General features: G+C 40.7%; 1 protein-coding gene and 1 long non-coding RNA gene across 20 annotated transcripts; one reads left to right on the top strand and one right to left on the bottom strand.

Annotated features, from left to right (window-relative positions):
• Nucleotides 1-34,906: 34,906 nt before the first annotated feature.
• LOC103886823 (syncytin-1-like) lies at nucleotides 34,907-113,229 on the bottom strand. Of its 19 annotated transcripts, none has more exons than XM_021942335.2 (9): nucleotides 56,878-58,151; nucleotides 53,431-53,513; nucleotides 52,135-52,330; nucleotides 49,831-51,527; nucleotides 48,830-49,414; nucleotides 48,513-48,721; nucleotides 47,293-47,970; nucleotides 42,603-43,124; nucleotides 34,907-37,503 (listed from the first exon to the last, which is right to left on the bottom strand). In XM_021942335.2, exon 9 carries the CDS (start codon nucleotides 37,014-37,016, stop codon nucleotides 35,955-35,957), a length of 1,062 nt encoding a protein of 353 aa, XP_021798027.2. In that variant the 5' UTR covers nucleotides 37,017-37,503; nucleotides 42,603-43,124; nucleotides 47,293-47,970; nucleotides 48,513-48,721; nucleotides 48,830-49,414; nucleotides 49,831-51,527; nucleotides 52,135-52,330; nucleotides 53,431-53,513; nucleotides 56,878-58,151; the 3' UTR covers nucleotides 34,907-35,954. The 19 variants fall into 19 exon arrangements, with proteins under 19 accessions (XP_021798027.2, XP_021798026.2, XP_021798024.2 ...); XM_021942334.2 differs by lacking the exon at nucleotides 48,830-49,414 and having other exon boundaries at nucleotides 34,907-37,226; nucleotides 37,433-37,503; XM_021942332.2 differs by lacking the exon at nucleotides 48,830-49,414 and having other exon boundaries at nucleotides 47,293-47,537; nucleotides 47,852-47,970.
• A 98-nt stretch (nucleotides 113,230-113,327) lies between these two features.
• Nucleotides 113,328-115,066, top strand: LOC103886818. Its single transcript, XR_004185814.1, has 3 exons — nucleotides 113,328-113,417; nucleotides 113,722-113,872; nucleotides 114,899-115,066. It is a non-coding gene; the product is annotated as an uncharacterized LOC103886818 (long non-coding RNA).
• The last annotated feature ends 29,113 nt before the right edge of the window (nucleotides 115,067-144,179 follow it).

Below are 144,179 nucleotides of genomic sequence, written 5' to 3'. Positions count from 1 at the left end.
CTGTTCCGGATTGTCCATTCTGGTATTTACTCCATCTGTGGGGCTTTAAATTTAAATATATATATATGTGTGTGTGTGTGTGTGTGCGTGTATATATATACACATTTTTTTTTTTTTTTTAACAGAATCTCGCTGCCCAGGCTGGAGTGCAGTGGCACGATCTCAGCCTACTGCAATCTCTGCCTCCTGGGTTCAAGCGATTCTTCTGCCTCAGCCTCCTGAGTAGCTGGGATTACAGGTACACACCACCACACCTGGCTAATATTTTTGTATTATTTCTTTTTCTTTGCTTTTTTAGTAGAGACGGGGTTTCACTATATTGGCCTGGCTGGTCTTGAACTCCTGACGTCAGGTGATCCACTTGCCTCAGCCTCCCAAAGTGCTGGGATTACAGGCGTGACCCACTGTGCCTGGCATAACAAAATTAAGATTTTGATTTCCAAAACGTGTCATGTTGATTTTTTATTATGGGGAAAAAATCCTGTTGTATATTTCTGAAGATACAACACATTTGTTGATACTTTTCCTCAAGTCTCTGTTGACTTTGTTTCATTAAGTATTAGTCCTTCTGTAGAGATTGATAACTTCTTTTTATGGTGTTGATTTGCTTTGTTGTTGTTAATTTTTAATTTCTGTGGTACGTAGTAGATTTATATATTTATGGGATACAGGAAATATTGTCATACAGGCACGCAATGTGTAATAATAACATCAAGGTAAATGGGGTATCCATCACCTCACGTGTCGGGGATTTTTTCCCAGTGTTGTGGATTTGGGTGGTCTACTAACCTTTGCATTTGGCAGTTTCTTTTAACCTTCCTGTTATGTTTACTTAAGTCTAAATTGGTAACTGAAAGATGGGACTTGGGTCCTTTGCATACTCCTGCCCCTTCTGAGACCAGTGATTATCTGAGGAATTGTCTTGAGTCTCTATTTCAGTTCCTGCACTTGGGTTATAACCAGAAGGTAACTGAGCCACTATTTGCTGCTTGGCATGAAAGCTCCTACAAGCGCTCACTTGTAAAATTTCTCATGTATGTAAGATGACCTCGCTTCTCTTAATGTAGCCCCCACTTAATCATGACAAATTTTCCAGCATCATCCCCACTTCTTTCAGCCACTGATTCTGGACCTTAAGCTTCTCCACACAGCATTCCAAGCTTTAAAAACAGGTTTCTTCAACACTTGTTTCAGATACTTATTCTAATTTTATTTCTCCCTAGATTTGGTACCTCTGTATTTTCTACCTTTCAAAGACCTTATAAAATTTCTATACCTTATTGAAACGATTTATTGTTCTTCTACTATGCACTGGGTTTATCATATTAAAATTATCTTTTGGGGGGCAAGAAAATGTAGGGTTCTATCATAATCGACAATATTAATTAGTTTATAAACCGGTTAATGTGCATAGTTAATATAGTATCTTTATAACATAACCTTTTAAAATCTGATAATATCTTTTATCTTTTAATAAATACTATGAAAACAATGAAAGAGAAAATCAAAGCTCTGTGAGTATTGTATGGATTAGTTAATATGGGGCATTTGAAGACCAAGTGGCAAAATGGGCTATGTGTGCAAAAGGACATGGGCATTAAATGACATGCAGAAAACTTGGGTTTTATTTTAAATATTATTTATGCATAATCATTTGTCTATATACTAGTATGTAATAAGTGCCTTTTTTTTTTGACAGAGTCTCATTCTGTAGCCCAGACTGCAGTGCAGTAGTATGATCTCAGCTCACTGCAACCTCCGCCTCCCGGGTTCAAGTAATGCTCCTGCCTCAGCCTCCAAGGTAGCTGGGATTATAGGCATGCACCACCATACCAGGCTACTTTTTGTAATTTTAGTACACCATGTTGACCAGTCTGGTCTCAAACTCCTGACCTCAAGTGATCAACCTACCTCAGACTCCCAAAGTGCTGGGATTACAGGTGTAAGCCACTGCACCTAGCCAGAAGTGAGCTTTTATAAAGGAGGATATTGGTAGTAGTTTCATTAAATAATATAATTTTTATGATTTTCATTTAAAATTTTCTCCTGATGCAGAGCATTGGACTCATGACAATGTTATATTGATTACAATTCTTACATTTATGGCATCAAAATTAGAGGTTCTGTTTGTTTGCATAGTTAAATTACTTAAAGCACTTTTCAATAACTTTACTGTTAATCCAGGTAGCAAATTAATTCAGTACTAGATATATCTAAAGATTGACTTATCCAATGTAGAAATGAAATTTTGGTGAGGCCCATGATGATATTACGGATGACATTTGCATCATGAGAAAAGAGAAGCCTTCAAATATATAACAGCCAAACCATATCAACTGGTAAAGTAGGGCAAATTATTCTGAGATTGCCTGTGGTAAAATTGTTTATTTGTTTTGGTAAAATATCTGACCTTCTTTCTCAAGCCACTGTAAACCTAAGAAGCTTCTTGAGATTCCTAACTTCTGTGTTTACTACCAGAGATCCTCGATAATAGTAGATAATCAATAAAGGTATTCAAGTTTAGCAGCTTCTCATTTCTAGACCCATATTCTCCGATGAGGTGAAGGACTAGAGTGGAGATCTTACTATCCATAATTTCTTGTTCCGGATTAAGGGAGTGTGGTGTGTCCATGTTTCTGAAAGTCAGTTGTGAAATTTCTAGTGTGTGAATGTGTGTTTGATAGTGATGATTTTACAGTCTCTTGAACACAATGCCCAGGTTATGTGGTTTCCAATCACTTTTCATGATCCAAGAACGAGAGAGAGCCACATGGGCTGAGGTTTCTCAGAATACAGTTAATAAGCAATCTAGAGATGGACCCTGGGAGGTAGTGAAGTACCTCCTGGGACACATCATAGTACAGCAGTTGAAAGTACCATGGTTTCCTGAATTCATCTGAGGCTCTATTGGTATCCGTAGCTTGTAGATAAAGCAATTTATTATTTTGGTTCACAACTTTCCTATATCCATCTTCAAAGTACAGAGAGAGTTCCAAGTTTTTACATTTGATCCAAAATCCAAATTAAAAAGAGAACAGTTTCTGTGCGTGTGTGTGTGTGTGTGTGTAACAGGAATAAATTCATAGGTCATAAACCAGGTGAGTTAAGTGTAGAATCCAATTACTAAAGATCAGCACCTTACACAGTTACCTTGACACTTCATTTGAAGCTTGATATAAGATAAAAAACGTCATGGTAATTGTGTCTTATATAAGGATCTCTTTCTAACCACACATAGGCTGAATAATCAAAATTAAAGGCAAGTAGTTTCTTACCTATAAAATAGTTTCTTATCTGCTTGTAGTTGATATACCAAAGAAAGATAGAAGATTAGCTGTGATGCACTTTTGTACTGTGGAGAAAGAAACTCTAGACAAGGAGGACCAGGTAACTGCCATGTAGCCACTGCTTAAACTAGTGCTTTACAAACTGGAAATCTGGAATTACCTGATATTCTTTAAAACATTGATGCCTAGAATTCAGCCCCAGAGATTTCAGTATTTCTGGCATATGATGTGACCTGAGCCTAAGGATTTTCCAGATTAAGGGTGTATGGTGTGTCTATGTTTCTGAAAGTCAGTTATGAAATTTCTAGTGTGTGAATGTGTGTGTGATAGTGATGATGGCACACTGACTTTTAGATAATTCCAACGCAAAAAAAGAAATCAAAACATATAACAAAAACCAAGGGCAACTGGTTTAAGGCAACATCAACATGACTTTTCAGCTATTCAACTTTCTCATTTTAAAAGAATCACTAACAAATTCCTGTTTGGTAGGATTCCTGAAATGATTATATTTAAAGACAAAGAAACACTTAATAGTTTGAGGGACTCTGAAAGGATTATTAAAATTTTCTTTCTTTAACTTTTATTTTAAGTTCAGGAGTATAAATGCAGGTTTGTTACATAGGTAAACATGTGTCATGGGGGTTTGTTGTACATATTATTTCATCACCCAGGTACTAAGCCTAGTACCCCTCAGTTATTCTTCCTGATGCTCTTCCACCTCCCATTCTCCACTATCAGAAAGGCCCCAGTGTGTGTTGTTCCCCTCCTGTGTGTCCATGTGTTCTCATAATTTATCTCCCACTTATAAGTGAGAACATGTGGTATGTGGTTTTCTATCCCTGTGTTAGTTTGCTAAAGATAATGGCCTTCACCTCCATCCATGTCCCGCAAAGAATGTGATCTCATTCATTTTATGTCTGCATGGTATTCTCGATGAGATTGCAACTTTGGTAATGGTGAAATACTGATAGATTTGAATTTTTAAATTTTTTTTAAATTGGATTCTAACTGTGACTCAAAATGTGTTTCTCCTTACAGTGTTCTCGTATTCCGATAATAAGTTATGACTTTACGACTTTTGCAGCAGGGCACACCAGGGCTCGTGCCGGTTGGCAGTCAGGGGTTAGCCAGTTCCCTTTGAATCATTTTTATATATTCGGCAAATCAGTTAACATTTTAGTGCCTCAATGGTTTATAAAATGCATGTTGTAATACATGCCCTAACTGTCTCCCAAGGATATGGGGAGAATCAAATGTGCTAACAGATGAAAGCCCTTTAAAAAGTAAACTTACTGCTAACCTTCTACAAAAATAAAATCAGCAATAATTGCAAGCTGTGAGACAGGCAGCAGGGTAGTAATAAAAAGAATATTGAGCTGAAAAATCAGTATTCTTTCTCTTCCTCTTTTTTCTCCTTAAAGATTGAGATCTGAAACAAATTGACAAACTATTATCACCTATTAAACACCTCAGCAATTGGTTTCTTCATATTATTTCCTGTACTATCATATACTACAAAATATTTAATAACTAAAAATTTGAAAGTTAAACATTAGAATGTGATTTACAGTATTATAATTGTTAGGTTTTTGACAAATCATATAATCTTTTAGGTTCTTTGCCAGCATGAACATATGGTCCTTATTGTTATTTCTGAAATGTCACATTCAGATTCAAGTGCCTAATTGATGATACAAAATAAAAATGATTAAATATTTATGCTGATTGTAGCAGCAATATTTATATGTTTTGAATAAAGAAAAATAGAGGTTTTTAAAATTATGCAAGCCAAATGAGAAATGAAGTAGGGGACTTGGTCAAACAAGAAGTGGTCACACACAGTGGTGAGTCCATCAGGATAAAGACATAAGATTCCCAAGGTAATGACAAAAGGTATTAAATTTGGACAAAGTTAATATATATCAGATAAAGCTAATGCTCCTGGGAAACCAAAGATGTAGTTGGCCTCTCAGTTCTTAAAAGAGCCTCAGAACACACTGAACATATCAGTTACAAATAGGACCAGTGGATTGTTTCTCGTTCTCTCTGTGGGGGGAGGGGTGTAATTAATGGTCAAATATGCCTTTTAAAGGAAGCATAGAGGATTCCCCAGCAAGACGGCTGAATAGGAACAGCTCTGGTCTGCAGCTCCCAGCAAGACCAATGCAGAAGGCAGGAGATTTCTGCGTTTCCAACTGAGGTACACAGTTCATCTCACTGGGACTGGTTAGACAGTGGATACAGCCCACAGAGGGTGAGCTGAAGCAGGGGGAGGTGTTGCCTCACGTGGGAAGTGCAAGGGGCTGGGGAGCTACTTTCTCTAGCCAAGGGAAGCCATGAAGGACCGTGCCATGAGGGATGGTGCATTCTGGCCCAGACACTACGCTTTTCCTATGGTCTTCACAACCTGCAGACCAGGAGATTCCCTCAGGTGACTACACCACAAGGGCACTAAGTTTCAAGCACAAAACTGGGTGACCATTTGGGACAGACACCAAGCTAGCTGCAGGAGATTTGTTTCATACCTCAGTGGCACCTGGAATGGCAGCGAGACAGATCCATTCACTCCCATGGAAAGAGGGCTGAAGCCAGGGAGCCAAGTGGTCTAGCTCAGCAGATCCAACCCACAGGGAGCCCAGCAAGCTAAGATCCACTGACTTGAAATCCTCACAGCCAGCACAGCAGTCTGAAGCCAACCTGGGACACTCGAGCTTGGTAGGGGAAGCGGCATCCACCATTACTGAGGCGTGAGTAGGCAGTTTTGCCCTCACAGTGTAAACAAAGCCATCAGGAAGTTCGGACTGGGTGGAGCCCACCATAGCACTGCAAAGCCATTGTAACCAGACTGCCTTTCTAGATTCTTCCTCTCTGGGAAGGGCATCTCTGAAAGAAAGGCAGCAGCCCCAGTCAGGGGCTTATAGATAAAACTCCCATCTCTCTAGGACACAGCACCTAGGGGAGGGGGTGCCTATGGGTGCAACTTCAGGAGACTTAAACATTCCTGCCTGCCAGCTCTGAAGACAGCAGCGCATCTCCCAGCACAGGGCTCAAGCTCTGGTTAGGGACAGACTGCCTCCTCAAGTGGGTCCCTGATCACAGTGCCTCCTGACGGGGAGACACCCCCAAGCAGGGGTCAATGGACACCTCATACAGAAGAGCTCCAGCTGGCATCTGGCAGGTACCCCTCTGAGATGAAGCTTCCAGAGGAGGGAGCAGGCAGCAGTTTTTGCTATCCTGCAGCCTCTGTTGGTGATACCCAGACAAACAGGGTCTGGAGTGGGCCCCCAGCAAACTCCAGCAGATCTGCAGAAGAGCGGCCTGTTAGATGTAAAACTAACAAACAGAAAGCAATAGCATCAGCATCAACAAAAAGGATGATCACACAAATATTCCATCCAAAGGTCACCAACAGCAAAGACCAAAGGTAGATAAATCCATGAAGATGAGGAAAAACCAGTGCAAAAAGGCTGAAAATTCCAAAAATAAGAACGTCTCTTCTCCTGCAAAGGATCACAACTCCTCGCTAGCAAGGAAACAAAACTGGATGGAGTATTAGTTTGAGAAATGGACAGAATTAAGCTTCAGAAGGTGGGTAATAACAAACTCCTCTGAGCTAAAGGAGCATTTTCTAACCCAATGCAAGGAAGCTAAGAACCTTGATAAAAGGTTAGAAGAATTGCTAACTAGAATAAACAGTTTAGAGAAGAACATAAATGACCTGATGGAGCTGAAAAAAAAAGCACGGGAACTTCACAAAGCATATGCAAGTATCAATAGCCGAATCAATCAAGCGGAAAAAATGGTATCAGAGATGGAAGGTCAACTTAATGAAATAAACCATGAAAACAAGATTGGAGAAAAAAGAATGAAAAGGAATAAACAAAGCCTCCAAGAAATATGGGACTGCGGCCGGGTGTGGTGGTTCATGCCTGCACTCCCAGCACTTTGGGAGGTTGAGGCAGATGGATCATGAGGTCAGGAGTTTGAAACCAGCCTGACTGGCATGGTGATACCCCATCTCCACTAAAAAAATACAAAAAATTAGCCAGGCATCGTGGTGCTTGTAATCCTAGCTACTCAGGAGGCTGAGGCAGGAGAATTGCTTGAACCTGGGAGTTGGAGGTTGCAGTGAGCCGAGATCATGCTGCTGCACTTCAGCATGAGTGACACAGTGAGACTCCTAAAAAAAAAAGAAAAGGAAGGAAGGAAGGAAGGAAGGAAGGAAGGAAGGAAGGAAGGAAGGAAGGAAGGAAGGAAGGGAAAGAAAAGACTATGTGAAAAGACCAAACATACATTTGATCAGTACCTGAAAGTGATGGGGAGAATGGAACCAAGTTGGAAAACACACTTCAGGTTATTATCCAGGAGAACTTCCCCAACCTAGCATGACAGACCAACATTCAAATTCAGGAAATACAGAGAACACCACAAAGATACTCCTTGAGAAGAGCAACAACAAGATATATAATTGGAAGATTCACCAAGGTTGAAATGAAGGAAAAAATGTTAAGGGTAGCCAGAGAGAAAGGTTGGGTTACCCACAAAGGGAAGCCCATCAGGCTAACAGTGGATCTCTCTGCAGAAACCCTACAAGCCAAAAGAGACTGTGGGCCAATATTCAACATTCTTTAAGAAAAGAATTTTCAACCAGAATTTCATATCCAGCCAAACTAAGCTTCAGAAGAGAAAAAGAAAGAAAATTCTTTACAGACAAGTAAATGCTGAGGAATTTTGTCACCACCAGGCCTGCTTTACTAGAGCTCCTGAAGGAAGCACTAAATATGGAAAGGAAAAACTGGTACCAGCCACTGCAAAATCAAACCAAAATGTAAAGACCATTGAAACTATGAAGAAAATGCAACAACTAATGGGCAAAATACCCAGCTGTCATCATAATGACAGGATCAAATTAACACATAGCAATATTAACCTTAAACGTAAATGGGCTAAATGTCTCAATTAAAAGGCACAGACTGGCAAATTGGATAGGCAAGACCCATCTGTGTGCTGTATTCAGGAGACTCATCTCACATGCAAAGAGAAACATACGGGGCAAGGTGCACTGGCTCATGCCTGTAATCCCCACATTTTGGAAGGCCGAGGTGGGCAGATCACAAGGTCAAGAGATTGAGACCATCCTGGCTAACATCATGAAAGTCCCTCTCTACTAAAAATATAAAAATTAGCTGGGCATGGTGGTGCACCTGTATTCCCAGCTACTTGGGAGACTGAGGCAGGAGATTTTCTTGAACACAGGAGGTGGAGGTTGCAGTGAGCCGAGATTTTGCTACTGCACTTCAGCCTGGTGACGGAGTGAGACTCACTGTACGAAAAAAGAAAAAAGGTACACATAGACTCAAAATAAAGGGATGGAGGAAGATTTATCAAGCAAATGGAAAGCAAAAAAAGCAGAGGATGCAATCCTAGTCTCTGATAAAACAGACTTTAAACCAACAAAGATTTAAAAAGACAAGGAAGGGCATTACATAATGGTAAATGGCTCAATGCAAGAAGAAGAGCTAACTATCTTAAATGTATATGCACCCAATACAGGAGCACCCAGATTCATAAAGCAAGTTCTTAGAGACCCACAAAGAGACTCAGACTCCCACACAATAATAGTGGAAGACTTTAACACCCCACTATCAATATTAGACAGATCAATGAGACAGAAAATTCACAAGGATATTCAGGACTTGAACTCAGCTGTGGACCAAGTAGACCTAATAGACATCGACAGAACTCTCCACTCCAGATCAACAGAATATGCATTCTTCTCAGCACCACATAGCACTTATTCTAAAATTTACCAAATAATAAGAGGTAAAACACTCCTCAGCAAATGCCAAAGAATGGAAATTATAAGCAGTCTCTCAGATCACAATGCAATCAAATTAGAACTCAGGATTAAGAAACTCATTCAAAACTACACAACTACATGGAAACTGAACAACCTGCTCCTGCGTGACTACTGGGTAATGAAATTAAGGCAGAAATAAAGAAGTTCTTTGAAACCAATGAGAACAAAGATACAATGTACTGGAATCTCTGGGACACAACTAAAGCAGTGTTTAGAGGGAAATTTATGACACTAAATGCCCAAAGAAGAAAGCAGGAAAGATCTAAAATCGATACCCTAACATCAAAATTAAAAGAACTGGAGAAGCAAGAGCAAACAAACTCAAAAGCTAGCAGAAAACAGGAAATAACTAAGATCAGAGCAGAACTGAAGGAGATAGAGACACAAAGAAAACCCTTCAAGAAATCATGAATTCAGGAATTGTTTTTTTAAAGATTAACAAAATAGGTAGACCACTAGCCAGACTAATAAAGAAGAAAAGAGAGAAGAATCATTAAAAAACGATAAAGAGGATATCACCATTGATCCCACAGATTTACAAACTACCGTCAGAGAACACTATAAACACCTCTATGCAAATGAACTAGAAAATCGAGAAGAAATGGATAAATTCCTGGACACATACACCCTCCTAAGAGTAAACCAGGAAGAAGTTGAACCCCTGAATAGACCAATAATAAGAACTGAAATTGAGGCAGTAATTAATAGCCTACCAACCAAGAAAAGCCCTGGAACAGATGAATTCACAGCCGAATTCTACAGAGGTTGAAAGAGGAGCTGGTACCATTCCTTCTGAAATTTTCCAAACAATAGAAAAAGAGGGAATCCTCCCTAACTCATTTTATGAGGCCAGCATCATCCTGACACCAAAACCTGGCAGAGACACCACAAAAAAAGAAAATTTTAGGCCAATATCCCTGATCAACATCAATGTGAAAATCCTCAGTAAAATACTGGCAAACCAAATCCAGCAACGCATCAGAATGCTTATCCACCACAGTTAAGTTGACTTCATCCCTGGGATGCAAGGCTGTTTCAACATATGCAAGTCAATAAATGTAATCCATAACATAAACAAAACCAATAACAAAAGTCACATGATTATCTCAATAGATGCAGAAAATGTCTTTGATATAATTCAACACCTCTTCATGCTAAAAACACTCAATAAACTAGGTACTGATGGAACATATCTCAAAATAATAAGAGCTATTTATGACAAACCCACAGCCAATATCATACTGAAAGGACAAAAACTAGAAGCATTCCCTTTGAAAACCAGCATAAGACAGGGATGCCCTCTCTCACCGCTCCTATTCAACATAATATTGGAAGTTCTGGCTAGGGCAATCAGGCAAGAGAAGGAAATAAAGGGTATTCAAATAGGAAAAGAGAAAGTCAAATTGTTTCTGTTTGCAGATGACATGATTGTATATTTAGAAAACCCCATCATCTCAGCCCCAAATCTCCTTAAGCTGATAAGCAACTTCAGCAGTCTCATGATACAAAATCAATGTGCAAAAATTACAAGCATTCCTATACACCAATAATAGACAAACAGAGAGCCAAATTATGAGCAAATTCCCATTCACAATTGCTACAAAGAGAATAAAATACCTACAAATACCACTTACAAGGGATGTGAAGGACCTCTTCAAGAAGAACTACAAATCAGGGCTCGAGAAAATAGGAGGGGACACAAACAAACAGAAAAACATTCCATGCTCACAGATAGGAACAATCAATATCATGAAAATGGCCAGACTTCCCAAAGTAATTTATAGATTCAATGCACTTCCCATCAAGTTACCATTGCCTTTATTCACAGAATTAAAAAAAAAAAAAAAACTACTTTAAATTTCATATGAAACAAAAAAGAGCCTGTATAGCCAAGACAATCCTAAGCAAAAAATATAACAAAGCTGGAGGCATCACACTACCTGACTTCAAACTACACTACAAGGCTACAGTAACCAAAACAGCATAGTACTGACACCAAAACATATATATAGACCAATGGAACAGAACAGAGGCCTCAGAAATAACATCACACATCTACAACCTCCTGATCTTTAACACACCAGACACAAGCAAGCAATGGGGAAAGGATTCCCTATGTAATAAATGGTGTTCGGAAAACTAGCTAGTCATATGCGGGAAACTGAAACTGGACTCCTTCCTTACACCTTATACAAAAATTAACTCAAGATAGGTTAAAGATTTAAACATAAGACCTAAGACCATAAAAACCCTGGAAGAAATCCTAGGCAATACCATTCAGGACATAGGCATGACCAAAGACTTCATGACTAAAACACCAAAAGCAATGGCAACAAAAGCCAAAATTGACAAATGGGATCTAATTAAACTAAAGAGCTTCTGTACAGCAAAAGAAACTATCTTCAGAACAGGAAACCTACAGAATGGGAGAAAATTTTTGCATTCTATCTATCTGGCAAAGGGCTCATATCCAGAATCTACAAGGAACTTCAACAAATTTACAAGAAAAAAGCAAACAACCCCATCAGAAAGTGGGTGATGGATATGAACAGACACCTTTCCAAAGAAAGGTGCAGCCAACAAACATATGAAAAAAAGCTCATCATAACTGATCATTAGAGAAATGCAAATCAAAACTGCAATGAGATACCATCTCATGTCTGTTAGAATGGCGATCATTAAAATGTCAGGAAACAACAGATGCTGGAGAGGATGTGGAGAAATAGGAACACTTTTACACTGCTGGTGGGAGTGTAAATTAGTTCAACCATTGTAGAAGACAGCGTGGCAATTCCTGAAAGATCTAGAAGTAGAAATACCATTTGACCCAGCAATCCCATTACTGGGTATATATCCAAAGTATTATATATCATTCTACTATAAAGATACATGCACACGTATGTTTATTGCAGTATTATTCACAATAGCAAAGACTTGGAACCAACCCAAATGCTCATCAATGTTAGACTGGATAAAGAAAATGTGGCACATATACACCATGGAATACTATGCAGTCATTAAAAAAGAATGAGTTCATGTCTTTTGCAGGGACATGGATGAAGCTGGAAACCATTATTCTCAACAAACTAACACAGGAACAGAAAACCAAACACTGCATGTTCTCACTCATAAGTGGGAGTTGAACAATGAGAAAAAATGGTCACAGGGAGGTGAATATCACACACCGGGGCCTTTCAAGGGGTAGGAAGCAAGGGGAGGGATAGTTTTAGAAGAAATACCTAAGGTAGATGAAGGGTTGATCAGCGCAGCAAACCACCATGGCACATGTATACTAATGTAACAAACCTGCATTTTCTGCACATATGTCCCAGAACTTAAAGCATAATAAAAAAAAATGCTGTAATAAAACTATTTAAAATTCAAAAAAAGAAGCATAAATGTGTGTATGAGTGTAGCATGGACATACAAATCCATGGTCCATTATGTTCAATAATGATGTACATTTATGGCCTCAATTTAAAGCAAGTCCTCTCATACAGGACCTATTTGTCAACATTTATGAACATTTTCCTGAGTTTCTTATCTAGGTTATATCCACTGACTTTACCTTTCAGTAGCTGTTTCACTATTATTGTCACTATCTGACTTTAATATAGTGAACAGCAAATCCTTCAAATAAGGGTTTCTGATTTTATATGCACTATTTTAATTATTTTCTGACACAAATATGTGATGTATATATTCCCATACATATTTCCATCCCAATCTTTACTGTAATGTAGCAATAATCATAAAATTTTTTGTAATATGGTTTGTCGTTAATGTAAGGACTGCATTGTTACCTCATGTGAAAATTGATATCCACTATTTCTCATATCTCAGTGATTTAAGACAACAGTTATTTTATTCTTGCAATATTGCCAGCAAGATTTTGCACAGAGCTTGGCAAAGCAGTTCTTCTTGTCCCATGGTATTGATGAGGATCGCCAGGGGATGTTGAGTTGGTGCTGGCTCTTCTAGAGGGTCCAGCACAGCAACATTTGCTTGTCAGCAACCTTAGCAGGGGAGTTGAAAGGCAGGACTCAGGTGGAACTTTTGAGCAAAGCACCTACATGGGACCTCATCAAAGGCATTCTACTCGTTGGACTTTTTGCATGGCAGTCTTAATGGGTCCCAGGAAGAATATTCCAAGAGTTTTGAAGAGTTTTGATTTTGGGTTTTTATTCTTGCTTTTGTGTTTTACCAACAGATTTCTATACGGTCCCTATCATTTTCATGATACATGTATTTTAGATTTTAATTTTCTTTAGCATCTTGACCTTAAGCTTTAGATTTAATTTTTCTAGGTCACTTCAGTTATATTTTCCCTTGATTTGGTACCTCTTTTTCTTTACTCTCAAGTCTATGCCAAAGAGTAATATTTTCTAAATAAATGTAAATTGTTCCTGAATCTACCATTTAAATATCTTCTTGAAATAGCTACATAAGCAAATATGTCCTCGTATAATTGCCCTATTTGCATTCAATGCCAAAAGTAGGCCTATATTCAACAAGCATTTTTAGGCATCGCCATATGCATAATTGGTCGTGCACTTAGGAGAATTCAAAAGTGATGGAAGAAATGAGCTCTACATTTTTGCAGTTTATAATCTATTGCAAGAAGTCAGACAAACATGCAAAAATAAGACATTTACAGTAATAAAGAGAAATGTACAATCCATTCACATGTGCTGTAAAATATAAAACCAAATGTATAGTTTGTGTAGCAAGAGGGCAGGCAGGAATTAATCTTGAGGCAGAGGCCCCTGAGTAAGGTATTGAAGTAATGCTGGCAAGGTGTTTTCAGAGAAGAGGGTGTGGACACTCAGCAAGAAAGCAAAAGGGAAGAAGGGTGTCTGGGTTACAGACAAAAATTACATAACTATGATAAGGATAATATTTCTAGAGGTGGTAAATAGAACAAATTGCAAAGCAGGAGGTTAAGAAGCTTATACTGCACAATAAAGATTAAGGCTGGGTGTGATGGCTCACGCCCATAATCCCACCACTTTGGGAGGCTGAGCCAGGCAGATCTTTTGAGGTCAGGAGTTCAAGACCAGCCTGAGCAACATGGTGAAACGTTGTCTCTACCAAAAGTACAAAAAAATTAGCCGAGTGTGGTGGTGTATGCCTGTAGTCACACCTACTTGGAGGCTGAGGCAGGAGAATAGCTTGAACCTGGGAGGTGGAGGCCACAGTGAGCCAAGATCACATCACTCCACTCCAGTCTGGGTAACAGAAAGAGACTCTGCCTCAAAAAAATAAAAAAATAAACAAATAGATAAATAAATAAATTTCAAGTATGTCTTATTTCATGTGAATTGAAGTCATTTGTTATATATAAACATATTGTTATAGATTTACCTCAAGGAATAAAATCACATCTTATACACACACACACACACACACAATTATATATATATAGTGCATACATACACATACACTCGTGTGTGTACACAATTGTGTATGCATGTGTGTACACAATATATATAATTGTATATTATATTTTTAGAAGATAGATAGGTAGATGCATCCCAAAGGACCTGGCTAAGGGGCTCCTGCTTCAAGACTAATTCCTGCCTGCCCTCTTGCTATACTAACTATTTGGTTTTATATTTTACAGAACCGATCCATATATTGTATATTTTTCTTTATTACTATTATATGTAGTACACAAAAGCAAGTATAAAAACCCTTAACTTCTATTATGCTTTGCATATCTGCCTGACTTCTTGCAATAGGTTATATCGAAGCTTATTAATATGTATACACAATATATGTATACATTATATATATATGTGTATGTGTATACATAAAATTAACTCCTTTACAGGCAAAGGTGCACTTTTTAGTCATATACATATATATGCATATATATAATTTAGATGTGATGTGTTAAAACTTAAAAGACTTAAAAGTTTGCTTTTGCTTGCTGAGTTAATATTATTGTATGAGTGTTAACTTCCTGGTGTTGATAGTGTCATTTAGTAGGAAAGGAATTATAACTGGAGGAAGTTGGGTAAAAGGCAAATAGAAACTTTCTGCATTATTTATGTGGCTTATTGTGAGTCTTAAACTACTTTTTAAAGTTATATTTAAAAATAAGAAAGTTTGTCTTTTTCCTCAATATGAATGTAGGTAACCAAAGTACCTTAAAAAGAAAATAAAACTAAAGATTATTTAGTTGGTAATAGGTCCTAATAAAAGATAACTTAAGTAAAAAGTATCTTTTAACTTGAGAAAAGGATTATAGTTTATAAACAGAGCTTAATTCAAGCTAAATCATTAATTTTCTAAAGACTAGTCTGAAAAATCTGTATTCATTTTCAAAAAAGCAATCCAATTCTATGCACACATTCAATTAGGTCACTGCAACATTTTACTAATATGATAAAAACAAAGGATATTTTTACATATGTTTATAATTATTATGTTCTCTTTTCCAGTATTTTATATAGTAACAAATATCTCCTGCTCCTATGTTTTCCGGTACCTAAAAGCTATATCGAAGTATGTGGGAAATGGAATGAGCTTCATATTATTTTGATGATTGTATAACTACATTTCTGATGTTAGGAAACATGCTGATTTCTGCTTTCTTGGGCACTTTTTTGTTTGCTTACTGACAGAGTAACCAATCTTACTACATTTTAAATTTAGAAAAGAAAATTTGATTTTTAGCAAAGATGACACATATTTATGAGTAGTTTGTTTTCTACTTAAGTCAGCATTTTTAAAGTCCTCAAATAAGCACTTGGACTTTAAGAATTTAACCAAAGCACTTCTTCCAGCACTTCTTAGAATGAGACCACTCTTGTAAGTGGCTATTAAATGGGCTGTTTGCCTAAAATTCTTATCATCTTTGCATCTAATAACAACTTTTATCTTCAAATCTGCTAGTGTTTTAGAAATCTTTATTTCATTATCCACTATCCTCAAAGCTCTCCTGAAGGATAAGAAAATGTTTTTCTCTTCAATCTTTGTTCATTTCTCAACTGAAAAAGTTAGGACACAAAAATAAGAAGCGACTTTCTCAGAACGATTCTCATTTTCTGCAAAAACAGGTGATTATGGTAGCATTATGACCTTATCAGTCTATTGAAAAGAGAGCAAAATGCATATAATGCTTGTTATATATCTCCTAACCAGCGACCAAAAATCATAAAAGAGTTTTCCAAGGGAAGAATTCATGCTTACCTCAAGTATATCGTGAGTCTGATTCCAGACAACCATGATAAAGCAAATATTGCAATAAAGCAAGTCACACCATGTTTTTGGTTTCTCAGAACATAAAAGTTATGTTATGCTATACTGTAGTCGAATAAGTTCTCCGAACATATAAAAGTTATGTTATACTATACTGTAGTCTAATAAGTATGCAATAGCATTATGTCTAAAATAACAATTTACGTATCTTCATTATACATGCTTTCTTGCTAAAAAGTGCTAATCATCATCTGAGAATTCAGAGAGACCTCCTGTCTCGATAGCGATGGCGGCTGACTCATCAGAGTGGGAGTTGCTGTAAGTTTGGTGTTGTGGTAATTGTTAAAATGAGTCAGCAATGCAGTTTTGCCACACTGGGTGACTCTTCTTTTCCTGAAAGGTTTCTCTGTAGCATGTGATTCTGTCTGACAGCATTTTCCCCATAGTAGAACTTCTTTGAAAACTAGAGTCAGTCTTCTCAAACCCTGTTATTGCTTTATCAATTATGTTTATGGAATATTCTAAATACTTCATTGTCATTTCAACAATGTTCACAGTATCTTCACCAGGAGCAAATTCCATCTCAGAAAGCAATTTTCTTTGCTAATCCATAAGAATCAACTCCCCATCTGTTCAATTTTATCAGACTACAGCAAACTAGACATATTTTCAGGCTCCACTTCTGCTTCACGTTCTCTTGCTATTTCACCATGTCTGTAGTTACCTCCTTCACTGAAGTCTTGAACCCCTCAAAATTATCCATGAGTCTTGAAATCGACTTCTTTCAAAATCCTGTTAATGTCAATATTTTGACTTCATCCCGTGAATCACAAATATTCTTAATGACATTTAAAATGATGAAACCTTTCCATAAGGTTTCCAATTTACTTTGTCCATATCCATGAAACAAATCACTATCTATGACAGTTATAGCCTTATGGAATACATTTCTTAAATAATAAAATTGAAAATTAATATTTGATCCATAGACTGCAGAAGGTATGTTGTGTTAGCAGGTATAAAAACCACATTCGGCCAGGCTCGGTGGCTCATGCCTTTAATCCCAGCACTTTGGGAGGTCGAGGCAGGCAGATTACGAGGTCAGGAGATCAAGACCTTCCTGGTTAACACAGTGAAACCCCTTCTCTATTAATACAAAAAAAAAAAAAATAGCCAGGCGTGGTGACGGGCACCTTTAGTCCCAGCTACATGAGAGGCTGAGGCAGGAGAATGGCATGAATCCAGGAGGTGGAGCGTGCAATGAGCGGAGATCGTACCACTGCATTCCAGCCTGGGTGACAGATTAAGACTGCCAAAAAGGGCGGAGCAAGATGGCCGAATAGGAACAGCTCCAGTCTCCAACTCCCAGCGCCAGCGACACAGAAGACCGGTGATTTCTGCATTTTCAACTGAGGTACTGGGTTCATCTCACTGGGGAGTGCCGGACGATCGGTGCTGGTCAGCTGCTGCAGCCCGACCAGCCAGAGCTGAAGCAGGGCGAGGCATCGCCTCACCTGGGAAGCGCAAGGGGGAAGGGAATCCCCTTTCCTAGCCAGGGGAACTGAGACACACAACACCTGGAAAATCGGGTAACTCCCACCCCAATATTGCGCTTTAAGCAAACAGGCACACCAGGAGATCATATCCCACACCTGGCCGGGAGGGTCCCACGCCCACGGAGCCTCCCTCATTGCTAGCACAGCAGTCTGTGATCTACCGGCAAGGCAGCAGCGAGGCTGGGGGAGGGGCGCCCGCCATTGCTGAGGCTTAAGTAGGTAAACAAAGCTGCTGGGAAGCTCCAACTGGGTGGAGCTCACAGCAGCTCAAGGAAACCTGCCTGTCTCTGTAGACTCCACCTCTGGGGACAGGGCACAGCTACACAACAACAACAACAACAACAACAAAGCAGCAGAAAACTCTGCAGACGCAAACGACTCTGTCTGACAGCTTTGAAGAGAGCAGTGGATCTCCCAACACGGAGGCTGAGATCTGAGAACGGACAGACTGCCTGCTCAAGTGGGTCCCTGACCCCTGAGTAGCCTAACTGGGAGACATCCCCCACTAGGGGCAGTCTGACACCCCACACCTCACAGGGTGGAGTATACCCCTGAGAGGAAGCTTCCAAAGCAAGAATCAGACAGGTACACTCGCTGTTCAGAAATATTCTATCTTCTGCAGCCTCTGCTGCTGATACCCAGGCAAACAGGGTCTGGAGTGGACCTCAAGCAATCTCCAACAGACCTACAGCTGAGGGTCCTGACTGTTAGAAGGAAAACTATCAAACAGGAAGGACACCTACACCAAAACCCCATCAGTACATCACCATCATCAAAGACCAGAGGCAGATAAAACCACAAAGATGGGGAAAAAGCAGGGCAGAAAAGCTGGAAATTCAAAAAATAAGAGCACATCTCCCCCGGCAAAGGAGCGCAGCTCATCGCCAGCAACGGATCAAAGCTGGACGGAAAATGACTTTGACGAGATGAGAGAAGAAGGCTTCAGTCCATCAAATTTCTTAGAGCTAAAGGAGGAATTACGTACCCAGCGCAAAGAAACTAAAAATCTTGAAAAAAAAGTGGAAGAATTGACGGCTAGACTAATTAATGCAGAGAAGGTCATAAACGAAATGAAAGAGATGAAAAGCATGACACGAGAAATACGTGACAAATGCACAAGCTTCAGTAACCGACTCGATCAACTGGAAGAAAGAGTATCAGCGATTGAGGATCAAATGAATGAAATGAAGCGAGAAGAGAAACCAAAAGAAAAAAGAAGAAAAAGAAATGAACAAAGCCTGCAAGAAGTATGGGATTATGTAAAAAGACCAAATCTCCGTCTGATTGGGGTGCCTGAAAGTGAGGGGGAAAATGGAACCAAGTTGGAAAACACTCTTCAGGATATCATCCAGGAGAACTTCCCCAACCTAGTAGGGCAGGCCAACATTCAAATCCAGGAAATACAGAGAACACCACAAAGATACTCCTCGAGAAGAGCAACTCCAAGACACATAATTGCCAGATTCACCAAAGTTGAAATGAAGGAAAAAATCTTAAGGGCAGCCAGAGAGAAAGGTTGGGTTACCCACAAAGGGAAGCCCATCAGGCTCACAGCAGATCTCTCGGCAGAAACTCTCCAAGCCAGAAGAGAGTGGGGGCCAATATTCAACATTCTTAAAGAAAAGAATTTTAAACCCAGAATTTCATATCCAGCCAAATTAAGTTTCATAAGTGAAGGAGAAATAAAATCCTTTACAGATAAGCAAATGCTTAGAGATTTTGTCACCACTAGGCCTGCCTTACAAGAGACCCTGAAGGAAGCACTCAACATGGAAAGGAACAAACGGTACCAGCCATTGCAAAAACATGCCAAAATGTAAAGACCATCGAGGCTAGGAAGAAACTGCATCAACTAACGAGCAAAATAACCAGTTAATATCATAATGGCAGGATCAAGTTCACACATAACAATCTTAACCTTAAATGTAAATGGACTAAATGCTCCAATGAAAAGACACAGACTGGCAAACTGGATAAAGAGTCAAGACCCATCAGTCTGCTGTATTCAGGAGACCCATCTCACACGCAGAGACATACATAGGCTCAAAATAAAGGGATGGAGGAAGATTTCCCAAGCAAATGGAGAACAAAAAAAAGCAGGGGTTGCAATCCTAGTCTCTGATAAAACAGACTTTAAACCATCAAAGATCAAAAGAGACAAAGAAGGCCATTACATAATGGTCAAGGGATCAATTCAACAGGAAGAGCTAACTATCCTAAATACATATGCACCCAATACAGGAGCACCCAGATTCATAAAGCAAGTCCTTAGAGACTTACAAAGAGACTTAGACTCCCATACAATAATAATGGGAGACTTCAACACTCCACTGTCAACATTAGACAGATCAACGAGACAGAAAGTTAACAAGGATGTCCAGGAATTGAACTCATCTCTGCAGCAAGCAGACCTAATAGACATCTATAGAACTCTCCACCCCAAATCAACAGAATATACATTCTTCTCAGCACCACATCGTACTTATTCCAAAATTGACCACGTAATTGGAAGTAAAGCACTCCTCAGCAAATGTACAAGAACAGAAATTATAACAAACTGTCTCTCAGACCACAGTGCAATCAAACTAGAACTCAGGACTAAGAAACTCAATCAAAACCGCTCAACTACATGGAAACTGAACAACCTGCTCCTGAATGACTACTGGGTACATAACGAAATGAAGGCAGAAATAAAGATGTTCTTTGAAACCAATGAGAACAAAGATACAACATACCAGAATCTCTGGGACACATTTAAAGCAGTGTGCAGAGGGAAATTTATAGCACTAAATGCCCACAAGAGAAAGCAGGAAAGATCAAAAATTGACACTCTAACATCGCAATTAAAAGAACTAGAGAAGCAAGAGCAAACACATTCCAAAGCTAGCAGAAGGCAAGAAATAACTAAGATCAAAGCAGAACTGAAGGAGATAGAGACACAAAAAACCCTCCAAAAAATCAATGAATCCAGGAGTTGGTTTTTTGAAAAGATCAACAAAATTGACAGACCACTAGCAAGACTAATAAAGAAGAAAAGAGAGAAGAATCAAATCGACGCAATTAAAAATGATAAAGGGGATATCACCACCGACCCCACAGAAATACAAACTACCATCAGAGAATACTATAAACACCTCTACGCAAATAAACTGGAAAATCTAGAAGAAATGGATAATTTCCTGGACACTTACACTCTTCCAAGACTAAACCAGGAAGAAGTTGAATCCCTGAATAGACCAATAGCAGGCTCTGAAATTGAGGCAACAATTAATAGCCTACCAACCAAAAAAAGTCCAGGACCAGATGGATTCACAGCTGAATTCTACCAGAGGTATAAGGAGGAGTTGGTACCATTCCTTCTGAAACTATTCCAATCAATAGAAAAAGAGGGAATCCTCCCTAACTCATTTTATGAGGCCAACATCATCCTGATACCAAAGCCTGGCAGAGACACAATAAAAAAAGAGAATTTTAGACCAATATCCCTGATGAACATCGATGCAAAAATCCTCAATAAAATACTGGCAAACCGGATTCAACAACACATCAAAAAGCTTATCCACCATGATCAAGTGGGCTTCATCCCTGGGATGCAAGGCTGGTTCAACATTCGCAAATCAATAAACATAATCCAGCATATAAACAGAACCAAAGACAAGAACCACATGGTTATCTCAATAGATGCAGAAAAGGCTTTTGACAAAATTCAACAGCCCTTCATGCTAAAAACACTCAATAAATTCGGTATTGATGGAACGTACCTCAAAATAATAAGAGCTATTTATGACAAACCCACAGCCAATATCATACTGAATGGGCAAAAACTGGAAAAATTCCCTTTGAAAACTGGCACAAGACAGGGATGCCCTCTCTCACCACTCCTATTCAACATAGTGTTGGAAGTTCTGGCTAGGGCAATTAGGCAAGAGAAAGAAATCAGGGGTATTCAGTTAGGAAAAGAAGAAGTCAAATTGTCCCTGTTTGCAGATGACATGATTGTATATTTAGAAAACCCCATTGTCTCAGCCCAAAATCTCCTTAAGCTGATAAGCAACTTCAGCAAAGTCTCAGGATACAAAATTAATGTGCAAAAATCACAAGCATTCTTATACACCAATAACAGACAAACACAGAGCCAAATCATGAATGAACTTCCATTCACAATTGCTTCAAAGAGAATCAAATACCTAGGAATCCAACTTACAAGGGATGTAAAGGACCTCTTCAAGGAGAACTACAAACCACTGCTCAGTGAAATAAAAGAGGACACAAACAAATGGAAGAACATACCATGCTCATGGATAGGAAGAATCAATATCGTGAAAATGGCCATACTGCCCAAGGTAATTTATAGATTCAATGCCATCCCCATCAAGCTACCAATGAGTTTCTTCACAGAATTGGAAAAAACTGCTTTAAAGTTCATATGGAACCAAAAAAGAGCCCGCATCTCCAAGACAATCCTAAGTCAAAAGAACAAAGCTGGAGGCATCACGCTACCTGACTTCAAACTATACTACAAGGCTACAGTAACCAAAACAGCATGGTACTGGTACCAAAACAGAGATATAGACCAATGGAACAGAACAGAGTCCTCAGAAATAATACCACACATCTACAGCCATCTGATCTTTGACAAACCTGAGAGAAACAAGAAATGGGGAAAGGATTCCCTATTTAATAAATGGTGCTGGGAAAATTGGCTAGCCATAAGTAGAAAGCTGAAACTGGATCCTTTCCTTACTCCTTATACGAAAATTAATTCAAGATGGATTAGAGACTTAAATGTTAGACCTAATACCATAAAAATCCTAGAGGAAAACCTAGGTAGTACCATTCAGGACATAGGCATGGGCAAAGACTTCATGTCTAAAACACCAAAAGCAACGGCAGCAAAAGCTAAAATTGACAAATGGGATCTAATTAAACTAAAGAGCTTCTGCACAGCAAAAGAAACTACCATCAGAGTGAACAGGCAACCTACAGAATGGGAGAAAATTTTTGCAATCTACTCATCTGACAAAGGGCTAATATCCAGAACCTACAAAGAACTCCAACAAATTTACAAGAAAAAAACAAACAACCCCATCAAAAAGTGGGCAAAGGATATGAACAGACATTTCTCAAAAGAGGACATTCATACAGCCAACAGACATATGAAAAAATGCTCATCATCACTGGCCATCAGAGAAATGCAAATCAAAACCACAATGAGATACCATCTCACACCAGTTAGAATGGCGATCATTAAAAAGTCAGGAAACAACAGGTGCTGGAGAGGATGTGGAGAAATAGGAACACTTTTACACTGTTGGTGGGATTGTAAACTAGTTCAACCATTATGGAAAACAGTATGGCGATTCCTCAAGGATCTAGAACTAGATGTACCATATGACCCAGCCATCCCATTACTGGGGATATACCCAAAGGATTATAAATTATACTGCTATAAAGACACATGCACACGTATGTTTATTGCAGCACTATTCACAATAGCAAAGACTTGGAATCAACCCAATTGTCCATCAGTGACAGATTGGATTAAGAAAATGTGGCACATATACACCATGGAATACTATGCAGCCATAAAAAAGGATGAGTTTGCGTCCTTTGTAGGGACATGGATGCAGCTGGAAACCATCATTCTTAGCAAACTATCACAAGAACAGAAAACCAAACACCGCATGTTCTCACTCATAGGTGGGAACTGAACAACGAGATCACTTGGACTCAGGAAGGGGAACATCACACACCGGGGCCTATCATGGGGAGGGGGGAGGGGGGAGGGATTGCATTGGGAGTTATACCTGATGTAAATGACGAGTTGATGGGTGCAGCAGACTAACATGGCACAAGTATACATATGTAACAAACCTGCATGTTATGCACATGTACCCTACAACTTAAAGTATAATAATAATAAATAAATTAAAAAAAAAAAAAAAAAAAAAAAAAACTCCCAAAAAAAAAAAAAAAAAAAAGAGAGGAGAGAAAAGAAAAGAAAAGAAAACCACATTCATCTCCTAATACATTTCCATCAGGCCATCACGGCTTTTGGGTGATTTAGTGCATTGTCAATGAGCAGTAACACTTTGAAAATAATCTTTTTTGTCTTGGGCATTAGGTACCAACAGTGGGCTTAAAATATTCAGTAAATCATGCTGCAAACATAAGTGTTGTCACTGTGCTTTGTTGTTTCTAGAACTTAAGTTGGGTAGATTGAGCACAATTCATAAAGACCTTAATATGATTGGAAGGGTAAATTAGCACTGGCTTCAATTTAAAGTCACTAGCTGCATTAGCTCCTAATGAGAGAATCAGTCTGCACTTTGAAGCTTTGAAACCAGGCATTGAATTTTCCTCTCTAACTGAAAATCATAGCTGGCAACTGCTTCCAATCGAAGGCTGGTTTATTGACACTGAAAATTTGTTTTTTTGGTGTGGCCATTTTCATCAGTGATCTTAGCTAGATCTTCTAGGTAAATTGTTGCAGCTTCTACATCATCATAAGCCACTTCACCTTATATGAGGGTGACTTCTTTCCTTAAACTTCATGAACCAACCTCTGCTAGAGTCAAACTTTTCCTCTGCAGTTTTTCCATCTCTCTCAGCCTTCACAGACTAAGAGAATTAGGACCTTGCTCTAGACTAAGTTTTGTCTTATGGGAAGTTTATGACTTTCCTTAATCTTTTATTAAGACCACTCAAACTTTCTCCATATCAGCAATGAGGCTGTTTTGCTTTCTTATCAGTCACATGTTCACTAGAGCATCAGTTTCAATTTCCTTTAAGAACTTTTATTTTCCAGTCAAAACTTGGGTAACTGTTTGGTACAAGAGGCCTAGTTTTTGGCCTGTGGTAGCTTTCAACATGCCTTCCTCATGAAGCTTACTTATTTCCAGCTTTTGATTTAAAGTGAGATGTGAGACTCTTCCTTTTACTCAAACACTTGAACTAGAAGTAGAAGTGGAGCTTGAAGCGGGCCATTGTAAGGTTATCAATTGGCCTAATTTCAATTTTGTTGTGTCTCAGGAAATAGAGGCCAGAAGAAAGGGAGGGAGGCAGAGAAATGCAGGTCACTGGAGCAGTCAGAACACCCACAACATTTACCAATTAAGTTTGCCATCTTATATGTGCATGGTTTGTGGTGCCCCAAAACAATTGAAAAGTAACATCAAAGATCACTGATCACAGACAACCATAACAGATATAATAATAATTTAAAAGTTTGAAATATTACAAGAATTACCAAAATTTGACAGAGATGCAAAGTGAGCATGTGCTGTTTTGTTTTTTAAAAAACTGAAGCAAAATATTTGCTCAGCACGAAATTGCCATGTTTTGTAAAATATGCAACATCTGTGAACTGTAATGCAGTGAAGCACAGTAGAAAATGGCATGCCTGTAGTGTTCTGTAGGTGATCAGAGCGACCTTAAAGCCCAGGAATAATTGATACAGGAGCTAGAAAGAAAGTATTTAGGCAGTTAATAAGGGTAAAAGATTCCTCAGCAAGGCTTCCCTTTTAAGAAAAGCAACTCCCAAATCATTTTTCTAACAAAGAGCAGCCCATAAAATCGAGCTGCAGACATAGGTAAGCAAGCTGGAAGCTTGCAGAGGTGAATGCCAGTAGCTGTGACAATAGGAAAAGGCTACCTGGGGACCAGGCATGTTCAACATCTTTTCCTTTTCTTTGTCAACCATGTGTACAGTAAAGAAACAGGCAACATGGTACTGGCCAGGTAGAAAATCCATCTGCATAATAAAAGATTAGAGCGGGGCAGCCAGTTTCTTTGTGCATTATGCAAATGGCACAGCTGGTCTGACCAATCTTTGTGTCCTATGTAAATCAGACACAGTCTCTTCAAGCTCATCTATAAAACCCCGTGCATTTCACCATGGAACCAGAAGATCCACTCAGGAGCCACCCTCTCTCTCTGCAGAAGAGGAAGTCTTTTTTTTACTTTTGCCTATTACATCTCCTCTCTTAACCTCACTACTTGTGTGTCCACATCCTTGATTTCCTTGGCGTGAGGCAATGAATCTCAGGCATTACCCCAGACAAATGACACCACTTCATAATGAGTTCCTTTTATATAAGCAACAAAGCAAAGGAATAATATATAAGGCCCTTAATGGATTTATTTAATGACTATTTATGTGAGTTATCTATTGTTTGGGGCCACTGAGTTTTAAATAGTAGTTCTTGACCAACGTCTTTATTGTAATGTCTGTTTGAGATAAAGGATGCTACTGAAAGTCCATTCATTCTTTAATCAATATTATAAACTATGTACTATGGATTAGAGACTATGAAATAGGAATATAATACCAAATACTTTAGCAGTTAAGAGTGTGAGTTTTGGAGTCTGACTTCTTCTGTTAAAATTATATCTCTGACACTTAGTTGTGGACTTGGTTAATTTTTTATTTTCAATTTTCTGTCCCTCAATTTATTCATCTGTAAAAGGGACATAATTATAAGGCTGACTTCTTCTTAGGTTATTTGTGAGGCTGAAGTGAAGTGCTAAATGTTAACTAATATCATTAAGATATAACCTCATGGACCAGGCATGGTGGCTTATGCCTGTAATCCCAGCATTTTGCAATGCAGAGGTGGGAAGGTCACTTGATTCAGGGGTTTGGAACCAGTCTGGCTGGGCAACATGGTGAAATCCCATGTCTACAAAAAACACAAAAATTAGCTGTGTGTGGTGGTGCAAGCCTGTAGTCCCAGCTACTGAGGAGGCTGAGGCCAGAGGGGTCAAGTCTTCAGTGAGACATTATCGAGCCACTTCACTCCAGCCTGGGTGACAGAGTGAGATCCTGCTTAAATAAATAAATAACAAATAAATATATTTATATAAAACCTCTATTCCACTCTCTGGAAGATAAGAGTAAATATGGAGATACTATAAAGATAGCAGTGTGCACCAGATGCAATGCAAGATGAGGCAAAAATAGAGGTGAATATATACTGCAGAGCTGAGAAGTCTTTGAGTGAACTTGACACTGGAGATGAATTTGAAGGAAGATGAGAGCTTGTTAGACGAAATGATTGGAGAGCAGGCACAAGGGGACACCAGGATAGTTACCTGTGAACACACAGAGAGGCGTAAAATCATGCCAACATTTGCAGAGTTGCAGGAAACTCCATTCTGCTGGAGAAATCATACATATGGAGAGAGTGAAAGGAGATAACATTGAAGAGGTCTGACTAAATTTAGCTGCCTTCAGGAAGCAGGACACTTGTGAAGCAGGAAATTGACTGATACAGATTTGTGTTTTAGAAAAGTCTATGTCTGCCATCAATTTAGAAGGTGAAGGGGAGGTATCACAGCAGTTGCAAGAAAATTGGTTAGGGGATCTAGCAATTCTTTGACTGGTTGAGGTAATGGTAGTATGGAGAGAAAGAACTTTTTGGAAGTTGGTAATATGGATGGGATGTGCGGATGTGACTATGAGGAGATGGAGTCAAGGATGGACTTCAAATACAAAATCTGAGCAACTTGTGGGATGTGTACATAAACATGACCTGGAGGCATTTGGGTATGAGGGTCTGAATTTCAGCAGAATATACTAGGCTAGGGGTATTGATTTGGGAATCAAAAAATTAAGTGGTTGTTGTGGCCAAGGGAAAACATTAGAAATCTAAAGTTAGAGTTGTGGTGAACACTAATATTTAAAGTAAGGGTTGAGAAGTCCAGTGATAAAAGAAAGCTCAAGTATCAAAACAATTTCAGAGACAGTAATCAGTGTTAAATATGCAAAAAAGGTAAGTGTCATCAGTGTTAAATATGCAAAGAGGTAAGTGTTCACTGGATTTGCCAGTTTGGATGTGACTGAATACTTATTAAGAACAGACCTCCTAATCTAAGAAGGTAACTGGAAAACACCGATTTTTTCTTTCTGTCTGTCAGTTATAAAGTTAAATATTTGCTTAAGATTTTTAAACACCTGTTTACCTCCCTGATGTGTTTTTGTATATATACATACATACATATATATGTGCATATATATAAGTCATACACATATATGTTAAAAACATACATATATTACTGCCATATTTATATGTAAGAGTCTAATGTTTATACATGTATACATGGACTTTTTTATATCACTGACCACAAACGATTTTAAGTAAAGTAGAACTTCTTGAAGAAAATATGACTGAAACAAATCATGAAATACAAATAAAACTTACCTGTAAAAATGTGATAATAAACTAGTATTTGGTCTTGTTTGATTTGAATATACTACCTAGTTTTGGTTTTGGTTTTGGTTTGCTTGCAGATTCTAGGCCACAATTTCAGGTTTCCAGGCAAACTCATAATTGTGAGATTTATTTATTTCTCATGGAGTTGAAGACTATTCCAGATTCTGATTTATATATATTGAAGCCATTAAAACTTGAACTGATATATTCTGAGTAGAATAGAATTAGAAGTTCTTCCCCCAAAATGCTCCTTAGATGGAGAATTCACCGGTGTGCTTTCACTGAACTCAAAATGTATAAACAAACACGTCTCCATGTATAGTTCAAAGACATTCAAAGTCACAGCAAAAACAATTATACAAAATACAATTTAATATTTAAAATGTAAAAGTTTTGTCTTCTAGATAGTGAAATATACATTTAACTATAAAACCAATTGTTTTCAAAGGAAACCATTTGAATGCAGTTTTAGGTCTACAAATATTAAGACTTGTAAAATAAAATCTTGAAGAATTATTGCTCTTAACAGGTTTAAAAAAGGATTTAAAATTATGTATTTTCAGGGAGATCGAAACCTGTCTTAACTGTAAGGAGACAAAGGTAGTCAGCCCCTTGATGTTTCAGGGCTGAGGATAAGAAGCTAATGGAACTCCTTTCCTGAAATAGGTGGTGTATTTTGGGGCTGGAGTAACTGAGTCTGTTTGTATTGCTTATGAAGGAATACCCAAGGCTAGGTAATTAGCAAAGAAAGAAGAGGTATTTAGCTCATGGTTCTGCAAAATACATAGGATGCACGGTGTTAGCAACTGCTTCTGGTGAGGGGTTCAGGCAATTTCCAGTTATCCTAGAAGGTGAAGGAGAGCAGGCATCACATGGCAAGAGAGGATGCAAGAGAGAGACATGGAGAGAGATGGGAGGGACACACCGCGATGCTTTCAACAATCAGATGTTGGTAAAACTAACTAAGCAAGAAGTCACTCATTATCACAAGCATGGCACCAACCATTCATGAGGGATCTTCCCCCATAACCCAAATACCTGCCACAAGGCCACACCTCCAAAACTGGGGATTTGAACATGAGATTTGGAAGGGACAAATATCCAAACTACTTTAGATAAAATGTATATTATTCTTTTCATAAAACCCTGGTGAGACTTCAGACATAAGATGAGCTACTTTGGGGCTTAGACCTTCTCTGGAAGTTCTAAAATTAGAAATTTAGAGATACTATTTAGGATTGCATAAAGGTTATCTTCAGTGATTTTCTTGCTAGATGATTCATGGACAGTCAATTGAAACATCAAGGAAATGGCTGAAAATAAGATAAGCATCCAAATGAGATAACACCATACCAAATGGGGAAGCGATTCAAGATCCTCGGTTTTTTATCTACTGAAAGAGCTTTTTTGGATGAGCATAACTCTGCCCCACCTGTTTAGGGAGGGAGGTGAATGGATTATAGGGGTGGTTCCCCCATGCTCTTCTTATGATAGTGAGGGAGTTCTCATGAGATCTGATGGTTTTAAAAGGGGCAGTTTTCCCCTGTGCTCTCATTTCTCTGACCTGCTGTCTTGTGAAGAAGGTGTCTGCTTCCCTGTCTGCCATGATTGTAAGTATCCTGAGGCCTCCTCATCCATGTGGAGCTGCAAGTCAATTAAATCTCCTTTTTTTATGAATTACCCAATCTCTAGAGCAGTGTGAGAATGGACTCATAGAGAAATTGATGCCCAAAGAAGTTGTATGTCTTACCTGAAACACTAAAATCAGTATTAGAACTCGATAAATTTTCCATTGGTTCATATTGCTTTCTAGAATAACATTTCATCATATATGTGTGTGTGTATATATATATATTTGATATACACATATTTGTTACATTATATATATTTATATATCAAATTTGATATGTATGTTAAATGTGATATTTGAAATTAAAATAGTATATGTGTATATAACCTTGTTTACGATGTGTACCAAATATTAAATTAAAACCTACTATTTGAGCTATTGCAATATTTAAAATAGTTTAGTTTTTACTTATTCAATTATCTTTCTCTCTTCTTGATTTTCTCACGCATATCTTTTACACCTATATTTCTCTTAAACAATACACCTTTCAGATAACATCTGTGTTTTACTATGTACACTTTTATTTTCACGGTCCCTGTTGCCCTATCTTTCAGCTTTATTATTTTTAACGTAAGAATCAAATATTCTAGTCTTTGTCTTATCTTTCAGGACATAAAATGTAAGCATTTGCACAAGTATGGAATGTTTTGTGACTTTAATTGAGTATAGTATTTAGTCATATTTTGAAAGACTAGGATAAATATTTTATTAGATAAAACAACCCAGGAACTTGAGATGATATGCAAAGAATGTGAGCTTGAGATAAACACAATATTATTAAAAATTATACAATTATGTCCATAAGTTAACGACTCATCAGAATCATAGGATATTTTAAAAATGACGTCTGTAATTGCTATTAGCAAGTAATAACCATAATACAATAAGTTAAGCTTTAAATAAATTTTGCTCTTTTCTTTGTCTTCAGTCATCTCCAGAGCCTAGGACAATATCATCTTCTCCCTAATTCCATTATTACTTCTCTCTAAATATTCTTTAGTTTTTATCCAGGATGATCTTTCTTCAACTTTAATTTTAGGTTCAGGGGTACACTGAAGATTTGATACATAGGTAAACTTCTGTCATGGGATTTTGATGTGCAGTTTGTTTCATCACCCAGGGATAAACCCTAGTACCCAATAATTATCTTTTCTACTCCTTTCCCTCTTCCCACTCTCAACACTCAAGTAGACCCCAGTGTCTGTTGTTTTCTTCTTTGTGTTCATGAGTTCTCATCAATAAGCATATACTTATGAGTGAGAACATCTGGTATTTGCTTTTCTCTTCCTGCATTAGCTTGCCAAGGATAATAGCTTCCAGTTCCATACGTTATTCGGTAAAATACTTGTAATCTCATGTTTTTACAGCTGCATGGTATTCCATGTATATATGTGCCACATTTTCTTTATCCAATCTGTCATTGATGGGCATTTAGATTGATTCCATGTCTTTGCTATTGTGAATAGTGCTGAAATGAACATACATGTACATGTGTCTTTATGGTAGCGTGACCTATATTCCTCTGGGTATACACCCAGTAATGGGATTGCTGGGTCCAATGGTAGTTCTGTTTTTAGCTATTTGAGGAATCACTATACTGCTTTTCACAATGGTTGAACTAATTTAAACTCCCACCAACAGTGTATAAATATTCCCTTTTCTCTGCAGCCTTGCCAGCATCCGATATTTTTTGACTTTTTAATATAGTCATTTTGACTGGTGTGAGATGGTATTTCACTGTGGTTTTGATTTGCATTTATTAATAATCAGTGATATTGATCTTTTTTCCCATGCTTGTTGGCCACACGTATATCTTCTTTTTAAAGTGTCTGTTCATGTCCTATGCTCACGTTTTAATAGGGTTGTTTTTATTTCTTGAAAATTTCTTTAAGTTCCTTATAAATGCTGGATATCAGACTTTCGTCAGATGCATAGTTTGCAAATATTTTCTTCCATTCTGCGAGGTGCCTGTTTATTCTGTTGATAGTTTAATTTGCTGTGAAGAAGCTCTTAAGTTTAATTAGACCTCATTTGTCAATTTTTGCTTTTGTTGTGATTGCTTTGGTGTCTTTGTTTTGAAACATTTGCCTATTCCTATGTTAAAAGCTCTCAATAAACTAGTGAAGAAACATATCTCAAAATAATGAGAGCCACTTAGACAAACCCACAGTCAATATCATATAGAATGGGCAAAAGCTGAGCCCATTCCCTTTGAAAACCAGCAAAAGATAAGCATGCCCTCTCCTACCACTCCTATTCAACACAATATTCAAAGTCCCAGCCAGAGCAATCTGGCAAGAAAAAGAAATAAAGGCATCCAAATACAAAGAGAGGAATTCAAAATAGTTCTGTTTGCAGAAAACATGATTCTATATTTAGAAAATCCCTTAGTTTTGGTGCAGAAAACATGATTCTATATTTAGAAAATCCCTTAGTTTTGGTCCAAAAGCTCCTTTGGCTGATAAACAATTTCAGTGAAGTTTCAGGACACAAAAATCAATGTACAAAATCACTAGCATTCCTAAACACCAAAAACAGTCAAGTTGAGAGCCAAATTAAGAAGGCAATCCCATTCACAATTGCCACAGAAAGAATAAAATACCTAGAAATATAGCTAACAAGGGAAGTCAAAGATATCTACAATGACAATGACAAAACACTGCTTAAAGAAATCAGAGAAGACACCAACAAATGAAAAAACATCCTATGCTCATGGACAGGAAGACTCAATATCATTAAAATGGTGATACTGTCCAAAGCAATTTATAGATTCAACGCTCTTATTATCAAACTAGTAATAACATTCTTCACAGAACTAGAAAAAACTATTTAAAAATTCATATGGAATGAAAAAAGAGCCCAAATAGCCAAGGCCATTTTAAGCAAAAAGAACAAAGCTGGAGGCATCACATTACCTGACTTCAAACTATACTACAGGGATACAGTAACCAAGATAGCATGGTACTGGTACAAAAACAGGCACATCGACCAATGAAACAGAATAGAGAGCCCAGAAATAAGGCTGCACATCTACAACCATCTGATCTTGGACAAAGCTGACAAAAACAAACAGTAAGGAAAAGATTCCATGTGTATATGTGCCATGGACATGGTAAAGTGGTATCAGAAGAAATAAAGAAAACGCATATTTGTGATGCTGAAATTATTTTTTAAACGATAAGATTTTAAGATACGGTTGCAACATAAGCTGTGTTTACATACATTCCATAAAGTTCTCAGTAGAATCTATTACATAGAAAATTCAAGCAAAAATGCCACACTTTCCCTTCAATCATATGACTATTTCTAACAATATGCTTTTCTTGCTTTGAAATTTTAGGCAGTTACTGACCTTCACCTCTTTACAGTCCATTTGCAGTCTTCTATTTGCAGAAATATAAAAGTGAGAACAAAATTCAAAACTCACAGAAAAAATATAGTGGTGTAGAATGCCCACTTATACTAGCCAGTATCTGTTATTGCTTCTAGTTTAAGTGCATTTCTACATTTAACCCTAAGATGCTATGTTTTTGTACAAGTAGACACAACAGTAGCTGATTCTGAAGAGAAGTTGGAAACTGTGAAAGATACATTTGGTTGAAGAAAGCAGCCTCCAGATTTAGAAAGGCTGTTCCAAACTACAGCATTCCTTGTCCAGGGTTTAGAGAATCTTCATGTATTCCCTAACACTGAACAGAAAGCTGACCAAAAATGAAAAGGCTAAGTACAGTGAGAAAACATAAATAAATACTAATATGGTTTGGTATTGTGTCCATACCCAAATCTCATCACAAATTATAATTTGTACGTGTCCAGGGAATGACCTGGTGGGAAGTAATTGGATCATGGGAGCAGTTTCCCTCATGCTGTTCTCTAGACAGTGAGTGAATTCTCATGAGATCTGATGGTTTAAACGTGTGTGGTGGTTCCCCTCCCCAATTCTCTGGCTGCTATGTGAGATGTGTCTTGCTTCCCCTTCACCTTCTGCATGATTGTAAGTTTCCTGGGTTCTCCCCAGCCATATGGAACTGTGAGTCAATTAAACTTCTTTTCTTTATTAATTACTCAGTCTCAGGTAGTTCTTTATAGCGGTATGAAAATGGACTAATGCCAATATCATGGGAATTCAGAAGAAAAAGAGGACTTTCAGTCGGAATAACCAGAGTGCTTCATGAATAAGATGTATTATCAGCTTCACATCAGATAAGTCAGATGTGGATAAATGAGAACAAAAATATCTTGGAGAAGGAAGCAGAGGTAGTGTGAGCAAAGCGATGTTTATCACAGTGGCGATTGTGTCAGTCTTATTCATCATTTTGAAGAAGCATTAAATGCTATACAGATTAGTTGCACTTTAGGAGGTGTCAAAGAAAATGGCAAGTGACAGGGCCAGAAACATCACCTGAAAGCAGAAGACTGATGGTCTTCAGAGTCACATGAAGGACGGTAAACTTTATTCAGTGGGCAGTGGGGATTTCTTGAAAGGTTTTGAGAAGTAGCACAAATAGAACAATGCTTTAAAAAATAAACTGATCACCACAGATAAGATGAATTATAGTACAAAGAGAAAGTTGAGAGAGTCCAGAGCAGAATCCCTGTGAAATGAAATGAGTGTTTAAACCAAAGTGAATGTGATCTACATAGAGACAAGAAAATGAATGCAATAGTTTTAACAGAGGTTGGTAAGAAATTAACAATGACTCAGTGCAGATAATAAAAGAAAGAAGAATAACAAGTTTGAGTGTGAAAGCTATGAATTTGCATTTAAAAACACATGCAATGAGGATGAAAAGATCTGATAATATGCATTTAATTTGCTCCGAGACAACCTAGTTGCCTAGTTGTGACCAAGTATTAAATGTCTTACACATATTAGCTCACTTAGAACATATGACTGAACTCAGTAAGCATGGATTTGGGTGTAATCAACATAAGAGATATAGTTGAGGTCACAAGATTTGCAAGAGAGAATTTTTTATACTAAGAAATGTCAGGCTTGACAACAGGAGAAGAAAACATGAAGTAAAGCAAATGCTAATGTTTAGTCACCTGAAAGGTGTCCTGTCCCGCGGGATCGTCAATGTAGGCCCTAGAAGAGGGAGTGGGAACTCGGGGGGACAAAAGACACGAGAAATGGAGACAAGACAGTATCCTGATCAAGTCTCGTTTATTGGTGGCAGTGTAATGCCTTATATAGACCAGCAGGGGTGGAGGTTGGGCCAGGGCGATGATGGTGGCCCTGTGGTGGGCGTGGCCAGGTAGGTCTCGGTTTCTTCGGTCAGATGTCATGTTGCGCCTGCGCCGTCGGTTGGTAATTTTCCCGGGCGCGGGATGGCGCCTGCGCTGTAAGTTGATCATTTTCCCGGGCGCGGGAAAATGGGTGATGAAGAACCAGGAAGAGCGCCATTTTGTACTGGCGTATGAGACAGCAGAACAGGGAAGAAAGTAAATCTAGGGAGGAGGCATAAAGTGGAAATGTATAGAGCTCAGGCGTCAGTCGTCAGTTATAATCGCTATGGCCAGGCCACGCAGCTCCGGACAGGTCCCCCTTTTTTATTATTTCATGATGAGAGATAGCCCCTCGGGAACTGCGCCTGTCTTAGGTTGGGTCAACTCATCCCCACCTTTTAAGCCCGTCATGGGATTAGGCAGCAGCAAGGGTGGCCCTCCTGTCTTAGGCTCAATTGGGGGTGGTGTCCTCTTACCCATCATTGTCCAGTTCAGCTCACAGGGGAGGTGGTCTTATAAGGGCAGATAAGACTCACCATGTTCAGACATCTCAAGGCGATGATAATGGACCTGTATAGGCTTGGCCTGGAAGGCCTCGATTTGTCGTCTGACGAATGCCATAAGCTTATTAAGGATTATAGGCCCAAGAGTGAGAAAAAGTAGAAGGGTAAGTAAAGGACCCAAAAATGGTAGGAGATAAGGGAGAAGTCCGTGGAGTCCAGTCCAAAGCGGATTGGCAGCCAGGTCTTTTCTGCGTTTTTCTAGCTCTTCTTGTAAGGTCTTTATTTTATCTCTAATGATCCCAGATTTGTTAGCATAAAAACAGCATCTTTCCTGTAGAGCCAAACAGATCCCTCCCTGTTCTGCTGTTAGTAAGTCTAGACCTCTTCTATTTTGGAGAACTACTTCAGCTAATGAGTCTACCTGATCTTGTAGATCTTGTATAGTACTGGATAAGGTTTGTACATCTTAAATTAATTGATTGGATAATTTAGTATATTGGGTTAGTGAGACTCCTAGGCCTGTAGCTCCTGTTGTAAATGCAGTGGTGATTCCCAGTCCAGCCAACAAGGGAATAAATTGTATGGCCCGTTTTGGTCTATATATAAAATGTTCAATAGCGGGGATGGGGATAGGTTCATCTCCAGGGATGATATCAATGTCGGGGAGAAGAGTGGCTAGAACACAAAGCCCTGTCCAATTTGTGGGTAGATAAGTATATGCCATGTTGTTTCCACAGAGGAAAACCGAGCCATTTATAGCACACAAGGAGCTGGTGACATTGATTATGGAGGTACAGTTGTTGAATACAACGTAGCCTAGATCGATTTCTTCAGTGCTATTGTAAGAGGGTGAAAAGAGGCAAGAGGAGTTAGAAAACTTCATTGGTTGAACTAAGAGGGGAGAAATAATTGGACAAGAGTTACTGACCAAGGAGTCACCCATGCAATTGACATAGGATAATGAAAAGTTAGGTATAGCGAGAGGAGTAGGGGGACCCATTTTTAGACAAAGCCAACAATTGTGGGCAAGGCTTGTATTGGACATTTGGAGTAAGTTGTAAGTGGCATTAAGGATATCAAAAGTTTGAGCATCAATCATAAGGTTATCTCTAACCTTAGGCAGGGCCAAAGGGTGATATTGAATTTCAGGATACAGGGCTTTATGAATTTCTTCTAGTTTTTTCTGAACAGTTTTAATTCTTGTGGTGTCTAATGGACCTCCCCCATCAGAGATGTGGATAGGGGCTATAGTGCTCCAGCAAACAGGCTGTCCTTTTTGACCGTTACAAGGAGATTGTACAAGTTTATTGGTGGATCCTAATATTTGTACATCACTGGTACCACGAGTTTGTGTTTTTAGTAACGTAGCCATATAGTATGTTTTATTGCCTGATTTGCAGTGTTGATATGAGGTGTAGCAAGAACTATGTACAGAGGACTGGAAAGAACTACAGGGGCATTCTTGGAGTGGCCCGCTAGGGGAGGTGTCTCTTGGGGTTGACTTACATTTCCATAGCTGGTTTGGCATTAAGTAAGCTGTCTTGCCCAAGCAAGTCACTTGGAAGATTCTGTCTGACGGAGGTTCAGATACTTGTCCCCCGCTGCAGTCACAAGGCTGGCCGTGTTGCTTTCATATTAGTTCTATTGCTTTACGAGGGTCATCAAAACCTGCATAGACTGTCACTATGTTATATAAAATGATTATTTTCCAAAAGAATCTCATGTTGGGCTTCATTTTCTGAAAAACAAAAGGGAAGAAACTTCTCAGGGAGGATTGTTTTCCCTGGATTGACAATGGTTATGATTCATTTGTCTTACCAATCTTTCGGGCAGCCATCTGGCTGCATCATTTTTTTGTGAGAAAATACATACTGAGCCTCTTCCCCAAATTAAAACTGGGTCAGGGCCATGCCATGAATTATCGAGTGGATTTTTCCATTTTACCATTGCGAACTGTTTTTGAGATTCAGGATGCCAGAAACGGTCGGTAGCAGATTTTCCGTGACTGTCCAAATCTAAAAAATTAAGGATAAAGAGGGCATGATTAAGTATGTTTCTGGGGGTACCCTTCACGGGGTACCAGCTCCCCCCTTTTATTTTTTCGATAGTAGTTTTTAATGACAGATGGGCCCTTTCTACTATACCTTGTCCTTGGGGATTGTAGGGAATGCCTGTGATATGTTTAATTTGTAGGGTGTTGCAGAATTGTAAGAAAGTTTTGGCTATTTAACCAGGACTGTTATCTGTCTTAATTTGTTTGGGTATACCTAAGATGGAAAAGCAATGTAATAAATGAGTTATCATATGTTTGGTGGCCTCTCCTGTCTGGAGAGTTGCAATGATGAACCCACTATAGGTGTCTATGCATACATGAATATATTTTAGTTGGCCAAATTCTGAGTGATGTGTAACGTCCATTTGCCAAATTTCGTTGGGGATGAGTCCTCGAGGGTTAACTCCTAGATGAGGAACGGGTAAATAAGTTATGTAGTTGGCACATTGCTTAACTATTTGTCGGGCTTGTTCTCTAGTAATTTTAAACATAAGTCTTAAGGTCTGGGCGTTTAAATGATGTAGGGCATGTGCTTTTTGTGCTTGTTGTAAATTGTCTGTAGTGACTGTGGCTATGGTTTTCGTTGCCATGTCAGCTGTTGAATTACCTTGTGCTAAAGGTCCCAGTAATCCTGAATGTGCTCTAATATGTCCAAGGAAAAAGGGAGTAGTCCTTTTTTGAATAAGTTGTTGACATTGTAGAAATAGGTTAGCTGTGTCTGAAATATGTTTAATTTGAGGCACGGTCTCTAAGAGGGGTATTGAATGAGCCAGGTAGGCGCTGTCTGTGTAAATATTAAGTGGCTGACAAGGGAAAGCTGATAATGCTGCAATTATGGCTTGTAATTCGACTAGCTGAGCTGATGTATAAGTGGTTTGGAATTTGACAATTGTATTATTGTAGGTGTAAGCAGCGAGTCCTGTGGAAGATCCATCAGTGAAAATTAGTAATGCGTCATTGAGAGGTTCCTTACTGGTAATATGAGGAAATACAAACGCATGAAGTTTGCAAAATTGAATGAGTTTGTTAGGTGGGTAATGGTTGTCAATTGTGCCAGTGTAAGAAGCGCAAGCAATTGGCCAGGCTTCTGTATTTTGTAACAGCCAATGGATGTGTGATTGAGTGTAGGGCTGTATAATGGTAGAGGGTTCTATTCCAAAGTATTTTCTACTGTTTTCTCTTCCCAAGATAATTAGATCAGCTATGGCATCATAATAAGGCAACAAAACCTTTTTGGGGGAGGAGGGCAGGTGTACCCACATAATGGGATTGTTTTGCCAGAATAAACCAGTAGGGGTTATTGCTGTGTTACAAATAATGAATATTAATGGCTGAGAATAATCAATACTGGTAACAAATTGTGTTGTAATGGCATTTTCTACCCGTTGGAGTGCCGTTAATGCTTCTTTTGAAATGGACCTGGGGGATTTCGGATTAGAGTCTCCTTTTAGTATATCGAAAAGAGGTTTTAACTCTCCTGTGGTAAGTTTTAAGTATGGTCGAAGCCAATTTATGTCTCCCAGTAATTTTTGGAAATCATTTAAAGTTTTTAGATGGTCACGACGTATAACGGCCTTTTGATTAATGATTTTGGGTCCATTAATTTGAAAACCAAGATAGGTATATGGATTTTGTAGTTGTGTTTTTTCTGGGGCTATTTGCAGTCCGGCTGTTGTCAACTCTTGTTTGAGTTGGGCAAAGCACTGTAAGACTTGGTCACCAATTTGTCCTGCTATTAAAATATCATCCATATAATGTATAATATACATTTGTGTCCATATTTTTCTGACTGGTTCTATAGCAGCGGCTACATATTTTTGACATAAGGTAGGACTATTGGCCATACCCTGAGGTAAGACTCTCCATTGGTAACATTTCATTGGCTGCCTAAAATTTGTAGATGGAAGACTAAAGGCAAACCTTTTCTGATCAGCAGGATGAAGGGGGATTGTAAAGAAGCAATCTTTAAGGTCAATAATGATTTTAAAATAGTTTTGAGGTATCACAACTGGTGAGGGCAGTCCCGGTTGTAAGGCACCCATAAGGACCATAGTGATATTTACTGCTCTTAAATCTTGTAAGAGTCTCCATTTGCCAGACTTTTTCTTAATGACAAAGATAGGTGTATTCCAAGGGGAATTACTTTCTGTAATATGTCCTGCTAGCAGTTGTTCCTGCACTAACTGTTGGGCAGCACTTAGCTTATCATTAAGTAAAGGCCACTGATCAACCCAAACGGGCTCATCTGACTTCCAAGTAATGGGGTCAGCGCACTTTTGGGGTGCAGGTATGTCAGTGGCCTGGGCTAAAAATTTCCAAACCTTTTTTTATCAAGTTGTCCTGAGACCGGTATAGGCTGTGGAACACCGTTTTCCTTTTTTCCAAGACCTTTACCAGGGGTGTATCCCTGAGTTAGCATTTGTGCAGTAACTATATCATTTGGGCTGCACATTATAATTTTCATTTGGGAGAGCAGGTCTCGTCCCCAAAGATTAACAGGTAAGTGAGGGATGATAAATGGCTTAATGAGGCCTGAATTGTTTTCTTTATCTGTCCATGTTAGGTATTTAGAACTTTGTTTAGGATTACTGCTTTGTCCAATTCCTCTCAGGTGAGTTAAAGTCTCTGTGGTAGGCCAATGAGAGGGCCAATCTTCTTGTTTAATGATGGTTACATCGGCCCCTGTGTCTATTAGCCCAGTAAATGCCTTACCATCTAACCATAAGGTTAGAGAGGGTTTTTGATTTGTAATTGGTTGCACCCAATATATATTTGACGATCCAAAACCTTTTGTATTCCTGTTAGAGTGTTGGATATTATTATCTGTTTTAACTAAGGGTAGCAAAACTAACTGTGCTATTCTAACCCCTTGAGGGACAGTAATAATGTTGTTAATAGCTCTGGCCATGATTTTAATTTCTCATTCATAATCATTATCGATAACTCCAGGGAGGACTTGTAAACCTTTCATGGTGGAACTACTTCTTCCCAAGAGTAGCCCAAAAGTGTCAGGTGGTAAAGGCCCATATATTCCTGTATTTAAGGTTTGTGGTCCCATCTCAGGTGTTAATACTGTGTGGGAGGTGGAACTGAGGTCCAGTCCTGCACTTCCTGGGGTTGCTCTACTAAGTTTTGAAATGGATTGTTGCTGCTGGCTGGAACAAAGCTGACCGCCCCATATGCTTGTTTTGGGGCCTGGGGCTGGCCCCTCACCCCATTTCCCTGCTGAGACGATAAAGGATTTCCTTGACTATCAGTTTTAGATTTACATTCGTTGGCCCAGTGCCTTCCTCTTTTACACCTTGGGCAAAGGCCTGGAATTTTTGTTTCTGGATTTTTATTTTGGTTTTCATGGCAACCTTTTGCAAAGTGTCCTTTTTTACCGCATTTAAAGCATCCCCCTTTATCTTTACCTTTGTTATTGAGGAAGTATCTTACTGTTTGACCGCTAAAGGCGGCGACCATTGCTAGACCCTGTTGATATGAGGGCCCAATATCTGAACAAAGGCAAAGATATCCTGTTAAATCTGTTTTCTTTCGATAAGGTCTGATTGCTGCTTGGCAGGCGGGGTTGGCGTTTTCATATGCCAACTGTTTAACATAATCTACACCCGTTTCTGCATTTCCAAAAATTCTACCTGCCGTGGTCATGAGTCTATGTACAAAATCTGAGAACGGCTCATCTGGTCCTTGTTTGACTGCCGTGAGTGAGGCCCCTGGGTCTCCTTTAACAGGGAGTTTCCTCCAGGCTTTCGTAGCAGCTGCCTGGATTTGTGAAAACAAGCCAGGATCATATTGCATTTGGGCCTGAGTGTCTGCATAGTTACCTGAACCAGTTAACATATCAAAATCCCAGCCGTTTCCTGCCTGTTGGTTTCTTTTAGCTGTATCCCTACAATTTTCAAAAAACTCTGACTTCCAAATTAAATGATCTCCCCCAGAAAGAACTGCCCTAACTAAGGTATTCCAATCTGTAGGGGTGAGCCAGTTATCGGCTACAGATTCCACTACTGCGAGAGTATATGGAGCAGTAGCCCCATATTGAGAAGCAGCAGTTTTTAACTCTTTCATGATAGTGAAATCAAACCCAGTATGATGTCTCCAAGCTTGTCCTTGCCCATCTGTGGTTTCAGTAACTGGGAAGATGTCTTTGGGGGAGGAGTCTTCTCTATGTCGGCTAGCAACTAACCCCCCTCTTGGAACATGCTGTCCAGGTCGCTGAGGTGGGCACAGGGAACCCTCCATAACATCTGGGTTAGGTATCTTTTCATTTCCTGTTTTTAATTTTTGGAGCCTAATTATCAATGATTGATGCAACTCCTCAAGTTTAATTTGTTTTTCTAGTTGAGCAATTTTTTGTTTTAATTCTTCTTTGGGATCTACTACTGCCATAACAATGGGCGCAGAAGCCCTATTACGTGTCCCATTATATGGGGGCGGGCGTGGAGTAAAGGGAGGCCAGTCGGGGTTACGATATTTAGCTGCCTCTTCCTCTAAATCATCCCAATTTATGTCTGATTGATCAGGCTTATTAGTTTCTTCCTCTTTTTGAGGCGTTTGTAAAACTGGATATTTTTTCTGTTTGTTTTTGTGTAACATTTCTTTATCTGTTACAGAAGGAGACTTGACTTCCTCATCATCGCTCTCAAGGGAAATGAGATCCTCCTCCGTATCTTGCAGAGGCTTTGTGAGGTTAGAGCGGGAACTAACCTTTAGAATATGTTCTGTTTGAGCGACCTCGGCCATGACTTGTGGATCGACCTCCTTTTTATCTATCAAATCTTTAATGAGATTCCAATAAGAGAAGGTGGTCACAGGAATTTTTTCTGGCCCAAAAGTATTATAATAATCTTGAAAACAATCTCCTACTCTACGCCATCTTTTAATATCAATAGTTCCTTCCTGTGGGAACCAAGGGCAAGTGTCTTTTACAAAATCAAAAAATTTAAACAAATCATTACCTTTAACCTTTACTCCTCGTATCTTTAAAGCCTCTTTTAATTGTTCTACATAGATTTGATGTTGACTTAATTCTTGTCCCATTTCGGACGCGTCACTTACCTTCGATTCTGACGCGGCAGGTTCCCACGGTGATCGGAGGAGTTTAGTTTCAGCTTGACGGTCGACCGTTCTTTCGCGTCCTCTTCCTCACGGAATCCCTCGTTTCCAGGCTCCACGTTGAGGCGCCACGTGTCCTGTCCCGCGGGATCGTCAATGTAGGCCCTAGAAGAGGGAGTGGGAACTCGGGGGGACAAGAGACACGAGAAATGGAGACAAGACAGTATCCTGATCAAGTCTCGTTTATTGGTGGCAGTGTAATGCCTTATATAGACCGGCAGGGGTGGAGGTTGGGCCAGGGCGATGATGGTGGCCCTGTGGTGGGCGTGGCCAGGTAGGTCTCGGTTTCTTTGGTCGGACGTCATGTTGCGCCTGCGCCGTCGGTTGGTAATTTTCCCGGGTGCGGGATGGTGCCTGCGCTATAAGTTGATCATTTTCCCGGGCGCGGGAAAATGGGTGAAAGAACCAGGAAGAGCGCCATTTTGTACTGGCGTATGAGACAGCAGAACAGGGAAGAAAGTAAATCTAGGGAGGAGGCATAAAGTGGAAACGTATAGAGCTCAGGCATCAGTCGTCAGTTATAATCGCTATGGCCGGGCCACGCAGCTCCGGACAGAAAGGGTATATACATGGAAAACAAAGTTGTTAAGAAAGTTTTCAGTGAGAATGGGAGTTCAGGGATATCAGTTTTAGAATGTGAATCATGAATGTTAATATGACCTGTAAGTCATCTGTAGTGAGCAGGACATAGGGGCCAGGATCATGGTGTAGATATCAGGATTGAAACTGTGACTCCTGAAATATAAGCCGGAAGCCAAATGCATATTTTTAAATTAATTTCCAACTGTTCCAGGTATATATCTTTTATTTCAACTAGATCTTTATCTCCAGCAGGAAACAGAAATGATTTCTTAGTATCTTCCAAACCTCACACAAGGCGAGGAACTCAGTTATGACAACACATGTTTTTGATTGCATGTTTTAAGAACAAAACTAGATATTTTTTTCACCAATTAATTAAAACAAACATAGCGATCCCTATTGAGCATCAGTAAAATCCTAACAAGTTAAATGTCAACTTTAAAATAAAAACATTGCATTTAAATCACTGATAATCTTGGTAAGCCTGTTAAATTAGAAACTGATCCACCAGAAGATATATGTCATCAGTATAATCAACAAAGGATTCATTATCAAAATATATGAGTAATTTCCACAAATTCAGCAAATACAGACAGCCTTATATAAAAATGAGCAAAAGACATGAACCAGCTAGTCATAAAAGACAATATCCAAATGGCCAATCAGAGACACAGTAGGAAGAGAAAAGGGGAGTCAGTAATTATGTTACCATGACAACTGATGTAAACTGCAACTCTCTCCTGCAGACTGCCAACAAACATGAAAAGATTCTCAATTAGGGATAAGCAAAATATCAACCAATGCCACAATGTAATGCCATTACCAGAATATCTAAAATTAGAAAAGAAATGATGCCGATTGTTGCCTATTGCACCTGGTAGAACTAAATCTCTTACACTGCTAGAGGAGAGCTAATTACTTATGATATGTTGGAAAACTTGGATATTATTTACCAAAGTAAATTATACATTTCCTATGGTTCACCAGTTCTAGTCTTACAAATGTATCCAACTGAGGTGTGTACTAATGGGAACTAAAAGACATGCACAAAAATTGCTCACAACAGCATTACTCATAACAGTAAAAAACTGGGGAAAAGTTCGATATTCATCACCAATACTATCATAAATTTTGGGGGTCCCAGTGCGGTGGCTCATTCCTGTAATCCCAGCACTTTGGGAGGCTGTGGTAGGTGGATCACCTGAGGTCAGGAGTTTGAGACCAGCCTAGTCAACATGGTGAAAACCCATCTCTACTGAAAATACAAAAAAAAAAAACAAAAAAAAAAACCAGCCAGGTGTGGTAGTGGGCACCTGTAATCCCAGCTACTTGGGAGGCTAAGGAAGGAGAATCGCTTGAACCTAGGAGGCAGAAGTTGCAGTGAGCTAAGATCCCTCCACTGCACTCTAGCCTGGGCGACAAGAGCCAAAACTCTGTCTCAAAATAGATGGATAGACAGATAGATAGATAGATAGATAGATAGATAGATAGATAGATAGATAGACGGACAGACAGACAGACAGATAGATAGAATTTTTGGATATTCCACACAATAGAAATACTATTCAGAAAGGAAAATGAACAACTGCCACAGATGATCCTCAAAAACATAATATTAAGAAAAAGCAGCCAGACTAAAAAGGAAGCACATTTTTTAATACCATACACATAAAGTTCTGAGTACCTCTAGTACCTTTCTCTGGCAACATTTGACTGGTTCAGGAGGAACACATCAAATGAGCATGCATACAACTCCAGTAACCACACTGCACATTCAGCCCTTACCAAGTGCTGATGGACCACTCTGCATGTGGACAACCTGCCCCAAGGGAAGCATCAGCGAGAAGAAACCAATCCCAGAAGCTTGCTAACCTATAAGACCCCAAGTCAAAAATCAAACCATGCACTTGATCTCTCAGGTCACCCACTTGGCCCACTTCCAGGGGTACTTTATTACCTTTGGCTCTTATTCTGATGCTGTTTAATAAACTTTCACTCCTGTTTTAAAACTTTCCTAGGTCTCTCCCTCTGGCTTACTCTTGTCAGCCAAATTCTTTCTTCTTAGAAGACAAGAATTGAGGTTGCTGCAGACCCATACAGATCTGTTGCCACTGATACAGGAGGTAGAAATAAATGATTTAGGACCCTAGTAGCTGCGCCAATAGAAAAGAGCTACTTGGTGGCCACGCATGTCCAACACAGAGGCTCCATCTTCCCTTTTATTGTTACTACGTTTACAGTGAAAAAGAAGGAAAAGAAAAAAGGACAATTCAACACCAGCCAGGCAGAAAAGCCATTTGCATAATGAAAGGTTATGGTGGGGACATCCAGCTTTTCATGCCCCATGCAAAGGGTATACCTGGTCCAACCAATCTTTTGTGTCTTATGTAAATCAGACACCCCCACTTCAAGCTCATCTATAAAGACCTTTGCACTTCACTGCAGAACCAGCGATCCATTTCTCTGGGACCCTTCTCTGTAGCAAGAGAGCTTTTCTCTTTTTTTCACCTATTAAACTTCTGCTCCGGGCCTCACTCTCAGTGTCTGTGTCCTAGTTTTCCAGGTCTGTGAGACAATGAATCTCAGATATTTACCACAGACAATAACACCATTTCATTGTGGGGGCTGGTTGGGGATCCAAGGTAGATTCATCAGAAAGGTGAGTAAAGGAGTGGACCCTAAACCTTTACTTTCATTTTGAAACCTTCTGCCTTCAATTTTAAAATTATAAACTAAAAACTGGGCGACTGATAGCAAATTTAAAAAAATCTTTAGGGTGGCCACCATTCTCAATACTAAGACAATAGAGAAAACTTAGTGAATCCCCCAGGGCCCTCAAAGTGCCGGGAAGATTGACTCTGTTTTGACAGAGAGCCTAGATGTCCTGTGGGTCTGGAAGAGGTCCAGAGGCAACTAATGCTTCCTTTCCAGGACAACACGCCACTGTTACCCAAAGGCTTCTAGACTAACTCCACCCTCCCCAACTGCCTGATGGGCACCAGCAACAGGATCTTGGAGTCCTTCCTACTGTAATTTTCCTCCTTTCCTGTCCAAGATAACCATGTCTCTTCTCCACTGTGTGTGTGCAATGCTACAGAAATTTTCAAAGCTCAGGGAAATAATCCTGTTAAGCAAGATTTGGAAACGCTCTGGTAACTGGGAATATAGATCAAGGGAGTGCCGTTTTTGTGATTTTCTAGAAACAGAGGGTCTCACCCACCCCACCCAGTGAACCTCTCTCTCTCTCTCTCTCTGCCCTTGGTCTGTAGAGCACATGGTATCTCAAGGTCAACAGTACCACCTAATGCAATTAGAATCCTCTCCATGAGACACCTTGTCAGTTCTTTGCTGAAACATTCTAGTTTCTGAATTCTCACTTTTGCACCCTCTACTAGAGACCAGTCTTTATGTTTCTTCTGTGAATGGGAAAACTCAACAATGAGGAGGAAAATGTCCTCCAAAATGAAGTTTTAGCCCCAATACTGTCCCATGAGCAGGAAAACCACCTTTCATTCCACATTATTTTAAGGCACCTATTCTGCCTCCAATTAACATGTTACTTAAATAGTAACATTTTATGTCTGAAAGTTAACCAGAATCACTGCCTAAGAATAAATACATTAGTCAAGGCCATAATAGCAAAATAAAGAGCTCAACTCAGTACACTGTCTCCATTAAAGGGGCCTTGCCCAAATACAACTATTACATACTATTTTCCAAGATCTATCTATTGAGGAGCCACACAGGTCACACAGGTTTACAAAGTCAAAAAAAAAAAAAAAAAAAATCACCAATGGAGAACCAAAGGTTACTAGACCCTTGTAAGCACTGCACAATCAACACAGCTCTTTTAATAGCCATATCAGGCAGGCCCAAAGGAAATAACTCCCCAACAGTAGCCAAACAAGTTCTGGGAAAAACATTGAAGGCAGTTAGTGTTCAGGCTCCTCATGGTCCCCCTTATTCACGTCCCCTTCCAAATGCAATGTCAGCCCCTCCAGCGTCATCACTCCTCATTCCACGGTCTGACACTTACTACAGAAGGAAATACCTAATGGAGATGATGTCACCAAGGTTCCAGTTCCCTTCTCATTGTAGAACCACAGGCAGATAAGGAGAATTCGGCTGGTTTTCGAATGACCCTGATAGGTTAAAAGAAGCTTTCCAAAATTTAACTCAGGTGTTGGACCTCGCATGGAGGAATGTTATGCTGCTCCTCAGACAAACCCTAACTGCAGCTGAAAAACAGGAAGATGTGCAGGCAGCTGAGAAGTTCAGAGACAAGCAATATGTGTCCTACGGTGTGACAAAAAAATAAAAATAAATAAATAAAAATACAAGACAAAATAGGGAAAGAAAAGAAACAAGGGAAACTCCATTACCAAAGGAAGAGAGGCAGTACATCTTGACAACCCTGGTTGGAACCCCAATGACTCAACAGTTTAATAGAAATACTGGATACTTTTAATATTCAATATTGGACATTTTTAATATTGAAAGGCCTACAGAGAACTAGGGCCAAGCGTCTAAAATTAGTCTGTTTTAAAACTGCTGACAAAAACATACTGGAGAGAGGGCAATTTAAATGGAAAAAAGATTAATGGACTCACAGTTCCACATGGCTGGGGACACTTCACAATCATGAGAGAAGGCAAAAGGCATGCCTCACATAACGGATCAAAATGGGCAAGGTTTAGCAGCTCCATCATCTTTCTCTGAGAACACTGGACTGGTGAAAGAAGAATGCCTCAAGTAAGTACGTGTAAGATTCTAGACATCGCACTGTGTACGCCACACACCCCGCCCAAGGAGCTCGCTGGCCACTGCACTGAACAGCCCTATCCTAGGGAAGGATCAGGGGAGAGGCGACGACGCCAACCCAGAAGCATGCCAATGAAGGAGAACCCAAGTAAAAAATAACACCATGCACTCGATCTGTCAAGTCACCCACGATACCCTCTTCCAACTGTATCTTGCTTCCATTCCTTCCTGCTCCAAAGTGTTGAAGAAGCTATCACTCCTACTCTTAATCTAACCATCCTGTTACGCCCTAGCAACAACTTCTCAGAAGCCTTTTGGGGCAGTCTGAACAGCTCTCTGGATAGAGCCTAGTACTGTGGCCTTTTAAAGACCCCACCTACTTGCTCGTTTCCAGTTATTGCCCCTCTGGGAAGAGGGAAGATTCCTCCTTCACCCATGGCGAATTTTAACCCCTAACCACAAGTGCTCCAGAGTTTACTACCTTATGTAAACAAGGCATTAAATATAAACCTCTCATTTCCACTGTCCGCCATGATGTCCTCTCAGGTGTTCCTGCCGCCCACCAGGCAATCTCCAGAAGCACTCCTTCTGCTGTCCATGCAATGTTCTTAAGCCTTCCTTCTGCCCAGTGTGCAAACTTCCTGGATGGCCCTTCTGTCGTATGTTCACGTCTGACAGATGTTTCTTCTGCCAAACACTGAATCTTCTCAGATGTTCTTCTGCCAAATGTGCAATCCTGTCAGACATTCCAGTCACTCTAGGTAGCTGGACTGACATAAGCAGGGTACGAGGGGCTTCCCCCACCACCACCAGAAATGTCAGATAACCATTAGATGATGGTCAGGCAGTTGTTGAAACGTTTCTTTGGAGGAAAACCGTTCGCAGCCTGCCAGTGCCAAAAAAGGGCAGCCTCCCAAAGGGCAAAAGAGCTGGAAGGTGGACATCCGCAGCTTCCCGGTAAAATCCCAGGAATCATGTGCGTGGGCTCATGCAGGACACCTAACAGCCAGAACGGCTGGGTTTAGCAGCTCCATATCCTTCCTGTGAGAACACTTAATGGGTAAGAAAAGGGCACAAGCCTAAGACTCTAGGAACCGCACTGCACGTGTGACACCCAAAACCCATGGGCTGACAGGCCGCGGCACCAGTGGACAGACCCACCCGAAGGAAGGATCAGGGGAGAGGCAAAACCACCACCCTGAAAGCCTGCCAACAAATGACACCCTGAGTCAAACCCTGCACTTGTTAACTCAGGTCTCGAAAGAGAAATGATCATTCTAAGCACATCACAGGAATCACGTGGCCTTCCTTAGTGACGAGTTTAGCAATAGGCATGTGCTGTAACACAGCCCATATGACATTTCCGGAAGGTCACTGTGAGCTGCTGACTTGAATCCCTCTTCAAAAGACACCTGGGAAGAAGAGCAACGCATCCACATTTCAGATACTGCCTTCAGACAACACACCAACTGCAACTGTTGCTACTCAGTCCACTGGAAAAGCAGACATGAACTAAAAACTGCCTGCAGCATGGCTGGAAGGGAAAACGTGAGCATGACACAACAATGCCAACACAACTCTGGTGCCTATGGCTTCAGTCGCTCTTACTTGGGTCATCCACTATTTACAGCCAAGAGCATCCTAAGAATGTGGCCGTGGCCTGCAAAATATATCCTCTACCCCTCTTGCTTTGGACTGCTCAAAAATCTTCCCTAAGCTCACTTTTTCTAGACATTCAAATCATGCCCAACCACATCAGTACCACACTCTTTCCAAGAGCAACAATGTGCGGTTCCTAAAACGAAACGAGTTCATGTGAGTCTCTGACCTTTGGAACTTGACGTTCCTTCAGAAAACAGGGAGTCTTCTACAGATGTTCCTTCTGCAAACTACATGAGCTCCTAAGACGTTCTTTCTGCCACACATTCCACCTTATAAGATGTTTCAATGATGAAATGTTCAGTCTTCTCACATGCCTACTCTGTCAAACCAGGGATCCAATCACATAGTTCTGCAAAACATTCGACCTCATCAGAAGTGTCTTCCACCAACAATTCCATCCTGCCAGATGTTTCCATGTTACCGTGGGTGGCTGGACACACAGGAGCAGTGCAGGAGAGGGCCTAGCCCATACCCCAACAGATATGTCAGGTGACCAGGACATGACGAGTCAGGCCGTTGTTAAATTGCCATTCTAAAATAAGAAAAGATAGCTGGGAGGGGTCGCCAGGGATGGGCAGTCCCCACAACAGATAGAAATTCCAGAAGGTGGTGATGAGCAGCTCCCCAGGAAGATCTCAGGAGACGGGCAAGGGAGCTCACACACACCTCCTCACAGGCATACTGGCCAGGTTTCACTGCCCTATGACCCTCCCCAGGCAACATCCTACTGCTGAAAAAGGCACGCTTCAAGGGAGAGCACTTACAACTTCAGGAAAAACGTCATGCCTGTGGCCCCTCCCAGCTGTCAACATGACACCGCCAATGTGGACAGTCCACCATGCAAAAAGGGCGGCTCTTTTGGAGAGCGCAGCAAGGCTTTCCGTGTCTTCCTCTCTTGCTTCCACTGGCTTCCGCCAATAGTGTCCTTTTCTCTACTCACAGTCACGCCCTTCTCCAGATGTTTCCAGGCCTTCCAGGTCCTATCTGAAGGGTGAAATGTCCAGCCCCCTTGCGGCAGCTAGCTGAAAAACAGGCTCCTCATTTACTGTGAGAACCTGGGAAGTGGGAATCAGACAGCAGAGATCATCATTGTCTTGCTGGAATGCTCTCAGCTACAGTCACTCTCACGTCACGGAGACAAAGACAGAGGCTGGACCAAGCCCGCAGGTGCAACAGACCAATAGCACTGGGACCAAAGCTGATCCCAGGCTAATACACGGCTGTTAGAGCAGGAAGGAAGGCAAGACCAGGAGTACATGGTAACACTGGTTCATTCTGGGACCCTGGGGATGAACGGGGCTCCCCCAACCACGTTCACTCCAGCACCTCCTCTCTTCAGTGGGTGATCGTGACAAGATAGGACCAGGGTTGGCAGGGACATGGTAAGACCGAGACATCCCAGAGCAGTAAGGACGAACAGTAGATGCCCGATTCAGGATCCTGCGAAAGTTAAGCGAGACCAAGCACGTTGGAGATAGTCCTTGTAAGCCACCAGAAACATTCCTGAAACGGGAGATGGGAAAGAAACGCCATGCGGTTTGAAAGGTTGTTAGGTCTGTTAAATCCTTCCAGAACTGACGCTTTACCAGAGGCCAGTCAGGACCATTTGCTTAAGCGTCATCTCTGACTGCTTCCACGCTACTACGGGAGGCTTTAGCAGACATGACAGCCACCATGGGGCCTACGAGTGTTTCCCACCTGGCCCTTTACCGGAAGAGCAGGACAATCCCTGCATCATGCCGTGATTGGAACGCCCTAATACTCACTGCTCATCTTCTGACTTCCCTGCTTAAAAGCTTCCTGTGAATCTCTGCAGGAAACCTGGCTGGCTCCCTATCCACAGCCTTTCTTTCTTCTTTCTCACTGGAGAAACACAGGGTTATCAGGATTTTTATTGTTCCCTCAACCTACCCCAGCTCCCAAAGGAGGAATGACCATTCTAAACATGGCCTTCCCCAGTGACTGGCTTAGCAAAGGGCATGTGCTGTAACCCAGTCCATACGATGTTACCGGAAGGTCACTGCAAGCTATTGACTTGACTGCCTCTTCAAAAGACACCTGGGAAGAAGAGCAACCCCTTCACCCTTCAGATATGCCTTCAGAGAACAGCCAACTACAGCTGTTGCTACTCAGCCCACCGGGAAAGCAGACATGAACTAAACACTGACCACAGCACACTGGAAGGGAAAATGTGAGCATGACATGACGATGCCGACACAGCTCTGGTGCCTATGGCTTCAGCCACTCTTACTTGGGTCATCTACTATTTACAGCCAAGAGCATCCTGAGAATGTGGCTGTGGCCCGCAAAATACGTCCTCTACCCCTCCTGCTCTGAACTGTTCAAAAATCTACCCTCAGCTCGCCTTTTCTAGACATTCAAACCATGCCCAACCATTTCTGTACCATACTCTTACACCAGCAACACTGAGCTGCTCCTGAACCCGACAGAGTTCACGTGAGCCTCTGACCTTTGGAACTTGACGTTCCTTTGGGCAAACAGGCAATCTTCTACCGATGCTCCTTCTGCGAATCGTGCAAGCTTCTCAGACGTTCTCTCTGCCACACCTGTTCTCTCTGTTCCCTGCCAGATGTCTTTTCGGCCAAAACCTTCCGTCCTCTCACATGTCTCCTCTGCCAAACTGGGGATCCGGTCACATGGCTCTTCTGCAAAACATTCGATGTCATCAGACGTGTCTTCCGCCAGCCATTCCATCCTGCCAGATGTTTCTGTGTTACCGTGGGCGGCTGGTCAGACAGGAGCAGCGCAGGAGAGGGCCCCGCCCACACCCCACCAGACGTGTCAGGTGACCAGGAGGTGAGGACGGGTCAGGCCGCAGTTTTGTTGACATAAAAATCTAGCTAGTTTTCTCCACAAGGCAGGCATTTCATTTATAAACATAATTTATCTTTTCCTACTTGCATAAAGTCTCACCATTACCATGTTATAAATTTTTACATATATTTGGGTGTTTCTGGGTTTTCCATTCTCCTGTATTCATTTACCTGTCTCTTCAGCTGTTAGCAAACTATTAGTGAAAATTGATAGCATCTTTTGATATGTAGAAAGGCAAGACTAAAATTTTAACTCCATTACAAAAATTTTCTTAATGCTATCACAATACTACAAGCATGTGTATTTCAAAAATGTTAACTTTGATAACTTTATGTATGTAAAATTGATAGAGAAAATTGAGTCGTCTTATTCAAGAACATGAGCCATCTTCCCACTTCAAAGTTTCCTTCTAAGGTCCCTCTGCAAAGAACATATTTACATGGGAATTCACTGATATAAAATATTGGATTTTACCCAAAATATTCTTGGCCCAGAAGGTGATATATTATGGAAAGTATTTCTTTCATTATGCTTCTTTCTATAATGTATCTAACATATTTTAAACTGTATACATCAAAAATAAAACACTGTACATAATTTTGATAGTTAAATCACTTTAAAATTCTCTCTAAAGTGCTCTGTAAGAGGAACTGTGAGTGAGTCAGAAACCAGCTAAAGTTTTGGGTTTATTTTGCTGCTCGTAAAGATGGCCTGGGCACTCCACCTCCAAAGCGTCCACATCCCAGGCGCTGCGGAGCCCGTCCGGGAAGAACGCCCATCGTCCTGGGCACCAGGATGGCCCGCCCCGCACACTCATTCTTTCCATGCCTCCCCTCGCCCCCACTCCCCAAGCCCCCAACTCTGAAGGGAGTGCTTCTACCCACCCGCGCACCTCCTCCCGCAGCCCGCAGCCCGCAGTTCCCGCCGACACCTGTTCTTGTAGGTTTCAGACGGGTCCTTTACTCTTGAGCAGAAGGCTCCGCTGCAGCTTCCACACATTCGTTCCCCTGGGGCCTGGTACCAGACGTCAGTAAAGATACAGTTACTCAAGTTGCTCAGGGGCACTCGGCCCTTCTGGCTCTCCACAGCCACTATCTTTGTGGCCCCGCTACCAGCTTCCGAGACGCCACAACTTGCCCTGGCCAGTCCCCCTGCCCAACCCCCACCCAGCCCCCACCCGGCCCAGCACCAGAGAGCAAGGTGGGCTAGCCCAGACCTCAGACAGGCACACTCCAATCTCTCTGACAGGGCATCTCCAACCTCTGAGAAAACTCGAAGCAGAGCCCTTAGGTGTCAGTGTGCATGACTACCTCAACCAGTGGGCGCCTGGTGCCCCTGTGCATGGCGAGAATCTGCGCATGGCGGAAAAACCGCCCCTGAGCCACTTTCTCGCCGCACCACGTGCAGGTGGCGGCTGCCGCAGAGCGGCCTGTGGACTGGCGGGTCTACCCAGAACGCAGCTCTGGGTCAGGCCTGCCCCGGAGCCCGCTTGACTGCACCACTCCCTTCTTCCTCCTGGACAAGTGCCCAAAGCAAGGGGTCCTGGCGCTGGGCACTGTGCAGCCACTGGGATGGGGCTGAGCACCGGCTCCCGCCCTTCTACAGCTGCTAGGCTGACCTCCTGAATAAGATGTCCAGCAGTATCTGGCCAGGGGTTCATGCTCCTGGTGGCGGGCAGGGTCGGGGGTTGCCACAGCTGCTCATGCAGGCCACATGCAACCAAGTGTCTAAAGTTATCACTGTTTCCCAAAAGATAAATAAACTGATATTTAGGGTCAACATGGAATACTAAGGATGGTTGAGACATAGTCATCTTAAGCAAGGTTTCTTCCCTTAATCGCATAAAATCAATCACTAAGGCTACCCCACGTAAGACAGTTTGAATTCAATCCTTTTTCGTGTTCTAGTCCACTGTTCAATTTTATCATCAATAAAGCAGACTTTGAGGAAAACATCACAATATGCCCCAATATGTTAAATATATGTTACTGGAATTCTACTTAACATCAAATATGAAATACTCTGTTTCCAACTGTTTTATTCTACTAAATACACAGTCAGTGACTGATACATAGTCTGGGTTTTACTGCTTTCCATGTTAGTTGCTCCCTCCCAGATCCCTCCCACCCCTACCCCAGCTTTTGGTATGCCCCTCTTTTGTAACAGTAATCATGTGTTGCAGGAATCATTGTCTTAACGTTCTCAACTGTGCGTTTCAAAGAATAAGGGCCCCATCTCCTTTGAGTTTCTGGAAATACTGTGGCACACAATAAGTATTTGTTCAAATCGGTGGGCAGCAAAGCCACGTGATGGTATGTTTAAAATCACTTTAAAATTACACTTCTTACAATATAATCCCATATACAGCTTGGCAACCCATTAGATTTATGCAGTTTTACTGCATATACTTCCATCTTTTACATGTTTTCTTTGGGTCATTTACGTCATTAAAAATTACTTTCAAGTTATAAAGAAAGTATTTCAGCTTAACTTCCCAAGGTTAATAGGTGTCCACTCTTCCCATTTTAACCATCCCATGTTTCTGCTGTTTATATTTGAATAATGGCAGTTCTCTCGTGCTGTGTTCCAAAAATATAAGCCTATTTTTTTGGAACTCAAAATAAATGTTTCCCATAGAAAAGTTAGAAAACAAAGAACAAAATACACAAAGGTCACCTGTGTTCCCACACCCATCCACAAAAGCTTATTTAACATACTCCAGTATCAGAGAACCCGGCCACACTGTGCTATCTTCTCTAGAAAAACATGTCTTATTCCAACTGGGTATGTCTGAAACACATTTTTCTTCCATCTCCTCTTCCACAACCTAAGTGGTGAGGCTCCCTACATTTAGCCCTTTCCTCCTTTCCAGTCCTGTGCTGCTTCTCTAGGAAAAGAAACTGAAGTATAGTCCGGCAAGAGATATTCCAGGTACAAGGATCAGAGAGAAGACATTGTTCCAGGGCATACAAAAAACAAAAAAAAAAACAAAAAAAAAAAAAACAAGAGAGTTTATAGTGCTACAAGTGGCTGTTCACAAGATCCCCATGGGACAGGCCCTGAGGTGCACCCAGCATTCTAAGGGAGACAGAGGCTATAGCTGGGAGGCAGGAACTCTAGGAGGCTCCTTGGACAGGGTGTGTTCTCATGCAGAAGTACATCATCACTCATTCATTCACCAGTAAACACTGAGAACATACAATCTCTTAGTACTGACTATATTCAGAAAATAAAATAGGCACATAGAATTTGCAGTCAATGGTGGCAGAACACATTACTCAAGTAACTCTCTCAAACATTTATCATTAAAAACTGAGATAAATTCCTTTAAAAACTGAAGGAAAGGAAAACAATTCCATGAGAGTGTATGTAAATCATTTGTCCTAGCTTGAGAGATCCAGGCAAGATTCGCTAAGGATGTAATACTTAAGGTGAAATCTGAAAGATCAGGAAGACAGCGGGGATGGAGAAGAAAGGAGAACACTCTAGGCAGAGGGAACAGGGTGAAAAACACCTGTGGAAAAGAAGAGACAGTATTTTCCAGAGAGGAGGAAAGAACAGTCATGGAGAACAAGGCAAAGCGGGTGGTAGAGGGTAAACAAAAACAGCCTGTCTCATAAATTCATTCTTCACAAGTATTCAGTGAGAAGCTACCATGTGCCAGGCACTCTGTGAGGCCCTTGGGATGGAGCAGTACCTAAGACAGGCAGGACCATCCCTCCCACAGCACTCACAGTGCATGGGAAGGACAGACCAAAAAGTAAACAAGGAAGATAATGTCAAACAACGATGTGTGCATGTGACTGCCATCAGTGAGCTGAATTTCTATGTGAGCGAAGTCCATGCACACAGATTATACCTACCCATGGAGCCTTATTTAAATGTTGCTGGCTGTGGCACACATCAAGATGCATGCAGGAATTGTTCCCAAAGCCAGATCATACATTTTTTATAGGCAAGGCACACCTGTGCCCATTTTTAAGACATATATACTAAATAATAGCCAGATAAAAAAAGAATTTAGCCCTATGTCAATATCCCTTAGTACATGAAACATATTTGATGCATTTGTTTCTCATTTGACAGCACAGGGGAACTATCACCCAAACAATATACTTCAGCCAAAGGAGAAGAAAGGGCTGGGAAAGCATGCCTTGAGATGTGTCACTCTGCCCCCACCAGCTCACATGCTTGCATGTTCTCTCTCTCTCTCTCTCTCTCACACACACACACACACACACACACACACACACACACACAAACTGCCCCCTCTAATCAGGCTATTTATTAAGCTGCTAGTGCTTCTACACCTTGCTCTTTCGTGCCTCCATGCCTTTGCCTGTGCTGTCCACCCTGCAGTAAAAACCTCCCATGTTACCTCTTCAGCTCCTTGGGGTCCTTGTATCTAATTCACGCGTGACATCCTGCAGGAAGCTGTTCCCTGAGTTGCTTGCTGCTAGTTGGGTTATTCTTACGAACTCTCTCCTACCAGACCTCTTAGCACACGGTATTAAAATGTGTGTTCACATGCCTCCCACCACACTGAACTCCTCAGCGGGGAAGCTGCTGGACAGTGCCTAGGACATAAGAGAGGGGTGTGAAGTTGGTCTAATAAATGAGATGAATAAATGAATGAACCAATAAACAAATGGCCTGATTTCACAATTCACAGCCGTTACTGGAATTCTGTCTACTACAAAAGAGTGAAGAGATATTTCTATAAATTGAGACTGGTGTTTATGCATCTCAGGGATTTAACCCCAATTGTGTCCTTTCCCACTCTGACACACTCCACTTGTCCCCCACACCCATATCCTGTGCCAGAGGAACACACTCCACAGCTGAATCTAATGGAGGCCTGAAGCTCCAGCAAAGTGGCCCTCAAGTAAATCCTGCTGCTCACTCCTCCTGGCCTGGAGTCAGATATCCTGTGAGTGCTGAGGCCAAAGAAAATGGAAGGACAGAGTCAGATGGCATCAACCACAGTGGGGAGCACAGGTGAAGGATGTCTTGTGAAAGAGGGATGAAGGGAGGGAGGCTCTAGGACAAGGTGATCAGGGCTGGGGCACAGCTTCAGGATGTATGCTGAAGCAAGCAAGCTTACGCCAGGCTGCAGTGACAGTGAGACAGGCAAAAAACGCTCTCAGACCCTCTGCACCACACAAGTCCTAGGAAAAAGGCTCTGGTGGCTGCTTTTCAGAGGACACAATCCTCTGGGGAATCCTGAGGCCAGAAAAGACACATGGCTAATCATTTCCCCTGAGTAATCTTAAAACACATACATACACACAATAAACTTTGGAAACAGTTCTAAAACACAGCATGTTCTCAAAATCAAGAGAAAGAAACTCACTTGTACTTTCTCATCCTACCTCTCAAGAAAGATTCTCTGTGTCTGCTGATATCTTTAATTCCTTTAACAGCAATAGTTTTTCATTTCATAAAAAGAAATAAAGGGCAAACCGCCTGTGACACATAGTGTGAATAAATTTCAGCCAAATTAAATTAGATTACTTAAAACAGCATGCTCAGAGTAGAGCAGATACAGGTTCAAATCCAGTTTCCACTGTTTCCTAGCTATACCACTGGACCCCGGCCTTTTTGGCACCAGGATCAGTTTCGTGGAAGATTAATTTTTCTTCATTGTTGCGGGGGATGGTTTTGGGATGATTCAAGCACATTACATTTATTGTGCACTTTGTTATTATTACATTGTAATATATAATGAAATTATACAACTCACCATAATGTAGAATCAATGGGAGGCATCAGCTTCTTTCCCTACAACTAGACTGTCCCATCTGGGGGTGATGGGAGATAGTGACAGATCATCAGTCATTAGATTCTCATAAGAAGCACACAACCTAGATCCCTTGTGTGCACCACAAGCATGCTCACAACAGGGTTCATGCTCCTGTGAGAATCTAATGCCATTGCTGATCTGACAGTAGGCAGAGCTCAGGCCATAATGATGGGGAAAGATGGGAAGCAGCTGTAAACACACATGAATCTGCTCTATCGCCCACTCACCACCTCTTGCTGTGCAGCCATGTTGTTAAAAGGCCAGAGACCACGACCCCTAGGCTACATGGCCTCAAAATACATAATAACTCAGTCTCCACTTGTTTATTTATACAATAAGGTGCCATCACCTCTCCAGGAGTAAAGCTGTCAGCAGGACACACAATCAGCTACCTCTCCCCTTCCATATATTTTGATGCGGGGTGAAAAACAAAGAGAAAGAATGGATGAACTAAGGCATAGAAGGCAGAGAAAAGGGAAAAAATGATATTGAAGTGATAGAACTTTTCAATTTTCTTTAGTTCTTTATGGATTTAAGGGAAAGGCACTCGTGAACAGATCACATCGGCGACTCAGCAGCTCCCACTATGGCTTGTCAGGAATGACCACCAGAAGAGAATGTAGAAACCGCCTGGGAAAATCTCCTACAGCATCCAAAACAAAATGTCCCCTCAGCATCTATTTACATATTTCCAATGACAAACACAATATTCTACAAGTCACATTGTTAAATATTCTCACTGTAACTGAGGTCATCCTTCCTTGGACCATGTGTACCTTTTCTTATTTCATCGGGTGGTATTCCATCTCAGCACACCAAAGAACTACTCCCTTCCAACATGTGAAGAATCATCCTCTCCCTCAACATCTATCTACATCTCCTTCCTTCAAGGGCACCCTCTTTTGAAGGTCAGCTTTCCTTTTGATCCTTCATTCCTAAAATTAAACTCAAAAAAATACAGATGCATATAAACATCTATACATTTGCTTAAATGAGCAAATATACAAAATCCTTAAACCAACGTTCAAGCTGTGCCTCAATTTTATTTTAGTACTGACATTCCTCATTACATCTCCCCTTATAATATTTATTTTTTATTCTTCAGTTTCAAGGTAGATTTACATGTCATAAAACTCACTTAATTTAAGTGTACAACTCAACGTGTTTTGGTGAATTGACATTGCAGTCCATGTTTAGAATCCTCCCAACACCCAAAAGTTCCTTCATTCCCATCCACAGTTAATCCTCACTCCTATCTCTAGCCCCTGGGCAGCCATTGACTTACTTGCTGTCACTAGTTTCGTCATTTGTAGACGTTTCATATAAATGGAATCATATAAACTAGTCTTTTGTGTCTAGCTTCTTTCACTCAGCACGTGGATTTGAGTATTTATCTATGTTGTGGCACTTGGCACATTCCTTCACACTGTTCAATAGTATTCCACTGTGTGGATGTACCACGGTTCACTCACGGCTGACGAACATTTGGGTTGCTTCCAATTTGGGCCATTATGAACACCACTGCCATAACCATTCACATACAAGTGTCCATGAGGATATGTTTCCATTTATTTTGGGGTAGAATACTAGGTTTTATGGTAAGTAAAAGTTTAACTTTTTAAGAAACTACAAACTCTTTCCCTCAGTGGCTGCCCCATTTTCTATTCCCACCAGCAACATGTGCCCACAGCATCACACACACTTGGTACCACCACTCTTTCTGGGTGTGAAGTGGTATCTCACTGTAGTTTTCTATTTGCATTTTGCCAATCACTAATGGTGCTGAGTATATCTTTTCATATGCTTACTTTGCATTCATATATCTTTTTTGATAAAATGTCGATTCAAGTCTTTTGCCCTCTGCTTATTGGGTTGCTTATTTAGTTCCTTAAATATTCTGGGTACAATCCCTTATCAGATATAAATTTTGCAAGTATTTTATCCTAGTCTATGGCTTGTTTTTTTCATTTTGTTAATGGTGTCTTCTTCGGAAGAGGAAATGTTTTTTATTTTAATGAAGTCCAAACTACTAATTTTCCTTTTATTTTGTCATATCTTCAACAAAATAATGTCATATCTTTTAATGTCATATCTTTGCTAATCCAATGTCGAACATATTTACTCCTATTTTTTCCTACAGGTTGCACAGTTTTTTTCTCACTTGTAGGTTTCTGGTCTGAGTTAATTTTTGTGTATGTTCTGAGGTGGAGTTCAAGATTTATTATTTGTTTGTATGTATATATACAATCATTACCGCATCATCTGTTGAAAAGATAATCCTTCCCCCAGTGACTTGCCCTAGCACATTTGTCAACAATCTTTGACCATATTTTACTCAACTAATTAACATGTCTGTCTCTACACTATTAGCACAGTCTTTGATGACTGTAGCTTTATGGTAAGTTTTGTAATGCGGTAGTGTAAGCCCTTCAATTTTTTTCCTCTTTTTTTTTCCTGAACTGTCCTAGATCCTTTGTGTTTCTGTGTTTCCATTTAAGTTTTAGAATCAGCCTGTTCATTTCTATTAAAAAAAAAAAAATCGACCAGGCACGGTGGCTCATACCTGTAATCCCAGCACTTTTAGAGGCCAAGGCAGGTGGATCACAGGGTCAGGAGATGGAGACCATCCTGACTAACAGGGTGAAACCCCATCTCTACTAAAAATACAAAAAAAAAAAAAAAAAAAAAGATTAGCCGGGCATGGTGGCACATGCCAGTAATCCCAGCTACTCGGGAGGCTGAGGCAGGAAAATCACTTGAAGCCAGGGGAGGCAGAGGTTGCAGTGAGCCGAGATCGTGCCACTGCACTCCAGCCTGGGTGACAGAGCAAGATTCCGTCTCAAACATAAATAAATAAATAAATAAATCCTGCTAGAATTCTGCCAGGGATTACATTGAACCTATTGCTCAAATGTGGAAAAATTGCCGTCTTAACAAGATTGAGTCCCCTAATCCATAAATATGGTGTATGTCTCTATTTATTTATTAACAGATCTTTACTTTCTCTCAGCAATGCTTTTTATTTCCAGTGTAGATCTTACACTTCTTTAATTTATTCCTAAGCATATTGTTCTTTTTGATGCTATTGTGAATGGATTTTTTAAAATTTTAGACTATTCATTTATTTTATATGGACACAACACTGATTTTTGCATATTGATCTTACATCCTATAACTACTTCTTTCATATTGTTTCGAATAAATACATCTCACTAGAAATGTTAAACTTCATACCCTGCATTATTTTACTTCCCTTTTACACAAAAGCTATACCAACAGGAATGCAAACATTTCAACCACCTTTTTAGAAATCATCTGCTTTGGAACAATAATCCATAATAGGTCATTAATAAACAAACTTCATGTATTTCATTATTTGTGCTAAAGCAGGTTTAAAATTTCCACTTAGCGAACTTAAACTCACTTTTTTTATTATACTTTAAGTTCTAGGGTACACATGAACAATGTGTAGGTTTGTTACGTATGTATCCATGTGCCATGTTGGTGTGCTGCACCCACTAACTCATCATTTACATTAGGTATATCTCCTAATGCTATCCCTCCCCCACACCCCCTCCCCACGACAGGCCCCAGTGCGTGATGTTCCCTTCCTGTGTCCAAGTGTTCTCGTTGTTCAATTCCCACCTATGAGTGGGAACATGCGGTGTTTGGTTTTCTGTCCTTGCGACAGTTTGCTGCGAATGATGGTGGAAAAGTGACTGTTTGCCTCCTGTTCTATTTAAAAATCGCTGTGGCAGGAGTCTGCTTAGAATACAGATTTGCCAAATCCAAACCACCTTCGGTTTTTGTAAACAAAGTTTTCCTGAAGCACAGCCATGCTCCTTTGCTTACATATTGTGTATAGATGCATTTGCATTATGACAGCAGGCGGGAACAGCAACACAGGCTGCATGTCCTGCAAGGCTAACAGTTCAGTATCTGGTTCTTTACAAAGATAGTTTGCCAAACCTGCTCTCAAAGAGTTAAATTCCTGCTTTGTTACTTAAGGAGAATTAATGTCCTAATATATAGTGCTACAGAGTATTTGTGTTCCCTTGAAATTTATATTTGAAACCTAATCCCCAATATGAGGATACCTGGAGGTGAATCCTTTTGGAGGTGAGTAGGTCATGAGGGCAGAACCCTCACGAGTGGAATTAGTGCCCTTAGAGAAGACACCCAGAGCTCTTCTGCCCCTTCTACCATGTGAGGTTAAAGAGAAGACAGTGACTATGAAAAAAGAAGCAGGCCTTTGCCAGATAACAAATTGCTCAGCACCTTCATCTTGGAGGATCCACACTCCCAAATGGCGAAAGATAAATTTCTGTTGTTTCTCAGACACACAGTTTATGATATTTTGTTACAGCAGCTCAAACTAACGCATATAGGATACTCTATTCCTGAATACTCTTTTCTTTGTCTCGAATACCTAAATTGTTCAATTTTTTTCCTCAAAAATTTCAAAACTTATACGAAAATACAGACTAGGAAAAAGTACTGAATTCTAAAGTAGACTATAGATTAGAGGTAAATTATCCAGATATGGATCAGAAGAATAAAGCATACATATAAGCATTAAAGGGAGCTACAAAAATTAAGTTTATATGTATTAAAATATTTTAATTTGCACATGGGTCTGTTATAGGACATGCATTAACTACGTTATGAACATCTCATAAAGAACATAAAGCAAAAACTATCATAAACAAGAGAGAGGCAAGAATTTAAAAACTGTTCAGTCTTAGAGAAGTCCAAATCCTTCATCTGAAAGATTTAAACCCTGTCTGGTCAAAGAAATATATATACCATGTAAAACTAGGCTAAAAGAAATAGATCGTATTGTACATAAAAAATAACTGGACAACACATAGTAATGCTCTAAGTCAAATCTTGTGTATTTGGGTGAAATTCTTAAGGTCTGATCCATTAAATATTTTTAATTACTACCAAGGCCTAAGTAGAAAGAAAATGAGTATATACAGATAAGAAAAACATAAGAAAGAAAAAGTAAAGTCAAACAGAAAAAAATATATATGGCTATAAACTAAAATAGAAAAGACATCAAAAAGAGATTAAAATATACACTTTACAGCTGGGTGCAGTGGCTCATGCCTGTAATCCTAGCACTTTGAGAGGCCAAGGTGGGTGGATCACCTGAGGTCAAGAGTTCAATTCAACATGGTGAAACCCCATCTCTACTAATACAAAATTAGCCGGGCATGGTGGCAGGTGCCTGTAATCCCAGCTACTCAGGAGGCTAAGGCAGGAGAATTGCTTGAACCCAGGAGACGAAGGTTACAGTGAGCCAAGATCACGCCACTGCACTCCAGCATGGGCAACAGAGTGAGACTCTATCTCAAAAAATAAATAAATAAATAAAATATACACTTTTCCAAAAGATTATCCACCTGCTATTTATTGCCAACACAAGCAATTCATCATATGGCAAATCTTACCTACCCTAATGTGTTCCATCAACAGTCAAATTCCAACATGGAGATTCCATTCTAAATATCAGCAGCATATAAACAAGTAGCATTTTCTCCCTGAATACTTACTGTAAAAGAGTAACATTAATTTTATACAACCATAAGTTACTACAGCAGCACTATCCAATATCATTTTCTGCAATGACAGAAGTGTTCTCTATTTGCACTGTCCAATGTAGCTGCTAGCCACATGTGGCCAGTGAGCACCTGAGATGTGGCTGGTGTGACTAAGAAACCGATTTTTTTTTTTTGAGACAGGACCTCAATCCTGTTGCCCGGGTGGGAGTGCAGTGGCATGATGACAGCTCACTACAGCCTCGACCTCCAGGGATCAAGGGATCCTCCCACCTCACATTTTTATTTTCTTGTAGAGATGAGGTTTCACTACGTTGCCCAGGTTGGTCTCAAATTCCTGGGCTCAAGTGATCCTCTTGCCTCGGCCTCCCAAATTGCTAGGATTACAGGTATGAGCCACTGTGCCCAGCCTGAGTTTTAAATTTTAATTAATTTAAATTTACACAGTCACAAGTGGCTCAGAGCTGTCATACTAAACAGACTAGGTCTAAATTACTATAAGGTTAACTTCACAGACTGCAATTGCCTTTCAGAAAAAGAAATAACTTCCTATTGCTAAACAAGAATTTACTAGCCTTCCAACTGAAAAGCATGATGCTACTTTTGCTTTAGCCAGTAATATATAAATCCTCCATTTACAGTAATCTAATCTACACCTGATTAATAACTTTTTCATCAGATATTAACTGTACCATCACTGTGAACCTGTCATCTGTATAAGATTTTAAAAATAGGGTCATAATGGTATAAAATCGCTTCTTCGGAAACACCATCTAAATATTCTTTCTCCTCTTATAAATATTAAAATCAAAATATCAAAAACTTGTAAGTTTTGGTTTACAGAAGAGAAAAGTCGTTACAGGGAGTATCAATGGAAATTGAGAAGACAGCAGATTACAGCAGAGGAGGTGAATAACAGTGCCAAACACAGAAGATGCAAAATGGAATGAGACTGAAAATCTAATAAAAGCCATAGGTCTGATTCCTTATGCAAAACTCTTCCAGATATATGTGTTTCAGAATTCAGAAATACGGTACACATGTCATGTATCACAGCTCAGATACTGCAGAATACCCCAGCAGGGTCTGCTGGTATACCCTGTCCCTGAGTTTCCAACCAAGTACATTTACCCATCTCTATTCCCAAATTTAGATCTCTGGTCCAGCTACCTAGCTCCTACTGCATGATTCCTTAGCTACTATCTCCTATTTTATGTCTCACAGATATCTTAAAGTCAGCCTTTACTTACTCAGCAAAAATTCAGTGTTTACTACATACCGAGCACTGTTTAGGGGCTACATATTTACCACCTTGAAATACTCTATCTCCTGAACAAGCTCCTCACTTTTAGGGCTCCCTACCTCAGAAAACAGTGCTTCCATCTACCTTGTTATTCAAGCCGGAAACACAGGAGTCATCCTTAACACCTTATTTTCTATCTGTACTTTCCCAGCCGTCACTCAGTCCTTTTAAATCTCTCTCCAATCTACTAACTTCACTCCATCTCTCCACTGCCATCACCTACAGACTATAACTCTATGGTTCCTAACAGGAGGCAATTTTGCTCCTCCAAGGGACATGTGAAAATAACTAGATACATTAATGGTGGTTGCAATTCCAGGTGCTACTACCATCTAGTGGGTAGAAGCTAGTAATGCAACTTAACATCCTACAATGCACAGGTTAGTCCTAAATGTCAAATTGTCTATCCCAAAATATCAACAGTGCTGAGGTTAAAAACCTCTGCTTTAACTAAAAAGAAGAATCATAAATACCAATGATTTTATTTTTGTATTTATGGCAATTCTTCTTTTAAAAGTTATCACAGCCGGGTACGGTGGCTCACACCTGTAATCTCAGCATTTTGGGAGGCCGAGGTGGGTGGATCACCTGAGGTCAGGTGTTCAAGAACAGCCTGGTCAGCATGGTAAAACACCATCTCTACTAAAAATACAAAACTTAGCTGGGCGTGATGGCAGGTGCCTGTAATCCCAGCTACTCAGGAGGCTTAGGCAGGAGAATCGCTTGAACTCAGGAGGTGGAGGTTGCAATGAGTTGAGATCACGCCGCTGCACTCCAGCCTGGATGACAAGAGCGAAACTCCGTCTCAAAAAAAAAGTTATCACAATTCAGAATTACTTTAATGTAATAAAATTCTACCCTGATCCAGTTATATCAAAGTGAAATACATATTTCTATGTGAACAAAGTAAATAGTTGTATATGTTCTCCACTCCTATTAGGTTCATGATACAGTAAGAAATTCCACTTTGTACAAGAAAATGTAAGGCATGACTGTAAAAAGAAAGAGCACAATTAGAAGAGAGATACCCAGTCACAAACATCAAGTTAATGATTTAGGCTAAAAAACATGTATAAGAGCATTCCCAGATAAAAATAAAAAATAAAACCTCCAAAGCCTAAAATTCTGTGAACACCCAACAAAGGGGTCCCATACCACAGACTCCAGAAGATCTGGGGGTGGGGGGGAAACAAAAAAACAAAAAAACCAAGCCCTAAAGCCATGCACAGCACTCCACAGCACTGTCTCTTGGCTGCATGGAAGCTGTGTGGCATTACGTGGCTCAAGGATTACAGCTTTCTTCATAACTCAAGGCACAAAGATGAAAACAAACAGTAATTAGGATGAATTTCAGAATAGCCCTGACAGAACATCAGTTGTTCTCCCAAACTAATGTCTCCAATACCAGCCTTGTACTCTGTCTTTACCTTTTTAACAATGACTCAAAAAACAAAAACTACTAAACATTAGAATTTACTAAAAAAAAAAGTATACTCAACTCTATTCTCAACACATGATGATTCAAGTCAAATTAACTTGCTTATATAAATCTAGTCATTGGTTAATTTGCTGTGGTGTATCTACAAAACATTCTGGCTAACATGATGTAATATTTTCTAATATTCAAATATTCTAGAAATCTGCCATTAAATGAGGGAACTAATTTATCTACTCATTTCACAAAATTCAGGCAAAACACAGGATGTCTCTGATTAAAATAAATCAAAACTCTCCCTGAGATTATATGTATCTGTGCACGTGCACACAGACACACACGCACATATACACACACATACACACACATTCTCTTTCACCTTTCCCCTTTGGTGACATGAACAATGTATAATAAAATTTTCAAATCATTATGTACAATTTACAGTATTAATAAGGATGTTAACCTACGATCAAAATTACTTCTAAATTTAAACCTTACGGAATAACTGGCACCTTCAATGTAGAAACATTTATTCAAAATTTTGAACATGTTTTTCCACAGAAATATTATCAATCAGCAACAGGCTCCAAGGCAGGCCAGAAGAAGAAACTTATTTGATCCACTGTACAGAATAGGTCAGTCTATCTCTTTCTCTCCCCTGAACACACATGTGTACACACATACACACGCACTGAGAACATAACATTGGCCTGGAGGGTTTCGAGGAAGCAGAAAAATCTAAATGAGTGTAAATGGAAACAAAAGACAGCTGAAAACACAGAGTTAAACTACACTTTTCAAAACTAATGATCCACCTTCTATTTACTGCCAACACTATCAGTTCACCAACAGCCCTTATGTGAACATGCTGACAAGGAATGCTAGATACCTTTAAGGGCTTTTTAAATAGACAACAGAACTCATTACAGGTATTTATCTTAAAGAAGGAAAAATTATTTTTGAGGACTCCAAGAGGAAACTTTTTCCTTTGCTATGAGTCAACTTCTTGGAACATGAGGGATATATCCCAAGTTTAGAAGCTAAGGGTCTTATTTCTCAAACAATGCTTTGGTGCTTTATTTCACCTTAAGGTGGTGCCCCCTTCTCCTGGTGTCGCCACTCAGGTGATAGGTTTGGCCATCTTTGGAGTGCAGCATAATATCTGGATTGCCTCCTTCTGCATAACTCTTTGTTACTGCAACAATCCAAGTTTAGCAGTAGAGAGTGAATCTGCATTCGCCTCTATCTCACTGACCTCCACGACAAGCATCAAGTTGTTTTATACTCAATGATTGCGCTGGTGATCTTCTTCATAATTTCCTGTCCTGAGCTACTCTGCTTGTTCTCATTGGTAAAATGCCTATAATAAACATAGTAGTCACTAGAGATATTTCAGAATTAAGACATAATACATGAAAAATGTTGACTGGGTTAGCTGGCACACAGTAAGCACGCAGTTATTAAGTATTATTAGTAAAGTAAAAATTAAAGAGAGGAGTAACTTAAAAGTCTATTATAATTCAACTTTCATCATTTCAGAGGAAACCTAAGGTCATATATCTAGTCAGTATCCTAACTGACATCAAAACTCAAAGTTGTTTCTGGGCAATTTATCCACTGGATGATTCTCCAAGGAATGGAGTCAGGTAGAATGAAACCCCATGAGCTATGCATCATAATCTTTTAAGTTATTTAACAAGCACTTTGAAAATGAGACAATGCTTTATCACAAAACATCAGTTTGTTTTTAGATACCACCTTTTACTTTATCTTAAACTTCAAGTAACACTAAAGGCAGGTATAAAATTTATTTTTAGCAAAAGAGAGTACAGGTTTAACAAAGGTTGAAAAACATCTCAATTGTTCAATTAATCTTTACTGAATATCTGCTTTCTGAAAGACACTATACTGAACACTAAAAATACAAGAGTCAATAAGACAGTCTACCCTCAGAGAGCTTCCCATCTAGAAAGATATAAATAGGTTACTTCAGTATTGCATGATAAATGCTAAAAAAGAGACTAAAACACAAAAATTTCCAATCTAAATTACCAACTGGATGACAGTATTAAGAGACGACTGACTGAGTAAGTTTCTGTGTTCACAATGACTAGCTTTTGTGTCAGGGACTTCCTGTAGTTTAGTGGATTCCAGTCCTCACAGTTATCATCAGTTCTATTTCACAGATGAAGCTAAGGGGGGCTACATAAGATGTGCAAAGTCGTACAGCCACTAGACAAACACACTCACAGTGGAATACAGGTCTGTCTGACTTCACAGTTTAAGCTCTATTCCATTACCCTACACTGTTAATCAAGAGTATTTAAATGAATAAAAGAGTAAATTAATTCTCACTTAAAAGAAACTGGCATGTGATAGCTTTATTTTGTTGTTTGTTTTGTTTTGTTTTTGGCGAAGACGAACCTAAAAAGCGCCGGGTGGCTCACGCCTCGGTAATCCCAGCATTACTGGGAGGCCGAGGCGGGCGAATCACCTGAGGTCATGAGTTCACGACCAGCCTGGCCAACATGGTGAAACCTTGTCTCTGCAAAACTACAAAAAGTAGCTGGGCATGACAGCGGGTACCTGTAATCCCAGCTACTCGGGAGGCTGAGGCAAAGAATTGCTTGATCCCGGGAAGCGGATGTTGCAGTGAGCCAAGATCACGCCACTGCACTCCAGCCTGGGCGATCGAGCAAGACTCCCTCTCAAAAAAAAAAAAAACCATTAAAATAAAATAAAATGGAAAGAAAAGCAAAGACCAAACAGAAGCAGGTAAAAATAGTAATACAAGCATAACTCATTTCATTGCACTGTGCTTTGCAGATACTGAGTTTTTTCTAACTTGAAGGTTTGTGGCAACTCTGCACTGTGTCAGACTCTTAGTACTATTTTTCTAGTCGCATGTGCTCCCTTCATGTCTCTGAGTCATATTTTGGTAATTCTCACAATATTTCCAATTTTTACTATGATATGCCTGTTACAGTAGTCTGTGATCAGCAATCTTTGATGTTATGACTGTAATTATTTAGGGTCACCAAAAACCGGGCCCACCTGAGATAGCAAACTTAATTGATCAATGTTGTGTGTGTTCTGACTGCTCCACTGACCAGCTAATTCCCCATCTCACTCCCTCTTTTGGGGCCTCCTCATTCCCTGAGATACGACCATCATTAAAATTAGGCCAATTAATAACCCTACAATGGCCCCTGTGTGTTCAAGTGAAAGGGAAGAGTCCCAGATCTCACGTTAAATCAAAAGCTAGAAATCATTAAGCTTGGTGAGGAAGGCATGCCAAAAGCAGAGACAGGCTGAAAGCTAAGCCTCTTGCACCAGTCATGTTGTGAATGCAAAAGAAAAAGTTCTTGGAAAAAATTAAAAGTGCTATTCCACTGAACACACAACAGGTAAGAAAGCAAAACAGCCGTATTGCTAATTGGGTAGAAGCTCAAATCAGCCACAACATTCCCTTAAACTAAAGCCTAGTCCAGATCAAGACCCTAACTCTCTTCAGTTCTATAAAGGCTGAGAGGTGAAACTGCAAAAGAAAATTTTGAAGCTAACAGGTGCTGTTGATGACGTTTAAGGAAGGAAGCTATCTCCAGAAAACAAAAATGCAAGGTGAAGCAGTAAGTGCTAAGGCAGAAGTTGCAGCAAGTTATCCAAAAGATCTAAGATCACAGATAAAGGTGCTTACATCAAATAATGGAATTTCAATGTAGATCAAACAGCCTCCTATTGGAAGAAGATGCCATTCAGACATTTCACAGTTATAGAAGAGAAGTCAATTCCTGGTTTCAAAGCTTCAACAGACAGGCTGACATTCTTGTTAGAGGCTACCTTGAGTTAATTTTTACACATGGTGAAAGGTAGGTATCCAATTTCATTCTTCTGCAGATGGCTGGCCAGTTTCCTAGCACCATTTATTTTTGTCAGTTTTGTTGAAGACAGCTATAGATGTGTGGATTTATTTCTGGGTTCTCTGTTCTGTTCCATTCCTCTATTTGTTTTTGTACCAGTATCATGCTGTTTTGCTTACTGTATCCTTATAGTATAGTATTAAGTCAGGCAATGTTATGCCCCTGAATTTGTTCATTTTGCTTAAGATTGCTTTAGCTACTCAGGCTCTTTTTTGGTTCCATATACATTTTAGCATTGTTTTTTTCCAATTCTGTGAAAAATGACATCACTAGTTTGACAGGGACAGTGATGAATCTGTAGATTGCTTTGAGTAGTATTGCCATTTTAATGACACTGACTCTTTCAATCCATGAGCTGAGAGGTTTCCATTGGTTTGTGTCATCTACGATTTATTTTAGCAGTATTTTGTAGTTTTCCTTGTAGAGCTCTTTCTTTTCCTTGGTTAGGTATATTCATAAGTATGTTTTGTCTGTGTGGCTGTTACAAATGAGATTACATTCTTGATTTGGCTCTCAGCTTGAACATTATTGGTATATAGAAATGCTGCTTTTACATACACTGGTTTTGTATCCTGAAATCTTGCTAAAATCATTTATCAATTTTAATAGCCTTTTGGCAGAGTCCTTAGATTTCCTAAGTACACAATCATGTCATCAGCAAAGAGTAACAGTTTGACTTCTTCTTTTCCTATTTGGATGCTTTTTCTGTTTCTCTTGGCTAACTGCTGTGGCTAGCACTTCCAGCGCTATGCTTAATAGGAGTGATGAGAGTGGGCATCCTTATCCTGTTCTCAAGGGGAATGTTTCCAGTTTCTGCCCATTCAATATAGTGTTGGTTGTGGGTTTGCCATAGACAGTTCTTAGTATTTTGAGGTATGTTCCTTTGATACTTTATTTCTTGAGGGTATTTATCATGATGAAATGTTAGATTTCATTGAAAGCTTTTGCTACTTCTATTGAAACAATCACATAGTTTTCATTCTTAATTCTACTTATGTGGTGAATCACATCTACTGATTTGCATAAGTCAAACCATCTGAGGAATAAAGCCTACTCGATCATGATGAATTAACTTTTTGATGTGCTGTTGAAATTGGTTTGCTAGTATTTTGTTGAGGGCTTTTGTGTCTATGTTTATCAGGAATCCTGGCCTGTAGTTTTCTTTTTTCAGTGTCTTTACCAGGTTTTGGTATCAGAGTGATGCTGGCTTCATAGAATAAGTTAGGGAGAGGTCCCTCCTCCTCAACTTTTTCGAATAGTGTCTATAGAATAATGGTACCAGTTCTTCTTTACACCTTGGGTAGAATTCGGCTGTGAATCCATCTGGTCCAGGAATGTTTTGTTGTTCAGCAGGTTTTTCATTATAGATTTAATTCTGGAACTCGACAATGGTCTGTTCAGTGTTTCAGTTTCTTCCTGATTCAATCATGGGAGACTGTGTATTTCCAGCAATTTATCCATTTCCTATAGATGTTCTACTTTGCATGCATAGAGGTATTCGTAACAGTCACGGGATCTTTTTGTATTTCTATGGAATAGGTTGTAATGTCACCTTTATTGGTTCAAATTGTGCTTATTTGATTTTCTCTTTTTTTTTTTCTGCTAATATATCTAACAATCTATCAATTCACTTTATCCTTTCAAGGAACAAACTTTTGGTTGTGTTGAGTCTTTGCTAGGGTTTGGGGGTCTAACCTTCATTCTATTCAGCTCTGGTTTTGTTATTTCTTTCCTTCTGCTAGCTTTGGGGTTAGTTTGTTCTTGTTTTTCTAGTTCTTCTAAGTGTGATGTTAGAATGTTAATTTGAGGTCTAGCGTTTTCAAGGAGGTGTTTAGTGCTATATACTTTCCTCTCAACACTGTTTTTGCCGTACCCCAGATATTTTGATATGTTGTGTCTCTGTTGTGGTTGGGAACAAGACCCCCCAAATCTGGCCATAAACTGGCTCCAAAACTTTCCATAAACAAAATCTCTGCATCACTGTAATATGTTCATGATGGCCATAACGCCCACACTGGAAGGTTGTGGGTTTGCCGGAATGAGGGCAAGGAACACCTGGCTCGCCCAGGACAGAAATCCATTTAAAGGCATTCTAAAGTCACAAACAATAGCATGAGCGATCTATGCCTTAAGGACATGCTCCTGCTGCTGTTAACTAACCCAACATATTCCTTTAATTTGGCCCATCCCTTTGTTTCCCAGAGGGATACTTTTAGTTAATTTAATATCCATAGAAACAATGCTAATGACTGGCTTGCTGTTAATGAATATGTAGGTACATCTCTGTTTGGGGCTGTCAGCTCTGAAGGCTGTGAGACCCCTGATTTCCCACTTCACACCTCTATATTTCTGTGCATGTTGTCTTTAATTCCTCTAGTGCTGCTGGGTTAGGGGCTCCCCGATAAGCTGGTCTCAGCAAGTGGCATCCATCGTGGGGGCTCGGATCCAGGTTGAAGGGTCGCTGGAGCGATGGTTGGAGAATGTGGAACTAGCTGGAGGACACCCGAGTATTCTTAAAGCAATCCCCATGGTGAGTAAGAAGGGGAGCTCAGAAGCATCAGGGTAACAATGGGACAAGTTGTGGGCTGTGATTCGTTCCACTTTGAACTTTTCACACTAATTTGGAGGAGGAAGGAGAGTATAGCGAAGTAACAGAAGAGGTTACAGACCATGTTTATTTACCAGCTAAAGCTAAAGCGGCAAAGGGAGGAGAGGCTCATCCCTACCATTCTGCACCCCCTCATTATTATTTTGAAGAAAAAGATCCTCCAGATCTTTCTTTTCTGGAAGACAATGGATGAAAAGTAGTTGCCCCAGTGACTCTTCATGCAGCACTTTGAACGACGGCTCTTAGTTCTATTCAGGCAGGAATTCAGCAAGCTAGACAAGAGGGTGATTTAGAGGCCTGGAAGTTCCCTGTTAGAATACATCCCCTAGATCAACAGGGAGATATTATAGCTACATTTGAGCCTTTTTCTTTTAAATTACTCAAAGATTTTAAACAAGCTCTAAATCAATATGGACCAGGTTCTCTTTTGTAATGGGACTGTTAAAGAATGTTGCTGTTTCCAGTCGGATGATTCTAACTGACTGGGACGCTCTTACTTGAGCTTGTCTAACTGCTGCTCAGTTCTTACAATTTAAAACTTGGTGGGCAGATGAAGCTTCTATTCAGGCTGCTCACAATGCCAAGGCCCACCCTCAAATTAACATAACTGCAGACCAACTTTTGGGGGTTGGTGGCTGGGCTGGTTCAGATGCACAACTGGTCATGCAGGATGATGTCATAGAACAGCTTAGAAGAGTGTGCATTAGAGTTTGAGAAAAAATCACTTCAGGTGGAGAACAATATCCTTCCTTTAGTACTATAAAACAGGGACCCAAAGAACCATACATCGATTTTATAGCTCGGTTACAGGAGTCTCTTAAAAATGTGATTGCAGATTTGACTGCTCAGGATATACTGCACAGTTATTAGCTTTCAACAATGTTAATCCTGATTGCTAGGCTGCTCTGCGACCTATCAGAAGAAAAGCACATTTAATTGATTATATCAAGGCCTGTGATAGTATCGGAGGTAATCTGCATAAAGCTACTCTGCTAGCACAGGCAATGGTAGGACTGAGAGTGGATAAAAGAAATACTCCATTTCCTGGAGCTTGTTTTAACTGCGGGAAGCATGGTCATACTAAAAAAAAATGTAGAAAAAAATCAGCAAGTCAGGCCACCAGATACGGGAAAAGAGAAAACTGCTGATCCTGAAATATGGCCAAAATGTAAAAAAGGAAAGCATTGGGCTAATCAGTTTCACTCTAAGTTTGATAAAGACGGGAACCCAATTTTGGGAAATGCCATGAGGGGCCTGTCCTGGGCCCCATTCTAAAATGGGGTGTTTCCAGCTCAGGCCATTCCCTTACCCCTGTACAACATCTGTCCCCCACAACAGCCAGTAGTGCCACAGTAGATTTATGCTGCACAAAAGCTGTGAGCCTTCTGCCTGGGGAACCCCCACAAAAGGTCCCAACAGGAGTCTGTGGACACTTGCCAGCGGGGACAACTTCTAGGAAAGTCTAGTTTAAATTTAAAAGGGGTACAAATACATACAGGAGTCACTGATTCAGATTACAATGGGGAAATTCACATTGTTATACCTACTTCTGTTCCCTGGAAAGCAGAGCCAGGAGAGCGCATAGCACACCTCCTGATTGTGCTGTATGTGGGAATGGGAAAAAGTGAAGTCAAATGAACAGAAGGATTTGGAAGCACAAATAAACAAGGCAAAGCAGCTTATTGGGTACATCAAATTACTGATAAATGTCCTATCTGTGAAATAACTATTCAGGGAAAGAAATTTAAAGGTTTGGTAGACGCCGGAGCGGACATTTCAATAATTTCTCTACAGCACTGGCCATCCACATGGCCAATTCAACCCACTCAATTTAACATAGTTGGAGTTGGTAAAGCTCCTGAAGTATATCAAAGTAGTTATATTTTACATTGTGATGGGCCCGACGAACAATTTGTGACTATTCAACCAATTAAGACTACTGTACCTATAAATTTATGGGGAAGAGATTTATTACAACAATGGCGAGCACAAATTCTAATTCCAGAACAATTATATAGCCCTCGAAGTCAACATACAATGCATGAAATGGGGTATGTTCCTGGTATGGGGCTAGAAAAAATTTGCAAGGTTTGAAAGAACCGCTTCAAGCGGAAAGAAAAAACTCCTGCCAAAAATTAGGATATCATTTTTGAAGGTGGCAATTGTTAAGCCTCCAGAACCTATACCTTTAAAATGGTTAACAGATAAGCTAATTTGGATAGAACAATGGACACTAAGTGAAGAGAAACTGGAGGCTTTAGAGAAATTAGTTACTGAACAATTAGAAAATAGACACATAGCTCCAACATTTTCGCCTTGGAATTCTCCAGTTTTCGTAATTAAGAAAAAATCAGGTAAATGGAAAATGTTAACTGAATTAAGAGCTGAATCAATTCAGTTATACAACCTATGGGAGCATTAAAGCCAGGATTGCCTTGTCCTGCTATAATTCTAAATATTTAGACTTTAATAATCATAGATTTAAAAGACTGTTTCTTTACTATCCCTTTAGCTGAGCAAGACTGTGAACGATTTACATTTACAATTCCTGCAGTAAACAACCTGCAGCCTGCTAAGCATTTTCATTGTTTTACAGATGGGTCTAGAAATGGTAAAGTTTCTTATTCTGGTTCAAAAAGTAGAGTTTTCCAGACACCCTATACTTCAGCTCAAAAAGCAGAGCTTGTAGCTATAATTGAGATATTGACTGCTTTTGATATGCCTATTAATGTGATTTCTGATTCTTCATACGTGGTTCATTCTACACAGTTAATTGAAAATGCTGTTACAATTTCCTACAGATGAAATGATAACTTTATGAACCCAATTGCAAACAGTACTTAGAAGCAGAATGCACTCTTTCTACATCATTCACATTAGGGCTCATACACCTCTTCCAGGACCTTTGACTGAAGGGAATTAAATGGCTGATCACCTAGTTGCTAATGCGGTATCTAATGGTAGACACTTTCACAATTTAACCCATGTTAATGTCTCTGGTCTCAAACGCAGATACAGCATTGCCTGGAAAGAAGCTAAAGCTATTATCCAGCGATGCCCAACTTGCCAAATGGTACATTCTTCATCTTTTACAGGAGGAGTTAATTCTCTAGGATTGGAACCTAACTCTCTTTGGCAAATGGATGTCACACATGTTCCCTCATTTAGGAGACTAGCTTATGTACATGTATGTGTGGACACCTTTTCTCACTTTGTCTGGGCTACAGGCCAAACAGGAGAGTTTTCTGCCTGTGTTAAACATCATCTTTTGCAGTACTTTGTGATGACGGGTATTCCAGCTTCTATTAAAACAGATAATGCTCCAGGTTATACTAGCCCAGCTCTAGCTACTTTTTTCTCTATGTGGAATATAAAACACATTACTGGTATCTCATACAATTATCAAGGACAAACCATAGTGGAAAGAATCAATCTCTCCCTAAAACAGCAGTTACAGAAGCAGAAAGGGGGAGACATAGAATATGGAACGTCATAGATACAACTGAATCTAGCATTATTAACTTTAAATTTTTTGAGCCTGCCCAAAGGCCAGATGTTATCAGCAGCTGAAAAGCATCTACAGAAACCAGCTGCAAAGACAAAAGCAGAACAACTGATTTGGTGGAGAGATCTGATAACAAAAAGTTAGGAAATAGGTAAAATAATAACTTGGGGTAGAGATTATGCTTGTGTTTCTCCAGGCCAAAATCAATAGCCGATTTGGATACCATCAAGACACCTGGAACTTTATCATGAGCCAGATGCCAAGGAAGAGATTCTGGAAAGATCCTGAGGATCCCCCAGTTGCAGCCATGTTGAGACTGACGCTGAGGAGGACCCCAACTGTCACAATCAACACTCGTCAAACACAGCCACCTACCTGGGGACAGATCAAGAAGCTGTCACAGATGGCAAACAAAATCTGAGGAAAGCAGGACAACCAGTCACAACGAGTAATTTAATGGTAGCTATGATAGCAGTTATCACCACTGCCATGAGTATTCCTTCAATAAGCGCCGACACAGAGAACAATTATACTATTGGGCATATTTATCAATCTTTGCTGGCAATAATGTCTAGATGTAATCACTCTATGACACAGTTACACATGCTTTCTGATCGCAGTATTTACCATAATAAATCTGCCCCTATAATTGAAGCATACCACCCTCAAAAACCTATTTGTAAATAAAATTGAACCTGATGAGAAAAAATGAACATACTTGTTTAGGAAGATTGCATTGCAGAACGGGTAGAGGTGCTGCACGATTCCTCCGGAATCATTATTAATTGGTCCCCTAAGGGGATATTTAGCTTGAATTGCACCTCTCAGTCTGCATGCCGTGGCCACGCTATGTTCAGCTGGTCTGAACAAAATGGTCAGATGGTAGATACAAAAAGAAGTACAGCAAGAGTTCCTATTATCTAGAACCATGGCGATATAGTGGCATCTCAACTTCAAATGATATGGCCCACTCTAGGAGCTTAACATAAGGATTTGTGGAAACTATTAAATGCTCTTAAAGATAAGATCAAAATTTGGGAAAGAATAAAAAAGCATCTAGAAGGACACTCTACAAACTCCTTTTTAGATATTGCAAAATTAAAAGAATAAATATTTAAAGCATCCCAAGCACACCTGACCTTAACACCAGGCACTGGAGTGCTTAAAGGAGCTGTAGACAAATTAGCAGCTAGTAACCCATTAAAATGGATAAAAACACTTGGAAGCTCTGTAATTTCAATGATGATTATGCTTTTAATCTGTTGTTTGTCTTTGTATAGTCTGCAGATGTGGATCCTGACTCCTGCAAGAAGTAGCTCACTGTGACAAAGCTGCCTTTGCTTTTATCGATTTGCAAATCAAAGAAGGGGGACATGTTGGGAACAAGCCTCCCAAAATCTGGCCATAAACTGGCCCCAAAACTGGCCATAAACAAAATCTCTGCAGCACTGTGACATGTTCATGATGGCCATAACGCCCACACTCAGGTTGTGGGTTCACCGGAATGAGGGCAAGGAACACCTGGCCTGCCCAGGGCAGAAATCCACTTAAAAGGCATTCTTAAGCCACAAGCAATAGCATGAGTGGTCTGTGACTTGAGGACATGCTCCTGCTGCCGTTAACTAGCCCAACCTATTCCTTTAATTTGGCCCATCCCTTCGTTTCCCATAAGGGATACTTTTAGTTAATTTAATATAGAAACAATGCTAATGACTGGCTTGCTGCTAATAAATATGTGGGTAAATCTCTGTTTGGGGCTCTCAGCTCTGAAGACTGTGAGACCTCTGATTTCCCACTTCACACCTCTATATTTCTGTGTGTGTGTCTTTAATTCCTCTAGTGCCACTGGGTTAGGGTCTCCCTGACTGAGCTTGTCTCAGCAGTTGTCACGTATTTCAAAGAATTTTTATGTTTCTGCCATGATTTACCTGTTTGCCCGAAAGTCATTCAGAAGCAAGTTGTTAAATTTCCATGTTATTGTGTGGTTTTCAGAGATATTCTTGATATTGGTATCTATTTTTATTCCACTGCGGTCCAAGAGAATGGCTGGTATGAGTTTTGGTGTTCTGAATTTATTGTGACTTGCTTTATGGTTGAGTGTGCAGTTGATCTTGGAGTATGTTCCATGTGTAGATGAGAAGAATATATATTCTGTGGCTGATAAGTGGAGTATTCTGTAGATGTCCTTTAAGTCCAACTAGTCAAGTGCTAAGTGTAAGTCCAGCATTTCTTTGTTTTCTGCCTCAATCTTTCTAATGCTTTCAGTGAGTGTAGAGTCCGCTGCTACTACTGTGTGGCTAAACCTTTTTGTAAGTCTAGAAGTACTCGTTTTATCAGTCTGGGTACTCCAAAGTTGCGTGGGTATATATTTAAGATACTTAAGTCTTCTGTTGAATTGAACCCTTTATCATTATGTAATGCCCCTCTCAGTCCTTTTTTACTGTTGCTGATTTACAATCCATTTTATCTTACCTAAGAATAGTGACCCCCTGCTCTTGTTTGTTTTCTGTTTACATGGTAGACTATTCTCTAGCCATTTACTTTGAGCCTATGGGTATCATTATGTGTAAGATGAGTTTCTTGAAGACAGAAGATGGACAGATCTTTTTTTTTCGTTGGACTTGCCACTCTGTGCCTTTTAGGTGGAGCATTTAGGGCATTTACATTCAAGATTAACATTGATATGTGAGATTTTGATCCTAACATGAAGTTATTAGCTGGCTGATTTACAGTTTCTATTGTGTGGCTGCTTTGTAGAGTCTGCAGGCTATGCGCTTATGTGTGTTTCTGTGGTAGCAGATAATGTTGTATTGTTTCTACTTTTAGAACTCTCTTAAGGATCTTTTGCAAAGCTGCTCTGGTGGTAATGACTTCTCTTAGTGCTTGCTTGTTTAGAAAAGATTCTCGGCCGGGCGCGGTGGCTCAAGCCTGTAATCCCAGCACTTTGGGAGGCCGAGACAGGCAGATCACGAGGTCAGGAGATCGAGACTATCCTGGCTAACACGGTGAAACTCCGTCTCTACTAAGAAATACAAAAAACTAGCCGGGCGAGGTGGTGGGCGCCTGTAGTCCCAGCTACTCCGGAGGCTGAGGCAGGAGAATGGCGTAAAGCCAGGAGGCAGAGCTTGCAGTGAGCTGAGATCCGGCCACTGCACTCCAGCCTGGGCGACAGAACGCGACTCGCCTCAAAAAAAAAAGAAAAAAAAAAAAAAAGAAAAGATTCTCTTTCTCCTTCACTTATTAAGCTTAGTCTGGTGGGATATGAACTTCCTGGCTGGAACTTCTTTTCTTTAAGAATGCTGAAAATAGGCCCCTAAACAGTCCTGGCTTCTAAGGTTTCTGCTGAGAAGTCTACTATTGCCTGATGGGGTTTCCTTTGTATGTGACTTGTCCTTTTTCTCAAGCTGCCTTTATGATTTTTTCTTTAGCATTGATTGACCTGGGACAGTCTGGTGATAATATGCGTTGGTGATGTTCATTATGTGTATTATCTTGCAAATGTCTTCTGGATTTATTGTGTCTGGACACTTACAGCAAGCAAGATTAGGGAAATTTCCTTAAATTATTCCCTCGAGTATAGTCTCTAGGTTGTCTGCTTTTTCTCCTTCTCTTGCAGGAATGGCAGTAATTTGTAGATTTGCTCACTTTATATAATCCCATATTTCTTGAAAACTTTGTTAATTTATCAAAATTCTTTTTCATTTTTGTCTCATTTGGTTAGTTAAAAAAATTGGTCTTCAAGTTCTGAATTGTTTCCTTCTGTTTGGTCCAGTCTATTGACAAGAAATTACAATTATATTTTGAAATTCATTGAGTGAGGTTTTCAATTTCCGAAGCTCTGACTAATATCTTTTTTCATTTGTCTGTTGAGATGGAGTCTCCCTCTGTCACCAGGCTAGAGTGCCATGGTGCTATCTCAGCTCACTGCAACCTCTGCCTCCTGGGTTCAAGCAATAATCCTGCCTCAGCTTTCCGAGTAGCTGGGATTACAAGTGCCCACGACCACACCCAGCTAAGTTTTGTATTTTTAGTAGAGACGGAGTTTCATCATGTTGGCCAGGATGGTCTCGATAGCCTGACCTCGTGATCCACCTGTATCAGCCTCCCAAAGTGCTGGGATAATAGGCGTGAGCTCTAATATCTTTTTAAGATGTTTATCTCTTCCTTCATTTCCTGGATTGCTTTACAAGTTTCTTTGTGTTGATTTTCAACTTTGTGTTGATCTCACTGAGCTTCTTTGCAACCCATGCTTTGAATTCTTTATGTCATTTCTGAGTTTCCATTTTGGCTATTTAAAAACTTTGTTTCAAATACCTCTTCTTTTCTTTTTCTTCCAAGTAGCTCTTAATTAACAAAACTTTACTGAGCATTTACTATGAGGAAACATGGGAAATCTATATATGTATGAATCTCAATCCTAGGTTAGGATGACTTAAGAATATAACAGAAAACACATGCATATAAAGAAGAAACTCAACCATGAGAATCACTTGAACCTGGGAGGCAGAGGTTGCAGTGAGCCGACGTCGCGCCACCGTACTCTAGCCTGGGCAACTGAGGGAAATCGTGTCTCACAGAGGAATGCCTGAAGGGGTGCATGGTGAGCACACTGGGTCAGTGCAGCAGATTCCACTCCAGCCAATCTCCGCAACCACAGGAGGAGCTGCTCTCCCTCCCACTATCACTTTCTGTATATTTGTACACTACAAAACAAAGTGTAGTGTACAAATATAGAATGCATACTTAGAAGCATTCTAGGACAATGTATGTGTAGAATTTTATAAAATTTTTGCAATCACCTCTTTCAACATTGCCATGTTTCAGATAAAATGAGAACAGACCTCAATCCAGATACTGAATCAAAATCTTTGGAGGAATAGGACTGAAAGTATATATTAAAAAATAAAACACAAGTTCCCATAATGCTCAAGATGTGAGAGCAACTGTGTTGGACAATAGGAGAAAGGGCACTCTAATGAAAAAAACAACGTGAAGGAAGCACTTGGACATGAAAGCGCAAATGAGCACAGAGTGGAAAGGGATCTTGAAAGATGAGTCTGGAAGGTGGATGGTTCAAAAGTGAGGGGCTCTGTATGTCACACTAAGGCATTTGAGCCCACAGTGATGACAAAACCACTGAAGATGTTTAAAGTAAGAAAGTGACATTACTGACCCTCTGCTTCCACAAAGGAAGGAATGGGACACTGAGTGTGCAAGAGCAGCAGGTCAGGAGGCTGCCGTTCTAGTCCCCATGAGAAAGGAAGGCCTGGAGATGCTGGAGGATGAAAGAGAGGACCAATTCAAAGAGTACTTGAGATTGGATCTGTCAGGACCAGTCACCAGATGAGGGGGGATTAAGAAATGGGAACGTTCATAAATGATGACAACATTAATCAAAATTGAGAAATACAGGGAGGAAGAGTAGTTCCAGGAGAGGAATGAATTCCACCTCAGACATGCTTAGTTTGAGTGCACCCAGGGGACATGTGTGCACACTCCACATGTGATTTGGGAAGACCAGTCTGGAGTCATCAAGACAAATGTGAATCTGGAAGTGATGGACACATCTGAAGGAAAGCTACAGAAAGACAAGATGTAAGACAGAATCCTAAACACCTGCAAAGGACACATCCAAGGCCAAGTACCAAGAGTAGCAGAGGATCAATCTTCTAAGAAGCTTAAGAATGAGTAGACCTGGAGGGTGGGAGCTCAAGAAGCAGTGGTCTCTGTCTAATGTCATAGTGATAGGTGAAAAAGTGCTAGCAGCCCTCACTCTCAGTGATTCCTCGACCTCAGCGTCCACTCTGGAGGTTTTTGAGGGGCCCTTCAGCCTGCCACCACACCTAGGGAGCCCCTCTATGGGCTGGCTGAGGCCGGAGCCCCCTCCTTCTGCTTGCCGGGTGGTGTGGAGAGGCGCGGGCAGGAACCGAGGCTGCCGAGGCATGAACTGGGCTGTGCGCTGCGTTTGCGGGCCAGTGTGAGTTCCAGCAGGTGCGGGCGTGGGCTCGGGGGCCGTGCACGTGCACGGAGTGGCCGGCCTGCACCATCGGCCCAGGGCACTGAGCGGCTTAGCACCGGGGCCAGCAGCTGCGGTGGTAGTGCTGGGTCTCCCAGCAGTGCCAGCCTGCCGGCGCTACACTCAAATTCTCGCCTGGTTTGGCTGCCTCCCCACAGGGCAGGGCTCAGGACCTGCAGCCCGCTGTGTCTGAGCTCCTCCCCCTGTGGTGGGCTCCCGCGAGGCCTGAGCCTCCCAGAGGGGTGCCGCCCCCTGCTCCGTAGCCCCAGGGCTGAAGAGTGCAGGCCCCGCTGGGGACTGGCAGGCAGCTCCGCCTGCAGCCCTAGTGCAGGATCCACTGGGTGAAGCCAGCTGGGCTCCTGAACTGGATGAGGACTTGGAGAACTTTTATATCTAGCTGGAGGATAGTATGTGCACCAATCAGCACTCTGTGTCTAGCTCAGGGTTTGTGAATACACCAATTGGTACTCTGTATCTAGCTAACCTAGTGGAGACTTGGAGGACTAGCACTCTGTGACTCTGTGTCTAGCTCAAGGATTGTAAATGCATCAATCAGCACTCTGTGTCTAGCTCAAGGTTTGTAAACACACCAATTGGTACTCTATAGCTAACTAGCACTCTGTGACTCTGTGTCTAGCTCAAGGATTGTAAACGTACCAATCAGCACTCTGTCAAATCGGACCAATCAGCTCTCTGTAAAGTGGACCAATCTGCTCTCTGTAAAATGGACCTATCAGCAGGATGTGGGTGGGGCCAGATAAGGGAATAAAAGCAGGCTGCCCCAGCCGGCAGTGGCAACCCTCTGGGGTCCCCTTCCACACTGCTTTGTTCTTTCACTCTTTGTAATAAATCTTGCTGCTTCTCACTCTTTGGGTCCACGCTGCCGTTATGAGCTGTTAACACTCACTGCGAAGGTCTGCAGCTTCACTCCTGAAGCCAGCGAGACCACGAACCACCGGGAAGAACGAACAACTCCAGATGTGCTGCCTTTAAGAGCTGTAACACTCACCAGGATGGTCTGCAGTTTCACTCCTGACAGCGAGACCACGAACCCCACCAGAAGGAAGAAGCTCCAGACACATCTGAACGTCTGAAGGAAAAAACTCCAGACACACCATCTTTAAGAACTGTAACACTCACCGTGAGGGTCTGTGGCTTCCTTCTTGAAGTCAGTGAGGCCAAGAACCCACCAATTCCGGACACATTTTGGTGACCAAAAAGGGACTATCGGCTATTGCCACGCGGTGAGACTTTCACCTATCACCAAGCAGTGGGACATCGACTATCGCTGAGTGGTGAGCACCAACAGACCCCTTTTGCTTGCCATTCTGTCCTATTTTTCCTTAGTATTCAGGGGCTAAATACCGGGCACCTGTCGGCCAGTTAAAAGTGACTAACGCAGCCTCCAGACTTAAGACACGGGTGTTAGGCTTTCTGGGAAAGGGCTCTCTAACAACTCCCAACTCTTCGGAGTTGGGAGCATTGGTTTGCCTAAAACCAGCTTCTGCTTTTCCTGTACTTCTGGGCTGAGCCGAGGGTCGACTGAGAGGAAAGCCATGCAGCTTCGGGGTCCCGACAACAAGTTGGTTGACCCTGCGGCCGTGAGCAGAACTCTCAAAGACATGTCGCCCAAGCGAGACTTGCCCATCTATTCTATCTACCCTGACCCTTGCCCCCTGGGTCCTAATGCCTGCCAGACAAACTTCCTCTTGCCTCTATTCTCTGAGGTTAGTCCTGTTTCTAAAAATTGCTCCCTGTCTCTAGTGCTTTTCTAGTTTCTCCTATAAGAATGACTTCTAGTATGAACTCCAGGACTCTGTTACCTTCTTTAGGCACCGAGGCTCACCAATCAGAAAAACATAATTTTTACCCAAATCCCTGTTGTAGGGGGTACTATCTGGAATTTTCAGGTCCCTCCTCAGACTAACAGGCCTAACAAAAGCTATTCCTGAAGCTAGGATATGGGGAGCCTCAGCAATTGTATCCTTCCTATTCATATAAGTGAGAACAAAATGTGTCACTCTTCCAACGCTGGAGATCCCTTCTCTCCCTCAGGGTATGGCCCTCCACTTCATTTTTGGGGCATAACATCTTTATAAGACAAGGGTAAAGTCCCAATACTAACATGAAAATGCTTAGGACTTTAACAGGTACAGGTTTTGAGAATGCGTCGGTAAGGGCCACTAAATCCGATTTTTCTCAGTCCGGTCCTCCGTGTGGTCTGGGTGGACAGGCAAGGGTGCAGGGTTTCAAGAATGAGTCGGTAAGGGCCATAAATCCAATCTTCCTCAGTCCTCCATGTGGTCTGGGGGAAAAGCTAGTGTTTCTGCTGCTGCGTCAGTGAGCACAACTATTCTGATCAGCAGGGTCCAGGGACCGTTGCGAGTTCCTGGGCAAGGGTTGTTTCTGCTGCTGCATCAGTGAGTGCAACTATTCCAATCAGCAGGGTCTGGGGACCATTGCGGGTTCTTGGGCTGGGGGAGAAACAAAACAAACCAAAACCGCAGGTGGTTTTGTCTTTCAGATGGGAAACAGGCATCAACAGGCTCACCCTTAAAATGCATCCTAAGCCATTGGGACCAATTTGACCCACAAACCCTGAAAAAGAGGTGGCTCATTTTTTTTCCACACTACCGCTTGGCCCCAATATTCTCTCTCTGATGGGGAAAAATCGCCACCTGAGGGAAGTACAAATTACAATACTATCCTGCCGCTTGACCTTTTTTGTAAGAGGGAAGGCAAATGGAGTGAAATACCTTATGTCCAAGCTTTCTTTTCATTGAGGGAGAACACCCAACTATAGAAAGCTTGCAATTTACATCCCACAGGAGGACCTCTTAGCTTACCCCCATATCCTAGCCTCCCTATAGCTCCCCCTCCTATTAATGATAATTCTCCTCCAATCTCTCCTACCCAGAAGGAAATAAGCAAAGAAATCTCCAAAGGACCACAAAAACCCTCAGGCTATCGGTTATGTCCCCTTCAAGCAGTAGAGTGAGGGGAATTCGGCCCAACCCAGGTACACGTCCCCTTGTCCCTCTCTGACTTAAAACAGATCGAGGCAGACCTGGGGAAGTTTTCAGATGATCCTGATAGGTACACAGATGTCCTACAGGGTCTAGGGCAAACCTTCAACCTCACTTGGAGATATGTCATGTTATTGTTAGACCAAACCCTGGCCTTTAATTAAAAGAATGCAGCTTTAGCTGCAGCCCGAGAGTTTGGAAATACCTGGTATATTAGTCAAGTAAATGATAGAATGACAGCCAAAGAAAGGGATAAATTCCCTACTGGTCAGCAAGCCATCCCCAGTATGGATCCCCACTGGGACCTAGACTCAGATCATAGGGACCAGAGTCATAAACATCTGTTGACCTGTGTTCTAGAAGGACTACGGAGAATTAGGAAGAAGCCCATGAATTATGCAATGATGTCCACTATAACTCAGGGAAAGGAAGAAAATCCTTCTGCCTTCCTCGAGTGGCTACAGGAGGCATTAAGAAAATATACTTCCCTGTCACCTGAATCACTTGAGGGTCAATTGATTCTAAAAGATAAGTTTATTACCCAGCCGGCTGCAGATATCAGGAGAAAGCTCCAAAAGCAAGCCCTGAGCCCTGAACAAAATTTGGAGACATTATTAAACCTGGCAACCTCGGAGTTCTATAATAGGGACCAAGAGGAACAGGCCCAAAAGGAAAAGCGAGATCATAGAAAGGCCACAGCCTTAGTCATGGCCCTCAGACAAACAAACCTTGATGGTTCAGGGAGGACAGAAAATGGAGCAGGCCACCCAGTAGGCTTTGTTATCAGTGTGGTTTACTAGGACACTTTAAAAAAGATTGTCCAATGAGAAACAAGCTGCCCCCTCATCCATGGCCATTATGCTGAGGCAATCACTGGAAGGTGCACTGCCCCAGAGGATGAAGGTTCTCTGGGTCAGAAGCTCCCAACCAGATGATCCAGCAACAGGACTGAGGGTGCCTGGGGCAAGTGCCAGCTCACGTCATCACCCTCACTGAGCCCCGGGTAGGCTTAACCATTGAGGGCCATGAAATTGACTTCATCCTGGACACTGGCGTGGCCTTCTCAGTGTTAATCTCCTGTCCTGGACAGCTGTCCTCAAGGTCCGTTACTATCCGAGGCATCCTGGGACAGCCTGTAACCAGGTATTTCTCCCACCTCCTCAGTTGTAACTGGGAGACTTTGCTCTTTTCACATGCCTTTCTTGTTATGCCTGAAAGTCCCACACCCTTATTAGGGAGGGATATATTAGCCAAGGCTGGAGCTATTATCTACATGAATATGGGGAACAAGTTACCCATTTGTTGTCCCCTACTTGAGGAGGGAATCAACCCTGAAGCCTGGGCACTGGAAGGACAATTTGGAAGGGCAAAAAATGCCCACCCAGTCCAAATCAGGTTAAAAGATCTGAACACTTTTCCTTACCAAAGGCAATATCCCTTAAGGCCTGAACTCATAGAGGATTACAGGATATTGTTAAACTTTTAAAAGCTCAAGGTTTAGTAAGGAAATGCAGCAGTCCCTGCAACACCCCAATTCTAGGAGTACGAAAACCAAATGGTCAGTGGAGACTAGTGCAAGATCTTAGGCTCATCAATGAGGCAGTAATTATATCTAGTTGTACCCAACCCCTATACCTTGCTCTCTCAAATACCAGAGGAAGCAGAATGGTTCACTATTCTGGACCTCAACAATGCCTTCTTCTGTATTCCCCTGAACTCTGACTCCCAGTTTCTCTTTGCCTTTGAGGATCCCACAGACCAAACATCCCAACTTACGTGGACTGTCTTGCCCCAAGGGTTTAGGGATAGCCCTCACCTGTTTGGTCAGGCACCAGCCCAAGATCTGGGCCACTTCTCAAGTCCAGACACTCTGGTCCTTCAGTATGTGGATGATTTACTTTTGGCTACCAGTTCAGAAGCCTCATGCCAGCAGGCTATTCTAGATCTCTTGCACTTTCTAGCTAATCAAGGGTACAAGGTGTCTAGGTCAAAGGCCCAGCTTTTCCTACAGCAGGTCAAATATCTAGGCCTAATCTTAGCCAGGGGGACCAGGGCCCTCAGTAAGGAATGAATACAGCCTATACTGGCTTATCCTCGCCCTAAGACATTAAAACAGTTGCGGGGGTTCCCTGGAATTACCAACTTTTGCCAATTATGGATCCCTGGATACAGCGAGATAGCCAGGCCCCTCTATAATCAAGGAAACCCAGAGGGCAAATACTCATCTAGTACAATGGGAACTAGAGGCAGAAACAGCCTTCAAAACTTTAAACCAGGTCCTAGTACAAGCTTCAGCTTTAAGCCTTCCCATAGGGCAAAACTTCTCTCTATATGTCACAGAGAGAACAGGTATAGCTCTTGGAGTCCTTACTCAGACTCGTGGGACAACCCCACAACCAGTGGCGTACCTAAGTGAGGAAATTGATGTAGTAGCAAAAGGCTGGCCTCACTGTTTATGGGTAGTTGCAGTGGTGGCTGTCTTAGTGTCAGAGGCTATCAAAATAATACATGGAAAGGATCTCACTGTCTGGACTATCATGATGTAAATGTCATACTAGGTGCCAAAGGAAGTTTATGGCTATCAGACAGCCGCCTACTTAGATACCAAGTGCTACTCCTTGAGGGACCAGTGCTTCAAATACGTACGTGTGTGGCCCTCAACCCTGCCACTTTTCTCCCAGAGGATGGGGAACTGATAGAGCATGACTGCCAACAAATTATAGTCCAGACTTATGTCGCGCGAGATGATCTCTTAGAAGTCCCCTTAGCTAATCCTGACCTTAACCTATATACTAATGGAAGTTCATTTGTGGGAAATGGGATACGAAGGGCAGGTTATGCCATAGTTAGTGATGTGGTCATACTTGAAACTGGGCCTCTTCCCCCAGGGACCAGTGCCCAATTGCAGAACTAGTGGCACTTCCTCGAGCCCTAGAACTGGGAAAGGGAAAAAGAATAAATGTGTATACAGATAGCAAGTATGCTTATCTAATCCTACATGCCCATGTTGCAATATGGAAAGAAAGGGAGTTCCTAACCTCTGGGGGAATCCCCATTAAATACTACAAGGAAATTATACAGCTACTGCACGCAGTGCAAAAACCCAAAGAGGTGGCAGTCTTACACTGCCACAGCCACCAGAAAGGTGAAGGAGAAAAGGCAGAAGGAAACCATCAGGCAGATGCTAAGGCCAAAGTTGCTGCCAGGCAGAAACCCCCATTAGAAATACCTATGGAAGGTTTCTTGGTATGGAGCAACCCCCTCCACGAGATTAAGCTCCAATATTCCCCAACTGAAGCAGAGTGGGGACTTTCATGGGGGCATAGTTTTCTCCCCTTGGGGTGGCTGGCAACAGAAGAAGGAAAGGTACTTACAGCCGAAGCCAGCCAGTGAAAAATACTTAAAACCCTACACCAAACTTTTCATATGGGTATTGAAAACACTAATCAAATGGCCAAATCCCTATTTACAGGGTCAAATCTCCTCCGGACCATCCGACAGGTAGTCAAAGCCTGTGAGGTGTGCCAAAATAATAATCCCTTGGTTCATCATAAGGCCGCTTTGCGGGGACAAAGACTAGGTCTGGCAGTTAGACTGGCAGTTAGACTTCACTCATATGCCTAAGTCAAAGGGATTTCAATACCTGTTGGTCTGTGTTGATACCTTTACAAATTGGATAGAAGGTTTTCCCTGTAAGACACAGAAGGCTCAGGAAGTGATTAAAGTCCTAATTCATGAAATAACTCCTAGATTTGGGCTTCCCCAAAGCTTACAGAGTGGCAATGGTCTGGTTTTTAAAGCCACGATTACTCAGGGAATTTCCAGGGCGCTAGGGATACAGTATCACCTTCACTGCTCCTGGAGGCCACCATCCTCAGGGAAGGTCCAGAAGGCAAATGAAACACTCAAGAGGCACTTAAGGAAACGAACACAAGAAATTCATCTCCCGTGGCCTACTCTTTTGCCCATGGCCCTGTTGAGAATCCGAAATTCTCCTCACAAAATAAGGCTCAGTCCATATGAAATGCTGTATGGACGACCTTTTCTCACAAATGACCTCCTACTTGATCAGGAAATGGCCAACTTGGTCAAAGATATAACTTATCTGGCAAAATATCAACAAAACCTTAAAAACTTACCCGAAGGATGTCACAGGGAAAAGGGAACAGAGTTGTTCCAACCAGGAGATCTAGTGTTGGTCAAATCCCTCCCCTCTACCTCCCCATCTATAGACTCTTTGCGGGAAGGACCATAATCGGTAATCCTCTCTACTCCCATTGCAGTTAGGGTGGCAGGAGTGGAATCCTGGATTCACCACACCCAAGTTAAACTTTGGACATCCCCTGAAGAACCTGCAGGACCATCAGCTCAGGAGTCCCAAGACCAGCCTTGATACACTTGCAAACCATTGGAAGACTTGCACCTCCTCTTTCAGAAGGAAGCATCCCAGACTAAAAAAGCTCCTACAACTGATCCTGAGGAAAGATCACTTCCTCCTTAAAAAAGATAAGTGAAAACAGCAATTTACTCCTACCTCTAACTCAGACTAGATAAAATGATCTCGTTTTCCAGAGCACCCTGTTTACCTTCCTATTTGTTCTTTGCCTATGTATCCCTCCTGCTTCCTTGGATACCTCATACAATCACCCCTCCTCTTCCACTAGCTCCTAATTATCTCTACAAGACTCTCACTGTCTGTTAAACCAGTTCAATCCTTCCCTGGCAAATGACTGCTGGCTTTGTATCTCTCTATCAACCTCTGACTACATTGCCACTCCCATTCCCGCAAAAAACTGGGTCTTTACCAACTTGATTTACCCCCCCATTATGAAGGAAAAGACCCTTTCCAACTTCTAAATATGCAATCATTAGCCGACTTCCCCGTCTCTGATAGGACCAAAAATACCCTAACAGGATGCGCAATCCAACTTTTACGTTCTTACATTTCCAACCTCACCTATTACACAAGCAATGAAAAGCCCATACACAGCCCTGTAACTATGAATACTATCTTAACTTTCCAAGCCCCTTCATGCATCCAATGCAACCTATTATCAGGCCTGCCCCTGGGGCGCCTACTACCCTATCAGTGTAATTACACCCTACAACTTCAAGCCCCAACTGATCACAGTAACTTCCGAGTCACCCAAACAGCTCCATTTAGATGGCTTGTCTGCTTCTCAAGGCCCCCCCTCCCCAAATCATCACGTCCTCCCTGCTTAACAAACAGTCCAGATTTTGTAATGGCAAACATACTCCCTGCATGACCATTCACCCCTGGACCCCCTGCAGCAGTGCCCCCACCACTAGTGAATGCCTTCTTATCCCCCCTTTCAATCACTCTCTTAAATGGTTACTAGTAGATACAAAACTTTTTTTCTCCAATGGGAAAATAGAACAGTTTGCTCCCAACACTCCTTTCTAGCCGCTCACCGGAGCTACCTTGGCAAGTACTCTAGGAGTATGGGAAAATGAAAACAACAAACTCATACACCTTTTTAACATACATAACCAGTTCTGTCTACCCAGCCAAGGTATATTCTTCTTATGTGGAACATCGACCCTTATCTGCCTCCCCACTAACTGGACAGGCACCTGCGCCTTAGTCTTTCTAAGTCCCAACATTAATATTGCCCCAGGGAATCAGACCTTATCAGTACCCCTTAAAGCTCAAGTCTGTCAGTGCAGAGTCATACAACTAATACCCCTACTTATAGGGTTAGGAATGGCTACTGCTACAGGAACCAGAATAGCCAGTTTATCTACTTCATTATCCTACTACCACACACTCTCAAAGGATTTCTCAGACAGTTTGCAAGAAATAACGAAATCTATCTTACTTTACAATCCCAAATAGACTCTTTAGCACCAGTGACTCTCCAAAACCGCCGAGGCCTAGACCTCCTCACTGCTGAGAAAGGAGGACTCTGCACCTTCTTAGGAGAAGAGTGTTGTTTTTACACTAACCAGTCAGGGATAGTACGAGATGCTGCCCGGCATTTACAGGAAAAGGCTTCTGAAATCAGACAACGTCTTTCAAATTCTTATGCCAACCTCTGGAGTTGGGCAACATGGCTTCTCCCGTTTCTAGGTCCCGTGGCAGCCATCTTGCTGTTATTCGCCTTTGGGCCCTGTGTCTTTAACCTTCTTGTCAAATTTGTTTCCTCTAGAATTGAGGCCATCAAGCTACAGATGGTCTTACAAATGGAACCCCAAATGAGCTCAACTAACACCTTCTACCCAGGACCCCTGGACTGACCTGGTGGCACTTTCCCTGGCCTAGAGAGCTCCCCTCTGGAGGACACTATAACTGCAGGGCCCCTTCATTGCCCCATCCAGCAGGAAGTACCTAGAGTGGTCATCGGCCAAATTCCCAACAGCAGCTGGGGTGTCCTGTTTAGAGGGGGGACTGATAGGTGACAAAGTGCTAGCAGCCCTCACTTTCAGCACCTCCTAGGCCTCAGCGTCCACTCTGGTGGCACTTGAGGGGCCCTTCAGCCTGCTGCAGCACTGTCAGAGCCCCTCTCTGTGCTGGCTGAGGCTGGAGCCCCCTCCCTCTGCTTGCCAGGAGGTGTGGAGGGAGAGGGACTGGCAGGAACAAGGGCTGCGTGGGCGGGAACTGGGGCTGCATGCTGCACTCCTGGGTCAGTGTGAGTTCCAGCGGGCGCAGGTGCGGGCTTGGCGGGCCTCACACATGGAGCAGCCAGCCAGCACTGCCGGCCCAGGGGAGTGAGGGGCTTAGCACCCAGGACAGCAGCTATAGCGGTTGTGCCGGCCTGCTGGCGCTACACTCAAATTCTGGCCGGGTTTGGCTGCCTCCCCATGGGGCAGGGCTCGGGACCTACAGCCCGCCGTGTCTGAGCTCCTCCCCCTGCGGTGGGCTCCCACACGGCCTGACCCTCCCCAACGGGTGCTGCCTGCTGCTCCGTGGCGCCTGGTCCCATCGACAGCAGAAGGGCTGAAGAGTGCAGGTGCTGCTGGGGACTGGCAGGCAGCTCTGCCTGCAGCCCTGGTGCAGGATCCACTGGGTGAAGCCAGCTGGGCTCCTGAACTGGATGGGGACTTGGAGAACTTTTATATCTAGCTGGAGGATAGTATGTGCACCAATCAGCATTCTGTGTCTAGCTCAGGGTTTGTGAATACACCAATTGGTACTCTGTATCTAGCTAACCTAGTGAAGACTTGGAGGACTAGCACTCTGTGACTCTGTGTCTAGCTCAAGGATTGTAAATGCACCAATCAGCACTCTGTGTCTAGCTCAAGGTTTGCAAATACACCAATCAGTACTCTGTGTCTAGCTCAAGGTTTGTAAACACACCAATTGGTACTCTGTATCTAGCTAACTAGCACTCTGTAACTCTTTGTCTAGCTCAAGGATTGTAAACATACCAATCAGCACTCTGTCAAATCAGACCAATCAGCTCTCTGTAAAGTGGACCAATCAGCAGGATGTGGGTGGGGCCAGATAAGGGAATAAAAGCAGGCTGTCCCAGCCAGCAGTGGCAACCCGCTAGGGTCCCCTTCCACACTGCTTTGTTCTTTCACTTTTTGCAATAAATCTTGCTGCTTCTCACTCTTTGGGTCCACGCTGCCGTTATGAGCTGTTAACACTCACTGCGAAGGTCTGCAGCTTCACTCCTGAAGCCAGCGAGACCACGAACCCACCGGGAAGAATGAACAACTCCAGATGTGCTGCCTTTAAGAGCTGTAACACTCACCAGGATGGTCTGCAGTTTCACTCCTGACAGCACGACCACGAACCCCACCAGAAGGAAGAAGCTCCAGACACATCTGAACGTCTGAAGGAACAAACTCCAGATACACCATCTTTAAGAACTGTAACACTCACTGCGAGGGTCCGCGGCTTCATTCTTGAAGTCAGTGAGACCAAGAACCCACCAATTCCAGACACAACAGGACAAAGTCCAAACCCAGGCATCTGATTCAGCAACTGCAACTTTACTGATGACATTAGGGTCAAGAGGCAGAAAACTACATTTTATAGATGAGGAGACTAGGTCTCAGTGCTTAAGTGACTAATCTAAAGTCATGGAGCTTAAGTCACACATTTATCCAGTAACTGCCAGGATAACTGTACAGGAGATATGAAGACGTGGTTCTGAAAGAACAAGGGGAGGGAGTCACAGACACAAAGCTGGAGTATAACTTATTAAATGCTAGCCAAGTAAAGACCTAAGAGCAACCCAGAAGAAGGAAGAGTCAATTTCCTGACAGAAAGCGGGTTGGCAGGGAGCAAGGGAGCTTCCCAAAAGCATACTTGGTTCTGGGCCTTATAACTGAGCTAGGAAGGATAAGGACAGCCAGACCATGGCAGGGGCTCTAGGAAGAGGCAGCAGCATCATTCACATCAAGAAACAATTCCATAGGGCATTCAGACGAAGAAGTCAAGACTGTTACTTCACTAGAAAAGATGGGAAGAAATACAAACCCAGACATTCAAATAACTTCTGAAAGGTCTTCGATATAAAACTTTCCCAAACAAAAGTATCTTAATCATCCTTTTATGGATGGGGCAGGACTGGGGAGGCAAATGCATGCAGGAAAGAGAGAGACAGTGAGAGAGAACACAGGAGAGTGTACCTCCAAAAATCGAAAGGGAAGTTTTTTGCCCTGAAGACCAAAATACAGCTATGGTTTATATGTATACACACACACACATACACACACACATATATAATATATAATATATAAAATTTATAATAGACAAATGTTACTACCTTTCATGAAATCTAAATTAACCTCAATGCTCATGTGAGATCAGTGCTATTTCCACTTTAAAAGGAAACAGCAAGGATGGCAGATTTGAGACCTCAACCTCTGGGCTCTCCATCTTACAGAGTTTTCCTTTTCGTCCAAAGTTGAACCTGATCTTACTATTTTCTTATTTTTACTAAAGGTGCTTACACTTTAATTAAAGTGTGACTGAGAAAATATAAAAATGTTATTCACAAATTCACATTCTGCCTCTACAATAGATTGTATATTTTCTCTATCTTTTTAGGCTTTAAATTTCCTCCCTCTTACTTGAGAAGGGAGTTTCTGGCATGTTCAAAATCTATATCAAACCATACACTTATACTTAATTGAGCAATTTTCTGAGCATATTCAATATGATAGCCTCTAGCTACATGCCCAACAACTTTCACATATGCCCAACAAAAGCTTGTTAATTACCTATACATCAGAATTAAGCATTCTACAATAAGCCAAAAATTAACATAATAGACTAAAAAACTTTAAATTTCAACATAGCTCAAAGTGATTAAATCTTCAACAAACCAATAAAAGCAGCCCCCCCAAAAAAATCAGTTGTTACATTCACATCCCTACTGATGGACTACAAAATGTTTTCCAGTGTTACTTTTTTAATAATATAAATGGATTTTGGATAACATACTTACCTTCTTAACCAGTCCCTCCCAAGGTGAATGGCCCGTCTTTGTGAGACCCTGCTTTGATGGGAAGGGGAGTGAGAGGGCATGAAGTATACAACCTGATGCCAAAGATCAAATTGCATATCAAAGCTCAAAATGCATACCAACTATACACTGATCATTGAGCAATTTTCTAAACAGATCTGTACTGTTCAATATAATAGCCACTAGCCACATGGGGCCATGAGCACTTGTATGTGGCTATTACAAATTCAGGTGTATTTTAAATGCTAAATACACAGACAGACTTGAAAAAATAGTACAGATAGAACAACCTTCAGTTTCAAGAGCCCTGTGCTGGAATCTAAGTCTAGCTGTTTATATATTAGATTATTGGATACTAGCTCCAAAACTTTCTATTCTCCAAGTTTGAAACGGGACTCTGAATTCTTTTTAAATTTCCCAGGCAAAACTCTTCTGTAACTATGTTTAGAAAACAAGTGTCCTCATCAGCAAAGCTCTTGGTCACAAACCAACCTCAAAGTCAACAAGAGATGACAGGACCCAAAGGCAAAGGAATGAACCACTTTTTAAATCTTTATAATACAAATTAAACAGAAATAAGACACCATCAGATTGCCCAAATTTTAAAGTCTCACAATACCAAGATAGACTATGATGAAGAGCAATGGGATTTCTCGCACATAGCCAAAAACTACTTTAGAAAAAAGCTCAGTGGTTTCTTACAGGATTGAAAATAGTCCTATCTGTGACCAACCACTCCAATATCCACATAACACGGGGTAGGAGATACATGTACAAGAATATTCAACACAATGTTGTTCATCATAGCCAAATGCGAAAAAAAAAAAAAAATTAACAGCAAAATGGCTAAATATATCGTGGTATATCCACACAATGGGAAACTACACAGAAAAACAAAAGTGAAAGAACTGTAACTCCTTACAAAAATATGAACTGAATTCAACACATAATGTTGTGCAGAAGAAACTATCCATCTCTTGAATCAATCCAGAAGAATACATTATAACATATAAACCTATTTCACAGAAGTTCCAAAAAGTAAGTAATAAACCATTTGTCTAGGAATGTCTACAAAATTCATAAAATTATAAAGAAGAACATGAAAGTGATTATGACTGAAGTATTACCTATGAAAGGAGAGAAGAGGTTACAATAATGACAGACAAACAGGGAACTTTTGTGGCCTGGTAATACTCTACCTTTTGCCCAGGGTGGTTACACAAATATTGGCTTTTTAGTTTTTTGTTAAATCTTATGTATTAGACTCAAATATATGTAATGGCTGTAATGAAACAGAGGTTCACAAAACTGTCCAAAGCAGATACCCCTGCTTAAAGAGCTTCACTTGAAGAAAGGGAAAAGCACACCATTCTTGGATAGGAAGACTCAGAATCATAAAGATGTTCATTTCTCCTTATGTTAATCATTAATTTAAGTCCATACAATTAAAATGTCAATAGGCTTTTTCAAAAAGAAAAGTCAATTTAAAACTTAATAGAGAAATATAAACATATGAGATAGCCAAGAAATTTGTAATGACGGTGGATTGACTGCCCTTTCAGAGACTAGAATAAAATTTTTTAAAAGTTAGAATGATGAGCAGATAAACAGATCAACAAAATATAACTGGAATTCCCGAGATAGAGCCAAACACATAATGGGTATTCAGAATACAATAAAGGTAACATCTGAAATGTTTTGAGTGTAACACAAAATTTGGAAGCAATTTTTAAAATTAGATACAATTCCACTACATAAGTATAAAAAAATCCCTCATGGCAAAACAGGGTAAGCAAAGTCAAAGGACAAACAACAAACTTAAAAGCAACAGTATGTCACATCGCCAAGAGCTAATTTCCTTAATATATCTAAAGCTCCTACACATCAACAATAAAACAGTAACCATATAAAAGAAAAATAGGTAGAGTATAGGCACAATCAGCTCTGAGAAAAAGAATTACCAATGACTCATTCATATGAAAAGATGCCCAAACTCTATAATAAGAGAAATAGAAGTTAAAAATCAAATAAAATAACATTTTCACCTATCAGATAAACTTAAGCACCACTCTGCACTGGTGAGTGTATAAGGAAACAGACACACTAAAACACTGTTGGTAAAAGTATATACCAATATAACATTAATGGAAAATAATTTAGAAACGTGAGAGATGATATATTTACATTTATGCATATGTACTTCGGCACTGATATAATAGGAAAATTGGAAAACGGGGACTACTAAAGCATGTTACATTCAGTCGATGGAATGAATGCTCTACAGCCAACACAAAGAATGAGGCAGTCCCGTAAGTACTAACGTGAAATGGTCTTTTAGGTATCCATAGCAGCAGATCTTTTTCCTTGTAGGCTTCACTACTGGTAGAGTCAACTTTGGTAAGGTAATGGAGAACATCTAGTTCAAGAACTATGACCTCCCCATAAATACTGAAGATGAATTCAATGCTACCAACTGAGGAAAGAGCTTTTTATAAACCAGCATAAAAATCTACAAATTACCTACAAAAAAAAATAACATTCTGTGGAAAAATTAAACTAAAAACATCCAAAACTGAATTCTTACTGCACTTGCACCCTAACCTGCCTCCTCATCCTACCAAATCTGCCTCCTTTCCTGATGGATCTCCTATTTTACTTAATGGGGTCGCTTCTACCCAGCTCCTCAAGTTAGAAACAAGAGCCTTTATTCATATTTTCTGGGCTCCCAAAATACTTTTAAAATAATTTCTGTAAGTGCTTATATTAAATTGTCACTGGCCTATAAGGTTGACTTTCCCTTTAGACTGTGAGCTTCTTAAGGCTTGGGAACAATTTTATTCATCTTTGCATTCCTACCAATCCCTGAATGGAAGGCCTGGCTCCATTTGTGCTTTTCATTCACTGAAAGAAAAAATGGGGGAGGGGAGATCATGCCTCAAGAGTTTGCTTAAAGTCAAGGGGAGCAGACTAATAAACAGTTCATATTTACCTTCCATCTTTCCTAAAGGGCTTAAAGCTCTTAATATTAATTGCTACAATTAGAAACTCTGTAACTACAAATGTAAAATAAATACAAGAAGCATAAAGACAACTTATTAAACATTCAGTAAGCACTTCTTGTATGAGTACAATGGATGAACACAGACATGGTTGTCCCTGCACTCACAAAACTTAAAAGCCAGTAAAAGGACAATTAAATGAACAATACAAATGATGATCACCAAGTTTTTTATTACACAGAGAACAAGCATCATGAGAATGCAATAGAGAGATTTATTTGACATTCCTCTCTCAGGGCTCTTTCTTGTCTCCTGAATTATATGGCCACTGTGCATTCTAATCCCACATAAACCAAACACACTCAGCTCAGCCAGTGAGAAGCCCTATTCTGCCAGGACAGGCCTACAGGTATCCGACACAACATCCTCTCTTCCTCCCCAGACAACCCCCAGACAATGGCACAGGGAACTTCCAGGCTAGAGCCCAAACATCCTTAAACTCCACGGTAAACTGATGATGTTAAAAACAGCCAGAGAATAATTAACTCACAAATCCCCAAGTGCATTCTCAGATCATCCACATGAACCAAAAAGCAGTGAACTTTTCCAAATGCACAAAAACAGAAGCAGAAAGCAAGTGATTTAATCAAGATAAGACAGAAATTAAAGGTAGGCATCTACCTACCACCCGAATGAGTGTCTCATTTTGATCTCTGTCTTGACCAACTATACAAAATTCCTATGAACTGAGAAAAAATTTATTTATACTCCCTTGTGAAATTAAAAGTACTAGATTAACTGCATTCACAAGTGCTAAACTATGAAGCACAAGTAAAGGCTGAACTATGAAGCTTCAGTTTTATTTCAGGTGACCTGCTAAAATAAACACAATCCATATAAAAAATAAAGCTCAACAACATACACACATCCCCAAAAATCACACAGAACACACACATAGAAAGGGTGGGCCTGCTTCCTATCCACAACACCGTCAAGCTTGCTGTGGTAAACGAAAGCCAGGAAGCTCATCCCTGAACAGGATGAAGGGGGATGAATACAAGAACAAGGAAGCCCTTCTATAAAGACAGTTCGGAGTGTGTCTCTGTGTGTATATATACTCCCATGTTTAGTCTCTTAGGTGTGTGAAAGTAAAATAAATACTGGGGCCCCTAAATCACCAAGCTAAAGGGAAAAGTCAAGCTAGGAACTGCTTAGGGCCAACGTGCGTCTCCTTCTATTCAAAGTCACCCCTCTGCTCACTAAGATAGATGCATATCTGATTGACTCCTTTGGAAAGGCTAATCAAAACCTCAGAGAATGCAACCATTCTTCTCTCACCTACCTGTGACCTGGAAGCTCCTTCCCAGCTTCAAGTCTTCCTGTGTTTGCTTCAAGTTGTCCTGCCTTTCTGGACCCAACCAATGTACTTCTTACATATGTTGATTGATGTCTCATGTCTCCCTAAAATGTATAAAACTAAGCTGTGTCCCGGTCACCCTGGGCACATGTCATCAGGACTTCCTGAGGCTGTGTCAGGGGCGTGCATCCTCAACCTTGGCAAAATAAGCTTTCTAAATTAACTGAGACCCGTCTCAAATTTTCTGGATTCACAGTGGCACATAATGGCACATAATGCCAGCAAATCAGAAGACCTGCTGAAAGGAAAAAGAAGGTAGTCTAACTTCATTATGACTGAAAAAATTAATATGGCATATCCATACAATAGGACATTACTTAGCAAATAAAAAAATGAACTATTGACACACAAAACAGCATGGATAAATCTCAAAATAATTGAGTGAAAGAAGTCAGAACAAAAGATTACCCACTGTGTGATTCCATTTATATAATATGTAAATTAGAAAATGCAAACTAATCTACAGTTACAAAAAGCTTATCAGTGGCTGGCTATGGATCAGAGGCAGGAGGGAGACAGTACTGAAGGGTATGAGGAAACTGTCGGGGTGACAGGCATGTCTATTATCTTTAGTGGTGAGAGCTTTATGGGTGGATACCTATGTCAAAACATCAAACCTCACACTTCTAATATGTGCAGCTTGGGTGTCACTTTACTCCTCAATAAAGCTGTTTAAAATTTTTTAATAAAAATAAGTTCACATTGACCATTTCAGTTTAAATGAAAACTTACAATATGAAGGAGATTATTTTCACGTTCAGAAGGATATTTTATCACAGTTACATATCATACATATCATGCTTTGTGGGCAAGCAATTTCAGAATGAATACAGATGCGGAATATTTAAATGTCTGTATTTCTTCCTATTCATCCTTTTCATGATTTAAAAGAAGCTAAGGCATTTTACAGAAAATTCCCGTCACTTTCAAGTTTCTTACAGAGACTCTCTAAAATTCAATAAGCATCTAACTTTCTGGAAAAGATGGGACCTTAAAGACCATCCTGCCCAACTTTCTCAATTTAAGGAAGCAAACTGAAGAGCCCATCCCCTTGCGGAGTTCATCCAGTCTTATGGCTTTGAAGTCAGCTCTACTTTGCTGACACCTACCTTTGTCATTTTAGTCGACATTGCCACTGAACTACAGACATTTAGTCAACTGCCCACTAAGCTACCTCACTTGACTATCTAAGAAGTATCTAAAACCTATTGCATCCAAAAGGGATATTCTGATTCCCCTCACCATCAACTTCTCCAATTTTCCCCATCTCAGTAACTGAACCATCACACATCCAGTTGTTCAAACAAAACAAAACCTAGAAATCATCTCCTGCCTTCCACATAGAATCCACACTTAAGTTCTTTAGCTCTGTCTGCAAAGTACATTGCCAAAGCTGGCCCAGGCTCCATCTAGATGGCTGCTATGGCTTCTTACCCAGACAACAGCTCAGAAAGGTCCCCATTTCCTCTTCTGCCTCTACACAGTATCCACAGTCATGGGGCCATCAATCCCCAGACCTAGAACACTCTACAGACTTAATGCCTTGATTAAAGTGAAATCCTAACTCCTCATTCTGCCCTAAAAGATCAAGGCCCCTGGACAGGCCTGGTGGTTCACACCTGTAATCCCAGCACTTTGGGAGGCCGAGGCAGGTGGATCACAAGGTCAGGAGTTCGAGACCAGCCTGGCCAATATGGTGAAACCCCATCTCTACTAAAAATATAAAAATTAACCAGGCATGGTGGCGGACGCCTGTAGTCCCAGCTACTCGGGACGCTGAGGCAGAATTGCTTGAACCCGGGAGGCGGAGGTTGCAGTGAGCCGAGATCAGGCCACTGTACTCCAGCCTGGGAGACAGAGTGAGACTCTGTCTCAAAAAAAAAAAAAAAAAAAAAAAAAAAGATCAAGGCCCCTTCCACCTCTCTAGCCTCATTTAGCACTATCTCTTTTCTGGCTACATTTCAACATTTCATACTGACTGTCTCCAACACACTAAACTCATTTCCACCTCTAAGCCAACGCTTCCCCACCTCCATACCCAGAATGCACACAGATACTTCACCATTCACATCTCAACTCAAATAACAGCTTCAAAAGCTTCCCAGACCTCACAATCTACAGAAGCATCCCCTGGTGAGAAGTTGGTGGTGAGGGGAATCAGGAGTTCCCTTTTGGCCACAATAAGTTTAGATATTTATTAGGTATTCAAGTGACTAGCTAATTCACTTATCATAGACCCCACTTTACTGACTTTACAGTACTTATCACTACCTAAAATTATATTGTGAAGTTTTTTACTTATTTATTACATATGCTAATAAAATTCATTCATTTATTCATTCATTCATTCCTGCTGTGCCTATAAGAAGCATTAGCCCAAATAAGAATTGTGATCCTTTCTTATTTCACTTGAAAGCATTCATCTCCAGGTACCTGGTACTACTGGGTAAAAAGTACCCACATCCATTTAAAAAACAAAAAACAAAAAACAAAAAAACGGTCTATTTTGATCCTTTTGTAATTCCTAAGTGTGATGATTATTTTTACCTTTATACAACATCAGCACATTACCTGTCTGATGTTTAAAACTAAAGGTCAATTTCAACTGTCCTATTAATTTTACAAGATCCCAAATCTCCTTCCTCAACCTTTTTACATCAGCACATTACCTGTCTGATGTTTAAAAATAAAAGCCAATTTCAACTGTCCTGTTAATTTTACAAGTCTCCAAATTATGCTTCTAAAGAAATGAAAAATTCAAATCCTGACCTGCCTCATTATCATGAGATTTCTATTTGATACAATATCAACTTATCAATTTAGAGGTATGATGTTGATTTTGAGATTGCACTGCCTCTCACTAAAAAAATACACTTTTCAGTAAGGATCACGTCAATATAAAAAGTGTTAACTTTTAGTGATTAGATTGGGATCTGTAATATCTTGCCTTTGGGGTACTTAGCCAATAATCACTTACATAATATACTATCTAAATGCACCAATTTAAACATTTTTAATGCCTTAATTTTCTTTTTTCAAATTTTAAAGTTTTCAGACACTGTTACCAAAAAAAATCACAATAGATTTTTTATCGGGATGGTACACATTATAAATGATCTCACAGTAAATCATTAATCACTGGGAAGTACATTTCATAAGGACAGAGATTTTTATCCATTTTGTTCATTATATCCTCCAGCACATTCCTGGCACATTATCATCTTTACAAATATGTGTTGTTAAATACCTGCAAGCTCCTGTTTTATCTTACGGAGATCACCACATTATTCCAGATTTAGAAGGTACTGCCAATATGTGTAATCTCTTCTTGTTATTGCTTGATGTCATTAAAATATTAAGCATGAGCTGAACAGCAATTCTAAAGCACAAGTGCTTGACTTTCAAGCTATATAGTGATATGTGGCAAATGGGCAGCAAGAGATCAACACAGATTTTTGCATAAGATGTGATCAACATAGATTCTCTTACGCTGTACTCCGGCAAGACTCAGTATGGAATCTGGATACACGAACTGCTCTAGGGCTAGGGAGAAAGCCACCAATGGAAGACCATCTATGCATCTCTGAATACAGGCTTCCAGAGTATCAAATTTTATACTGACCCCAAGGCGAATGTTAAATAGCTCTACAGGGCTGATAACAAAAGTCGCCATAATAAAGTAGTCAGAAGCAACAATTGTGAATCATAGAAAAGCAGCTCGGTTTTGAGTGTACTGCAAGTAATTTATACTAATGAAAATTAAAATAGTGAAGTTTATGAACAATTTAATAAAGATTATTCCTAAAACATTACTCTTGCCTTCATATTTCTAGGAAAAAACAGTACAGATACAACTAGTTTGCTGGGAACTACATATAACACAGTGAACACAAGCGAGATGTGTGTCATATGAATGCCACCTATCATATCAAAGTAGCTGACACTGCAGATCTGAAGCAAGCAGCTCTCTACCACCTAATAAATCCTAAATACAAATCCCTGTTCCAACCTTGATCAAGTAACCTTGGCATTTACAACCTCTTTCTTAATATGAAAATAGGAATAATCCCTGTCTAGATTTGTAAATAATGAAATTTATAAAGAAAAAGAAAAACAAACAAACATACATTTCTGATCCTTTGATCAACATGGTGTGCCTACCTGGATGACTGGATGAGGTGGAGCAGGTTCAGAACCCACTGGGAGAGCTCCAATACAAGGCAAGAAGACAAGAAAACAGGCCATTATTTAACAAACAAAACAATCTGTTATAAAATATGCATTATACCACTTCACACCCACCAGGATGCCTATAATCAAAAAGACGATAAGTGTTGACAAGAATGTAAAGAAACTGGAACCCTCACACATTGATGGTGAGAATGTAAAATGGTACAGTCACTTTGGAAAACAGTTCCTCAAAATGTTAGCACAGTTATCATATGACCCAGCAATTCCACTACCAGGCATACGCACAAAAGAACTGAAAACTTAAATCTACACAAAAGCTTCTACACAAATGTTCACAGCGGCATTATTCATAATTGCGAAAAAGTGAAAACAACCCAAATGTCCATCAACAGACAGACAAATAAAATGCGGTATATCCATACAGTGGAATGTTTGGCAATAATAAGAAATGCATGATGATACGCAAAGATAGATGAACCTTGAAAACATGCTGGTGAAAGAAGTCAGACACAAAAGACCACATGTCGTATGATCCCACTCACATAAAATGTCTAGAATAAAGCAAATCTATAGAGACAGAAAGTAGATGAGCGGTTGCTTAAGGCCGAGGGGTTTGGGAAAAATGGGTAATGACTGCTAACAGGTGCAAGGTTTTTTTGTGATGGAAATGTTACAGATTACACAGCGGTGATAGCTGCACATCTGTGAATACATTAAAACCATTGAACTGTACACTTTAAATGGGTGAGTCCTGACGGGCACGGTGGCTCACGCCTGTAATCCCAGCACTTTGGGAGGCCGAGGTGGGTGGATCACGAGGTCAGGAAATCGAGACCATCCTGGCTAACATGGTGAAACTCCGTCTCGACTAAAAACACAAAAAAATTAGCTGGGTATGGTGGCTGCCGCCTGTAGTTCCAGCTACTTGGGAAGCTGAGGCAGGAGAATGGAGTGAACCTGGGAGGTGGAGCTTGCAGTGAGCCGAGATGGCACCACTGCACTCCAGCCTGGGTGACAGAGTGAGACTCCGTTTCAAAAATAAATAAATAAATAAATGGGTGAGTCCTATGGTATGTGAATTATATCTTGATAAAGCTATTAAAATATATTGTGTATTATCTTTAAATAATTATAGCTTTCAACCATCAAATGATATGTCTTTATCAAGATGAAGTATGGATATGTTGTCACCCCAACAGCTACATTCCACACAGTTCACAAAGTTCTGTCGCAGCCCCCAGTCCCCATGACCAAGAGTCTTCCCCAGGCCTTTTCTTCCCAGAGAAGATACTCTTTCTTCCTAGAATCACAAGTGGAGCTGGTTTCAACTGGGACTGCTTCTGTGACAAGAAAGAATGGGCCAACACTCAAAGAAAAGCAGAATGAAAGAGGGAGTGGGGCAGTGGGATAAGCAGGGAGAGGGAAAGAGGAAGTGGAGAAAGGAGCAGACACAGAGAGGAAGAGCACTGTATTTATTATTGGGGCATTTGCATCCAGCCATGCTGGCTAGTTTAAAGTGGGTTTCTGTAATTTGCTTTTAGGGGAGTCTTAATATGTTATTTCACAACAAACTCTTTCCTCATTTAACGGATGAACTTTCTAAGGATCTATACACAAGTAAAACTAAATCCTTGGCCATTTTTGTTTAATAAAAAGACATATGAAACATTGGAAAGAGCACATATAGCTCAGTGGTTAAATGAAGTCAGACAGACTTAGATTCAAATGTGAGTCCTAGGCTTACCTAAGTGACCTTGGTAACACTATTTAACTTCCCCAAACCTTAGTTGCCTCTTCTGTAAAATGGGAGCCCTGGGTTTGGTTTCCTTACAGACAGGCCACTGTCCAGATTAAATGAGATAACCCATGGCAGGGTCTCAGTACAGTACCTGGCATATGAAAACACAAATATATGACCCGCCATTATTAGTGGTAAACTCATGATTTATCACAGATATATTTAGAGCATAGAAAAGTTTTGATTTAAAGCAAAGAGAGTATGAATAAGACTAGTAGGTAAGACCTGGAGAAAGCTGTATCACGCTTCACAAAAAATATTTTTCATTCATTTGGAGAGCATTATTTTTAAGATATGTTAGAAACTAAACCTAGCAATGGTAAACACAACAGCCAGAACCAAAAATGCTAATTCATAAAAATCAATTCCGGTTCATAGCTAACCTTGTCAAATACATACTTTAGTCAGAGTTACTTCTTCTTAGCCTTCAGTCTGCAATCACTTTTGAAAACCACTCCCCACTTGCAAACAGACAGCTTTAGATGATTATTTAGATTGCTAAGCTTTCTGTTCTTCTATGACACTGAATATTAATGCATCCACATGAGAGAATTACCTCCATTCATCTACTGCCTATAGATATCACTAACTTGACTCAGTCATAAGTTCTCCCCAAAAGTGAGTGTATTCATCACCCAGCTGAGTTTATTCATTCATTCAACAAAGATTTAGCGAGACCCTACTATGTGCCAGATACTGTACCAGGTACTAGAGATGCAGAGAATAAAATAGGTACCTCTTCTCTCTGTTCTCATGAGGACCTGTTGCCTCCTCATCAGAACATTAACCACACTGATTTCTGATTTCCTAATTACTTCTCTGTAACCCCTACAGAGACTCTAAGCAAACCTGAGGTCAGGGACCATAGCAAATCTGATTTTCATTGTATCACATTATTTTGAATAATAAGTCATGGAAAAAAATGAAATAGAATGAGTTGTCTGCAGAGTATAGCCACAGTATAGCTATTCACATGGTCAAAGACTCATGCAGAGCAAACTCTGAAGTGTGTAGAGACACATAGGCTTTACAGGTCACTGAGACTCCCATCAGTGCCAAATATAGCCTGCCACTCATGTCCTGGCTACATCTAGAGCTTGATCCAAATTATATGATACAGATATAAAACTATATGATACAGATATAAAATTATATGATACAGATATAAAATATACATTTATTTTTATAAATACATATATTAGATTATCTTTTCACTGAAAATATGTCTATATAAGGTAAAGAAGAATAAAACTGCACATAGATTAGCTAATATAGAATTTCTTAGGTGAAACCCACCAATTCCAGAAAAAGCATGAACTACTACAACTCACCCAATATGAATTTAAATAGCCCTATAACTGTTAAGAAAACTGAATTTGTAATTGAAAATCTCATGGGAAAAAAATCTCTAGGACAGCCAGGCACAGTGGCTCACACCTGTAATCCCAGAACTTTGGGAGGCTGAAGCAGGTGGATCACTGACGTCCGGAGTTCGAGACCAACCTGACCAACATGGTGAAACCCCGTCTCTACTCAAAATACAAAACATTAGCCAGGTGTGGTGACACACACCTGTAATCCCAGCTACTGAGGCTGAGGCAGAAGAATCACTTGAACCTGCGAGGCAGAGGTTGCAGTGAGCCAAAGTTGTGCCACTGCACTCCAGCCTGGGCAACAAGAGCAAAACTCCATCTAAAAGAAAGAAAAAGAAAAAAGAAAAGAAAGAAAAGAAAGAAAAGAAAGAAAGAAAAGAAAGGAAAGAAAGAAGGAAGAAAGAAAAGAGAAGGGAGGGAGGGAGGGAGGAGGGAGGGAGGGAAGGAAGGGAAGGAAGGAAGGGAGGGAGGGAGGGAGGGAGGGAGGGAGGGAGGGAGGGAAGGGAAGGGAAGGGAAGGAAAGAAATATCTAGGACCAGATGGTTTTACTGGAGAATTCTATTTAAAAAATAATTAACACTCATTGTATACAATCCCTCCCAGAAAACAGAAGAGGAAGGAATACATCTCACTTCAATAAAGGGAGTGTTCTAGACTTAAGAAGACTAAAGAGACATGAGAACTAAATGCAACCTGTAATTCCAAACTAGATCCTGTTGCTAAACAGAATTTGATGAGATAACTGGTAAAACTTGAATAAAGTCAAAGATGTGATGATGGAAATGAATTAATTTTCTCATTTTGATGATCATTTTAATATTACACAGAAGAATGTCCTTTTTTTAGGAAAATATCACAAAATATTCGGAAGCGATGGGTCATCAAGTCAGCAACTTACTCTCAAATGGTTCAGAAAAAAAAAATGTTCTCTGAATTGTACTCATAACCTTCCTGTAAATTTAATATTGTTTTAAAACAAAAAAATTATTTCTTAAAAATATAGAAGGCTATCTTTATGATCTCAGGATATAGAAGAATTTCCTAAACTAGGTATAAAAATATTGCAAATCATGAATGTCATAAATTCAGTAACATGAACATTAAGAATTTTATAAATGGAACATTATTCAGCTTTTCAAAAGGAAAGAAATTCTGGCTTTTATAAGTCACATAACATATATCATATGTGACAACACGGATGAACCCTGAAGACATATGCTAACTCAAATATGCCACTCACAAAAAGACAAACACTGTGAAATTCCACTTATATGAGATATCTAGAACAGTCAAATTCATAGAAACAAAAGGCCAGGCTGGGCCTGGGGGAAAATAGGGATTTGTTTAATTAATAAACTGTTTCAGTTCTGTAAGATGAAAAAGTCCTGGAGATCTACTACCCAACATTGTTAGTACACTTATCACTACTGAACTACACACTTAAAGATGGTGAAGACGGCAAATTTCATGTTTATTACCACATACATATATTCATTTGTTGACAACACTCTGAAGAAAGGAAGGAAATAACACAATATTGCAGAAGTCACTCCTCTCTGGGATGGGATCTAAAAAGGGCACACAGGGAACTTAAAAAAATTTTCCTTAAGTTCGAGTGCAAGTGGCTTTCATCATCCTCCAAAAGGATACCTCTTGCAAATCTAATTTTTAAAACCAACTCCCCAGGAAAGGGAAGATGTACCAGTACAAAAAGCTCTAAAAATAAATAAAGAACTAAAGGAGAGGGAAGAGAAAAGGAAAGAACCAGGAATTCTCCCAATATTATTAACTTTAAAGTATATTTTCTAAATAATAAAGGATCCATTTCTGTACGACAACTTAGTTATAAGTAGTACTGAGTAGTACTGATCAAATTAGATGGAACTTTATATAACTACCAAATATCTTTTTAAAATATGGAGCCAAATAATATCAAACCCTCAGCCTCCCTATATTACTCATCGAAACAGGAGGAGTCAGACAGGAGAGCGGCAGTCCTCAGTGGTCTGACCAAGGGGAAGCAGAAAGAGGTGCTGAGGGCCAGCGTTCTGCCTGGAGAAAAATGGAAGCTGGCGGCTACACAGAATACAGCTTGTTCAGAGGCCTCCCACTCCTGACTGGTTTCCCTCTAAGAAAAAAAAAAAAGATAAGGCTCAAAAATATATGCACGTAGTTCCTAGGGGGAAAAAATAAATGTCTAATTCTTCTCCTCAGTAGCTTTAAGACATGCAAATCAAATTCTGAATTTTCTACTGTTCAACTGGCTATATCAGCTGGGACTCAGGTCAGATACAGACGGGTCACAGATGCTGACTGAAAATCACCTATATTTTACTCTTATTTTTATTCACAATGCTTTCAGGAAAAAAACAAGTTTGATTTAAATTTTTCTCATTCTATTCAAATCACCATAGGCTCTTTGCTCTATCAAATGAAATTCTTACTGTGAAAAATACAATGGAATCCTTTAAAGATAAAATGTGCAACCTCCAAATAGAATCTTAAGTCCTGCCCCATACCCTGAACTCCAGACTCACATTTTCAATGGTCTCCATATTTCTACTTCAAAGTCTAGCAAGCCTCTGAATCTTAACACAGTCGAAAGGAAAATCTTTCATATTCACCCTTTCTCATATTCCAACAGCCACTTCTCTTCCAGGCAGGTGCAAGAGGCTGTCTGTCACACTTACCTTTCACTGAGCTGTTAGCATTTAAACTGTCCATGGATGGCAAAGCTAAAAGAATACTGACTGTAACACTCCTTCTAGGGCCGCAGGGTCCACACAGAGTTCTGCTCCTGCCAGCGCCGAAAAGCACTCAACCCGGCTCCCGCACTCGCTTACCTGCGTGTTCCCTCCCACAGGGGGTTGAGCACACGGGGTTCCAGTAAGTGGGGTCTGCACCTGCCAGCGCCTAAGTGGCTGGTTACTTTTGGCACCCACATCCCAGTTCCTGCCAGCAAAGGGGTCAGGGAAATTATCTTGCTTCACTACCTCAGCCAGGTGACCAAATTAACATCAACAATAACCAGTCACACTGAAAGCACACACCTAGGAAAGGGGACTGTGCCCCTCTGCAAGCCAGGAAGAGAGTCCTCACTGGAACCCAACCCTGCTGACACCCAGATCTCAGACTTCCAGTCTCCGGATCTGTGAAAAAATAAATTTCTGTTGTTTAATCCATGCAGTCTATGGTATTTTATTATGGCAGCTAACTAATACAGACCTTAAGCAAAAACTAAAGAAATCAATCAAGTAAAGAATTTAGTCAATAATAATGTACCAATACTGTTTCACTGGTTGTGACAAATGACAATACTAATGTAACACGTTAACAACAGGAAAAACTGGATGTAAGTTATTTGGGAAGTCTCTATTATTTTCACAACTTTCTGTAAATTTCAAACTATTCTAAAATACAAAGTGTATTTCTAAAAATCTGATAGCTTCCTATCATATTTTTATTATAACCAAAGGCCTCCCAATCTCTTTCACCAATCATCTAACATTTATACCTTGTTCACTCTGGTCTACTATGTTCACCTTTACAAGGGATACAAAGTATGAGTTACACAAGTGTACACATTTCTATATGCTAGATTTCTACAGCACTGGTTGCACAGTAGGTTTGTTTACACCAGCATCACCACAAAAACATAACGTGTTGCCCTAAGACATTACGAATACTAAAGCTTCACTAGGCACCGGGAATTTTTCAGTTCCCTTATAATCTGTGGGACCAGCATCATATATGAGGTCTCATGACCTCACTATGCACTATGCAGTACACGACTGTACTACACAAATTAGGGCTATACGCGGCTGTACAAATTTATAGTAGTCCCAAGGTACCAACTCAAGACCTTTGGCTAAATAAAGAAGAATGTCAAAAATGTTTTAAGTCCTATCTCCTTCCCTTGATTCTCCTGCTCATTTCAGTACTGAAAAGAACTTTCTCTGGTTGCTGAGATGTTCAAATGAGTTCATTACTATCAAATCACTTTTAAAAACGTATATGCATTATATAAATTAAAAGGTATTTACTATTAGCATAGTAAAGAAAATATTGCCGCATGGGAGGGGGAGGAGTAAGCCTATGGCAGACATGGGGTTGGCAGAAGGGAAAGAAAGAGGGGGAAGAGACAGAATGTGAACATATGCTTGTCTCCCTAAAAGAAATGTAAATGTATACGTCCATCTCCCTTGCTCCTCATCAGCAAAATGTTGGCATTTGCTGATATACTGGAAGCAGCCTATTTAAGTCAGGAGTTTGATATGCTATAAGGTCATACACTGTATGTCAGTGTGGGAAACAGAGAGGATCCTCCACAGAGCTGAGAAGATGAAAAACCCTAAATTTTGATCAATTTATTAATAAACAGAGAATGGTATTTTCTTCAAATACACGATTAATTTCACTACCAATACTTTATTCGCATGATACACATTACAACTGCTATTCAAGATAGTTGGGGATAGGTACTTTACTATTTAACTGGAAGTTATGACTGCAATACGAGATTTCAACAGAAGGCAGAATTATCTTACACTCCTTCCACATACTTTTATTTTAAGTAGTAAAGCACAGGGCAGCCTGTACCCTAATGTCAGGTTTCCAGCTCGCTGCTAGGAAAAGTCGTCTGGACAAGGGGGAATCCTGTATTATAAATGAAATCCCTGAAGACTAAACAACAAGGAGCACATTCTAGCTAAGGACCGCGAATGAGTATCCCGTGTAAAGTGCAAATACTTACTTCTAGGTTAAGTATGCTTGAAATAATTGTAAGTAAAATTTGAAGAGTCAACTACCTTTAGTCTGAGGCTAGAGTAGTCACCTAACTCTACCCACCACACACCCCATCAACAACTTCCTTAAATCTTATCCTCAATTCTCACAATAAAATATTTCCAAACTTTCTTTGCTGAATAAAAATGGCGCTGCTTTTCCCATCACAACACTGTTGATTTCTCAGTAACTCTTAGGCCCTTTAACCATCAAACTCAATTGGCCTCATTTAAATGACACCCTTCCATAGACATTGCCAGGTGCTTTTTTGAGGGTTGGGCCAGGAGGTAAAGGTGGCTGCTTCTATCAACAAGGTTGCAACTTTCTCAGCTAGAATCCTGGGAATAACTCCCTCTGACTTACCTTCATAACTTCTCTGCCTTCTCGAAACTGTTGCATGGCCGGGCGCGGTGGCTCAAGCCTGTAATCCCAGCACTTTGGGAGGCCGAGACGGGTGGATCACGAGGTCAGGAGATCGAGACCATCCTGGCTAACACGGTGAAACCCCGTCTCTACTAAGAAATACAAAAAAGTAGCCGGGCGAGGTGGCGGGCGCCTGTAGTCCCAGCTACTCGGGAGGCTGAGGCCGGAGAATGGCGTGAACCCAGGAGGCGGAGCTTGCAGTGAGCTGAGATCCGGCCACTGCACTCTAGCCTGGGCGACAGAGCGAGACTCCGTCTCAAAAAAAAAAAAAAAAAGAAAAGAAACTGTTGCCTCTGTCTCCCTTAAACCACATTCCAACGCAAACTGTCTCCAAAGTGCAGTAGCACTTAAGCCTCTCTGTGCCCCTCGCACCCATCAACGCCATCTCTAATGCACCATTCACACCTAGACCGGTGCATCAGCCTCTCCGGTGGTCGCTCAGAGCCACGCTCGGGGCAAGCACCACCACGCAGGCCTCTGCGAAATACAGACTTCCGCGCCCCGTCTACACCCCAGCCCGTGCGCACCAAGGGCGGCTGCGGGACCCGACCACCGAGTCCCAGCCCCGCTGCGGCGGAGGGCAGGGACCAGCATGCACACCCTCAAGTCTATATGAAGACCCTCCCCGGGGGCTGTCGCCGGCCCCAACGCCCGGCCCACCCCGGCCCTGGCGGCGGATGAGGGTCTGGAGGCGCACGCCGCAGGAGGAGGGAGGAGGCAGCTCGAAGCGAGGGCTCTCCTGTAAAAAAAAAAACTTGTCCTCGCCTCCCTTCCAGGGGCGGCGGGAGGAGTGCACCGAGCGACCGGCCCCAATCCCCACAGCTCTCCCAGGCACACTACTCAGGCAGTACCGCGGCGGCAAAGGGCGGCGAAGGCGCGATGTCCGACACCCGGGTGCCTCGACGTACCTACCTGGTGGAGTGGCAGGTGCACTGGGTTGCTGAGGGGCCGCAGCAAGTGGTAAGTCCATGGTGAAGTCCGTGGTACTGATGATACTGGAGCGCGACTGAAAGGCTCAGACTAGGGACTGCTCTCAACTTTGCGCCCTGGACGCCGCCGGCGCTCGCCGCGAGTGACCGCTCCCCTGCCTCCAACTTCCAGCAACTTCCAACGCCCACTCCCCACCTGCAGTGCGCTGGCGCCAGACGGTCGCAGGGAACAATCGTGGCGTGGATCGCCGACGCGGGAGCCAATCAGAGAGCGCCGGCCGCACCGCGCCCCTCCCCCCGCCGAGGATCGGAGCGACGGGAGCTAGCGCGGCGAAGGCGTAGCCTGCGGGCTCCTCGCGGGCGTGGTGGGACGCGTCACCGAGGTGAGGTAGGAGGTCAGAAGGGCGTCTTTGCCCCCCCTCACCCGTCCATTTTTCCTCCCTGGAATGTCGCGGCCATCCACCTCTCGCTAGGAGGGACGGCAGACAACCTAGGGGCGCGGGGTGGCCCGAAGAAAATGGGGCAAACTGAAGGACGTCCCAAGCATGGCTGGGGACCTTGGGGAACAAGCTCAGACCTGGGAGGAGGAGGACGGCAAACCAAACCTACCTGAAAAGCCCCTTTGTCTTTGAAACTGCTGTGTAAAAGCCCAAAGTTGAGAATAATCTCGTGTTCTGACCCTTTCAGCCGCCCTCCAGCCACACCTGGGCCTTCCAGGCGGCGGGAGGTGGGCCTGCGTTGGACATCTGTGGTCGCAGGGAGACCAACTCACGTGTTAAAGTTCAGTTCTTTGGTCGCCAGCCATCCTCACTGAAGGTCCCGACTTCCTCCTGAAAAGGTCAGTTTTTGGTTTTGTTTTAGAGGAAGTCTTGCTCTGTCGCCCAGGCTGGAGTGCAATGGGGAGATCTCGGCTCACTGCAACCTCCGCCTTACGGGTTCAAGCAGTAATCTGCCACAGCCTCCCGAGTAGCTGGGATTACAAGCGCCCACCACTATGCCTGGCTAATTTTTATATTTTTAGTAGAGACGGGGGTTTCACCATCTTGGCCAGGCTGCTCTTGAACTCCTGACCTCGTGATCCACCCGCCTCGGCCTCCCAAAGTGCTGGGATTACAGGCATGAGCCACCGCGCCTGGTCAAAAAAGGCAGTTTTCTAAGCATCCCTTTACCTGTTGAGCACAGCCACCCTCAGACTTTTGAATTCTCCGTATCCACATACCTTCTGTGTGTTGGGGGAGGGGGTTCCTGTGTGTGTCTAATTCATTTGCCCCAAACTTCATAAAAGTAATCCATTTGATCTCTAAAGTTGATGCAAACATCAACTTTGTGCAGCAGATTTTTAGAAGACAATGCCATAGGAGGGTTCCTAACTCTCCTAGAGAGCTCAAGACTTAAGGCTTTGACAGTTTGTAATTTGTATAAACATACTGTTCACTGAGAGTTTAACTGCATGTTTTAATACTTTTGGTGGAATACCTCACTTAATCCTCACAATTACGGTGTGAGATAGATACTATTACACACCCTCTTTCAAAGAAATTGAGGCACAGAAAAATTACGTAATTTGCCTAACAACACACAACTAAGTTGATTGCAATCCAAGAAATCTACCTCCAGAGCTGACCTTACCACTAGGCCTTTGTCTTCCTCACACTTAAACCCATTCCAGAAATTCCCATCAGCTAGCAGTTATACCATTTGCTTTATAGCTAGTCTGGAATCTTGAAAAATAAGAAAACACGGATAAGAACACACCCGCTTTGGTAAATGGGCCCGTGGGCTTTAGTTTCTCTGAAAAGGAAGCAGCTGAGCCAATCAGTGCAGCCCCTTCCTGCCTAAAATTGATTGGTCACCGTAAGCTTAGTTTGGTAGATTCTCAGCTGAAACTGAATAGAGGATGGAAAGAAGAATAAGAAAAGAAAACCTGGACCTTCATTCAGCCTGGGGAAATGTTCCAGTGGGAATCATAATCAATTAGAGAGCAACCCGTTCTGTTCAACAAGTTGCTTATTAAAGAATATTAATCCAAAAATCTAGATTTCTCTATTAATACATTATTAGAAAAAAAAATCCTTTCTTTCAGTTTGGAAACGTGCAGAGAAAACATACAGGTGGCTGAGCATACAAACTGAAAGAAAAATTGAAATACCGTTTTAAAACGATTAAAATGTGTTGGGAACATACTGCAACCTAGAGTAAGCAGCATGGAGATACAATGTCTGCCTGCCACCACGCCCAGCTAACTTTTGTACTTTTTGTAGAACAAATAATGTCACAAAAGGAGTTTCCTTAGGCTGAATTTTTATTTTAGTCAGACATGACAGAATATAGCCTATTATTTGGGCCTACTTCACCTAAAAGCATTAAGAGAGTTTTGCATTTACAGAAATAAACAGGATAACAACTAGTTTTGAACTTTTTCTTCTTAAATGTTGAAATATAATGTGGTTAGATTATTTTACTTTTAGCTGTCAGTATCTATTTTGAGCTTTTACAAACTGCACAGTAGGAAAGGATTTCAAAAGTACAAGCAGTAATTAAAGATTTCATGGATGAAAGTTAAGCAAATGAATGCATAACTTATTTGGAGTACAGTATTACTTTGTAGCACATTTAAAATTATTTCTCTGATTGACCATTTTGAAATTTCCAGGCTGGCCAGGCATGGTGGCTCATGCCTGTAATCCCAGCACTTTGGGAGGCTGAGGCAGGTGGATCATGAGGTCAGGAGTTCAAGACCAGCCTGGCCAACATGGTGAAACCCCATCTCTACTAAAAATACGAAAATTAGCTTGGCATGGAAGCACACACCTGTAATCCCAGCTACTTGGGAGGATGAGGCAGGAGAATCGCTTGAACCTGGGAGGTGGAGGTTGCAGTGATCCGTCCACCTGGTAATCAATTAAATGATCCTACATTACTCTGGGACAGAGGCCAGGAACTTGGTCTTACAGCATAAAACTACTCTATTACTCTTTGTGTAAAATACATTCTGCTACTGGTCACTAGATACTTAGAGAGCTCCTAAAATTGTTCCCTTTGGACTTGCTTGACTGTCATTGAGAAATAAAAGAAAAAATCAACTCACATATATCTGATATAACCCAACAAGACTGCGTCTCCATGGGGATCCAGGACCATCTTTATTAGAATCACTCAGGATGCTTATTTAGAACCCAGATTCCTGGACAATAGTCAGCACATAAAATAATCAGAATGTTCTATGTCAGAGCCCTAGAATCTGCCTTTTATCAGTGTTCATGGGCCATTCCTAAGTACAAGCTGAAGTTTAGGTACCATTGCCCTGGGCCTTTAATAGCTCTCATTTTGTTAAGAACTTCATTATAATTAAACAAATGCAAAAATAATTCACATATGCTGATTCTTATACCAGAACAAGTAATTTAACTAGATTTTATTGTGTTTCTAATTTACAAATAATAAATCCATAACCCTTTTCCTATGCTAAAATGTTAAGTAAATTAACATTAAATTAGTACTAGTAACTATGACAACTAATATTACTAGACTCATTTTGTCATTGAAGTAAAATAAAAATCAAATGCCCAGCATCCTTATTGATTATATATGTGTAATAAATATATAAATACTCCTCTATATTTCTGAGTAACTATGGTTTCTTACAAACCATAGTTTGTAAGATCTGTGTAGATCTATGTAGATCTGTGTCCTAATCAGCACAGATCAAGCCAGCAGAAAGTTATTTGCCCCACTACCTCAGAAAAAAACAGGTGGAATGCTTTAAACACCTGGCATTCGAAATTGTATTGTGTATTTGTGTCTGTTTGCTGATTTGCTGTCTGCATCCCAACCCATAGAGTGAGAACTGTATGAGTGCAGGGGCTCTGTCCACCACTGAAGCACCAACACCTGGTGGGTACAGGTGCTCAGCAGGTATTTATTGAATAAACAAAAAGGAAGGCAACAGTTCCACATCAAGGCAGTGCCTAATATAAAAAGTTTCACTGTAAATCATCAATAAATCTTTGAAACCACAATGTTTATTTTCAATGGTCATTTAATTGTGTCAGTTTGTTTTATTAGCCAAAGTTTGCAGTATCAGATTGCCCTTTTATACCATTTGGTGCCTGGAAAATATGCAACACAGGCTTTTCTTTCTTTCTCGCCCCTAACATTTCTGAGGGCTGGGGGGAGGCAGGAAGTGAACAATGTCCACGAGTCTTCACTGCCATATTGCTCTCATAGGTCAAAGTCTACGTTAGAATCATCACATCCTTCCTGAAATATGTTGCCAGCCTGTCCTTTGAAGCAGAGCCCTGATAACTTTGTTTTAAAGAGTGTCTAATGCAATAGACATTTATTTAAGATCGCTTATGTGCTAATAATGGAGACATTCAACACAGTGCCCAATTCTCTGTATTTAAACTTATCTTTTGGTCACCTTTACAACAAAACATTTCTATTGTTTTTTTCTTATGCTTCTTTCCCCAATAAACTGGAAAAACTCAGAAAGAAAATTTAAAATATTTTAAGATTGCAAAAGTGTAGTTAATCTTTTGGAAATGTGCAATGTCAAGCAATGTATTTACAAACCAATGCTGACATTTTAAAAACAGATAAAATTCAATAAATTTATTTTATTGTTTTATCTCTAAGATCTCATAAGTTATTTATATTTCAAATGTCAGACACATTCAGCAGATTCTTCCAAAGCAGAAGCAAAATGAGCTTTTAACTTAATGAGTACCATGGTTACACATTTATCATATTTCTGCACAAGTATCAACGTTGTTTATTATTTCTTCAGTTTTACTCAAATATATGATAAAGTCAATAGTCTATTACACACGCACAGCATTTTTGCACATGGAAAAATTATGCATACTCTACAGCTACAAATAGTAAGAATGACAAGTGTAGAAAGAAGGAAATATGCAGCCTTTTCAATCTTGTATTTGTACAAAACATGGTCACTGTTTTCCTAATTGATAATTCTTAATGTATATGACATGGCTAGACATCAGAAGAAAAATGACAGATAAGAGATGTCAACAAATACAATTTTTCTATTGCCGTTAACAGCCTATGCCCCACTATGAGCTTGCAGGGCCCTGGCTGTCCCTGCAACACACCGTCATGGTCTCTGCCTTCTCCAACTCTGCAGAAACTGACCCAGCACCCTTGCTAGTCTATCGAGCGAAGATGCTCTCACTTACCTGAGCTCATGGATGGAGGAGGGGAGCCTCCACCTCCTCAGTTCACAGAGTCATTTTCATCTTGGTTCCATTGCTGCCTCTTAATCACCTTTTTGCCAATTACACTGCACTCTCTTCTTTCTCTTCAGTTCATCTGCCTGGACTTAGCTCTCAGGGAAGATAAAGGTCAAGGCAAGAGTGATGGCTGATTCAGAAAGATAAATATTCCTCAAGGAGAATACCTGCATGAGCACAGGAATGAGTTGAAGGAGTCTATGCAAATATTTTCTTTTCAACATAATAATTAAATTTAAGTATTACGTGTTCTCACTCATATGCAGGAACTCAGAAAGTAGATCTCATGGAGACAGAGACTAAAATGTGGTTACCAGAGTTTGGGAAGGGAAGAGGGGATGAAGAGAAGTTGGTTAAGGGACACAAAATTACAGAAGGAATAAGTTTTAGTATTCAGTAGTACAGTAGGGAAATTATAGTTAACAATAATTTATTTTGTATTTCAAAATAGCTAGAAAAGAAGAATTGTAATATTAATATTCCACATACACACAAAAGATAAATGTTTGAGGCGATGGATATTGCAGTTACCCTGATTTCTTCATTATACCTCCTATACAGCTATCAAAATATCACATGTACCCCCAAAATATGTACAAACATTTTATAATAAAATATTTTCAAAAAAATTAAATTTAGGTGTTATAAATTTGAGTCTATCCACTGATTCTTAAGAAACTACATAAATTTAGTAGCTATATAGTTAAATAATATTTTACTAAATTTTCTACAACTACTTCTATTTTAATGGCAGTGATTTAAGAGTTAGAAATAGTAACCAAAACTCTTATGACTCATATCTGCATTCCACCATAGTATCTACTCTAAACAGCATATACTGAGAAAGAATACCATCTATCTGAAAGTGTATTACTAGCAATTCATAATCCTTAAGAAGGCAGATATTAGTTAAGAACCATAAAGTCTTTCTCTCTCTGGAGGATAGTTGAGTTTGATCTCTCTTAGACCAGTGTTGATTACTTTTATAACAATTTTATTGCCAGAGAGATGGCTCCATCTTCTTTAATATTTGAAGTGAAAAATGATCACCAGTGAAATAAACAATTATGTAAATGTGCTCATAACCTGCAAAAGAATTTTTTTCTAAATTCCTCTTACAGCTTTCAAAAAATGAAAGTGTAAGCAATATTATATGCTAAATGATCTCATTTTTTTTGCTTCCTACTATATCATATGGTAAAAACGTGACTAATGGTATTAATAAACAACATCTGTTTAGATAAACTTTATACCTGAAGCAATGTTGTTGTATATACACTGCATGTACTAAAAAAATTTGAGATGTCACTAGCTTTAGAGTGTTCTAACTTAGCTGAACTTCAAATGTCCGTTTATATATACAACTAAAAGACATAATAACATACTTAATTACATTATTAGTAATGTAGTTACCAGTTTTTGAAAAATGCTAATTAGATAATTGACCATTAGTGAAGACATTTTAATTAAAATGAATGTAAATTTTACCACTAAAAAAAATGACTCATTTGCTGTAATGATTTGCACTTGCAAATAATATTTTTCTCCTTATTTCAAGGCCGATTTTGTACTATTTAAACATAAAGGTATCTGCTGCCCTTTGAAAGGAAAAAACATAATGAGCACAGGGTTTACATATATTAGAGAACATTGACCGACATACATGTAGGCTCTCACCAGCAGATTTCTATGCACATTCAGAGACAGCGGTGTTTGTTCCGAGATCTGCTTATACCAGTTATGCTTTTGAAAATAATTATGTAAACTTAAAACTTAGCACATAATCCATGAATTATGAGGATGAAAAGAGATGTTTCTAATGAAACTGAATGCATTGGAAAGACTGAATGAATGCAAGACATTTTTTAAAAATGTTTATTTGGTGTGGACAAGACCATTCTCTAAGTTTGGAGAAAAAAATATGAAAAACAAAAAGCATTCCCTTCTAAATGCAGGTTATTTGGAAAAATTTAGCTAGTTATTTGTCTTAAAAAAATGGAGACTGGAAATCATAGAATTTAGTTACCTAATGGAGAAACCTAAGCCACTACAGAAAGATGATGGAGAACTAAAATCTGGCTAATCTAAGGAATGGCCATGGCTATGCATCCCAAGATTATAAATAAATATGTTTTCTATGTATAAAATTAAAATAAAATGTTTAAGATGTATGTGTGTGCTTAATTTTAATTGTTACCTTCAGCCTGGTTTTTCTATTAACTATCCACCCTTAACATACAGTTTCTACCGTAACATAAACATGCCTACAGTTTGATAACAAAACTGTATATTTATGGGTTTTTCTCATTATCATACCACAGGAGAGTAATAGTACAGGTCTTATTCTGCAAAAAAAGAGGAAAAAAGGCATATCAGAGAGATAATACGGTGTGCAAAAATAGGATGTGCAAGATGTTCTTAGGTAACTGTGGAGAGTGAAATGTGGTTAGAATAAATATGTGAAAAACTACAGGAGAAGAAGTTCTATGAGTGAATAAGAGCTTTATTATATAGAATTTGATTGTTGGCCCAGAGATTTTTTTGTAGACGAAATAAGCAACTAATTATTTTTTGAGTATGTGGCAAAGAGAGGAAGAGGGGTTGGAGAAAGAGCTATAGAGTTGTACTGTTTACAACTTGTGTATTAGGAAGTTGGACTGACAGTGGAAATTAAAATGTTGTGCAACGTACATACCTAAGTCAGGCAGATCAGTTAGAAGGATAATTCAGTGAATGGCCAGCATGAGGTGAAGTTGGCAGTACAAGTAGCAATGCTGCTGAGAAGGCAAAAAAAATGAAGACTGAGCAGTACCCAGTTGGCTTAATGTAGCTGTCAGGAAACTAAGAACAGAGACGTACTCGTTGACTGAGTAGAGATCATTGCAGGGAATGGAAAGAACAGTTGGAGTTAGATTTTGAGAAGGAAAAAAAGTCAAGCTTTGCTGAATTGCTGGATATTGAAACTTTGAGAAAAAGAAGATGATAAATATTTGTGATTAGAGAATGAGGATATCATGGAAGATCAAGATAGGTATGGCAACGAAGCCTAAGAAATAGAAAAAAAATGATGTTGGGGTTGGATGCGAAGAAATAAAATAATATGAGGACTCAAAATCACACTTTGCTTTTGGTAATGTGAAAATATGGATCGAAGAATGAAAGAAATCAGAGGAAATGGAAAAATCAAGCAACAACTTACTTTAAAAGTTTGGCTATAAAGGAAGTAGAGAGAAACAGCAGTATGTAGGGAGACATGTGGGGGTCCAGGGACAATTTTATATCAGAACATGTTGGATTTTTATAGGAAGACTCAAGTTGACAGCAAGAAACTAAGGTACAAACTAGAAAGGATTACAGATGAATGGAGCCCCTGAGAGTTGATGGAATGAAACCCAGAGCTCATGTGGAAGGACTGGCCTATGGAAAAAGGGATATTTTCTGCATTATCAGGAGGGTAGAAGGAGAGAATGGGAACATGGAGATAGATTTGTTGACATGGCACTGGAAAATGAGGAGAATGTCATTTGAAAGCTTCTGTGTTTTCTCAATGAAGTAAAGGATATTGCCACCTCTGAAGAGTAGTGGAGGAAAGTATTGGAGATTTGGAGAAGGTAGGAAGGATTTGCATATATGAAAACCTAGGGTTGCAAGAGTGAGATCCCAAATGGAGCTGGTGAACACTATTTTTAGTACTATAAAGATGATTGGAAGATTTTCTCCAGCAACCCTCTGCTGCTTGGATACAGGTAATAGGAATGTGTGTGGCTGAGTGAATTCAAGGTTAGAGTTTTATGGGTAGGTGGGGAAAAAAAGCAGAGGAAGTCAACGGAGGTGATGATATTTGCAAAAGGGTGATCACGATAGGGAATTATAGAACGTAAGTCAGTCAAAGAATGATAACAAGGGGCAGGGGCCTAGTAGATAGAATATTGTGGGGTTAATGGATCAGAATTCATAATAAGGGTGAAAAATTGTTGCTGCAGCAGTACCCAACATGTGAGCTGAAATGATAGGAAGCCATGATTTTAATGGTTCTAAAATCATAGTTTTATAATGGTTTTAATTCAGGATTTCAGAGATGGCTTTTTAATGGTTTAATAATGGTTTTAATTCAGGATTTCAGAGATGGCACCATTTCTAGTGATGACACAGCCCAAGACTTGACTATGGGAGATGGGTGGATACAGTACAATTGTAAAGAGGAAAATTGAAAATGAGGTGGTCTAGGAATGGAGAGGCTAAAATGTGAAGGCATCTTCATGGTTGTTGAAGTCATCTGAAATGATGGCAAGAGTTTGGGTGGGAGAAGAAGGCTGCCCTCTGGGGGTACCTAGATTGATGACAAAGGGATCAATGAATAAAGGTATGTCCACAGAATTTTGATTGTTAAAGGAGAAAAGAAGCTTGTACAAATGAATGTGAAAGTTTCACAAAAGCAGGGTTTATTTTATTTTTTAAATTCCATTTTATTTTGTTATTTTTTTTGTTTCAAAGGGAAAGGGATACCTAGTATCTGACAATAACAGTTGGGGATGAGAACTTGGGGAGCGGGCAACATCTAAGGCAAGTGGGATATGAGAAAACGAACATAAGCCAATCTTCAGAAGACCTCAGGGGAAATGTTCTTAGAAACGAGCTGGCTTTCAAGCAAGAAGACTGTGAGAAGGTTCATTGAAGAGGAAGAAGATGCTGAAATTTTTAAGGATGTAGGGACATTTACTCGTTGAAGAGTAAGAGTTACTTGCTCAAGACGGGAGAGCTAGTAAGCAGATTAGTCAGAATTTAAACCCAAGTGTGTCTAACTCCCAAGCTGGGGCATGTTGCTTATCAGAGAGAGGAAATTCACCCAGATAAGTGAATTGGATATTGAATGTGAGGAAACATATTTTCGAAATTATTTCATTCATCTCTTTTATCCTTGACAATTTAAAGGACATTAGTACTGTTATATTGGCATTAGATCAGAAAATGTAACAAAGAACAGAGAATAGCTATGCAGTTTCAGAAAATAGTTTTTAGAAGCTCCACTTAACTACAAAAAACCCAATGTAAATATAACAACTCAAGTGAGCCTTGTTGAGCTGGCAGAAATATTATATCTATTGAGACTGAAATGCTATTTTAGAGCTTATGAAGCACTTTTGCCAGCAGACATAAATCCTGTTACCCTCTGATCCATAATCTACTTTTCTTAGTGATCCACATTGTCTTTGTTCTCCTAAGGTAACATCTAAGAATAGCATTTTCCCTGGCTTTCCAAACATGTGGCTGCCTATTGTTTTATCTGCTTTGTACCTCCATGGCTTTTTCTTGAAACTCCACTGCTCCTAGGCCAGGCTCAGTGGCTCACGCCTGCAATCCCAGCTCTTTGAGAGGCTGAGGCAGGCAAATCACGAGGTCAGGAGTTCGAGACCATCCTGGCCAACATGGTGAAACTCCATCTCTACTAAAATACAAAAAGCTAGCTGATGTGGTGGTGCGCACCTGTAGTCCAAGCTACTTAGGAGGCTGAGGCAGGGGAATCGCTCGAACTTGGGAGGCAGAGGTTGCAGTGAGCCGAGATCACACCACTGCACTCCGGCCTGGCAACAGAGCGAGATTCTGTCTCAAGAAAAAAAAAAAAAAAAAAAAAAAAGAGGCCGGGCGCGGTGGCTCAAGCCTGTAATCCCAGCACTTTGGGAGGCCGAGGCGGGTGGATCACGAGGTCAGGAGATCGAGACTATCCTGGCTAACATGGTGAAACCCCGTCTCTACTAAAAATACAAAAAAAAAAAAAACTAGCCGGGCGTGGTGGCGGGCGCCTGTAGTCTCAGCTACTTGAGAGGCTGAGGCGGGAGAATGGCGTGAACCCGGGAGGTGGAGCTTGCAGTGAGCCGAGATCACGCCACTGTACTCCAGCCTGGGAGACACAGCGAGACTCCGTCTCAAAAAAAAAAAAAAAAAAAAAAGAAAAAAAAAAAAAAGAAAGAAACTCCACTGCTCCTTTGCACCTAATCATATAATGTGTGAAGCAGAAAGAGCCACAGGAAAATGTGACCCTGGCCACCTTTGATTGATTCAGGGCTGGACACCTGACCTAAGTCGAACCAGTCGGAGCCCTCCAGGGATCTCAGAACTGCTTGGATGCTGGATCTAATATGTAAAGCTTGGACACTGTCACTATCATCTCTTCTGCCACGGGAGACCAAAGAAGTGAAGGAAGGTGATCTGCAGGACAAGAAAGGTAAAAAACATACATAAATGTGTTTCAGTGATGCTGCTGCTGTTCAGAAAACAGAGATAAACATGTACAATAAACCATTCTGTCTTCCTATGCCAATTGTTCCTAACATCCATCAGCATAGGAATCCAGAGTTCTGTGAGACAGTCCAGTATCTCTGTATTTTTTTTTATTATTATACTTTAAGTTCTAGGTTACATGTGCACAACGTGCAGGTTTGTTACATATATATACATGTGCCATGTTGGTGTGCTGCACCCATTAACTCGTCATTTACATTAGGTATATCTCTTAATGCTATCCCTCCCCCTCTCCCCTCCCCACAATGGGACCTGGGGTGTGGTGATCCCCTTCCTGTGTCCAAGTGATGTCATTGTTCAATTCCCACCTATGAGCGAGAACATGCGGCATTTGGTTTTCTGTTCTTGCGATAGTTTGCTGAGAATAATGGTTTCCAGCTGTATCCATGTCCCTACAAAGGACACGAACTCATCCTTTTTTATGGCTGCGTAGTATTCCATGGTGTATATGTGCCACATTTTCTTAATCCAGTCTGTCACTGATGGACATTTGGGTTGATTCCAAGTCTTTGCTATTGTGAATAGTGCCGCAATAAACATACATGTGCATGTGTCTTTATAGCAGCATGACTTATAATCTTTTGGGTTTATCTCCAGTAATGGGATGGATGTGTCAAATGGTATTTCTAGTTCTAGATCCTTGAGGAATCACCACACTCTTTTCCACAATGGTTGAACTAGTTTACAGTCCCACCAACAATGAAAAAGTGTTCCTATTTCTCCACATCCTCTCCAGCACCTGTTGTTTCCTGATTTTTTTAAAGATTGCCATTCTAACTGGTGTGAGATGGTAATCTCAGTGTGGTTTTGATTTACATTTCTCTGATGGCGAGTGATGATGAGCATTTTCTCATGTGTCTGTTGGCTGTATGAATGTCTTCTTTTGAGAAGTGTCTGTTCATATCCTTTGCCCAGATTTTGATGGGGTTGTTTGTTTTTTTCTTGTAAATTCGATTGAGTTCTTCATAGGTTCTGGATATCAGCCCTTTGTCAGATGAGTAGATTGCAAAAATTTTCTCCCATTCTGTAGGTTGCCTGTTCACTCTGATGGTAGTTTCTTTTGCTGTGCAGAAGCTCTTTAGTTTAATTAGATCCCATTTGTCAATTTTAGCTTTTGTTACCATTGCTTTTGGTGTTTTAGACATGAAGTCCTTGCCCATGCCTATGTCCTGAATGGTATTCCCTAGGTTTTCTTCTAGGGTTTTTATGGTTTTAGGTCTAACATTTAAGTCTGTAATCCATCTTGAATTAATTTTTGTATAAGGAGTAAGGAAAGGATCCAGTTTCAGCTTTCTAATTATGGCTAGCCAATTTTCCCAGCACCATTTATTAAATAGGGAATCCTTTCCCCATTTCTTGTTTTTCTCAGGTTTGTCAAAGATCAGATGGCTGTAGATGTGTGGTATTATTTCTGAGGGCTCTGTTCTGTTCCATTGGTCTATATCTCTGTTTTGGTACCAGTACCATGCTGTTTTGGTTACTGTAGCCTTGTAGTATAGTTTGAAGTCAGGTCGTATGATCCCTCCAGCTTTGTTCTTTTGACTTAGGATTGTCTTGGCAATGCAGGGTCTTTTTTCATTCCATATGAACTTTAAAGCAGTTTTTTCCAATTCTGTGAAGAAAGTCGTTGGTAGCTTGATGGGGATGGCATTGAATCTATAAATTACCTTGGGCAGGATGGCCATTTTCACAATACTGATTTTTCCTATCCATAATCATGGTATGTTCTTCCATTTGTTTGTGTCCTCTTTTATTTCACTGAACAATGGTTTGTAGTTCTCCTTGAAGAGGTCCTTTACATCCCTTGTAAGTTGGATTCCTAGGTATTTTATTCTCTTCGAAGCTATTGTGAATGGGAGTTCATTCATGATTTGGCTCTCTGTTTGTCTGTTACTGGTGTATAAGAATGCTTGTGATTTTTGCACATTAATTTTGTATCCTGAGACTTTGCTGAAGTTGCTTATCAGCTTAAGGAGATTTTGGGCTGAGACAATGGGGTTTTCTAAATATACAATCATGTCATCTGCAAACAGGGACAATTTGACTTCTTCTTTTCCTAACTGAATACCCTTTATTTCTTTCTCTTGCCTGATTGCCCTTGCCAGAACTTCTAACACTATGTTGAATGGGAGTGGTGAAAAAGGGCATCCCTGTCTTGTGCCAGTTTTCAACGGAATGCTTCCAGTTTTTGCCCATTCACTATGATATTGGCTGTGGGTTTGTCATAAATAGCTCTCATTATTTTGAGATATGTTCCATCAATACCGAGTTTATTGAGAGTTTTTAGCATGAAGGGCTGTTGAATTTTGTCAAAGGCCTTTTCTGCATCTATTGAGATAATCATGTGGTTTTTGTCTTTGGTTCTGTTTATATGCTGGATTACATTTATTGATTTGTGTATGTTGAACCAGCCTTACATCCCAGGAATGATGCCCACTTGATCATGGTGGATAAGCTTTTAGATGTGCTACTGGATTCGGTTTGCCAGTATTTTATTGAGGATTTTTGCATCAATGTTCATCAGGAATATTGGTCTAAAATTCTCTTTTTTTTGTTGTATCTCTGTCAGGTCCTGGACTTTTTTTGGTTGGTAGGCTATTAATTATTGCCTCAATTTCAGAGCCTGCTATTGGTCTATTCAGGGATTCAACTTCTTCCTGGTTTAGTCTTGGGAGAGTGTAAGTGTCCAGGAAATTATCCATTTCTTCTAGGTTTTCTAGTTTATTTGCATAGAGGTGTTTATAGTATTCTCTGATGGTAGTTTGTATTTCTGTGGGGTCGGTGGTGATATCCCGTTTATCATTTTTTATTGTTTCTATTTGATTCTTCTCTCTTTTCTTCTTTATTAGTCTTGCTAGCGGTTTATCAATTTTGTTGATCTTTTCAAAAAACCACTTCCTGGATTCATTGAATTTTTGAAGGATTTTTGTGTCTCTATCTCCTTCAGTTCTACTCTGATCTTAGTTATTTCTTGCCTTCTGCTAGCTTTTGAATATGTTTGCTCTTGCTTCTCTAGTTCTTTTAATTGTGGTGTTACGGTGTCAATTTTAGATCTTTCCTGCTTTCTCTTGTGGGCATTTAGTGCTATAAATTTCCCTCTACACGCTGCTTTAAATGTGTCCCAGTGATTCTGGTATGTTGTATCTCTGTTCTCATTGGTTTCAAGAACATCTTTATTTCTGCCTTCATTTCGTTACATACCCAGTAGTCATTCAGGAGCAGGTTGTTCAGTTTCCATGTAGTTGAGCAGTTTTGATTGCGTTTCTTAGTCCTGAGTTCTAGTTTGATTGCACTGTGGTCTGAGAGACAGTTTGTTATAATTTCTGTTCTTTTCCATTTGCTGAGGAGTGCTTTACTTCCAACTATGTGGTCAATTTTGGAATAAGTGCGATGTGGTGCTGAGAAGAATGTGTATTCTGTTGATTTGTGGTAGAGAGTTCTGTAGATGTCTATTAGGTCTGCTTGGTGCAGAGTTGAGTTCAATTCCTGTATATCCTTGTTAACTTTCTGTCTCGTTGACCTGTCTAATGTTGACAGTGGGGTGTTGAGTCTCCCATTATTATTGTATGGGAATCTAAGCTCTTTGTAAGTGTCTAAGGACTTGCTTTATGAATCTGGGTGCTCCTGTATTGGGTGCATATATATTTAGGATAGTTAGCTCTTTCTGATGAATTGATCCCTTTACCATTATGTAATGGCCTTCTTTGTCTCTTTTGATCTTTGATGGTTTAGAGTCTTTTTTATCAGAGACTAGGATTGTAGCCCCTGCTTTTTTTTTTTTTGTTTTCCATTTGCTTGGTAAATCTTCCTCCATCCCTTTATTTTGAGGCTATGTGTGTCTCTGCATGTGAGATGGGTCTCCTGAATACAGCAAACTGATGGGTCTTAACTCTTTATCCAATTTGCCAGTCTATGTCTTTTAATTGGACCATTTAGTCCATTTACATTTAAGGTTAATATTGTTATGTGTGAACTTGATCCTGTCATTATGATATTAGCTGGTTATTTTGCTCACTAGTTGTTGCAGTTTCTTCCTAGCATCGATGGACTTTACATTTTGACGTGTTTTTGCAATGGCTGGTACCTGTTGTTCCTTTCCATGTTTAGTGCTTCCTTCAGGATCTCTTGTAGGGCAGGTCTGGTGGTGACAAAATCTCTAAGCATTTGCTTGTCTGTAAAGGATTTTATTTCTTCTTCACTTATGAAACTTAGTTTGGCTGGATATGAAATTCTGGGTTTAAAATTCTTTTCTTTAAGAATGTTGGATATTGGCCCCCACTCTCTTCTGGCTTGGAAAGTTTCTGCTGAGGGATCTGCTGTTAGTCTGATGGGCTTCCCTTTGTGTGTAACCCGACCTTTCTCTGGCTGCCCTTAACGTTTTCTCCTTCATTTCAACTTTGGTGAATCTGACAATTATGTGTCTTGGAGTTGCTCTTCTCAAGGAGTATCTTTGTGGTGTTCTCTGTATTTCCTGAATTTGAATGCTGGCCTGCCTTACTAGGTTGGGGAAATTCTCCTAGATGATATCCTGCAGAGTGTTTTCCAACTTGGTTCCATTTTCCCCCTCACTTTCAGGCACACCAATCAGACGTAGATTTGGTCTTTTCACATAATCCCATACTTCTTGGAGGTTTTGTTCATTTCTTTTCACTGTTTTTTCTCCACTCTTCTCTTCTCACTTCATTTCATTCATTTGATCTTCTATTGCTGATACTGTTTCTTCCAGTTGATCGAGTCGGTTACTAAAGCTTGTGCATTTGTCATGTATTTCTCATGTTATGGTTTTCATCTCTACCAGTTCTTTTAAGGTCTTCTCTGCATTGATTATTCTAGTTATCCATTCATCCATTCTTTTTCAAGGTTTTTAGTTTATTTGCACTGGTTATGTAGTTTCTCCTTTAGCTCTGAGAAGTTTGATTGACTGAAGCCTTCTTCTCTCAACTCGTCAAAGTCATTCTCCATCCAGCTTTGTTCCATTGCTGGCGATGAGCTGTGTTCCTTTGGAGGGGGAGATGCACTCTGATTTTTTGAATTTCCATCTTTTCTGCACTGCTTTTTCCCCATCTCTGTGGTTTTATCTGCCTTTGGTCTTTGATGATGGAAACGTACTGATGGGGTTTTGGTATGGGTGTCCTTTCTGTTTGTTAGTTTTCCTTCTAACAGTCAGGACCCTCAGCTGTAGGTCTGTTGGAGTTTGCTTGAGGTCCACTCCGGACCCTGTTTGCCTGGGTATCAGCAGCGGAGGCTGCAGAAGATTGAATATTGCTGAACAGTGAGTGTTGCTATCTGATTCTCGTTCTGGAAGCTTCATCTCGGGTGTACCCCGCCGTGTGAGGTGTGAGGTGTCAGTCTACACCTAGTGGGGGATGTCTCCCAGTTAGGCTACTCAGGGGTCAGGGGCCCACTTGAGCAGGCAGTCTGTCTGTTCTCAGATCTCAACCTCCATGCTGGGAGATCCACTGCTCTCTTCAAAGCTATCAGACAGGGGCATTTACCTCTGCCGAGGTTTCTGCTGCTTTTTGTTTAGCCAAGCCCTGTCCCCAGAGGAGGAGTCAACAGAGGCAGGCTAGACTCCTTGAGCTGCGGTGGACTCCACCCAATTCGAGCTTCCCGGTGGCTTTGTTTACCCACCTAAGCCTTAGCAATGGTGGGTAGCCCTCCCCGAGCCTCGCTGCTGCCTTGCCATTAGATCGCAGACTGCTGTGCTAGCAATGAGGGAGGCTCCGTGGGCGGGCATGGGACCCTCCCGGCCAGGTGTGGGATATAATCTCCTGCTGAGCCGTTTGCTAAGACCCTTCGTAAAGCACAGTATTAGGGTGGAAGTTACCTGATTTTCCAGGTGTTGTCTGTCTCCATTTCCCTTGGCTAGGAAAAGGGATTCCCTTCCTGCTTGTGCTTCCCGGGTGAGGCGATACCTCGCCCTGCTTCAGCTCTCACTGGTTGGGCTGCACCAGCTGACCAGCACTGATCGTCCAGCACTCCCCAGTGAGATGAACGCAGTACCTCAGTTGAAAATGCAGAAATCACCCATCTTCTGTGTCACCCACGCTGGGAGCTGGAGGCTGGAGCTGTTCCTATTCAGCCATCTTGGGCAGGCCCTCTACCAATCTATCATCTTTGTATCTTAATAACAACCCTGCCTTCCATAATTCGCCACAGTAACTATACCTTGGAATTTTCTATCTAAGCAAACAAACAAAATACTAGGTATTCAAGAATTTTTACAGCGATAAGTTATCTAAGAAGCGCTTATGAATAATTTTTGATGCTGAAAGCATTTCTGTCTGAGCAGATATTGTGAAAGTACCTGTCCCAACTGCTACCTTTTGAGTAATAATAATCATAGTGTTTATTGTAAGGTAACGAAGTTCTAAGCACTAGGCTATGTATATTACAGGCATTACATTCAGTTTTCAAACAGTATAAGAAAACTGAAGCTCACAGAAGTCAAGTGGGTTGGATAGCTATTCCCCTACCTGGATCCACCATCAAGAAGGGACTCACCCCAGCTTCAGAGGGAACTTGTCAGCAAGCGATGTTCAACTGTGGGTCCCTTCAGAAACAGCCCCAGATACAGGCCAGGCATGGTGGCTCATGCCTGTAATCGTTTTAGAGGAGACGGTGGAGCCAGATCCGCCAGTCAGGAGTTCGAGAGACCAGCCGAATATCGATAAAGGAAACCCATCACAAAATAAAGTGGCAGGTGTGGACCGCAGGCGTAGTCGCGGGAACCGAACTCGAAAAAGTTGATGAAACCGGATGCGCCAGCCATGGTGATAAACAGGACAAAAAGGGAGAGGGAGGAGGGAGGGAGGAGGAGGGAGGGAGGGAGGGAGGAAGGAAAAGTCCCAGGTGCAAGAAGCTGCCTTTCTGAGGAGGTCACACCCTCCCAGTTTGCATCCTGCACCCAGTAACTGAGTAAGAGGTATAAAGGTCCAGCATAGGATAAATCTGCAGGAACATTCTAGCTCCAGAACTGCAGTGGGGTAGTTGAGGCTATCAGGTACATCTCAGTTCAATTGCTCCTCTGCCCAGTCCTGCTTCATTCCCCAACCTTCCACAGCTGCTCATCCCAACGTGCTCCCTAATAAACGCCTGAACACTAACATCTGTCTTAGAGACTGTGTCCTGGGAAACCCAACCTACAATACCAATTGAATTATTCAACTTCCTCCAGCCAGGAAGGACAGAACTGGAACATAGATTCATCTTTCTGACCCTTCACAAATATATTTTTCCACTGTGCTAGCCATAGTATATATAATATATCTGTACACAATTATTGAGACACTGAGTCATAACTACTTCATTCACAACGTCACAATGCTTGCTTTGTCAATGGAAATGCCATCTTTTTCTCAGTTATCCCAGAGAGTTCTTTGAGATTTGTAAAAAACAAACAAACAAAACAAAACAAAAAAACAAACCTGTTTTTTCCTTACTGAAAATACTCTCCTAAGTATATAAAATCCAAAACTGGAAAATGAAAGACTTCTTCAGTAAAGATTCCCATGGACTGCAAAGACAGAATAATTCATTTGTGAAAAGAAATGGTGTTCTACGTTTTCATTATTGCTGCAAAATATACTTGTATATGATACAGTGCATTTTAATCTCAACTCCAAATAAAAATTATACTAACAGCTTCCCACAAATTATTGCTTTATTAATGCTGAAAAATTCAGACCCTAAAACTGATAGGAAAAAAGCAGGAAAGCATATGAAAATGTCAACATTTCCCACTCAGGATCTTTTTTTCCCCTATTTTATAGGGAATCAGTACTCAGCTTTTTTGAGGGAATAACTCATAAACCACCCACCCAGACCATCTTCAACCATTAGGGTTACTTAGAAATGACCTCTTTGTGTACAAAGATTACAGAAAACCCTTTACCAAGAATTTGACCTAGCTAGAAAATGAAATGAAATAAAATGAAATAATGTGAAAAACACAAAGTGATAGACATTAAAGGTTAATGGATAGGACCCTTTTAATGAATCCCATTTTTTATTGTCTAATAGACCTGTAGGCAATGGAGAGCTGGCAGAAGAACCAAGGTGAATGAGCCCTGCTCTGAGTCAGGGAACCCTCCCTCACTGTGGAGGAGGCCATCCGGGAAGATTTCATCCCAATTAGAAAAAGGTTTTGCTTCTTTCACATGGATTAGTCCACACTGCCCACTGAGAAGCACTGCTTGTATTTAGATGTGGGTGTGTTGTTTAATTGATACATACCCGCTGGGTGACCCTGAAGAATGAAGAGACACATCTTCTTCAAAGGAACCTGAACTGCATTGTAAAAGCCTCCTGGGAGCTTTGCACTGACTTGGAACTGTGTGGCTGAAGCCCACTTGGAAGCATTCTGCTGAAGGCCTTCCCTTCCCACTCCCCACCAAGCAGCACTCTAATCTAGTCTCTCATTTCTTCCTCTTCCCACAGGGGTCTCTGAATGGGATCTTGTCAGAATGACCCAGACATCGGGAAATCCACAGTTGGATTCTCACCTCCCTTTGCTTGCTGAGGGAGGGGAAGGAGCAGGGATGATGGGTTCTGTGGAAGAAAGGAGAGGCTTCCCTGAGTGGGAGTCCCACCGTTGAGTTCTGGATGAGGGGACCCGCTGAGAATACAGCAGATGAAACAGCAAGACCATTCTATGGCGCATTTCACTGTCTTGTATTTGCTCTTTGAAGTCTGAAGGCATTCATACAAATGTATAGTTTATAAAAATATGTATGTAAATATATAGTTTATAAAAAGAAAAAAAAATATTGCTAAATTCTAATCCCTTTAGTCCATCACCTCTCTCCAGCACAGTCGGGTGCCACGTACCTGGGTGGTAACAATGAGGAGAGTCAAGGAAGGGAAAGTGAGGGGACGGTGGCCTCACAGTTGCCCCGGGACTACAGCATCCTCTCACGGTGGCTGATAGCCAGCAGCTCTGGACAGTGGTTCCTAGTGGACAAGTGAGGATAGAGTGAGAAAAGGAATAGGAAACACCTGGAAGCAGGTATGAGACCATCTTCCTGTCACAAGCAGATTAGAAGCTGATCCTTCGAGGGTGAACAAGTCGGCTGCTTCTCACGGCTCCTTCTTGGGATGGACTGTTCAGCACCTGGGCCAACATGTCAAACGTTGAACTCCTTTTGGATTTTATTTCATGGCTGGGATACAGTGTTTTGGAGTCAGTTTGTGTTTTTAAAAATTATAATTAGTTGCTGATATTGGAAAATCATGAGGTTTGGATGGAAAATGAGATTTCTAGCTTTTATAAACCTATTAACCACAATACTAAGCCCAAATTCTAGAATGACGACACTCAGCCAGACACCAGTAGCCACTTCTGCTATAGAGGGGGATCACCCTTCACAGTCCCACCTGGCCCTTGTGGCATGCGTGAACTCCCTGGCCCAGATGAAGCATGGGAGGGCACTCTGCTCTGTCACCTGAGGGAAAAGTGAGTAAATTATGCCAGCTGGTTCATTTTTCCATTTTGCTTTTTTTTTTCTCCTATTCACTTCTGTGACTTAAGGGAAAGGACTTTGCAATATGACTAAAAGGGAACAATGTCTGGCTTGCAGCTAAGACCATAGATTTCAAACACGCAGTCTCAAAACACACACACACACACACACACGTGCACGCACGCACACACACACATTGTTTACAATGTAAACTAATGCAACTTTTGAGTTGCAAAATTGGCAAAAGCAGTGAGAAATTAGGAATGCAATTTCCAGCACACTAAGCATCAGAGTCCAAGGGCTTTGAGGTAAATATCTTAGAGCATCATCCCTCAAGTAACAAATGTACTTATTTATAAACATAAGGAGAGAATAAGAAAAACACTATTCCCTGGTATGATTCTCCTACATATCTCTTTTCTGGTTGAGGCAAGATATCAGCAAGTTAAGTTACACAGTCCAGAACAGACCCATTTCATCTTGCCAGACTTTTCTCAGTACTTTGGGGCTATGCATCGTAACAAATTGAAATAAAATTGTATTGCACATGTCCCCATGAACTGTAGAATATAAACTGCCAAATCCACAGTTTGCATTCTGTGGCTATAACGTATTTACAAAAATATGTGAGCTTTTTCATTATATCTGTAAACAGATTTTAGAAAAGTATCTTCATAGAGTGTATTTCATAAACATTTTGTTTCAAATGCTTTCAAAATGACATTTCTTTTTTTCTGTCCCCACTTCTTTGGTTAATATGTGAAATGAATTGCATTTTAATTGTGTTGGTCTTTTCAGTGACATCATGTAGAATGGCTTCCCAAATGTCTTCCCAGTTTTGGTCTACCCAGTAGTCAGTAGCAGAGAAGGTAGGTATTTAAAGAATAACCTGCCCTAAATAAGTCATTTTTATTTGAATAATTCTACATAATAAAAACAAGCACGTATATGCTGATCTTATTTAGTTTCTAGCTTCTTGGAGCATTTCCTTAACTATTGTACTCTCACAATCTAGAAACTCAGCAAACAAATTCAGAAAGGGGGAGTTGGCAGGGTGGATGACCCCAGACCAAGGGGTTAACCTAGCTCCATTTTGCAGTTAAGGGTCACCATACATATGCTGTTAGCATAGGACATAATTAGAAACAAAAAGCAGCCAGGTCAACCTCTAAAAGAAGTGACTCAGATACATTCTAAAGAGACACCCAGCAAAATCACCTGCCCATAGTGTCATCCCCTTAGTCCCTCTCCCCAAGCCCGAGCACCAGACCCTTGACTTCATTTTCTGCTTTTCTGGAAACAGCAATGGACTCAGAGTCAGAACACTGAATTTTAATCCAGATCCACCACCTGTTTTATGACTTTGTCTGCTTTTCCAGTCTCCAGTTTTGCTGTCTGTTCAATGAGGATAAAAATAATAATCGTGAAAAATTATTGTAATAATCCATTTATTCACTCAATAGATATTATTGACTTCTTATTGAGTGCCAGGGACTGTTCCAGGTGCTGGAAATACAGCAATGGGGAAAAAACTAAGTTCTTGTACTCCTTTTGCTTATTTTCTAGGAAAGAGATCATAGTAACATAATATAATGTAATGTTGTTGTACAAGAAATGTAATAAGATAGTGAAAACCCATAGGAAGAAAAAGATAAAGTAGAGGAAGAAGACAGAAATTGACAAACAGGTGATTTTTAGAGAAGATGACTGATCAGAGACAAAACTGCATGTGTGAGAAGAGAATGCCAGGAGCCCAGCTGTGAGCCTGAGGCTGGGGAGGCTTATTGCATGAAAAGTAATTCTTCTATGAGTGGCTCACCCTACTGTTAAAAGGAAAAACCTCACCAAGTTAGAAATACTTAGTTAGAGGGATTTAGACTTTTCACCGAAGCCCCAAAAAGTTCACTAATAAGGACAAGCTCACTATTTTATAGCTATAGTTCAAATACATAATAGAAAACACTAGTGCTAATTCTCAATTGCAAAGATATAGAACCAACCTAAGTACTCATTGACCAAAGAGTCAATAAAGAAAATGTGGTATATATACACCATGGAATACTACTCACCATAAAAAAAAAGAACGATATAATGTCTTTTGCAGCAACTTGGATAGAGATGGAAGCCATTATTCTCAGTGAAGTAACTCCGGAATGGAAAGCCAAATATCATATGTTCTCACTTATAAGTGGGAGCTAAGCAATGAGGACACAAGGCATAAGAATGATATAATGGACTTTAGGGACTCAGGGAGGAAGACTGGAAGAAGAGTGAGGGATAAAAGACCACATACTGGGTACAGTGTACACTGCTCGGGTGATGACTGCACTAAAATCTCAGAAATCACCACTAAGGAACTTATCCTTGTGACCAAAAACCACCTGTACCCAAACAATGATGTAAATTAAAAAAATTTTTTTTAATCCTTCAAATCTAAAAACCAACAAAAAAAAAAAAAAAAAAAAAAAGGAAAACACTTGTGCTAATTAATCCCGGGACTAATTAAGGACCAAAATCTTAAAACTAAGGACAAAACTGGAATAGACTAACCTTAGCAAAGCTTAAAACAAGATGCAACATAATCAAAGTGATGTTCCAGGAATCTTCTTACTTTTAAATAATTCTAGATTTATAGAAAAGTTGCAAACATAGTACAAAGAGTTCTCATAGTCTACCATACCAATCTGAACACACCTGATCTTGTCTGATCTCAGAATCTAAGCAGAGTTTAACCAGGTTGGTACTTGGATGAAAGAGTTCTCATATACACTTCATCCAACTTCCCCAATACTAGCATCTTGCATAATCATAGCACAGTTAATGAAATCAGAAAATTAACATTAATATAATGCTATTAACTAAACTTCAAACCAGACTTTGTTCCAATTTCACCAGGTTTTTGTTAATGTTCTTTTCTGTTCCAGAATCAAATATAGGATCCCACAGTGCATTCGGTTATATCTTTTTAGTCCCCTTCAATTGGCGATAGCTTCTCCAATCCTCATTCTTTCCTTGTTTGCTATGACCTTAATACTTTTGATAAGTGCTGATCAGTTATTTCATAGAATGGTCCTTACCTTAGATTTCTCATTATTAGACTGAGATTGATTAGACTGAGATTATGCATTTTATGTGAGAATGGCACAGAAGTGATGCTGTTCCTTTCTTAGTGCAGTATATCAGGTCATACATGCTGTCAATATGCCTTATTACTGATATTTCTAAGTTTGAACACTTGATTAAGACAGTGTGTGCAGAGTTTCTCCACTGTAAAGTTACTATTTTTCTTTTATAATTCACCAATATTTTGTGAGAAATAGTTTGAGACTACGTATCCTGTTTCTCCCCAACGTTAATTTTAGTATCTATTGGTGGATCTTGCCTACAGCAATTATTCTTGTGGTATTTGCCTAAAGGTAATTTTGTATTTTCTCCATATCTTCTTCATATATTAATTAGAATTCTTCTGTAAGGGAAAGCCTTCTCTTTTCACCCATATATGTATTTATCCAATTACTTATTTATATTCACATGGGATCATGGATACCTGTTTTATTTTATGAGTTATAATCCACACTATTATTGAGACAGGAGAATTCCCTGATATCCCATGCAGGACATACAGCAGGGGTGTGGCTACCGTGTTCAGCCACCATGTGCTCAAAACCCCTATAGGAGGGGGAGCAAGCAGACGGGCAGGTGCAGGAGCTGGGGCACGTGCTGTGGGGCTCCAGCCCCATGGTAGCATCTAGGAGTGGGTGGCTGCACAAGTGGTGTGATGTGTGTTACAGTGTGTTCTTTCAGCTTTGCTGTCCACAGATGGCTTAAGTGTTAACTAGCTCAGTGGACACTCTGCCTTTTTGAAAGGGCAGAGGGCCGGTGTGACAGCTTTCTGTACTCCTAGCTCCTGTCCAGCATCCTGGAAGAATCAGGTCACAAACAGACTTGAAGGGTGGTGAATGCAGAGGTTTTACTGGGCAGTGGAGGTAGCTCTCAGCAGGATGGATGGGGAGCTGCAAGGGAGATGGAGTGGGAAGATGATCTTCCCCTGGAGTTTGGCCATCCTGCAGCTGAACTCCTCTCCGACTGCCCCCAGCCAAACTCCTCTTGGAGTTCAGAGGCTCCTTTTATTCTCTCTGCCACACCATTCTGCCATTCTTCTGCTCTTCTATTTGTCTTCTCATCCCCTCCTGGAGTCTGGCATCTGGGGTTTATATGGGTACAAGATAGGGATTGTGGTGGGCCAAAAGGCAACTTTTTGGGTGCAAAAACAGGAATGCCTTCTCTCACTTAGGGCCATGCATTTCCAGGCTTGAGGGTGGGGCCTTTGCTGGGGAACTTTTTCTACCCAGTATTTCCCTGTCTCCTGTCTGTATCATTATTATTTTCTTGCTCAAATTGTTCCAGTTTGGGTCATTGGAAGTTCCTTCATACTGGCTCCTGTGTCCTCACTACAAGCTCTCCTGCCCCCATTTGCCTTGTTAGTATGTGTTTACTTTCCTTTTTTTTGAGCCGGAGTCTCACTCTGTTGCCAGGCTGAAGTGCAGTGGTGCAATCTCGGCTCACTGCAAACCCTGCCTCCCAGGGTCAAGCAATTCTCCTCCCTCAGCCTCCTGAGTAGCTGGGACTACAGGTGCCTGCCACCACACCTGGCTAATTTTTGTATTTTTGGTAGAGACAGGGTTTCACTATGTTGGCCAGGCTGGTCTCAAACTCCTGACCTCGTGATCCGCCCGCCTCAGACTTCCAAAGTGCTAGGATTGCTGGCGTGAGCCACTGCAACCAGCCTGTGCTTACTCTTACTACTCCAAGGAAATACAGTTTCTTTTCTTGAATACTGTATGTCAGTAATTTAATTACTGGCTGGAAGAAAGATCAACACTCTTCAGAGGAAGACCAAATTTCAGAGTTTCTACAATGTATTGTCCATAATGTACAGGGGGCACTCAAAAATTACTAGACTTGTGAACAAGCAGGACAGTGTGGCCCATAATCAAGAGAGAGATAAAGTGCTAACAAAAGCAGTCTGACAGGTAACCCAGATATCAAAATTACTTGGTAAAATCTTAACAAAAAACTAGGATAAATATGTATGAAAATCTATAGGCAAAGAAAGTTATAAAGGTAGAGACAGAAAATTTCAGGAGAGTTAAGGCAACTTAAAAAATGGGAATTCTAGACTGGAAAAATGTATTATTTGTAATCTAAAACAGGTGTTAACCACCAGCTTGATTTTATCTTAATATATTTTGACAAATCTTTTGCCGTATTTGCTTTAGGTGTGTCTTAGTTTTAAAAACTACACAACTTTAATTGTGTATTTCGCTGCTCCTCTTTTTTTCTGACTTTATTCCCCTTCGTCCCCCTCCGGAGCTTATAATCCTTCTAATTTCAGAATCTTCCCTCAATATAAGTGATTATACATTATTCTGCAAATATATGTATCTATAAATGATATGTAGTGTTTTTATATGTTTTTGTGAAAAATACATTTTCTAAAATGTGTGTGTTCTTTACCTCAATGTCATGTTTTTCAGATTTATCCATGTTGGCATTTATAGTTCATTAATTCTGGTACAGTATTTCATTTATAATGTACCATAATTTTATTTATTTTTATTTTTATATACAGATTATTTCCAGTTGTTAATATTAAAAATAATATTGCTATAAACACATTTGTGCATGTGTCATTCAGCACATGTGAGACACTTTTCCTATAATATATTCCTTCAAGATGAATTACTGGTTTCAGATTTGGGGTATTTTTCAACCTAAGTTTGTATAGTCAAATTTTGCTCCAATTTGGTTTCACCTATTTACATGACCAGTATATAAGTGCTATGTAAGTGCTACATGATCAGTATATAAGCAGTATATAAGTGTTCCACATACTTGCCAAAACTTGGCATTATTAGTCTTTTGTTTGTTTGTTCTTTATTGGAGATTGGGTGTCTCTGTGTTGCTCAGGCTGGCTTTGAACTCCTGGGCTCAAGGGATCCTTCCATGTATCTGGGTCTACAGGTATGCGCCATTGTGCCAGGCTAGATTTTTTTATTGCTGTCCATCTGGTGTCTAATTATTTCTAACCATTTTTATTTGCATTTACTTGGTTGGTGATGAGATCATTACATATTCACAATTTATGCAGGTTCCATTTTTGTAAATTGCCTATTTTCATTGTCTCTGTCTGTTTTCTATTAGGTGAGTTCTCTGTGCAGGATGGTCATGTTAAGTTTTTTTGAAATTCTAAATAATAATCTAAGCCAGTTATATACTCATTAAACATGTTCTCACAGTTCACTATTTATTCAGATTTTCTTTTATATCTTCATATAAAAGAATTTTTTTCATATAATTCTTATAAAGCTTTTATTGGATTTATTTCTAGATATCATATGGTTTTTACTGCTATCAAGTATATGATAATTTGTTTTTATTATATTTTCTGATTAGTTGTTATTGATGTAATGTTATTGCTTTCTATATGCTGTTGTTAAAATCTCTTAGATCTCAGAGTTTGTTTTCACATTGATTTGAAATAAAATAAGTGCAGGGAGGATACAGTATTATTCAACAAGGCTCTGAATGAGTGGCCACATGAAATAGACCCTTGAACACTTCTCAAGTGTGTGTTGCCCACAGTTTGCAGATCTCTGGTCCACTTGCTGCCATTTTAGAAAGATTTAAATGGAAGCAAATTTGAGAAGCATAAACTAAAGCTAGATCAGAGAGATTTGTTTGATTGCCAAGTCCTTTTTTCTGAGGCCTATGCCTACTTTGAATATAATTCAGGATGTACCTTTTATCTGGCCTTTCTTCTTTCTTCCAACTTTTAATTTAGGTTAGGGGGTACATGTGCAGGTTTGTTACATGGGTAAATTTTGTGTTACTGGGGTTTGTTGTACAAAAGATTTTGTCACCTAGCTAGTGAGCATAGTACCAGATAAGCAGTTTTTCAATCCTCATCCTCCTCTACCCTCCACCTTCAAGTAAGCCCCACTATCTATTGTTCCCTGATTTGTATTCATGGGTACGCAATGTTTAGCTCCCACATATAAATGAGAACATGTGGTATTTGGTTTTCTGTTTGCGTGTTAATTTGCTTAGCATAATGGCCTCCAGCTGCATCTGTATTGCTGCAAAAGACAATTTCATTCTTTTTTTATGATTGTGTGGTGTTCCACAGTGCATATGCACCACATTTTCTTGATCCTGTCCATTGTTGATGGGCATCTAGGTTGATTTAACATCTTTGCTATTATGAGTAGTACTGTGATGAAGATATGTGTGCATGTGTCTTTACAGTAGAATGATTCATATTCCTTTGGGTATATACCCAGTAATGGGATGGGTGGGTTGAACGGTAGTTCTGTTTTAAGTTCTGTGAGAAATCTCCAAACTGCTTTCCATAGTGACTGAACTAATTTATATTCCCATCAGCAGTGTATAAGCATTCCCTTTTCTCCACAACCTCATTGACATCTGTTACTTTTTCACTTTTTAATAATAGCCATTCTGACTGCTGTGAGATGGTATCTTATTAGCATTTTTTTCTATATTTGTTGGCCAAATGTGTGTCTCCTTTTGATAAGTGTCTGTTCATGTCCTTTGCACATTTTTAATGGGGTTGTTTGTTGTTTGCTTATTGAATTGTTTACGTTTAGTATAGATTCCGGATACTACTTCTTTGTTGGATGCGTAGTTTGCAAATATTTTCTCTCATTCTGTAGGTTTACCTGTTTACTCTACTTATAGTTTCTTTTCGTGTGTGGAAGCTCTTTAGTTCAATTAGGTGCCACTTGTTATTTTCTTGTTTCTGTTGCAATTGTGTTTGGAGTCTTCTTCATGAAATGCCAAAGCGTATGTCCAGAATGGTATTTCTTAGGTTTGTTTCTAGAATTTTTATAATTTTACATCTTTAATCCATCTTGAGTTAATTTTTGTGTATGGTGAAAGGAAGGGATTCATTTTCAATCTTCTGCATGGCTAGTGAGTTATCTCAGCACCATTTATTGAATAGGTAGTTCTTTCCTCATTGCTTGTTATTGTTGACTTTGTCCAAGATCAGATGGTTGTAGGTTTCTGGCTTTATTTCTGGGTTCTGTATCCTGTTCCATGTGTCTGTTTTTATACACATAACATGCTGCTTTGGTTATTGTAGCTTTATAGTACAGTTTGAAGTTAAGTAATGTGATGCCTCTGGCTTTATTCTTTTTGCCTGGGATTGGATTGGCTATTCAGGCTCTTTTGCTTCCATATGAAGTTTAGAATAGTTTGGAGCAGTCGCTCCAGGAAGTTGAGGCTGCTGTGAGCCCTGATCATACTACTGCACTCCAGCCTGGACTTCAGTCACAACAGAACGAGACCCTGTCTTAAATAAAATAAAATAAAATAAAATAAAATAAAATAAAATAAAATAAAATATAAATGTACCCATGGCTAGTATTCTACAGTGACAAAAGGGAATAAACTAAAGGCTTACTTTTAGAAATTCCATTAGTTCTGTGGCTTAGTGTACCTTCTAAATCAAGAAAATCATATAAGAGAATCATATATTTCATATCCCCTTCAGCTTATAGGAAAAGAGGCATACTCCTTTCCTTGACCCTTTGCCTGAAATATTCAGAATGCCAGAAGTATAACTTAAGTTCCTTGTTTGACACTCATTTATGGTTCCTCTGAGCAAAGAAGTCAGAATCAGCATTTCTATAGTAATTTGTCAAAGACAAAAAAAAAAAAAAAATTAGTGAAACTAGGCCTCATAAAACTTAAAAAATTAGCACCAGGTGGCCCTAGATAGGGTCCCACCCTGCCTCGATAGGGTCCCACCCTGATAGGGTCCCGCCCTGCCAATTCTGGGAAACAACCTCATGGGGTCCCACCCTGCCTCGAAGTTCCCAGAATCAACAACTCCAGGAAAGAACCTCATAAGGTCCTGCTCTAACCAATTAGAACAAGGCACCTTGCTCAGGCCATAGTTAGACCCAATTATTTTGCGCCTTAAGCTTTGTTTGAATTTCGCGCCATAAGCTGTGTTTGAACTTGTGTTTGCCTATATAAACAGCCTGTAACAAGCAGTCAGGGTCCCAGGGCCAACTTAGAGCTTGGGACCCTAGCGTGCTAGTAATAAATAACTCTCTGCTGTGACTCCCGTGTCGGGTGTTCCTTCGCGGCGACCCCTGCCCAGGAGGGAATCGACAGCTCGGTTCCTACATTTGGTGCATTGGCCGGGAATGGGGGTCGTCCGAGGACCCCCGACCCATCCGGCGGAGACCTATCTGGCCCGGGCCACCGACTGCTGACTGGACGGACCTACCAGGTACTTTCGTTTTGTTTTGTCTGTCTTGCCGGCTAACTCTGAACTCTGGGGAGTACTCCGTCTGAATTAAGTGGGGAAGGGGGACAGACGTGTCCGGCACCTTCCCACTTACGCCCCGGGGGACTCCCTGGCGGTAGTCTGGGAGAAGGCTGACGACTCAGTCAGCCTCCCTAAATCTGTAGGCAGGTCGCCCCTGCCGTCTGAATATTTTGTGATCTTGTGGCGCCACTCTCTGGCCACGCGGCCTCTCCTTACTTGTCTGGTCTTTGTTTTTGTTGCTTTCGTTTTTGTTATACGTGGACGAAATAGGACAGACATTGACGACTCCTTTGTTTCTGACCCTGACTCACTTCCCTGACGTACGGGTTCAAGCCCACAACCTCTCTGTAGAAGTCCGTAAGGGACGATGGCAAAAATTCTGCTCGTCCGAATGGCCAACCCTCCAAGTTGGGTGGCCTCAGGACGGAGCATTTGACCTCTCAATTATCTTACAGGTTAAAGCAAAAGTGATGGACCCTGGGCCACACGGACACCCAGACCAAGTGGCCTACATAATTACTTAGGAGGATCTGGTCTGAAACCCTCCTTCTTGGGTGAAACTCTTCCTCCATCTCCCTTCCCCATCCCAGTCTACCCTTCTTGCCTTGGAAGCCCCGAAGAACCGGAATCCGGACCCGCATAAGCCAGTCCTCCCAGATGAACCCCAGAGGGATCTCCTCCTTCTTGACCTCCTCCACCTGAAAACCCCCTCCTGAGACCTCCACCTTACGCTTCACCCTTGCCCCCTGTTTTGTCTCCAGCTCTTTCCTC

Source organism: Papio anubis, chromosome 8 (genome assembly GCF_008728515.1).
Source record: "Papio anubis isolate 15944 chromosome 8, Panubis1.0, whole genome shotgun sequence".
NCBI classification, from domain to species: Eukaryota; Metazoa; Chordata; class Mammalia; order Primates; family Cercopithecidae; genus Papio; species Papio anubis.
Note: the sequence above shows the minus strand (reverse complement) of the source record. Positions and strands in the feature narration are given on the sequence as shown.

Excerpts from the sequence above, each read along its gene's own strand:
- LOC103886823 (XM_031669569.1), bottom strand. The coding sequence starts at position 37,016 with ATGCCAAACCAGCTATGGAAATGTAAGTCAACCCCAAGAGACACCTCC.